The 126,138-nt window shown below is 36.6% G+C and overlaps 4 protein-coding genes across 8 annotated transcripts; 1 reads left to right on the forward strand and 3 right to left on the reverse strand.

Moving 5' to 3' along the window:
- Positions 1-10,229: 10,229 nt before the first annotated feature.
- LOC121410617 lies at positions 10,230-60,208 on the reverse strand. Its single transcript, XM_041602831.1, has 42 exons — positions 59,951-60,208; positions 59,488-59,645; positions 57,528-57,634; positions 57,040-57,154; positions 56,623-56,748; positions 55,136-55,288; positions 54,677-54,832; positions 54,048-54,150; positions 53,007-53,156; positions 52,406-52,583; positions 50,140-51,835; positions 49,135-49,331; positions 48,600-48,710; positions 47,705-47,982; positions 47,163-47,352; positions 46,180-46,300; positions 44,717-44,920; positions 43,900-44,044; positions 43,251-43,391; positions 42,932-43,036; positions 41,634-41,726; positions 39,858-40,043; positions 38,779-39,516; positions 37,713-38,301; positions 37,267-37,465; positions 35,683-35,762; positions 34,868-35,151; positions 20,936-20,994; positions 20,587-20,765; positions 19,922-20,102; positions 19,309-19,482; positions 18,482-18,792; positions 17,896-17,983; positions 17,352-17,430; positions 16,704-16,840; positions 16,421-16,578; positions 15,371-15,589; positions 14,882-14,945; positions 14,407-14,608; positions 12,941-13,045; positions 12,262-12,405; positions 10,230-11,693 (listed from the first exon to the last, which is right to left on the reverse strand). Exons 1-42 carry the CDS (start codon positions 60,150-60,152, stop codon positions 11,380-11,382), a joined length of 9,219 nt encoding a protein of 3,072 aa, XP_041458765.1. The 5' UTR covers positions 60,153-60,208; the 3' UTR covers positions 10,230-11,379.
- An 85-nt stretch (positions 60,209-60,293) lies between these two features.
- LOC121411993 lies at positions 60,294-85,560 on the reverse strand. The gene is made up of 20 exons (XM_041604905.1): positions 85,492-85,560; positions 83,516-83,752; positions 83,047-83,138; positions 82,627-82,680; positions 77,260-77,378; positions 76,542-76,614; positions 75,019-75,203; positions 71,153-71,336; positions 70,305-70,411; positions 69,567-69,724; positions 68,811-68,893; positions 68,300-68,351; positions 67,519-67,676; positions 67,092-67,208; positions 66,498-66,610; positions 66,085-66,136; positions 65,463-65,638; positions 64,831-64,915; positions 60,675-60,791; positions 60,294-60,308 (listed from the first exon to the last, which is right to left on the reverse strand). The coding sequence occupies exons 2-20, from the start codon at positions 83,622-83,624 to the stop codon at positions 60,294-60,296; spliced, it is 2,049 nt and encodes a 682-aa protein (XP_041460839.1). The 5' UTR covers positions 83,625-83,752; positions 85,492-85,560.
- Positions 85,561-87,132: 1,572 nt separating this feature from the next.
- LOC121410619 lies at positions 87,133-99,870 on the forward strand. Of its 2 annotated transcripts, none has more exons than XR_005969361.1 (3): positions 87,133-87,354; positions 97,398-97,611; positions 98,771-99,870. XR_005969361.1 is itself a non-coding variant. In XM_041602836.1 (3 exons), the coding sequence occupies exons 1-3, from the start codon at positions 89,598-89,600 to the stop codon at positions 98,952-98,954; spliced, it is 405 nt and encodes a 134-aa protein (XP_041458770.1). In that variant the 5' UTR covers positions 89,522-89,597; the 3' UTR covers positions 98,955-99,870. The 2 variants fall into 2 exon arrangements, 1 of the variants encoding a protein (XP_041458770.1); XM_041602836.1 differs by lacking the exon at positions 87,133-87,354 and adding an exon at positions 89,522-89,604.
- A 453-nt stretch (positions 99,871-100,323) lies between these two features.
- On the reverse strand, positions 100,324-117,188 carry LOC121410618 (THAP domain-containing protein 5-like). Of its 4 annotated transcripts, none has more exons than XM_041602833.1 (6): positions 116,992-117,180; positions 113,242-113,447; positions 110,353-110,493; positions 109,699-110,033; positions 102,672-102,788; positions 100,324-101,474 (listed from the first exon to the last, which is right to left on the reverse strand). In XM_041602833.1, exons 1-5 carry the CDS (start codon positions 117,008-117,010, stop codon positions 102,785-102,787), a joined length of 705 nt encoding a protein of 234 aa, XP_041458767.1. In that variant the 5' UTR covers positions 117,011-117,180; the 3' UTR covers positions 100,324-101,474; positions 102,672-102,784. The 4 variants fall into 4 exon arrangements, with proteins under 4 accessions (XP_041458767.1, XP_041458766.1, XP_041458768.1 ...); XM_041602832.1 differs by lacking the exons at positions 100,324-101,474; positions 102,672-102,788 and adding exons at positions 105,649-105,839; positions 106,200-106,394 and having other exon boundaries at positions 116,992-117,186; XM_041602834.1 differs by lacking the exons at positions 100,324-101,474; positions 102,672-102,788 and adding exons at positions 105,649-105,839; positions 106,200-106,394 and having other exon boundaries at positions 116,996-117,183.
- Between the last annotated feature and the right edge of the window lie 8,950 nt (positions 117,189-126,138).

Consider the following 126,138-nt stretch of genomic DNA (forward strand, 5'->3'; position numbering starts at 1 on the left):
GAAACTTGTGCGAGAAAAGAGAGAGGTAATGAGAACATGTCAAATGAAAATGAACATGAGCAAACGTCAAGTTGAACAGATAATTACTTTTCGTCAATCATCAAGTTTTTTTCTACAAAGAGAATGCCAATTGGGCCTGTATTGAGAACGTAGACGAAAAATGTTTTGTTTGTTTAATTAAGTTAGTAGCCATAATTTGAAACTTGTGTGTTACAATATGTGTTTGGTAGTGAAAGTTCACTACAATATCATGGGCTATAAAAGTGATTTTGCTCGAAAATGCGATTTTAATTATCATGTCAATTTCTAGTCCCTATATAGGAAGGGGCCCCGCACCCTCCCACGCCCTCCCTCTCCGGGACTCACTGACACCAATCATCATAAGAAATCGACACCAAAAGGTATCTATCCGGGGTACTATAGGAGAATAAGAATGGCTTGTGATATCATCATCCCCCAATAATTTGAAATCGAGTCCAACGTCATAATTTTATTTCACGATAGATGCAAGCGACATGATGATGGTAGTATAGTATTGACCGTATTGACTATCGTATTTACGCATGATGACCCTTTTGAGCTTTATTATTTCTCTGAATTGAATTATATTTCTTTTATATTCAATTAAACAGTTCCTTTCATAAATCGTTAGAAAGAGATGAATGAAAAAAGAACAAAAGTCCAAGCTGAAATAGAATAGCATGTTGTTTTTACACATGACATTATGTTTTAAAGGTCATGTCCACCCCCACTGAGAAAAATATTGCTTTGAATATATAGACAAAAGTCAAACTAGCATAGCACTGAAAATTTAGTCAAAATTAGATGTAAAATAAGAAAGTTATGACATTTCAAAGTTTCGCTTATTTTCAAAAAACATCACTAGCGTACCTACCGGGGGAGGGGGCAGGGGGGCAGTCTGCCCCCGACGAGCCACAACCCATGCAAGGGACGCATCCCTGCCCCCCTGACGAGAACGTGAGGACCTTTTTTTTGCTTGTCAAATTTATTTAATTTTTTTTCGCTTGTCAATTTTTTTGGCGGACGAATTTGCCCCCCTGTGGAAAATCCTAGCTACGCCACTGAAAAACACTGATATGCACAAATCAGTGACATGTAAATGAGACAGTCGATGATGTCCTTCTCTCACTATTTCTTTTGTTTTTTATTGTTTGAATTATACAATATTTCTTTTTTACATATTTGACAATAAGGACCAACTTTACTGAAAAATATAGAATTAAACAATGCTAATTCCACATGTTCAGGGAGGAATTAATCGTTGTTTCACTTCAATGAGGAGTTAATTAGAATCATTAAATACAAAAGAAAATACAGTGAACGGATGATGCCATCATCAGTCTCCTCATTTGCATACCTACCTGGGCCCCGTGCCCCGTCTTATTACACAGAGTTACGATTGATTCAATCAGTCAACTCTATGGACATCCATCAATTTCATAATATTTTCTACAGGAAAAAAATGCAAAATCTCCTTAGTCAACATAAAATAATCACACTGCATCTTCAACAGAATGATGAATGTATGAATATGCATCATATCTAGAAAATATTTTGAAAAAAAATTGCATTTTTAATGCTGACGTTGCTGGCCGTCCATATGTGATTGATTGGATCATTCTCAACTCCTTGTCAGGCGGGCCCTGGTACATGTATAACAATACAGCAAAACTTAGATGTCATAACTTTCTTATTTTACATCCGGCGATTTTTATGAATTTTGAATTGTTATGCTTGTTGGATTTTTCTCTTTTATTCAAATCAACTTTTTGTTGGAGTGGACTTGTGCCTTGAAAATTTACCGGCGGCCCTCGATCCCAGCAATACCAAGCGCATGGGGTATGCCGTGTTTGTTTTACCATCTTTTTGAATGTCACTTATTCATTCTAACCATTTTTCTTTAGTTCGGTTTACTTCGTAAAATAAAATGATAAACAATACGATAGAAATGAACTTTAAAGTGTATAAAAAGTGATCACCATAAAAACAAACATAACTTAACTCACATTTCACCCGTTTTATGTTCTTCCCCTCTTCTCTTTCTGGCCCTCTCACCCCTCCCCCTTCCCCTTTAAGTTCTAATTTCGTTTCCGAGGCTCTCCCTTTCCCTCCCTTAATCTCTTTCCTAATTATTCTCGATTTCCTGTCTTCTTTCCCCTTTTGTTCTCACCCCCTTAATTTTGTCTTCCCCTCTATTTTACATCCCTCTCTTTTTTTCTATCTCTATCTCTTCTCTTTTTTCTCCCTCTCATTCTAGGGGGGGGGGGGGGCGCAAGAGCCGAACGTGCCCTTTTATTTCTTTACTACTATAAGTATAGCAGAATATTATAGGGAATGTGATGTGAATTTTAACGCCAATGGCCCTCAAATTGGTCACTTTTTGTGCTTACTGAAGAGGAGACTTTTTAAGATTAGATGAGTGCCCGTTGGCATCATGAAGCTAAAACAAATTATGGCCGCCTTGCATGATATAATTGTAGTTAGCTGAGGTCAAGGAGCATTAATTGTTACCGAGTCGCGAAAAACATAAACTATATTGAAAATGACAATGATTCAGAGTGCTAGCTTTTAATCGAAATTTAACTGGTATGTGTGTGAGATTATACATGTACAACAGCTTTGGCAACGCCTACCATTATTCTCTTCATCTATTTCTTTCACAATATATATTGCCCCCCCTCCCAACAAGTTCTCACGACCAAGAAAAAAAGAGAAAAGGAAAGGGTTAAGGGTGAAATATAGGCCTATTATTTTTCAATTGTTATGTAAAAATCTATCACAAACTTTGATTTTTGTAATAAAAATTTTGAAATTTTTGCTGGCTCGTTTCGATCACTCGAAACTTCTTATTAGTTTTACGCGATATGCCGTATCAAACCCCCTCAAATTTTTTTGGCTCATTACGCCACTGGGACAGCCCCTTCAAAGAAACAAACAAAAATCAAATTCAATTGAGCGGCCGATCGGGGAAAATATGGATGAAAAAAATTTGGGCCCCCCTATTGGCGGAAGCTGGATCCGCCCTTGCAGTTACCATGGTAACAGTGTTTCTTAGCCAATCAAATCAAGGAATTTGTTACACAGCAAATGTTGATGAAAATTTACCATGATCAAGGGCAGAAATCTCTCCCCAGAGGTAGGAGGACCAGGGGCTGGAAAATTTGACAAGCAGAAAAAAGAAAACTAGCACATTAATGATGTGGAGCTCATGTGGCATCTCACAACGAAATTTAACATAATTTTAATTTCAGCATAGTTTACACTGTAGTGAATGAGATTTCTGACATATATTTAGAATATAGAATTGACATTGACGAAGAAATGACATAGAAGCATTTTTGGGAATCTATAAATAAATTTCTAAACTCTGTGTAGAACCTTGGTGAACCTCATGTAGCTCTCAGATGGAACAAAAATAATCAAAATTAGTATTTTTTGTGAGTTTTGAAAATATATGAATAAATTCAAAATTCTGTGTTGAAATTCTGTATCTCCACCTCGAGCTACCATATAAAGCAAACAAAATTGAAAATGATCAATAAATGAAGAAAAAAAAAGATTTTGTGATTTATGAATAAACTTTGCATAAATGAGCATAATTTTCTAGACAAAATTTTGTGTAGATGTTTGGTGAACCTCATGCAGCTCTGCAAGATGGAAGAAAAATAATCAAAATCGGTCAACAATTAAAGAAGCATTTTATGTGAATTAAAAAAAACCCCATAAATTAGCATATTTAATGAGTTTCAAACTTCTATGTAGAGGTTTTGAATCCCCCACCTAATGCTATCATATAAAACAGAATTGAAATCAGACTTGAAATGAAGAATAAGAAGCATTTTGAATTTTAGTCAACAAATCCGCATTTTCTGTGATTTATGAATTTTGCATGAATTAGCATTAAAATTCTGTGTAGAAGTCTGGTGAACCTTATGAAGACCTACCAAATGAAAGAAAAAAAAATCAAAATTGGTCAACAAATAAAGAAAAAGCATTTTAGTGAATTTTTAAATATATGCATAAATTAATTTTGCATATATTAGCATAAAAATTGTTCTAGTCAAAATTATGTGTAGAAGTTTGGTGAACCTCATAAAGCTCTACAAGATGGAAGCAAAAATTCGAAATCGGTCAATAAATAAAGAAGCATTTTTTGTGAATTTTGAAAAATGTGCATAAATTAGCATATTTAATGAGTTTCAAAATTCTGTGTAGAAGTGACAGACGACGGACGGGATGAGCTAAAAAGAAAAAAAAAGGTTATCACCCCAAATATAAGGTAATTTTGAACAAAAAAAATGACAAGCAAAAATAACGACGCAAAAGCGATTTTGTGTCTTGCCCACTTCGAAGTGACTGGGATGGAATAACACTTGTCATAATAGCCTTACACGTAAACTTTAATGTTGTCCCGAAGATGACCTTTGACCTTACCATGTGACCTCCAACTGCAGCATATCATGTAGGTTGCCTAAGTACATCCGCCATCCAAGTTTTGTTGAAAAGTAACTTCCGGTTGCAGAGTCAGGTGTCATAAGAGTCTTGCATGTAAACTTTAACATTGACTTGAAAATGACCTTTGAGCTTACCATGTGACTTCCGACCGCAGCATAAGATGCACGTCCCCCATGGTCCAAGGTGAATTGGACATGAGATAGTGGTACAAGAGTCAGCTAAGAAAAATGATAATTTGGGGATGCTTGAAATTGTGCCCATGCCCCAACTGACCTCCCTCCTAGGATCCCAGACTCTATAAAGTAAAATACACACCAAGTGATTTGAAGAGATTTTAGGAGGTTACTAGAGGTCAGGTAGACTATGGCATTATACCCTTCCCAGCTGATTGAGCCTCCTGAATAATATTGTCGTTTGCAATTTCAGTATAGCTGCAAGCTGCCTAAATATGAATTTTCAGACAGAACATTTTATGAAATCCATGCCAGGAAGGTGTATTGGTTAAGAATGGTCAGCATCTCCTATTAGTAACTGCATGTTCTCAATAGCTTAAGATAAACAAAATAGTTAAAAACAAGCACTGGAAAAGAATGTAATAATCAATGTGATCCATTATCCTTTCATGAGTTACACATATCAATCAAGTATGAACAAATGATAGACAGATACAATATTGTATGCTCAAGGTGTACATTTTAATCATTCAACTGTTCTAAAACAATAGGAATTTATACAAATAAATATCTATTCTTCAATCAAGGCTTTCTTGCTTTCAGTCTAAAAATAGGTCAATATTACATACACACATGCAAAAACTAAAATCACTTAAGAATGTTATGGTTTATCATCTTGTGATGAAAAGAAAAACAATTTTTTATGAAATATAAATAAGCAAAGATATATCACGAATGAATCAGTCATCAAAACCACACACTATTCATAAGCATAACTTTCACACAAGGCAAGGCTACCATAGATCCATTTTGATGAGGCTAAAAATAAGAAATATACTATAATTGATTGGAATGTTATAAAAGATTGTTCTGAAATTGGCAAGCAGCTTTACAAATTAAAATCCATTCTTGAAGAATCTTATCAAAATGATGAAATCAAGTTGTCAAAATTTTTAAAATGATGCATAATATTGATACAAAAATGGGATCTAACCTGCATGGACACACACACATACTCACACAAAGATTAGTGGATGTATGTCATTATAAACCTTCCATGGGTTCAGTACTGTAAAAATAAGGTTTAATTATTTCAAATTGATCTGAAATCATGACCAGACTCCTAATCCCATCCTTTCAATGGGAGATTTTGTTGTTGAATCAATTTTCTGGCATTCATTCATTCTGGCATCATATGCCTTATTGACAGTCAGAATTGAAGTATTCTTTGGCCACTTGCATGAATACACATATTTATACACACTTCCCTCCCATGTTTGCGATCCAATACTCACTACTAAAATAATATCTATGTATTTTCATACATATACATACAATCATAGTAATTATATTTATAAAATAGATGGGCCTTTGATACATACTGATTATCATGAACCCTCAAGACTTAAAAAGTCAGTTTGGCATATAGATTAGAGTTTACTACACTTTTTCTGTGGTCACTAAGAGCAATTAAGTCTCTTATTAAAAGAATCACCCTAAAATACTTGAATTCCTGATACTTTGGTAGGTTAGAAAATCCTTGTCCAATATCTTACTTTAACACACAAATTACTTTGAATGGTTTTGTTTCAAACAGTATTCACTATACTGTACCAATTTTCATTATCATAATTGATCATTCAAATCAAGGCTTTTGGGGTAAAAAATGAAAATTGTATATACATTTTACTTCAAGCACAATTTAAGATTCAATCCAATCTACAAAAAGATATCATAAAAAGCTTTGGCTTTAAATTGTCACACATTCATAAACCTGATATATTTCAAACAAGCAGAATTTACAAAGACCATAAGATTTTTACTGTACACGACGTATCAACAAATCACAAACCTTGATGATATTACGAGATTTTGATCAAAACTATTTTTAAGAACCAATTCATACAAATATATCAACTATTTCAAATCTTTCATTCAATTATTTTGATGCTTTACATATATACAAATCTCTTTGAAATGCAAATTTATTTTTATATTAAGCAAATACAATATCATAATACCCTATCAAATATTCATATAAAATTTACATTATGATATCATCATTTCAGGAATTTAAATTATACATGTACAGCTACTTGAATTTAGAATACATTAACTTGATTAGGGTTTATATCACAGATAGAATTCTCACATTGATTTAAATCATCAGATTTACCTAAAAAACAACTGTATATTGTAGCAGTTGTACATACGATGTGTACCAAAAAGTTATGCAATTTTCGAGAGATAATACTAAAAAAGTATAGAATATCATTTTTTAGATTTACCTATTTAGGAAATAGCAACTTTCCAGTATTTTTATTAATACCCTATTTTTACCTCTTACATCATTCATGACTCAACTAATTGATGCTTAAGACATCAGATATAAATTCTGGTAAATTCAAATAATTCTTTCATATTAGCCCTCTAAAAATGGATGACCTTTATTCTGATATACACTGCATAATACAATATTGTGTAATTTAGTACTTTGATATTGCTAATCAAGCTTAGGATATTTATATTTTATTGGATGGCTCAGAATGGAATACCATACATATTCCAAGATTTTGGGCAAATTGGAATTCATCCCATACCCCCATCCCCCCCCCCAAAAAAAAAAGAGGTCAAAGTCAATGAATCAGTCTTATCCAAAGGAATCACTGAACCAAATCTTTTAAGTAATTACTTTCATCACAAGAATAAATAAATTGAGAGCTATCTCCACTCTCACCAACAAGTTTTGCTTATCATTATATATTCATATAATACATTGTGATCAAGTCCCCACAGCAATTACGGAAGAAATGGTAGAATGAACATATCCTGATAGCTCAAAATTGTATCAATTACACAAGAGTAAATAATCCTTAACTATTTCATCTGTTAACCAACATTTTTTTATTTTCCTGTAGACTTAACTATGGAATAACTGGTTCAGTTGGTCAGCATATTAAGCCCTGATTCTCTTATTTCATATCAAAATGTAGAATAATATTTCATATATACAAACACAGGTACATCCATCATTGTCATTCATAGAATGAATATATGGATCATAAACAAATGATTGGCCGTGAGCCGGTCATGTTGCATGCATTATTTTCACTAATGTGCTGACCATGTATTCTTTCATTAGCCTATTTTCTAGGTGGAGGTGGCCACTTTTGTCTTTACCTTCAAGAAGTCTGATGCTGACATGAATGATTATAAATGCAACATGTTCATGTGCACTGGACACTGACACTGCCATGCTTATCAAACCATGTGGAGAAAGAATCTGGATGAAAGTTAAACCTGGAAACTCGAGTGCAGATCTCTGCATCTTACCAGAGCATTTGGTAATATCAAAGGTAATAAGTTCTGCGAAATGTCGCCAATGTGATGTGGAAGACTATGCCACTGCCAATACGCAATGGCCTCGCTTTGGTTCTTGTTTTTTTTAAATCGACTAGGATTTACTGCGGGTTTTTCGTTCATGATCATTTGACATCAAACAATCAAAATGGAAAAGACCAAGAACTAACGCAAGAAGGGATTGTATAGGTGGTGGCTGCTTCGCAGACACTGTGCATAGTCTTCCACATGAAACATATTGGCCGATGTTGCAAGAAACTGCATCAAACTTATAAGACAAAAGCAAAAACAGCATCTTTTCCCAAGCAAGCGTGCATTAGAAAAGTCAAATTATACATGTATTTGTGTTTCAATGTGATTGCCAATATTGAGTTAAGCAGCACACATAAGTGTTCCGAGTTTTTCCTTTACATGGATTTGAAGAACATGATCAATGCTGCTGCTCTGGTGGGTAGTAACTCTAGGATAAATTCATATTTAGATTTCATGAAAATGAAGAGTTTATCTACATATCTCATCATATATAATAAGTGGCTCTGAATGCATTGGGTCATTTATGAGCACACCTGATAAATCCAGTGTTGTCCAAAGCCAATCTGATGCACTATCATGGCTACAGGCAATAACTAATTTATCAAGTGCACTCAAATATTGTCCAATGCACCCAGAGTCATGTGTTATCAGTACAATAAAGCAATATTGACTGGCCTCAGGGCGATACAACATATATCGCCCAAACCAGATTTATATCGCCAGAGTAGTAGACGAGGGTGATATCAATTTAGTGAGGGCGATATATGTCCTTTTGCCCCCAGCCCAGTCAATATTGCTATTGTTAACCAATTCAGGCATCTAGAGCAAATATCATTAAAATTTAGATATTTTAGAGTTTAAGAATGGGAATCTATTTTGGCGTGTTGAGCAGACTTGGCCTCTGAACTTTACCAATGTGACGTAATTGAAATGACATGTCCCTGGCCTGGGGAGACAGTATCCAGCGTTGTCTCACTTGATTAACATTGTGACGTATAGCACTGCGCGGTTCAAGGACACGTACAAAAACGTGTAGAATACCTGGATGTTAGCTCAACCTTATTGCCCGCTATACATTTCCATGCATTTTCTCATTGACTTTCATGAGTGGGCAATAATTTGGGCCTGTGGATAAACAATTGGAAACTAATTGACATAAGCAAGCAATAATGTATTAAAGTTGCCCTGCTCAGATGTCTGATATGGTTAATAATATGTATTCAGCATATAAAATATTGTATATGAGGTAAAGAAAATGCAGCTTGTCTATGGAATGTTCATATCATATGCTAAAATGACACTTGTATGATTTTTGGCTCCAAGTTGTTTATGACTACCGTTTGAGTAAAAAAAATTGGACACCTCACAAATCCCTTATAATAATCATTATATATGACTGGAAAGTGTATCTTCTCCCAAATAATTTGATACGATATATTCATGTCGCATGTCTTCAAGCATGGATAATTAGTAATTATTCTTTGCAGTGATGTAAATTTTGACTAGCGCCAAAGTAAGGCATGACTCCAAATAATGAATCCAGATGTCAATGTCAAAATCCCACAAAGGTTGCATTAAAATCCATTGCAAAACACCTGTTCAATAATAAACATTAAAATTGTTTAATAAACACTGTTTAGTATCAACTGTCAAATTAATTTCATTGAAAAAGGGGGGTTTGCAAATATTTTTACTAATTCATGGAGGATTATAACACCACTGGCATCTGGATTCATTCATTGCACCCATGCCTTATTTTGGCGCAAATCAAACTTTACATCACAAGATACTCCTTCAGGTCATAATACTTATGTGTTCATGAAATATTTTCTCTTTAAGGTCAAGTCCACCTCAGAAAAATGTTGATTTGAATCAATAGAGAAAAATCAGACAAGCACAATGCTGCAAATTTCATTAAAATCGGATGTAAAATAAGAAAGTTATGACATTTTAAAGTTTCGCTTATTTTCAACAAAATAGTTATATGATCGAGCCAGTTACATCCAAATGAGAGAGTCGATGATGTCACTCACTCACTATTTCTTTTGTTTTTTATTGTTTGAATTATAAAATATTTCAATTTTTACGAAATTGACGATTAGGACCTCCTTACCTGAAGCACAAAATGTTAAAATAATGGAATTCCACGTGTTCAGGGAGGAATGAAACTTCATTTCACATGACAATGACGAGAAAATAAATATATTTCATATAATAAAATACAAAAGAAATAATAAGTGAGTGATATCATCAGTTCCTCATTCATACTTGTAAGAGTTATGGAAACAGTAAAGATCCAATATACAAAAAATATACAAAAATGAAATTCTACTTGTAACTACTTGTAATTTTCATAAAGAAACTCACATTTCAGCCGTTATTTCTGACCCTGTATGAAAAGCTGTAGCTACCATTCCACATAAAGCAGAATCTCAAGTCTTTTTACCATGAACTTAATCCATTTTCATTTGATCTCCGGATGCACTTAGATTTCTTTCTTTTACAAGAAAAAGCACTTCATAATACAGGCTATTTAATTTTTCATAATATTGATGAAGTAGATTAAAACAAATGATTTATTGAGAATGTATGACCCAACATTCATATCAATTCACCTATGAACAGTGCCTAAGATCAATGCTTTTCATGTTCTGGGGTCGTTGAAAAAAAGATTTGAAAGATTTGAAAAGTATGACTTAAAGTCGCACTTAAATTTTGAATTGCGTATGTTATTAGATGCATCCTGGCATTGGAAAGCTCATGCTCTGCGGATGTGCGTTATTGCATATTATTCAATGAGACTGTGTGTGAAATATCATGGGTGCAGTACTAAATCATGACTTAAGTTCAAACTTAAAAAACTCATTCTGAAACAATCCCCTGTTCTTAGATCATCAGAGATGAATTAGGAATCACAATGTATTTGTTTGTCTTTACACAAGTAGAGTACAACTATTGCACATTTGCCATTAATGTAGCTTCCATGGAAACCTTGTCTGTGATGGGCTGCTGAGCCCCATTACCATGGCAGTTGCTGTAACGGCAAAGTACAATAATTGTAAATCTTTATGAAAATGACAGCAGGTGTCAACGTTGTTCAAGGTCTGATGTCGACTTTGATTTTCAGATGAATTCGGTCTCAATCAAATATCAACACTTTCATTCGAAGTGCTGTGTCTGCTGTGTCAAGACTTATCAACCCCCCCCCCATTGGTTCTTCTTCAGTCTAAGAGTGTTACCGATGAATTAAGACGCATTTTGTCCAAGCCCATCTTTACATCAGCAGGGTAATGACTGGTGTCTATACTGATCACCTTTGTTTCCTCATCTTCAACTCTTAAATTGTCACAGATGAATTGGGTCTGACCTTACCCTTGCCAGTCTTCACTTTGGCAGAATAAGGTCTTGTGTCGATACTTATCAAATTCTTTTCCTCAGGTTCTGGCTTCTGCTTTTTCTTCAGGACAAAGTGTCTCAGCTGAGGACTGACTATAGATGGGGTCCTTGGTTTCGCAGCTCCCAACCCAAACCTAGCATCACCTATTGTGCCAGATGCTTGACTTGATCCGGGTCCTCCATTCCATGCAGAACCTGGTTTCTTGTGAAGACCTCCTGGTGTTGGTGGACGTGGACTCTCCTGTGATGCATTATCTATAGTTGATAGGAGTATAAGGTCGATGGATTAATATACTATAATATAGAAATTTTATCTACAACAATTTATTCTTCCTGCTGAACCTTTCTTAACAAGGAACCATAGGTATGAAACAGATTGTTCAAAGAAAAAGAAGAGAAACTTCTGACTTTGGAAGGGGAACGTAGAGTGACTGAGCAGGGTAATACTGGGGAGAAGGTTTTCTTTCTATGGTGAGCATCTTTTTGATAAATAATAATACAAAACATTTATAGGGCGCTTAATATGGGTGTTTCTAAGTGCACTATGTTCTGAATTTAACTTTACATAGGAAAACAAATTCAATGGGCATAACACAAAGTGTTACAAAAATCATTAAGAGAGAGAGAAAAAAAGCATGAAACAATCTCATTTTGCTGCATTCTACTTTCTTTCTTTTCTACTAGATGTCAATTAAGATATGCTCATCAATTCAAGTTTTTTTTATAATTATCAATATTTCCCATCAGAGTCCAAATTTATTCATCAGAACAAAATTTGAGCAGACACCAAAGAATGTCTATGTTACACATATCACTTTCTTACCTGAAAAACTGGCTGATTCTGACAAGGTTAGACCAGTAAAATTAGATGGGTTAGATCTTAGCATGTTGATAATACCAGAGTCAAGGGCAGATATAAATGCAGATCGATCAGTTACAGCAAAACAACTCTTCCATCCCAAGTAACCTGGCATAAAACCATGACCAAATAATATGAACATAATATCATACATGATTAAAGGGATACAATATACACCATGCTAAAATATGATGTGCCATCTAATTCTGTGAGACAAACAGATAGAATGAATGAATGGTAAAAGGGGAAGATGTAAACCAAGATGTAGAATGATGTCTTTACTGAAAGAAGACATGGCTTTGTATAAGTAAGAGGAAGGCAGATGAAAGATATTGAAAGAACATGAACTGATGATATACCTTCAGTCTGTTAGACATAAATTGTGTTAGATATTATTTAACACACATATCCACTAGATGGTACTCAGAAAGGCTTAATCCCACATCTTTTGAAATGTAAATAAAAAACATCACAAAACAAATCCAGATGGGCTTTTGATATCATAATAGTGATTTCAGTAAAAAATTAATTCTAGAAAATCACAAAAGACCAAATCAACAAAATATAGCTAAAGAAATAAGAAAAAATATGAAATTATAGGAATATCAGAAATTATAAAGGACAGAGAGAAAGGAAAACATACCTTCTGGGTGGATGACAATCACTGTAGGAACAGCCATGACACCAAATAATTCTGGAACATGATCACTGACAGCTGATAAAGCATCTGAGCTTTTCTTCTCAGTAGCTAAACAGAAGGTCAAGATTCATTAAAAAAACATATGGGTGAATCTGTCTTATTACATGTGTTAATGTGTAAAATCATCAGAATACATTTGAGCTCTTCTCAAATGATAAATGCTTGTGCCTAACAATGTCAAAACATGGAATAACTTATAGAAATGATAAAAGCTATTGGTTACATGATTTGGGCTACTTCATTTCACATAAATGATGATAATGACTGCTGTGGATAATTTACACAAACATCAGTCGTCTATTGATTCATTCCTCTTACATTTTAACTATAAATATCCCTCACACAATCCAAATGTAAATTCAAACCCTTCAGTTAAAATTAAGTGTGGATATTCTTTATGATGCTATTCAGAAAGTATCAAACTTTACAATACAAGAACAAAACAGGAACCCTTTTCTCTTGAATTTTTTCACATAGTATGACTGCATTTCCTTTATAATCTCACTTAATTAAACCCCTGGCATTGAGTATACGTTGTAATGAAAATATTTTCATGGTAAATATACCAACAACCATACTTTATTCATTTTGAAGTCATGAGTATCTGAAACACCTGGATTAATTTTGGTCAATATAATACTACTGTATAACATACCAAACTGTACTAATAAATGGCCAGTACTGAGTGATATATTAGCAACCTTAGATATGTCCAAATTAAAGGGGAATCCAGCCTTGGCCATAGAATGTTGTGTTGGGAAGGAGAAAAATTAATTAAACAGAATGGTGAAAGTTTGAAAGAAATCGGACAAGCAATAAGAAAGTTATAGCTGTTTAAAAATTGAGATCACTAATACCATGTAGATTTCAAATTGGCAACTGGGTAAGTAAATTATAACAAGGGGCAAGGACAACTTTCCCATAGGCCATGTACTTTATTATCAGGGGTTTGTGGTTTTCTCATAAGTACCCATTCCCCTGGGGCAGTAATCTAAATATAACACAGGTAGTATATTGTTTGATGTCCTCATGAAAGAAAAATATAATTTGAAATAAAACTTTTTGGAAAAATGACATTTTAGCCATAATATGTATTGGAGTACATGGAAGAGTAGTCCTTGCCTTACATCACTATGACATCACATAAGCAGCCAATTTGAAGTCTCCATAGGTATAGTGATTACCAATATTTACAACTTTAAAAATTCATAACTTTCTTGTTATTTGTCCAATGTTGTTCAAACTTTCACCTATCAACTTGTCTGATTTTTCTTTTTCTTATAAAAACAAGGTTTCATTTGGGTTGGATTCCCCTTTAATATTACTTTATGAACTACCAAACCGTATGAGTGAATGGTCAGTACTGAGTAACCCAAGTCATGTCCAATGAATATTACTGTATGACTTACCAAACTGCACTAGTGAATGGCCAGTGTTGAGTGATCTGTTGGCAACCATTTTGGTTCCATCTGCTTCTATCTCTGAGCAGCAGCAGCAATGTTGAAGGGACGCATCCTTCTTCCAACCCCGGCCAGTAAGGAGTCTGTTCATGGTATCACGATGGGTGTCAGTATCCTCTCCACTCTCACAACACATACCAATACAAACCAGCTGTGAAAAAGGATTTGTAAAACATCATTTGAAGAACAAACCTTTTAATTCAAGCTAATTTTATAACTGAATATATGAAAATGTTTCAACTACAAAAAATGAGTCCTCTGCATAAAAGAGCGATTTTCATTACATAAGTATTCATTGTATTTTGAAGCAAGGTTACTTATGATTTTATTTTTAACGATAAAATAATAAAATCTGCCTACATGTTTGTTGTGATTGATCAACATAATAGTGTTAGAGAATATCTAGAAGCAGATTATATCTTACCTTGTTTGATCTCCTTTTGGCATAATTCACAAAATGTTCCATTATTGCTTGCGATGCCAAACACCTAGAATCAAGAAAAAAAAGTATGCGAAATAAGAAAAAAAAACAACTTAGATTTCAATAATAACTAGTGATAAAATTTGCTTCTCTGTTATAAAATACAACTTGATCTATTATTCACAATGCTTAGCTCTACCTACAATGCATTGTCAAAACCATATTCTTCATGATTCATTGATATCACATATCATGATATCCAACCTTTCTCATCAAAATCTAAGAAATGTGCACAGTAAATTTAGAAAACATATTATGCATACCAATTTTTCAGAACTTAAGAGGATTCATAATGTTACTTTGAAGGACAAATTGAAAGAATCATTGATTCAAAGCAAAGAAGTTGGGGCTTAATGCTCGATCCCCCATTTTGAAATTGATGTCTTGGGAGCTTTGAAGATGACTGATGGGATACACATTTTCCTTCCTTACCAGTGTGTCCAGAACAAGATGACGATGGGCTTCTTGTTAGACAGCTTGGAAGGTACAAGGAGCCTGTAGGTTCCCTGGCTCTGGTCAAAGACAGTGACGGAAGGTGCAGGGACACGCCGGGTAGGGAGATGCTGGTGAAGGCTAGGAAGGTGAGAGAAGTCTGGGTGTGTTTCGGGATGAAGCGTCTCTTGAAATGAACAGCATCCTGTATTGGGATACCTGTAGATCAGAGATAGTGGTTTATTTAATCTTACTGCTATTAGATGCTTATTAGATGCTTATGGAGTCTAGGAGAAAGAGAGGTTCTGGGCCAGACTCTGGATGGCTGATTTCTGCCAATCATGGATTGGTTTATATTCATTTGGTCTCAGACAATCATGGCTTAACCCATTTGATCTACTACTAGATTCAATTGCCCCTCGGTCTACCCATCACTTGATGTGATACTCAATTTGCCTAAGTGTTACTCAACCTCAAGACAAGATTGTCTAATTTCCACTTTGTATACTTACCTTTTTGCGCTTTGTCAACTGAAAATTTGGTTCACTGAACAGTTGTGGGACCCACACTTAACAAGCATTCGTTAGTGGATTCCCCTCATTTCCATATTCATATGCTCTATTTTATCATATTACTTTCTTTAAAATGTCAATCTGTTAATTGGATTTGAATTATATTACTATGTATTATGTTTGCATGGAAATGAAATAAAAAATTGAAATGAGTAAGTGGTGTTAGCCGGCTGATAATAGACAGAGGAGTATATCCCAGCTAAAAATTAGAGAAAATGGTAAATGGTTTAAGTGGCAATTATACCCAATGGTCAATAGATGAACTGGTTGTAGATATTAACAAAAAGCATAATATTGAAGAGTTGAATCAAATATTCAAACATGAAAGTTACATTTCTGAATCCAAGAACATAATAGGACCCATAATTTTTGAGGAAATGTTCCATCTACTGTGTGTACATAATATTCATTTCTTGTGTAGCATTGCTACTCTAAATAAAATTATCATAAAGAACAGTTTCTTAAGAACTTGACTTACTTGACTCCTTGCTTGTGGACACTGTTGAGACAGTAAGCAACGAATGGACGGTATGGACTGGTATCCACGGTGACGACCTCTGACAGGTCACTGTGTCCAACAGGATGATCTGTCATGGCAACCAGGTTGAGTCTATGGGTACCTTTATAGGCACTTAACTGAATGATAAATATGATATATAATTATGATAATAGTTGGATATATTTCACATAAGCAAAAAATACAACTGATTTTGTCTGATTATGCTGTAATAAAAAAGTCTACAAAATGGACAGATACATACCTTTATTTCTGTTTCACAGACTTGTGAATGTAGGACGAATCCATACTGTTCTCCATTGACTAACACCTTATAACCTGATACCACAGCATCACCATCATCAGGTACAGAGTCCCAGGACAAAGCTATACTAATGGTTCCTGAAAATGGGAGAAAACAGAACTTCATTTCATTTGTTTGATTGAGATAGATATTCTAAACAATGGCAGAAATATTGTTAGGTTGAAATTTGCCATGTTGCATTTATTCCTATTTTTAAAAGTCAATTCCACTTTTTTCCTATTTTTAAAAGTCAATTCCACTTTTCTGTGATTTTGAAGGTTTTCTTTAAAACATACTTCCTCCTTTTTGTCCCGTTCTGATGTAAATTCATTCTTTTATCTGTTTATTTCCAGTTCATAAAATCACAAAAGTTCAAAAGAATGCCATGAAATACAGTAATTAAACCAGCTCCTCAATGTAATATCAATCTAGGAATGAAAAATACAGAAATTTCTCAGTGATTCAACTACTTCTTACTTCATATTAATATTTCTCCATAGAAATAAATATCAAGGTGAACAGATACCAAAATTTCCCAACATTAAAATAAAAATGTATTAATTTATTGGATTCTTTTAGTAAAAAAAAAAACAACAACAACTAGAATACCTGTATACTCTTTCATCCTTTCCAAACAGTTATCCAGACTAGTCTCAATTTCAGCCAGGAATGATGAAACCTCAGACACCTAAAATATAATTAAACAAAATAATTAATTTCATCAGATTTTCACAAATAAATGGACAGGGGATGTCTGTACAAACTGTACAGTCACATCTCTGAAGCTATATTATGAACAGCTATCAACAGAATAATAAAGAACAGGTGTTGTTATTTTCAAATTACTTTTTTCTTCCAAACTATTGGCATCACAACTAACAATGTAAACTCTTGGGTCTGCTTCAGTGATCACTGGTCTGAAGTGATAAATCTGTCAATAAAGAAAGTATTTTCTGTTTCCCTTGAAAACAATTTTTTTATTTAAGCATAATATATCAAACAAAACTACCAAAAAGTCAAACAGCCTTTAAGTTTTTTCTTGCAGTTGTTAAACAAATCACATACTATAACAGATATATAATATCATTGCTTGAAATATGCACTTCAACCACTGTATAGTACAATTAGGATGAATAATTGTTTTCAGGCTTACCCTGGCTAATAAATCATCTTGGTATTGGACATCAACAAGAAAGTTCTCCTCAAGATCATGTTCAAGACTGAATAACTCTTGAAGCAATCTATAAAAAAGTCAATAATATAATGATCCAATTACCATTTATGAAGACTGTGTGTGGGTCATGAAGGTCATCAAACAGATTTGTATAAATTGAATTAAGAACATAGAGAGAATGCGAAGGAGATACGAGAGATGGAGATTGCTGGAACGAAAAGTGAGTGATAGAGGAAGTGGAGGATGTCGATATTGTGTGAGGGATAACGTAGAGAATAGAGAGGGATAAAGAGAAGAAAGAGAAGGGAAGGTGGTAGGTGGGATGAAAGAGAGTAAAAGATTGAGAACATTAAAAGAAAGAGTTTCAACCTAAGAAAAAATTTGCAAAAATCTAATCCATAATGAATTCTGAAGCAATAAGCATGGTCACAAGAGAAAAAAATTATACATGTATAATATATTTATGAAATTGAATAGCAAAGAAATCCAGAAAGCAATTTTTATAGATGTCACAATCCAAACAACCTTTCAATAACAAACAATAAAAATACATTGAATAACCCACCTGTCTCTATCCTCCATCATTCCACAAGCATCATCATCTAACTGCTTCCTCTCCTCTGCTCCTACTACACTCATCCTTAACCGAGGAGCTGGTGGTCTTCGGGCTACCTCAGCCATCAATGGCTTGGATCGGACTGGTTTCACTAGCCCTTCCAAGTAGACATCAAGGTAGATAGAATAGGTGACATGGGCCAGGAGACCGGTGAATTCAGTGGAGTTGGTACCTGGTGGCAGGGCGGAGCTGGTCTTGAGGGGGTGGTTCTGATAGTGAGAGTGCTTGTAATGGGTAGGTTGGTCAGTCATTAACAATACCTGAAATGACAAAATATAGACATCACACAAAAAGAGCTCATAAACATTTCAATTTCTTTTATCAAATCATGTTCTGAATTTCACTGACTCATTACAATATTCAATATGTATATTAAAGTAATCTACTAGCAACAATTTTTTGATAAATAGCAAAATAACTTAAAAAAAAGGCATTGATACCTGACAAATTGCTTTGATTGTGCTTATATTCAAAGATGTATTCCTAAAGCTAGAACATAAAAGAAAAACAGTTACCACATATTTCAAATTAATGTATTATAGCAAGTGAAGAGGTTAATTAAAAAACGAGCACAATTCAGTCTATTGAAAAGTTCTTGATATCACAAAACTGTCCACCCAAATAAAGTGCTTTCCAACATTGTTAGAGCATTTACAACAGATGCAACGCTTGACATATTTTTTTCATTGCTACATGTAATAAATGTAATAAACCATTCTTGATCTGAACATGGATGAATTCAGCTCTATCTATAATTATCAAAATCTGTATGCTACCTTGTAGTGTTTGATCTCTGCCCCACCTAGCAGCTCGGGTTCTGACCAGCCGACAATGAGTGAGTTGACCTTTGCAGTTGCCATTCTTTGAGGGTCAGGGACAATGACCCCTGGACAGGCCACTTCGACAGGGTCAGAGAATGCACTATTAAGATGAGGGCTGCTGCATGTAGCCTTATGGAATTCAATGAAAGATAAATGAAATAAGTTTTATTGAACTACTGACAATGATTTCAAATCATCAAAATATACCAAATTAGATTAAACAGAAATAAACATTTGTTTCATGAATCCTAATATCTTGGTAACATATGAATATACATACAATTTTTATACTTCCATGTGGGGAAGAATATAAATTTTGATATGACACAAATTGAGAATAAGACTAGTTTAACCAATTTGGCTTTTCTTTGATTTTGTATACAAACTATTGATAGATTATGAAAAACTGATACTTTTTTGTAAATTAATATAACACAGAATTGTGTTATAACACGAAATTGTTTGTACATGTATTTCTTAACCCCTCCATTCTTCCTATAAATAAAAAGGCAGCATCAGTACATTTACATTCACCACCAAGAAATGACTGGTGTAATATGATCATTACCTGTAGACTGAAAGCATACATCTGACACATCTTTCCATGTTTGTAGGTGTATGTGGTTGTATTGGAAGTCAGTGTTGCTGTCTGTTGACCATTGACCTTCAGTCTGTATCCAGAGATCTTTGCTCCTCCAAAAGCTTGTGGTTTCTCCCACTTCAGTGTGATCCCTTTGAAGGATGTTGAGCTGAATGTAATTGAATTAGAACACATTTTTGAATCATTGCTGCAAAAAAGGTAATGTTTTTAAAGTAATTTGAAAAGTAACAGAAGTTTAAAATTAATGTGTGTCAAATATGAGATTTATTTTTTTTCAATTGATAACCAAAATCACTTAATTTTCGGTAAAAGAAGTTGCCATCTCCACCGAACAATGATTATGGTACCAACAATAAATCGGTCATAAATCTTTGGCCCTAACCTTTCAGAGAATTCTTGTAATATTTCTTATGACCCCAATATGAAGACTGTTTTGCAGTAGGAGAATTTTACCATGAATTTCTTGCACCACGACAGGCACAGAATAGAAAAGCTCATGATTTTGTTATCATAAATTCAGAACACACACTAAATTCTAATAAAAAGGTTTCACAAATTTAATCTGGTATTCTTCTTTCCTATCTACAGACCCAAACCCCATCAATGAATCCAAACAGGATGGGATTACTTACCTGACATAGAGCTGTGGTGTGCTTATCTGTGATGTTGTCTGTACTATGAGTTGCTTGGAACGACACACCTTATGATCATCTTTGTCAAGGCCTATGATGGTAATGAAGTGATTGGTTCCAGGGTTACAGTTCTTGATGGTGAAAGCCGTAGCTGTTGGACTCAAGAGGGTCTCAATTTGCTTGAGGAGAAAAATGAATACAAATTCGAATATATAATCATTGTGAAAATATAAAAACAAATCTTATACACCAAAAAAAAAAACACTGACACTTTACAATTTCATTCTTTCATGCTGTTTAACATCTCAAAACATTAATTACTGTGAAAAGTAAATTACATAAAGATTACCTTTGGTTTGGCTACACTGCTCCAGTTAACTTGTAATCTCTGTACCTTGCTTACACTCTCTATAAGACAAAAATTAATTAAAAAAAATTAACTGTTATTATATCAACAGAGAAATTGGTAGACTGAACAGCATTTCTTTTAGTATCTGAATTGATTTGAACAGATTTATACACGTTGCAACAAAGTTCTTTTATATAACAGACATACAATGAATTATAAATGCATTGATATTATTATTTAAAGCAACACTTAAAAGGCAAAATTGTAATAATAATCAAATTTACAAAATTATACGCTGAACAATCTCCATCATTTTAAGTGGAGTTCTTGAAAAGGTCACATAGTAGACTTGTTAAGAGGTTGAACGCTGCATTTTTGAGTACAAATGTCCCACTTGGCACAAATGTTCCTTGAGTCAAAAGAAAAAGATTCATCCAAAGAGACACGCTGTATCTATGCAAATAAGCAAGTAATTTGCATAAATTTGCATATTATGTCGATATGTAAAAACAAGTAATTCAGAATATATATTTCACCAGAACTGCCCTAAAATTGGAAATAAGGACTTAGGGTAAGACAGGGAAGAAAATTGTCATAAAATAATTGGGATATCCTTGTTTATTATTACCTAATTTACATAAATTATGCAAATTATAATTTAAAACAGAGTATTTTTTCAAGAATCCTGAACTGTTTTATAAATAACAGCAATTAATACAAAATGTCAACATTCTACATGAAAGAGAATATATTAGCGAAAACATCGATATGCTTCATGACAGTATTAGTGTCTTAATTTGCTTAGAAAGAGGGAAAATATGTCAAAATGTATGACGTGATATTGCGCTAAAACGAGACCAAAACAACCTCTATGTCACAGTCACACTCACGAATCGGACAATAAAGCGATCAATGGTATGTCATTCGAGATAACACAATCTCAACACAATAGCTTCCATCGGCTTCTCGTATCGCTTTTGTTGGTGTGTCTGCCACACCGTAATCTATGCTATATACGGGCAAAATGCATTCGGTATCGGTAAAACACTATTAATTTTGTTTCTAATTTCTTTCCCTTGGAAAATTTACAGGAGACATTGCTTTGCAGGTTACTGCTTAAATGAAGCTCTGGCACATGAATCATAACGATGTACCCCACCTCAATCCATATATCAACTTTGTTACAATATTGTAGCATAATGAGTTGTACCTTAGAGTTATATGTCATGATTTGATCGTAGAGGGCGATATTTTTTATGTTGTGATACTTGCGTTGATGAAGTACGTCAGTTCGCTCGGAGCTGTGATGACGTGCAGTTGTATATAGTAGCTCCCGATATTAAACTAAGATTTATACTGTACACAAGATCTTTCCACTGTGCTTTCTTTGTAAGGTGAGTGTTAGTGCTTGATTTTGCATGTATGTCTGAGAGGAAGAGAGTGTACCACGTTGCACAATAGACTTTTGTGAGAGAATCTGCCCCCAAAACAATTGAATGAGTGAAGAACAGCGTGGACTGGGTTCTGGAGACTGCGAGACGGCAGAACGCTACCCCGACTAGGGCCCGGTTACGCCACACTGGTGGCCGCGGTGGGATTGAACAACGTGGTATATATTGGAAGCTCAGACAACTTAGGCGCCTGTATTACAGGGAGCGCCAGATGTATCGTTGATGATAGAGCCGAAGAAGGGAGCCTGGAGAGAGGCAAGAAGAGAGCGCCAATGCACATGGTGAATAGCACCCGGAGTGTGTGTGTGTTGGCGACAGCGTGGATAGCGCCGAGGATAGAAGGGAGCCTGGAGAGAGGCAAGGAGTTAGTGCCTACAACACATTGGTGAATAGCACCGGAGTGTGTGTGTGGCGGAGTTTGTGCCTACAACACGCTGGTGAATAGCGCCCGGAGTGTGTGTAGCGGAGTTTGTGCTACAACACGCTGGTGAATAGCGCCCGGAGTGTGTGTAGCGGAGGTTGTGCCTACAACACGCTGGTGAATAGCGCCCGGAGTGTGTGTAGCGGAGTTTGTGCTACAACACGCTGGTGAATAGCGCCCGGAGTGTGTGTAGCGGAGTTGTGCCTACAACACGCTGGTGAATAGCGCCCGGAGTGTGTGTAGCGGAGGTTGTGCCTACAACACGCTGGTGAATAGCGCCCGGAGTGTGTGTAGCGGAGTTTGTGCTACAACACGCTGGTGAATAGCGCCCGGAGTGTGTGTAGCGGAGTTAGTGCCTACAACACGCTGGTGAATAGCGCCCGGAGTGTGTGTGGCGGAGTTTGTGCCTACAACACGTTGGTGAATAGCACCCAGAGTGTGTGTGGCTGTGAATGCTACTGCATACGTTTTAGGCTGAAATTATATAGCGTCTGATTGGAATTTTGTTGTATACATAACATATAGTGCTGGAATGGACAACCAACGAGTGGCTATGGAGGAGGAAATTGAAATCCTTGCAGCAGAAGTGCTGCGGGGAGATGAGGATCTCCGAAAGTCAAAGACTGAGAATGAACATCTCCTCGAGCAGAATAGGCTGCTGATGAAGGAACTGGATAGATTGCGTAGAAGTCAATCTCCAGTAAGTTTCCCTAACCGTCTTCAGGGTGAAAGACCATCTATGGCAGTCCGCCAAGGATGTGAGTCGATGGAGACTCATCCAGGGACCACAAGAATGTCAGTTTCACCTGCCAATTACGGCGCCAGCCGTATTGATAAAGGGGCAACTGTGAAGATTGAGCATGAGCAGACGTTTGGAGAAAGAATGGACAATTTCCATCCTACAATGCTACCTCCCAGCAGCACACCAGCAGCTGGTCCAGTAAGAGATATTGGAACGCCTGTGGCAAGCTTCCTGCACAGACGTGACTTGGACGATCCAGATGCAGTCATACCAATGAGGGGACCAGTGGATCATGGGATGCATAGGCTTGACCTGCCTACAGAACAGGTGGCAGTCCAGCGCCAGCCTATGGTGACTTTAAGTAAGCCTAACATAACTCCCGACAGATTCGATGGGAAGACTCCCTGGAGGGATTATGTAAGCCATTTTGATGCCTGTAGGATGGCAAATAACTGGAGTGATAGCCAGGCAAAGGTTTTCCTCGCAGCGAGTCTAAGGGGGTCAGCACTCAAGATTTTGGGCAACAAGACTGTAGATACAGCCCAGATTACGTATCGAGAACTTGTGAGTCTCTTGGGTAAGAGATTTGGCCCTGGTCAGCTAGCGGAGAACTACCTCCTTGAGCTGCGGCATAGACGTCAAGGGCCGAGGGAAACAATTCAGGAGCTTGGGCAGGCCATCAGGGAGTTGGCAACTTTGGCATACCCTGAGCTCAGTGAGGATGCCCAGGATCGGTTGGCTAGGACACATTTCTCCGAGGCAATAGAAGATCAGTCCATCAGAGAAGGGGTGTTCAGATCTAAGCCAGAAACGATGGATGAGGCCATTCAAGCGGCCCTTGCCACGGACAATTTCTTCAGGCTGGAAGAACAGCGGTCTGGTAGAAGGCATCGGCAATCCAGATCAGTAGATGTTGATCCAATGGCCACAATCAGTGAGATCTGGAAAGAACTCAAAAGGATTGAAGGAAAAATTCCAAAGCAGGAATCATCCAGTAGGGCTGGACAAACGAGGCCCAGTTCATACCGGCGGAGGAAAGCAGCCGAGTCGGATGAATGTTACAGGTGTCACGAACAGGGACACTTTCAACGGGACTGCCCTCAGGGAAGGGAAGGTCAGGGTTCTTCGGGAAACGATATTCAGCCAACTCAGATGCCCGGGAGGAGGCTGGAGGAGAACAAGGGCCCAGGAGAGACACAAGATCTCTAGATAGCATGCCTTCTGTAGAACAAGTGGCTGTAAACTATGGGCCAGATAGGGCAAGAAGTGGACTATTTGTTGAAGTGGAGGTTCGGGGAGTGAAGGCCAGACTTTTGGCAGATTCAGGAGCAACCGATACAATTTTGTCGTCATCCCTGTATCACAGAATTTCTTCAACAAATAGACCAAGTCTCAGGAAAGTGGGTGTTAGGAATGCCGACGGTAGCACAATGGATACCCTAGGTAGTGCGTGGCTGGAGCTTGGGGTTGGAAAATGCATTTTTCCTCTTCGAGTTGTTTTTGGCAATACTGACCAGATAGATGGACTTTTGGGATTAGATTTTCTTATTCCTAATGAGGCAACTCTGGATTTCAAGACCAAGGAACTTCGGATCAAGGGAGCGAGAATCAAATGCACTGATGGAAGAGGAGGTGCATTTTGCTCAAGGGTCGTTGTTGGGTCTAACGTCAGTGTACCACCTGGTCAGGAAGTGGTGCTTCCAGGTCATGCAACAGGTGTCCCAATAGGGATGGGTCTTGGTCTTATAGAACCCGCGGAAGATGGTGAACTTCTCCACAAGGGGATTGCCGTTGCACGGGTAGTTGTAGGAACCGAGAAGGCAACCCTGCCTGTTCGAGTGTTTAATCCTGGCACCAAGGCATGCATGATTCGCAAGGGTACCTTGGCGGGACACCTTTCTCTCATCAGTGAGGAAGATATAGAAGAGTGTGAATCCAACACGCAGCCCATGGATGGTACCTATGAAGTTCCTGAACATCTGAAAGATCTCTTTCAAAGGAGCAAAGAAGGAACTGACAAGGTGTACCATGGGAAAATTGCCAAGCTCTTGTGTGAGAACCAAGACATTTTTGCAAAGTCCGACACGGACATCGGAAAAACAAGTCTTGTAAAACATCAGATCAACACCGGAGATAGCCCTCCAATCCGTGAGAGGCCTCGTAGATTCCCTCCTAAGGAACAGGAAGAAGTTGATCGGCAGATCAAAGACATGCTCGCTAATGGCAGGATAGAGCCATCATCCAGTCCATGGGCTTCCAATGTTGTTCTTGTGAAGAAGAAGGACGGTTCAAAGAGGTTCTGTGTAGACTATCGCAAGTTAAACAACTTGACGATCAAGGATGGATACCCGATTCCCCGCATTGATGATTCGCTGGATGCACTTGGAGGTGCAAAATGGTTTTCGACTCTGGACCTGGCCTTTGGGTATTGGCAGGTGGAGTTGGATGAAGAAGCGAAGAAGAAATCAGCTTTTGTTGTGAGGGGAGGACTCTACAGTTGGAAGGTGATGCCTTTCGGCTTGTGTAATGCCCCCTCGACATTTGAAAGATTGATGGAACGGGTCCTTGGAGGTCTACATTGGGAAGTGCTATTGGTGTATCTAGATGACGTGATCGTATTTGCAAAGACGATCGAGGAAGAATTGACTCGACTTGACATGGTCTTCCAGCGATTACGGGAGGCAGGTCTGAAACTGAAGCCGAAGAAATGCCATTTGTTTCGGAAGAGTGTCTTGTACTTGGGGCATGTAGTGTCTGGTGAAGGCATTTCAACAGATCCAGAGAAGATTAGAGTGGTTAGGGAGTGGCCAGTCCCTAGAAGTGTCAAGGACGTACAGAGTTTCCTTGGACTTGCCTCCTACTATCGCAGATTTATAGCTGGATTCGCTAATATTGCCCGCCCATTACATAACCTAACCAAGAAAGGTCAGACATTCTCCTGGACGGCAGAGTGCGAAGCTGCTTTCCGAGAACTCAAGAAGCGATTACAGGAGTCACCCATTTTGGCGTACCCTGACCCAAAAGAGGCGTACATATTGGATACGGATGCTAGCAATGAGGGGATTGGAGCTGTCCTGTCTCAAGTGGTGGACGGGAAGGAACGCGTCATATCCTATGCTAGCAGGGCACTGCATAAGGCAGAGAAAAACTACTGCGTGACTCGGAAAGAGTTACTGGCCGTGGTAGTATTTCTGAAGCAGTTTCGACAGTACTTATATGGGCAGAGGTTTACGGTCAGAACGGATCATGGGGCACTTCGTTGGCTCTTGAACTTCAGAGATCCGCAAGGTCAGATGGCACGTTGGCTGCAAGTGATAGCAGAGTACGACCTCAAAATCGTACATCGTGCAGGGAGATCACATGCCAACGCTGATAGCCTTTCAAGACGACCTTGTCCTCAGTGCAAGCGGGACTTTGAGGACCAAGAAGATTCAGAGGCAAGGATAACTGTCGATAACTTTGCAGAGGCCAAGGCAGTAACAGTGACACCGGGCATTAGCAATGAACAGATGAGGGAATACCAACAGAAAGATCCTTCGCTGAAGTGGGTCATGGAAGCAAAGCAGGAGTCATCAGACCGTCCTGATTGGTCAACGGTGGCTTCCAAGTCTAGTGTGGAGAAGTCCTATTGGAGGATGTGGGCACAGCTAGACATGAAGCAGGGAATACTCCACAGGAAGTGGGAGTGTGACCAAGGTCGGAATGTGACCTGGCATGTGGTGCTTCCAACTGTCCTTCGGACAGATATTGTGAAGGAATTGCATGGTGGCAAATCAAGTGGGCACCTTGGCCAGAACAAGACAAGAGAAAAGGTCAGGATGAGGTTCTATTGGGTGGGAATGGATGCTGACATCCGTTCGATGGTACGGCAATGTGATGTCTGTGCCTCCAAGAAGTCACCCGCGAAAAGACGGAAAGCCCCCTTGCAACAGGATACTGTTGGAATGCCAATGGAAAGGGTTGCGCTTGATATTGTTGGTCCCCTCCCAGAGACGGAAAGAGGAAACAAGTACATCCTGGTGGTGGGCGACTACTTTACCAAGTGGATGGAAGCCTACCCAATACCGGATCAGACAGCTGAGACAGTTGCCAACAAATTTGTCAATGAGTTCGTCTGCCGGTATGGTGTCCCTACAGTCCTACATTCAGACCAGGGAAGGAATTTTGAGTCGTGTGTCTTTCAGGAAATGTGCCACATCCTTGGCATTCGCAAAACTCGCACCACTCCCTACAACCCAAAATCCGATGGCCTTATTGAAAAGTTCAATGGCACTCTGTTGAACATGATTTCAATGATGATCGAACCACATAAGCGGCAACGAGACTGGGACGAGAAGCTGGCAATGGCAGTATTTGCCTACCGCAGTGCCCCCCAGGACTCCACAAAGGAGACGCCAAACATGCTCATGCTGGGGCGGGAAATCCATCTTCCTATTGATCTGACAACGGAGGCATTGAGGGGTAGGGAAGAAGAGGAGACTGATGTGGAGACGGATTACGCATTTGTTTTGAGGAAACGAATGCAAGAAGCACACCAACGAGCCCGAGACAACTTTGCAGAAAGTGCCCGCCGGCAAAAGAAGACATATGATGCGAAAGCAGAGGAAAGCCCCTTGATAGTTGGGAAGTTTGCCTGGCTCCATAACAAGGCGAAGACAAAAGGCTTGTCTCCAAAGCTACAGAGAAAGTGGGAAGGTCCATATTTAATCATTCAACAATTGTCGGATGTTACTTGCCGGATTCAGGAGAAAAAGAATGGCAAGAAGAAGGTAGTCCATGTGGACAGGTTGAAGCCCTACGAGGGAGTGCCGCTTCAGTCCTGGTCAGAGGCTCATGAAAATGAGCGGGGAGTTCTCGATCAGAGTGAGGAACTCCAGGTAGTTGAAGAGGGAATAGACCCCATTGTGAGGGAGGGTTCAGGAGTTGAGGAGCCCCCCGTACCAGCTCCGCGAAAGGCTCCCGTTCCGGCAGTAAGAAGGAATCCCCCAAGAACTAGAAATCCGCCAGCTAGATATGAGATTTAATGTGTAGCATGTAACCTGTGACGGATGTGATATATTCTGACACATTGAGACAAAATTCAATTGATTTTTTTTATTTGTGTTCCTCTGATTACAGTGGTTCAAGATGAGGCACCGGGTGGCGTCTGACTTCGAATGCTTCGACTGTGGAGCGAGGTTCTCGCATAAAAGGAGTCTCCACCGACACATCGATGAGAGCCATCGACGTCAAAGGCGGTATACCTGTGACGTTTGTGAGAAGGGGTATTCCCGGAGAGATAGCCTAAGGGCCCACATGGTGAGTCATGAGAAACGCCCAAGGATGAGGTCGGAAGTCCACTCGAGTGACAGGGGAAGGAGAGAACGTGAAGGATGTCGGGAAGCTCGAGAACATGAGGAGAAGACAACAACTCGGATCGACGGTGAGGGACAAGAGCCAACCATTGCTGCAGCGGAGATTCAAGTCGACGTCTCTCCTGGAACTATGGAAGCGGTGAATTCATGGAAAACGGGCCCAGGACTCAGTGGGAAACCACTTAGCCTCCTGCGTCAACAAGTGCAGGATGAGGAGTCGGAAGATTCTGAGTCCGATTTTGCGTCTGAACAGGGGGAGGGCATGAACTTGCCCGAGAAGGTGAAGTTGGGAAAACCCATCGGTGACTTGGAACCGACAAGGATTCTAGCAGGGAACTTAGTGCGAGTAGCCGAACATAGTTCGTCTTACGTGTTTTCCGAAGGATCGAGGTCTGTCTACGAGGAAAAGACCCGGACCTACCACATGGTAGTGGTAAAAGCTGCCGAACCGGTCCCCGAAGCTCTTTACACCAAAATTAATCATGAACGTGAGGGGCGAGTGGGTCCGGCTATGTCTGTAGAGGATTTGGAGCGTGGATTGGTCGGAAACCTAAAGACTATCACCGAAAAAACCATACGCCGGGTGTTCCGAAATGGAGAACTAGTGTCGGAAGATGAAGTCACAAAGGAGTTTGCGGTTGATATGATGGTGGGAACTACCAAGGCCGAAACAGATTGATCAGCTGAAGAAATCATCATACAGAACACTTTTCCGAACTTTTATTATCTATAAGAACAGTATCTCTTTCAAAGGAACATTCCGTCTTATAGTTGTTGTATTCCGATTTATTGCCTTGATGTATGTTATACTCTATTTACTGTTATGTCTTCCTTTGCCTTTTTTTTCTTAACTTTCCTATATCCTCCTCATCTTGACACTTTCTTGCTCTCACTACAGCTCTCTTCGCTTTTCTATCTATTTCTGTACATAGATTATTTGTTTTATTTTGTAAGGACAGTGCTTACAAAGAGTTAAATTTGATGTCACCGATCTTGCAGTTGAAAAAAGAGCAGTATCTACTTTTTATACAAAATAATTAATACCCCATGTTTGGACATGGAACTCAGGATGTTATTTGGTTTTCTTCAGGAAGGCCTTAAAGATGTCTTTAAACTTTAAAGTGTGTTAAGAACAGTGCTTTCTTTTTATGCTATGCCAATGTATATACCAGTATATTTTTTTAACGATATTTTTTCTATTTTTTTTTGTACTTGTTTCTGGCAAAGATGTTTCACTCTTGTAGAGTGGGTTGAGTTTTGCAAGGATTTAATTTTTGTCTTTTTAGTTTACATGATGTGGTCCGAGGACAGCCCAGACTTGGGGAGGGGCTGTGTAGCATAATGAGTTGTACCTTAGAGTTATATGTCATGATTTGATCGTAGAGGGCGATATTTTTTATGTTGTGATACTTGCGTTGATGAAGTACGTCAGTTCGCTCGGAGCTGTGATGACGTGCAGTTGTATATAGTAGCTCCCGATATTAAACTAAGATTTATACTGTACACAAGATCTTTCCACTGTGCTTTCTTTGTAAGGTGAGTGTTAGTGCTTGATTTTGCATGTATGTCTGAGAGGAAGAGAGTGTACCACGTTGCACAATAGACTTTTGTGAGAGAATCTGCCCCCAAAACAATTGAATGAGTGAAGAACAGCGTGGACTGGGTTCTGGAGACTGCGAGACGGCAGAACGCTACCCCGACTAGGGCCCGGTTACGCCACAATATATATCTTGGAGACCCCAAAGTGGCAAAACTGCATCTCCCCGGCATTCCCGCTACTTTAAAAAACCAGTTTGACTTATATTATCAACTTGGAAAACACAGATGTATGGGACATCAGACAACATGATTCCTGAAAAAAGGTTTTTTTTATTTTTGTTTATTAAAGCCCACGGGAGCCCTCCGAATTTACCCCATCCCCTCTCCGTATTTTGACTGTAAATAAAAAAATGTCATGTTTCAAAGCCATCGGCAAGGCAAATTGCGTTTTTTTGTATAATAAAGCAACTTTTATATCTATATTTTTATATTTACATTCATCATTATTGATATTATAAATATTATTAATATTATTATTATTATTGTTCTGTCGTTTGTAATAATGCTCTAGCACAGTAAAGGCTATAACCCAACATGAGCATTCCTAGGATACCCTTTCCCTTTTTGGTTTTATGTATTAAAAAATAGTTTAGTCTTTAGAAGTCTTAAAAGATCACCTTTGTTTGTATTGATACCTTGGAATAGATTGAGGAGAAAATACTCTTCAACTGACATGTAGAGGAGCTGTGGTAAATCATGGATCCTACTAGAACCATGGGTAAATTGAAGAACAGCCACACGGCCCTTTATTGATTCCACTCTATGTTGAATTTAAATATTTTGAGAGCGCAATCGGAAGAAAGATACATTTCTACTACACACAGTTAAGCCTCTTTGCGTTCTCCTCTTGAAAAAAAATATAGAAGGCATTGTTTTATATCTCATAAAATAAGTTCGTGTACATGACGGTGGCCTGTCGAAGTTGCCAAAACAGTTTATTTTGTTTTGACAATATATATTTTGAATATCGTCTAAATGAAGCCCTCATCTGGAAAAGGGCACTTATTACAATATTGTGGTCGTCTATTTCGAAAATAGTATGCCATGAATGAATCAGCATCCTCAAACTTCCTGTCACCCTTCTATCACTGGGGGATTTAGGGGGGGAGCCGCCCTTGCCCCCTTTCATTATGAGAGGCACAATTAGAATTTGTAATGCAAAATGCAGCCAAAACAGAAGAGTGCCCCCCCCCCCCTAAAAGCGGAACCTTTTTCCCCCTGTCATGGATCCTCCCCTGACCTTTAGACATTATGTTGTATAGATCCGATTCTTGGTTGGATTTACATTTACAAAGGCCCCCCCCCCTATTGGCGGAGCAAAAAAAAAGGGAAAGAAAGAAAAAAGAGAGGAGAAAAAAAGAAGAGGAAAACATAAGAGGAGGAAGGCGAGTGAATAAGATGATGCGAAGACTTATTAAATAACTTTAATAATCATTACTCGGGGTATGAGAGTACAACATAAAAACAACATATTACAGACTAAAGTATAACTTCATTTAATTGGTTTAACGTATTAAACGTAATGTTCGGAATTGAAGATAAATACCAACTGTGGTAACGATCTGAAAATTTGTTCGATCAGAATCCAATGAAATTTACCAACGAAGTGTTTGTATAAATGAAAAATATTTGCCAAATAGCCCTGTGAAAGAAAGTCGTAAAAGTGCTGAGAAATGAGCGATATAAGCACAGAATTCCATCAAATGTCAGGTATTTTTCGAGGCAATGTTATAATACACTGTCCCACGTATGCTTTTCTGTTTTAGTGATCATCAGAATTATCGATATTGAGCAGCGATTTCATTATTCTACAAAGATAAGTGTATATTAATGTACTAGGTCTAGATTTATGATGAATATTTCGTATCGAAATCGTCATGTAATCATATTTGAAATTGCGCCTGATACGTTGTGCTGTACATTGTCTATATCCTCCCATAGTTATCGATATCGTCATCACCGCTGTTACTATCGCAATCATCTTCATTTCTCTATTATAAGTATTATCTTCGTTAACCTTTCTATTATTTCATTATAATTTTATCATCATAAATCGATGGGGTGGGAGAAGGAGGAGGAGAAGAAGAATTACCAAGGAGAAGCAGACGTACATGTAGAATGGAGGAGCAGTAAAAAGGGATGAGATTAATAATGAGAGATGAGGAAGGATACGGAGAGGAAAAGGAAGATAGAGAAAAAAAGGAGACGCAAGAAAAAAAAGAAGAAGGACGAAGGAAAAGCAGTAGGAGACGTATAAGAAGGGCAGGTGGGCAGAAGAACAACAAGAAGAGAGGAGACGTAGAAAAAGGGGAGGAAGGAAAAGAAAGAAGCAGAAGGAAAGGATGAGGTGGAGAAAAAAAGAATAATGAAAGACGACAAAGGATATGAAGAAGAAAAAAAGATTTAAAAAAATGAGGAGTAAGAAGAGTAGATGAAGAAGGGAGTGAAGGATGAGAACAAGAAGAATTATAAGGTGGAAAAGAAGAATAACGACGGAGAAACAGAAGAAGTAGAAGAGGGGGTGAGTTTGTTCTAAAGTAAAATCAATGTGAGTAGAATTAAATTAATGTTTTTATTTATATTGCACTTGCAGTGATTACATCATTACAATACTAGGATGCCATTATGTTCAATAATTTAAGCTTCAAAATTCGGTAATTCACGGGTGAAGATAAATTATGGGGCCGTAAGCTGCAGGGAGATATGTAGAGTGATATTAGCATTAGGTCATTGCTCTAAAATAGATGGAATGTGATTATTTATTATCAATATTAGTTAGTACACTTACTGGCCTAAAAGCAAAAGCAAATAGGGCCATGATATAAGCTTCTCCATCAAGAGAATTGAACATTATTGACCTTTCAGGATTGCTTGGCATTGATACTCATCGAACTTTATTATACCAAAAAATGCAATTTGCCTTGCCGGTGGCTTTTAAACACGATATTTTTTTATTTAGTGTCGAAATACAGAGAGGGGATGGATTAAAATTCGGAGGGCTCCCGTGGACGTATACTTAGGCTTAAATAAAAAATATATATATCTTCAGGAAACATGTTAACTGATGTCTCATACATCTGTCTTTTCCAAGTCGATAATACACGTCAAACTGCCATGGTTTTGTAAAGTAGCGGGAATCCCGCGGGGAATGCAGTTTTGCCACTTCGGGGTCTCCAAAAGACATAAATTTTAACAAAGTTAAAATGTGGATTGAGGTGGCGTACATTCGTCATGATTCATGTGCCAGAGCTTCATTTAAGCAGTAACCTGCAAAGCAATATCTCCTGTAAATTTTCCAAGGGAAAGAAATTAGAAACAAAATTAATAGTGTTTTACCGATACCGAATGCATTTTGCCCGTATATAGCATAGATTACGGTGTGGCAGACACACCAACAAAAGCGATACGAGAAGCCGATGGAAGCTATTGTGTTGAGATTGTGTTATCTCGAATGACATACCATTGATCGCTTTATTGTCCGATTCGTGAGTGTGACTGTGACATAGAGGTTGTTTTGGTCTCGTTTTAGCGCAATATCACGTCATACATTTTGACATATTTTCCCTCTTTCTAAGCAAATTAAGACACTAATACTGTCATGAAGCATATCGATGTTTTCGCTAATATATTCTCTTTCATGTAGAATGTTGACATTTTGTATTAATTGCTGTTATTTATAAAACAGTTCAGGATTCTTGAAAAAATACTCTGTTTTAAATTATAATTTGCATAATTTATGTAAATTAGGTAATAATAAACAAGGATATCCCAATTATTTTATGACAATTTTCTTCCCTGTCTTACCCTAAGTCTTTATTTCCAATTTTAGGGCAGTTCTGGTGAAATATATATTCTGAATTACTTGTTTTTACATATCGACATAATATGCAAATTTATGCAAATTACTTGCTTATTTGCATAGATACAGCGTGTCTCTTTGGATGAATCTTTTTCTTTTGACTCAAGGAACATTTGTGCCAAGTGGGACATTTGTACTCAAAAATGCAGCGTTCACCCCTTTTTTTGCAGTTAACAAGTCTACTAACAGCCCTATTGAGTCTTACATTCTCATGAAATAGTGTGGAATCATTCAATATAAAATTAAAGAAAAAAGCTATAAATGGAAACACTTCAAGGAACCCATGACACAAAGCTTAGCAACTGATCATACATTTGATTGTACACTTGATTGTATTGATCTTTATGTGCAATCAAGCATACAAATCAACAGTATGATCAATCACTAAACTTTGTTTTACAGATGTAACATTGGAATGAAAAGGTAATTGCAATAGCAGAGACACCTGTCTATTACCAGCCTAAGTGAACGATAGCAGTACGATAAGATATTGCCTGGATGGTTACCTGAGCGAAGGAAATCCCAGCAGATCCCAATGGTATGAGAGGTAACAGATGCAAGCTTTAACTCAATGTCTTCTGGAACAAGCTTTGAAGTGGATGCTTTCCTACTCCTACGACCTCTACTCTGCTGATGTTGGGATCCAGTAAGAGACTCAAGAAGGGACACTCCTTTGCTGTTGAGAGGGTCGGAGTCGGTATCAGGTGTGCAGACTCTCAGGTTTTGGTCATGGGCGGAGTCACAGTAGTTTGGATCATCACTCAGGGCACATATACCAAGCAGGTAAATCCTATTAAAGTGGATTAAAAGAATTGATTACTGTTTGGTGAATCCCCAAAAAGTACTATCAGTCACTGTTCCCATTCATTGATACACAATATGAACATGTGTACTAAAACCGTTAAGGTGTGGATAATATGAAATAAGAACATGTATTAGTAGAATACTTTATGATTTTATATGAAAAATATTTAAGTTGAGATCTAGGAATGAGAATGTAAAATTTCAGGGTATAATATTTGTAGCATTCTGTTATGCAATTACTTTGTTTAAGAAAATGGCTCAAATGGCTTCTCTTAAAGAAAAGATAAAATTGATACAAAAATACTGAAAAAAGGCTGTGGTACTAGATATCAAAATAGCAAAGTACAATTTTCACAAATAATCAACAAATAAAAAGAAGTTTATCACTATAATTTTGTTGGATTAAAATGTTGTAAGATACTCCATTAGTATTCACATTACTGAACCTTTAACAAAGACACTGGATGACCAATATGTAAAACATAAAGCTTGGAACAGAATACAATGATTGATATACCGATTAGGTCTGCATGGCACTGCTGCTTTAAAGTGACTTGAACTGAGAACTTGACCAATCTGCCTTCCATTCATATACACCTAAACAAACAATATCAAAAGAGAGATAAGATAAAGAATATGTATTGATATAAATTGAGTGAAGGCGGTAAGGGAATAGCGAGTGACAAAAATTCTTTAACTCATTGAGTGCTTCGTGCACGCTACGTATCCTACTATAACATGCCACACTCGTGCTCGCACGCCTACTATTGATTGCTTTGTGCTTGCATTGTTTCCTACCCTCGCCTGCTTCGTGCATGACTGCGCACATTCGGAATAACAATCATTGTTACGCCGTTTTGCATTGTATTGCGCATCGCATGCACGCCGTAATTAGCACTATTGTGTGCAGTGTGAACTCTTCTTTCTGACAGATAAACTTACGCGGTTTACATTCGACTTTTTCGAGTATTTCTACATTTTTTACAAGATATGGCTCCGCCTCTGAGAGAGAAGAGACCTAGGTTTTTGATCCATACAAAACACTCCACAAAATGGAACTACTTGATACAACTCATATTTTAGCGGTAAAGATAATAACCAATCCACACAATGAGGACATCATTATAAGGGGTATGAAATTCCTACAACTTTACTGAACAATATTTTGTGGAGAAGCTAATCGTTAGAGAGTTACAAGCAATTGTAATCATGACTATTGGAAGGAGTGAATACGACTCGCGATCCCAAAATCAATGTGGCACAGGGGGGTTTTGTGGCTGGCACAGGGGATTAGCATCGGATTAGCACTGTGGCATTGGTTTAGTAGTGTGCGTGGCATGTTAAGAGTTAACAAAACAGCTATGAACAAAAATAATAAGAAGAATGGGCTTCAGATGAAACATATTAATTACTTGTAGAATAAATGCAAAGAATAGTAGGAATTACAAAGGCATTAAAACACATACAAAGAAAATGAAACATTTTTGAAAGGTGAACAAAACCAATTCAATAAATGTAGGATATATATTTTTTTAATCAAACCACTTGATAATAATGGTGATGATTATTATGACGTTGAACATGACTACTAAAACAGCAGCAGAAGCAGTAACAGTCAACAATATTGCATATCTACTTGCTTACATGCAGATCTGCAAGATGAATATTCGTTGGGGACTCTTCTAAGATCATAAACAGCATAGAATACATACATTTAGGCCAGCAAAACTAAAAATAATCATACATTTATGATTTTTGGTTGAAAACACTATTTACATTGACTTTGTAAACGAAATCATGTTTTTGAGCAATTTTTGGTCTGACATGCACTTACATAACGTTGCGCAACTTCGGAACCGTGTACCCGGGTGACGCAAAATTGGTCTTAAAAGTTGCGCAAAACTTGAAAGTAAAAAGTCAGCGAGCAGCGCGGTTGAAAAATTTTGCGCGACGAAAATATCGCGCGACTCGTTGAGGGGGGGCCTCCGAGGCCCCCCCGGCCTAGATAGGGTTAAGTTACTACCCAGACTGCAAAGCAAGATTGATATCAGCAAATCCCGATATTAACAAATCCATATCATCAAACAATCAAATCTATTACCTGATATCCCCTGACTCCAACATCACCAAAGGTTCTTGGCTCTGTCCATTCCAAGATGAATTCAGAGGTTGTCATGGAAACGCAGTAGAGCGTTGGTGGGGCTGGTGATCCTGGAATCTCACAAAGGATGCTGGGACTATTCAAATCTTGCCAGATGTCCTCGTCTTTTACAGGTTGGACACTGATATCATACATACATCTGGGGGAAAAAAAAGAATGACATTCATGATTAGTATCAATCATCATAACAAAATGTATGCATATTATATAAATTCTCATAAATTGCATAGATGATGTTTAGGCTTTATGTCTTTGTGGCTTGATTTAAAGAGGTTGAAAGCTGAAGTAGATAGGAAATCACATTGTAATCTAGAAGCAATATCACAGTGACCTTCATATAAGAAATTTGAGAAGCACACAAATAGTAATATCACAAGATTAATTACCCTAAATTGAAGACTGGTATCTCATGACTGGTTTTGAACTTTGACACATTAGCCACATGCTCTTTGCCATCAACATCGCACATCCAGCTCACATCGTATCCCAGTATGCCCTGTTCTTCTGCATTCCCACAGTCGAGGAGACTCCACTGGACATTGATGTAACCAAGCTGTTCCTTATCTCGCTTCTCTCTGTCATCATCTTCATCGCCTCTAAACAATTTCCTCTCATGCTTGTATGTGCACGTACAAGACACAATATTCCCAGATTGGCTTTTGGGAACAGTTACATACAGCGTCCTTGAGGCAGTCTCGTCCTTGTTGTCACCGATGTTCTTGAGAATAGATGCAGTCCTTTTCTCAATGGTCACATCTTTATTTTGCTCTTTCCTCTTCAATCCTTGCATCGTCACTTTCTTAGGGGTCGTCACAGCAACAAGATGCACCTTCAGTGTTCTCCCCCCTTTTATCTGGGTCAGAGTGTAGCGGGTAGTGTCAGATGAGAGAAAGATTGGGGCATTGCCTTCCACAACTAAACGATAACCAAGGAGAGTGAGTTTCACAGGTCTCGAAAGGGGCTGGTTATCAGGATCTGGAAAAGAAACACAAAGAAATATTAATGTATCCATTTAAGATGAACAGGATGAGTGAGTGATATTGATATCTAAACCAAACAAAAATAGAAATTAATCAAATAAGAATGTATAAGTTATTACTCGTTAACGCATCATGTGCAGGAAAGACTCATGCATAATGGGGACTTATATTTTCATGCTACATTTTACTCTATTCACTGAATATAATAGTCTTGAAACTTTTATAACATAAAAAATGTGGCAAAGTAAATGTTCAATGTGTTTGCGGATCTGTTCATTGAATAATCCGTCCATTACTATTCCCCACATTACACAACTAGGCGAATAACTATTTCAATGTTATTATAATTTTCTACTACCATTCACGCAGCTTTTCCAATACACTACTTGGAATCAGAAAACTTCAATTACCTAACACACAATTGTGACAGCACAATCACATTTTCAATTCATAAGAGATCTAGTTTACTCACCAAGAGATCCAGGTTGTACTAAAAGTCGAGGTTTGTTCCATCTAATATCAAGGTGATATGAGCTAAATCCTGCTATTCTCAAGTTGGGTGGAGAGACATGGCAAGGTAGTCTCACTGAGATTGGATCAGATTCAAGAATCATGTTCATCCTGGCGTTCTTCTTGCTATGTTTGGGTTTGGATTTTGCTGAAGGATCACGTTTCATATAAGCTTTGACCTGTATCTCGTATGTTCTCCCAGGGATAAGGTTATGTAGCTTGGTGTGAGTCTTCTTGGGTCCAACCTCCACGCTACCCTCTTGCAAGTCTTCCGGGACATTCCCATCCCCACTGATATCTTCCCACTCCACCATGGAACTTTCAACAAAGAATCCACCCCAGCTTGGTGGCCGCCATCCCACCCCTATCCAGTCATCCCCAGTGTCTGTACACACCAGCCCCGTGGGAGGGGTATTACCATGTGTCCTTGCACCAATGGCAACATACGGCAGCCAGGGAGACTCCACCTCCTTCTCAACATCCGCCCAAATTCTTGGTAGATCACGCTCCTTGCGTAACGAATGTGATGATGGAAGCTGATCAAAGAAGTCATCAGTGATTGTGAGGAGGTGGAGGACATAGTCTTTGCCTTGCTCGAGGTCTGTCACTTTGGCTCCAGTTGCATCAGGAAGAAGATCTATGCATTTTATTGTAGTTGTATCATCTATATCCTCGGCAAGTGTCACATATAATCTGAGTCCTGCAATTTTGAATGACACGTATTATTGGCCCATAAGGCATGACTGCCCTCAGAGAGTTTGTAGAAAGAACATTGCATGATAAAATCAATACATAGCTATGAGATTGAATAATAGAATTCTAACACGATTATCAGCACTCAATAAGCTGCACAAAGGACAAATTTACCTGCACTTTGAACAAGACTCCAATCAGATTTTAATAAAGAGATGCACACAGTAAGTTTCTGGCAGACTTGAATTTGCATAGTAGCATGATTGTGAGGCGAATTATTTTATAAACTTTTAGACCCATGAGAAAAAGGAGTAAATACATAATAAAACAACAATCACACCATCATACCAAGAATTTCGCTGCCGTGTTCCCTTGCTGTTGTCCACCTAACCTCCAGTGTCTTAGGTCCGGTAGAGGTCACCTTGAGGTCAGATGGTGGGTCAGGAGGTCGAGCTGTCTTGGCAGTGATTGGCTTGGATGCCGCAGTCACCAGGTAAGTTTGTCCGGGCGCATCCTCACCTAACATATCTGCATCTGATATGGAATGATGGATTCATTGGTTTAAACAGATATTACTTGTATGATTGCAGTAATCATGAATTAACATATGTTTTATGTTTAATAAATAATAATTATATCACTTGAAATTTACAGAGTGCATAACAATCAGTGGAGATTTTCTATGGGCTTTACAAATGTCAAATCACTAAATTAAACAAATTATACATTGGACTTAAATTACAGTGGGACATCATACTGTACATCACTATGCTAAAAATAATATAAATATTTATGAAGTAATGTTTTCCATATAGCCTTTTCATTTCATAGTATATTGTTATATTTAGGCTTTCAATTAAGCAACAAGTGGAATGCCTCTGGCCGTCTCACCTGCATCACGCGGTTCAATATAGCAGCAGTGCTGACTTTGAATACTACTCTAACTCGCACAAGATGTTCAGTGATACATGGTTACTCTTATGTCCATTTTTTATGAACTAGACCAATAAACTTTCAAAGTTATGATGGTTATTCAACAAAAAAACCAACATGGCCAAAGTTCATTGACCTTACATGACCTTTGACCTTGATCATGTGACCTGAAACTCGAACAGGATGTTCAGTGATACTTGATTACTCTTATGTACAAGTTTCATGAATCAGATCCATAAACTTTCAAAGTTATGATGGTAATTCAACAGATACACCCAATTCGGCCAAAGTTCATTGACCTTTGACCTTGATCATGTGACCTGAAACGCGCACAGGATGTTCAGTGATACTTGATTACTCTAATGTCCAAGTTTAATGAACTAGACCAATAAACTTTCAAAGTTATGATGGTAATTCAACAGATACCCCCGATTCGGCCAAAGTTCATTGACCCTAAATGACCTTTGACCTTAATCATGAGACCTGAAACTTGCACAAAATTTTCAGTGATGCTTGATTACTATTATGTCCAAGTTTCATGAATCAGATCCATAAACTTTCAAAGTTATGATGGGAATTCAACAGATATCCCCAATTCGGCCAAAGTTCATTGACCCTAAATGACCTTTGACCTTGGTCATGTGACGTGAAACTCATGCAGGATCTTCAGTGATACTTGATTAACCTTATGTCCAAGTTTCATGAACTAGGTCCATATATTTTCTAAGTTATGATGACATTTCAAAAACTTAACCTCAGGTTAAGATTTCGATGTTGATTCCTCCAACATGGTCTAAGTTCATTGACCCTAAATGACCTTTGACCTTGGTCATGTGACATGAAACTCTATTAGGATGTTCAGTAATACTTGATTAACCTTATGGCCAAGTTTTATTAACTAGGTCCATATACTTTCCAAGTTATGACATCATTTCAAAAACTTAACCTCAGGTTAAGATTTGATGTTGACGCCGCCGTCGGAAAAGCGGCGCCTATAGTCTCACTTTGCTTCGCAGGTGAGACAAAAACTGGGAGTAATGAAGAGACCTTAAAACAAATTTCTGAAAATAATATTTAACTTACAATTTCAAAGGGTTTAATAACTATTGCCAACAAATAGACCCACTTTATGAATCTGAAATTCAGACTTAAAAAAACATTACCTTAAAAGATAAATATAATAAATCTTACCATCTTCGTCATAATGTGTATCCCATTTCCGTGCTTCTACCACAATAAAGTATGTTGACCCTGGCTCTAATTCTTCAATATGGAGATTGTCCTCTGAAACATAATAGGGAATCATGGTAAAAAAAAATACAGAACAAGTTGAGTATGATATGTTGACAATCTCATCTTTATGATAAATTGTTAAAAATAATAATAAGGTGCATTTTGAATAGCACAGCTACTATAATTGCATATACTCCACTGTGCTTGATACTTGGTATCATATTATTACCCTGGCTGTAGCTGAGCCGTGATATAGGCGCTTAAGCATTCAAGGAATAAATCCTACTGGGTACCCATTCACCACACCTGGGTCGAGTGCAGCACAATGTGAGTAAATTTCCTGCTGAAGGAAAACATGCCATGGCTGGGAATTGAACCCATGTCCCTCTGACTGAAAGATGAGAGTCATAACCACTAGACCATGTTCTTCAATATACATTCAATATGGACAGAGTTATGCAACAATAAGAAAAGAATCAATAAGATGTGTTGGCTCAGTTGGTAGAGCTCCTGCCTTACAACCCGGAGGTCACAAGTTCAAGCCCCGACCACGTCAGACCAAAAAGATGTTAAAAGATGGGAGAGGCTGCTACCTTGTTTGACATTCAATGATTAAAGGGATAGAGCAATCTGGTGCTATCAGTGGCTGCAAGGCTAACAATCAATTGGGAAACATGAATTTTCTAAGGATTTTTATTTCTGATTTCTATTTCAAACAATAAAATATGGATTACTATTATTATTAGTGCAATGCTGCACTGTCAACTTCCTTTGGTTTCAGGAGGGTTTTCTGACAAATAAGAGTTGGCAGAGAGGGAGTTATTTTATTTCTATCTCTTAGTGGGCGATTTCTCATGAATTCTGTTATCTGATTGGTTAATTTGTTTGTAAGACAAACCCGTATTTACCTATTTTACTTGGTCACAAAGATCAAACAGGTAATATGAGCCTGTAATACCTGTTTGGTGTGTGGCTGGTGTTGTTTTAATTTTGTTTTAATTGTTAAGCGCATGCCCAGTGCTTATTTCAACCACGTAATATGAGCCTGTATTGTGTGCATATTCAAGCATTGCGCTGCGCATCAATTTCAATGCCAAAATGGGCATTCTTTTTACTGTGATCATTGTGATGTCATGAATGACTTTCTTTCCAAAATCACTCTCAAAATGCAGGGCTTTGCATTTTGGAAAATTCTATTCTATTCATTTCTAGTATCTAGTATCTGTACTTTCTATCTATCTAGTATTTTTACTTACCCTGTGTTTCCATAGTATGCATATTAGGCTCTCCCTTGCCCACTTTCCACCATCTCACCATAAAGGCATCAGGGTCTGTGAAATGATCCTTGTTGGACTTCTTACCTACACATAGAAACAAATGGATATATATATATACTGTTAACATTTGAATCTTCTTTTGAAGAGTTGAGTTTACTGTTTGAATTCAATAGTTATGGAATTCATTACGACAGAAAATGTACGGTAAAATGCAAAAGTCATTATATATATACACATACAGCATATAATGTGGAAGATACAGACTACAACATGGAAAATCTATGCAGAGTGTTCTTACCCCTATGCCAGACTACAAGCATCGAGTGTCCAGTGACAAGCTCAGTCCATACTTTACTTGGTGGGGCCAATAGACCTGTAAACTTCACTTTGAGGGAGGGGCCTGGCTCACAGGTTGGGTACTGCCTCAACAAGTCATCTCCTATAGTAAATATAATCAAGATGACAATGACATCAATACTATTACTCCTTTTTCACAAGAAAGGGTAGTTTGTTTAACATAATGATATCTCATTCATTGATCTATTCTAAGATGCATTTTGAAATACTTGATAAATCCATACAAAGTAGGTGTATTGGCCAATTTCAATTTCTAGATGGTTAGAATGTATGGCATTTAATCTTAAAGAATTTCATTAAAAACCAACAAAGTTCCTGTGCTAGATTATATTGCTGTCCCTCAGTGTTACAAAAAAATCTTCATATTATTGAAGCTTGGTCAATCTCTAACTCTAATAAAATAAATATGCAGAATAAAACAAATTTATTTTTAGAACTCTTATCTACTTAATTTAGACTTCTAACTGCCTGGAAAATGCATGATACCTTATACATAGTGATGTGGGATGGAAGATGACTGTCAGTGTTAACAATATAATTAACCAATCAAGATGAACAGCTTTTGAAAATGTATAAATAGAATGACATACCTCCTGGTTCTAGAATATCATTAGAGACAGCCATGATTTGAAGCTCAACAGTAACTCCAGGCTTGATGCGTCCCACGGTGCACCGAGTCACATCCACATTCATCAATGATCCATATGGAATACCATCTTTCAAGACAAGATAACCCTGCGTAATGTTGGAAAAAAAAGTATGAATTATTCTACCAGATAGCTTTAGGAAGCATGAATGCTTGAAAATTAACTACATAGGAGCAATAGTTATATATCCTGTCTGAATGGTAATGAGGACTGTACTATACAGCACTTGTACACTAACGTCGTCTCAGACCCATGTCAATCGATTTAGAGACCCCTGCTCATGTATAATTGTGAATGACTTTAACACTTCTGAAAATAAAATCTCAGAGTTGACAATGTTAAGAATGCTTCTGAATTAACTGGATTACATTGTCCTTGGATCAAATTTCTCATCAGCGCTAGTGTGGTTTTATGTTGCAACACTTATCATTTTTGTCATGAAACATTTCCAAAGGATATAGTAAGAGATCAAAAAAATATTGTGACCATTCTGAAATACCCAAAGCTTGTGCACCATATATACTAATGATACTTTGAAAATATTTTTAATAGATACACACAACTCATATCACCATATCAATAACACAGCCTTGAAAATTTATCTTCAACAATATCTATTTGAGTGCAAATATGATGACATCATTGTAAACAGTGTGTTATTATTCAGAATGAAATAAAAAGAAATCAACAATGAAGTGAATTTCTTAATACAAGAAATCTACGGTGCATAGATACAAATATCACAAATTTGAAGACTGACCGTTAGGTTAGTGCCCTCTTCCTGCTCATGCCCCTCCCACATGACATCAATCCCTCCAGGGTGCATCCCCTCAAGGCGTAATAATGGTGAAGTGGGTGGAGTCTTGGCTCTAATTGACAGCTGATTGCTCCTCCCACTCATAGTCCTACACACAACCTTGTTTGAGGAGTGGTCCAAGGACTGAGACTTTGAACCAGAACATGCCTGTGTTTCCAGCACATCGATTGGATGAGACAAAATGTAGATAAATGATATACATTATTTCTCAATATAGACAAATCATTCAATAACTATGAGAATACAAACAATAAAAAATGCTGTCACTAACTAAATTATTCTAACAATTCATAAAAATATATCAAACTATTATTGTGCATTGTCAAAATCATGTTTGAAGAGCATCTGCCAGTAACAGTGAGGGATCAAAAGAGGATAATGGAGTGGTTGTATGCTTTGTAGTCCACACTTATACATCCTTGACTTAAGGGGGTGTCATCTTGTTTTATTCTTCAAAGACATACATGTAGAATATGTTATTAAATGGAAATGTGATTCTCTTAACTCTTCATGCGTTACGTTCGCATTATTGCACATCCGTAGGCGTGTTTCGTTCGCATTTTTGCACAACCACACATTTCCCATAGACGTCCCCTGTCCCTTTGTTTTTGGAACAATTGCATGCCCCGGAGCGTGACTAGCTACAATGTATAGCCTGGCGTTTGTGTATACCGTACATGTGTAGCGATCGACCAATGGCGCGTGTGACATTAGTTTAGCGTTCGACGGATTATCGCAGTTTACAAATTACAGAATCGTTGAGTTTTCCCCAAAAATCAATACATCCTGATCACAGCCAGGAAGTTCATTGAAAAAGGAGGGGAGAAAATCAATAAAAACCCTTCTCACAAACAATACCATGGCCAGGTTTATTGTTAGGAGTCTGTGACTCATGGCACGAATTTTGTTGGAAGTATTAGGAGAAAGCATTTAGAAAATGTAAATTACTATACATTTTTCCATAATTTATCCAATAAATTTATATACGATAAGAAAGCCCAGGAAACACTCTACAAGTTTGCTACACAACATTTTCTTTCAAAATGATCAGATAAAAAGTTACTGCACTCTGAATAACAGAGTGTATTATACTGCGTAGAGGGGATCACGCTAAAATAATGCAACACACAGGGGGTTTACAGGTGAACGCATGAAGAGTTAAAGAGTATACAAACGAAGAGAACACTGTACAAAGTTGCAATGACTTTTAATTCAAATTAAAATCAATAATAAGTAAAATATAAAAATCTAACATAAGTCTTGTAAATGATTGTTGAACTGCTTCTTGCAACATTAAATTCATTTGCTAAAGTTGAGCTATCATCATTCACAAATTTACAATGGACTGCAACTAATTCATTACTTTTGTACTCTTGTAAATCAAGCCCAAATAAGATAGACTATACCTTGATGTAGATATCAAATGTTTCTCCTTCCACTAGATCATCAAGAGTGTATTCACATTGAGATAATCTTTCCATCTCATTCAAAGATACCTCAGCATGCTCTTTACCATTCACATATATACTGAGGAAGAAACAAGAATGGAATAATGATAATAATAAGACATCATAAATAAGAAATACATGTATACAACTAGCCAAGAGTTAACTGTATAATGCTGCTGGGGTGAAAAAACAAAATATTGAGAGCCTGCCATTAAACTATATCCAATATGATAATCTTCCTGGGAGATGGACATTTTATCACTTGATAGTTTAAGTAGTAATGAAAACAAACAAAAAGTAATTTAAAAAAGTAGATACAAGGCCTTGTCGTCCCAGCCGTAAGTCAAAATTTCAAGTTACAAGGTATAGTTTTATGTTTCGCTAATTTTGCAATTCTGACAATACAAACATTTTCATATTAACATGACCAATGCTGCTCATGAAATCAACCTAAAGTGTTAAATATAACAACCTGCTGATATGCTAGAGCAGACAAAATTCACAAGAAAACCTGTACCCTGATAGAAAAGAATTTTTATAGTACATATCTATTTCAAAAATGAAATAAATAAATAAACAATAACATGGAATATGCTGATTAACCCTCATAATGAATAGACTGATCTCATGAGTATAATGAAGAGGTGTAAGATTTCTAGATGTTGAAATTTCTAGATACCAGCTTACATAAGTACATGCTTAGACACACCCTTCCATTCTCTTCAGGATCTGGTAGAAAAAGGAGTAGTCTAGTAATATGCATATTAGCAAGTGTCTGTAATTAATGATCTCTGAGAGGTGAAATTTCCATATCAGTCATTCTGTACAATGTACACAAACAGTAGAGATCAACTTGTAGATGAAATGTCATAGAGGTATCAAATAACAAAACAGATATAATATACCATAAGTTTAAAACAAATGAAAACAATGAGACTCACATGTATCCACACAGATATTTGGATTTTTGTTTTGGCCATGTGATGGTGGCTGAATAGAGACTACTAGACTGTTTGAGACTGATTGTTGGTGGATCAGGTATCCGAGGACAGATGATTGTGATGCTGTTCGACAATCTCCGTGTACCTCCATTGGCTACCACAGTGGACAAACTAAGAGTACATTTAGATCCTGTGAAAAATATATGTCAGAGTTGATTTAAAGACTTAATGTTAATAATCCATAATTGCAACAAATCAAAATAAACTTTAAACTCCTTCGGATTATTTCTTATACCTGTAGCTCATTATCTTCAAGGAAAATACATATGACATCCAATACCAAAATAGAATTCTGTTTTCATATTTGACATCTATTTTAATCTAACTTTTCATTTAGAATAGTTTATAATTCAAAAATAAATTTTGCTACAAAGAACCCACTCAACTAACTAGATTCGAAATTGTAACTAACAATGTTTACAAACTCAACTGCCTAGATTTGAAATCCTAAATCTGTATCAAGATTTGTTATCTGAACTAACCAGGTTTGAAATCTCTGATGATCTTCTCGGTGAGTCCATATGGAATAGTTTCTCCTGATGATTTATTATTTTTCAGGAGGGCATAACCTTTGACCTCAATATCCTCATGACAACAACCTGGTTCCCAAGCAATGGTGACCTCATGCACACCAACTGAAGTTAGAGAAAGTTTTGGAGGCTTTGGACACCCTCCAGTGAGGATCCATGATGATGGAGAAGTCATCTTGATAGTTTTCTTCTTTTTGTCACTTTGCTTGTACACTGCAACAACAGTCACTCTGTTGAATTTTAAAAATAAATGCCAGTTGTGATAACAGTTTCAAAATAAGTTTGTACAGAATCCAATCAAATGATCACCCAAGTGTCTATTTGTAGAAATAGAAAATCTGTGCCAAAGGATTCTAGAAGAAATTACTGAGAAATTAGAAAAACAAGCATGAACTTGTCAGGCCCTTTTCAAAGCAATAACAGTACACTGTCTCACATGTGCTTATCTGTGCTGGTGATCTTCAATGTTATTGTTTCTCAACTTAGATTCCATGATTTCACAAAGTTCAATTAATGTAACTGTACCAGATGAAGATTCACAATGATATAGAGACAATTAATCTTCATTTTGCAGAGTTTCACAGTATTCACTGCATTACTACTTTCATTCATCTTTAATATTAAATGGGACAACCTGTTAAACACTATATATCTTGATCAAGTCTCTGAATCTAAATTTTCATTAAAACGACATTTGAATTTAAAAAAAAAGAGATGACACAAACATTGTGAAAAAGTATACAACTTAATATAACTTTATTGGTTAGGTCACAGACATGAGTCTCAATTATGTCTAATGTGTGAAAATGATGTATAAAACTTGAGAAAGAATTGAAGTGAAACTTACTTGTATCTTGTGCTTTCACAAAGTCCTTTATTAAGGACAAGTTGCACACCTCTACCAGCATTCCATTGGTGTCTTATGGAAATGACACCATCATCAGATTTCACGTCTTGTCTAGGAAAAGTAAATTGACAATGAAATATTCAATGAAACAGCAAATATCAGAAATAAAAATTTACATTAAGGCAAGCAATTAGTCCTTTGTACTTTAATACAATTAAATATATCTATATGATATAATTTGAATTCAAAATTATTTTCATCTCCAATATTCCCTTCTTCTGAATAAGTAATTAAATACATAAATACACAACTGAAGAAATGGATACCGGTAAATGAAATATTGAGAAAATAAATGGATAATTAATTAATCAATACTTAACCAAAGAACAAATGAATGGAAGGATGAATGACTGAATATCTAAATGACTAAATACATAAAGAAACACATCAACAAATAAACAAAATAAATAATTAATTGATAAAATAATGAATTGATGATTGAGAAGTGAATAATTGAGTGAATGAATTCTTATACCTGGAATGACTGTTGACTTCCTGATCCACAAACTCTGTTCCTTCAACACAAACCATATAATGCTGAAGAGAAGGATGTGGTTTAACCGCACCTTCTCCTAATCCCTTGGCATCTTGTGAAGGAGAATACCAGTGAACAAACAGCTCTGGAACATTGGCAGAACTTTTAATTGCTTTCAACTTTGGACCAAACATGTCCTGTATAATCAAAGAGAGAGAGAGATCATACCTTCTGTAATCAATATTATCGCCACATTGGAGAATTTAAATTTTAAGCATATCTCAAAGGCATCTTAAGTATATTTTGTTGCTCATTTTTAACATCGCTCAGAGAACTTTCATGATGAATTTAGGCACTTACCGGAAATTTGATTTTTATTTTGAAATTCCATTACACATACATCACATTTTTGCTTTCATTTCATATCTTTTCTAAAGATAATGCACAGATTCTTGATATATGAGCAACTGGAAGTGTCAGAGGCAGACAGGTGTAAATATTGTTTACCTTTAACCAATGACAGATATTAATATCCATAACTAGTGCATACATTGACAAAAAAAAATAATGGTGCACTTTTGGCAAGTGCACAAATATATTCTGTTCTTATTTCAAATGAATCCATATGAGTAAATATGTGGTCCTACTGAGTTTTAAGTGACGAATTGAAAATTTCCACGGAGGGAGGATTAGCTTATGAAGGCTGCCATTACTGATAAGTTGATAGTAACAGTCAGTGACCAATACTTCTCAGTCAATCAAACCCACGGACATTACAATTAAATGACAGCTTATCAACAATGCAACCTTCATGAACTGGTGGAGTGCATTATGGGTTTAGGACCCTGCAACCAAAAAGATGTAATAAACTGTACACAGTAATCAATTGTATACTGTAATCAAATCTCTTCAGTATGTCATATACAATTGATTGTAAATAATAATGACCATTTCTTGTTACATCACAGGGTCAAAATAAATGTGTCTTTGTGCATTGTCACTCACCTTATTCTTCAGGTGGGTTTCATCAATGTCCTTGCAAGTTCTAGTCTGGGTATCTACATTCTGATCTAAAGCATGCTGTGCAAGTGCATTGCTAGACTTGTCAATAACATTGTGATTTTCATCATGCAAAGCAGTGGACAGGGAGGTTGGGGACTGAAGAGTGTCTGAGGAACATTCAGTGTGATCAAGGGTTAATAAGTCCTGGTCATCTGTTTCATCTCTATTGTGTCCCTCATCCTTCTCATCAGTAGGATTTGATGCATCTTGGTGGTCTCTGGAAGCCAATAGTTCATCTCCTCTGTCATCATTAGCTCCATCATGTCTGTCTTCCTTCTCACTTTCATCAATTCTCTCCACATGACCATGAGGGCTGTCCTCACTCAATGTAGTCTCCTTGGAGATTTGGTTTCCATACTCAATGTCATTCCTATCACTTCCTTTATCTCTATCATCAATTCTTTGTTCTAATTGATCTTGATCTTCTCTTTCTCCATTGTGCTGCTCATCTGGTGACATTGATTCATGTGATGACCGAGGTACAATTGGAGGAGGACTTGTTGTAGTCTCAATTGATAATTGATTTAAGTATTTTTCTTCAATATCTTTTGTCTCATCTCCTTCATTGTGATTTTCAATATCTCTGTTCTGATCTTCATCTGGCTCATGCGAACCCTTGAGAAATTTCTCTTCCCCTACTCTTCCCGTAAAGTCACCTGCTGTTATTTCAGATTTTTCTTGTCCATCATCTTTGTCACTTTGCTCTGCCAAATCCGCTCTAGCATCACTGTCTTTTGATTCAGCAACATTATTGGGTTCTCCTTCATGATCACCTGAATGTGCAAATTGCAAATCCACATCCACATGGCTTTCTTGATCAGGTTCAGCATCAATGTCTCCATTCAGTGCTACCTTTCCTTCTTGATTGGATAATGTTCCTGTATAGGTATCATCATCTGGAAGACTTCTGTTTATGTCATCATTGTCAGTACCATGACTCTGGTTTTCTATGGCAAGACTGTCTCTGGTAAGATTTTCTTTTGGAAGACTTTCTTTATATTGGTTTTCTTCTGGAAGATGTTCATTTAAAATTTCTTTGGAATTATGATCATTATTTACATCAATACTACCTTCATCATAATTTCTGTTCAACAAATCTTCCGGTTGTGCTGGATTGATCACAACCTCCAGGTGTCTATCAGAAGAGGTGGTTGCTACATCAGCATTGTTATTGATTGCCGCATGCTCATCATCCTGTTGCTCTTCTTCAGGAGATATCTTGCCCATTGCATCCGACAACTCTCTGAGGTCACTGATCGACGGAGGAGGATAGAGATCCCCTTCAATGATACTCTCGCCCATCTGAGGAACTCCTCTTTCAACTAATGAGGAAACTTCTTTGGATGTTGGCTCTTCATCAAGGTTATCTTGATAAACGGGAGGTGGAGGGATCTTGCTTATCTCTACAGGAATTCCTTCAGGTTCATCCATCTCTGGGGCAGTATCAACATTGGATGCAGGAGACGTTTCATGCAGGATGCTAGGAGGCATGCTGCTGGGGTCGGCAGCGGGAAGGTCACATGCAGCAGTGTATGCAGGAGGGGAAACATGATCATACCCTACCTCTGGTTGCTCGTCTGTGTTTGTTAATTCGTTACCAGTACCTGGAGTGGTGATGCTATCTGGTTGGCTTGGGGTCCTATTTACAGAGAGTGGAAGGGAGAGAGGGATAAATATATAGAGATATATAGAGAGAGAAGGGAAGAGAGGGATGGAAAATAGAAGCAAATGAGAGAGGATGGGAGTAAAAAGAAAGGAGTGAAAAAATGAATGAACAAACACATCTTGACAGTGTTGATGTGATGTGAGGATTGAATACAAAAAGTGGGATGAGGCACTGCACATATGGGAGGGTAGCTCCATGAGTGGATATTCTCGAAGAAAATACCATTTGTACGAAACACCTATCTCCTCAAGGATTGAGAATGGTTAAACCACTATCAGGAATGCATAGTGCTTCAGTAAATCATCTCGTGTTGACATTATCATTAAAATTGAAGAATTGTGCATGGCAGGTTGAAATTCTGTGCATTGAATTACATAATACAATTTTACAGAAGACAATAGCGATAGTACACTGTAAATTATCATTATCTAAGAAGAAATTGCTCAAAATAAAATGCATAACAGTTGGGCCATCAAGTCATCTTTAATGTCAAACAGGAATTTTACCAAAAAAGTTCCTTATTAAACAGACAAATTTACTCACTCATCAGAGGTCTTTAATTCCTCACTACTAATATCCATCTTAACTTTTGCAGGAGTGAGTGTAGAGGTGGTAGCAGCAACTTCTGTTGTTGGATTGGATTCTAGAGGGGGCTCTCCTTCTTCCTTTATGGATTCCGAAGGCTCTGGTTGAACTTCAGGGAGGAGTATAACATCTGGACCTGCATGTATACCCAGAGTTGAAAAAAATATACATTACCTTACTTTCAGAACATCTTAAAAATTTGAACTGTAAAGACTGAATCATGTTTTAACTAAACCTGCAGGGTACCAAACACAGTTTAATTTCGAAAGTGGTTTTATTTTTCTAATTTTTGAAAGTCTACCATTACAGACATTCCGTTATCTGTATACATGTGTATGACATTCACTACTAATTAAATAAAAACAAAACATTGAAGACAACCTCTGATTTTTTAGGATAGGATCTCATAGAATGCAATTTAACATCCTCAAAATATCTGTCTGTGCAAACATATATTAGTTTGTATATTACATGATAATATGATATTCTTTTGTGTGAGAAGAGCTTTGTCAGTGATATTACATGCATTTACACAGCGTAAACAAGTGTGGTCTATTACCTGGAGGCTTGAGTGATCCTTCAAATATTTGGAGGTAGGGTAATCCTTCTAATTTCCTTGACTTTGGAATAGTTATAGAATCCACATTGAGAGGTAAACTGATATCAAGATCATTAGAGAGCAATATACTCTGCTCTTCTGAGGCTTCATCTGTGGAAGAAAACAATCAGAAGGTTATGGTAAAGGAAGGCGAACACAAAACACATTCTCTCTGACTGTAATCATGATCATTTCACAACCACCAAATACCACTGATGCATTACATAACTTGACCTATTTTGATCGATCTGTAATTATGCATTACATAACTTGACCTACATGTACATAACTTGTTCTATTTTCACATATACTTGGTATTTTCAAAAACAAGAAAATGTAATGTCGATAATTGAATTTTCTTACCAAACAATCTTGTCTCTCCCACATAATACACAGATGAATATAATAATAATGGTATCAATCAACTAGATGAAGATTTGAATGTTACTCTAACCTTGCAGTAACTTACAGTAGCTACCTTCTACTTCATCCTTTTTTTTCAAAGCGCTGTGATCTCCTTGGTACTATACAACAACTTTGTATCTTTTCTTTCTGCAGGTCTGATACCCTTTATCAGGTAAATCAGTGTATAGTCAATAGACAGATTAGTCTTTTTGTGTAAAGACTGGGGATTTCAAAGAGTGATATTGAAGAGCCCTACAATGAGCCTCTTACACAAAGCTCTATTGTAATGAGGAGACGATGAAGAGGGATTTAAATAAATCTCCTTACAAAAGTAGGTCTTCATGTTTAATAGATAATGTGAGATACAAAGGGAGAGATAAAAAATAGCTATACTGAATGAATGAAGAGGTGGTGGGTTGGAAAATAATTTACAGGGGACAGTCCAAATTTGTTTTTTTTTTAATTTAATGGGAGATGTTGAATAAATTTAATCCAACCCACTCTAAGGAAAATTGCAATTGCTTAAACCATAATCGCCAGCAATGCAAGAATTACATTTAGCGGAGAATGGTTTAATTTCAAGGAATTTTCTCATACCTGACTGCCTTGGGAGTGCTAACAAGTGTATTTTGAGAGGCTCTTCTGATGCATAATCTGTGATTGTTAGCCTGCACTGATTCTCTCCATTCTTGGGAATAACCTAAGGATAAAGGCAGAACCCAAAATGAATGACTTTAATCAAATCATGTTTTCTCATTAGTGAAAGGAGTATAAGCAACAACAACAAAAAAATCTAAACTTATTGGTAGATGATAGTGATGATCATATGCATGATGATGATTAATGGTGATGATGATGATAGCAAATTTGAACTTAGTAAAGCACTAAAAAATATTTGAGAATGTGTAAGGGCATTATATACTGTATACACATATGTGATTGTAAGATTATAATTACATTGTACAACTATAATAATGCAAAGGCCTATATAATGCATATATAATGCATATATTGCATTTTAGAAGAACATACATGCAGTATCTATAGAGATGTGACAAATGGCACACTTTGGCGAAGGAAACAGATGTGAGGAAGAAAGATGTATCTTTTTATAAAGAAAATTCTAAAAGGATATTTGTTTAATACAACACACCAAAAATACCAAATCCATGTATATCTGTAATATCATACAGATGGCTCAGCACACAATTGTTTGTATTACTTACCTCCTCTCCATACTGCATGCCACTAACATAGAGTTGATACTTGAGTTCATGCATTGAGAGAGGGATCCAGATGATTGGTAGCTGACCTTTGACCTCAGTGATCTCACTGGAGAGAACTGGACCACCATGTTCACAAACAGCAGGACAATCAAACATCTGAGAAAAAACCCAAAATAATTATCACTAATAAAAATGAGAACAGGCTTTTTATATATCTGTTAAGATTAATGGCGCCTAAGTGCTAATCAGATCATCATTCATTCTAATTTCACCACATCAGTCACACTTATCACACAAGCTTCTAAATGTGAATCTTAAAAAGAGATTTAATTTAAAGTGAGTGGTTTTTTAATCATATTAATTAAAATCAAGCAATTAAGCAGTCTAAAAAAAGATGATTTCACTTTGCCATTGGGAGGCACAGAAAAGGACAGTTTATAAAGCAAAATGATTTCATACCAATTTCATGGACTCATGTGGCAAGAATGAAGACATGGTTGGCATGGCAACAACAGAAATTATGTAGGAGGCTCCACCCACAAAACCACTGATTCCAATACTCTGGCATGGAGGCACCAGGTTGTTATGATAGCAGACACCATTGATATAGATCTGAAGACAAAAGTGATATTCATAATAAAAAAAGATAAAAAGATTTATGTTACAAAGTGAAACATAAATTGTTACATTACAGTTTAGAAAATATGACAATATATATAGTCCGACCTCTCTTATCCGGCCTCCCCTTATACGGATCTCTCTATTATCCGGACGCATACTTGCCGAGATTTTTTTTTCAAATTCTATCAAGGACGTGAGGAAATGAGATTTCAATCTAAACTCCATCTTTTATGCAAACTCACTTTGATTACGTATATTTTCCAATATAGTCTACCTACAACAACATTATTTTTCATGAAAATATCTCATTCAAATCACCGACAGAACTTAAGAGGGATAATTTTCTATTAAATCAGGGCGCAGCGCAAACATTTCATCACGTTCTCTTTTTGTTTCCCGGGAAAAACCAACGCATGTCTATAGGCCACAATACGGACAGGGCCATCTATCATGTTTGAGCCTACAGTCAGTATAACAATGGCTGACATTGTGAAGCTGCGATACCCGCCACGATGATCTAATTGTAAAACTCAGTTTCATCGAGTCATTCTCTTTCTTTAAAGGTATGCTTGATGTATACCTCAATCATTTTAGCAGGTAAATTATCCAAAAGTTTTGGGCATCGATCGATTTCATTTCCGTAAAAATGCCGCCTATAATTTCCACTGAAACTGCAGTTAATACTGTCTGTACACCCACTACAATAGATAACATGTACCGGTAGCTACCGCCGTTACTTTGGGGTGGTGCAGGCTGCAGCTTCGTGTATTTTATATTGTTTCTCCCAGATCCGGATAAATCCCTTATCCGGATTGGTGCTGGTCCCAATGTGTCCGGATAAGAGAGGTCGGACTGTATATTGAACAATGGTTCATATGGATTTTATCATTTGATATCAACTTTGTGGGCAGAACTATGCTAGCCTTTTTGTTGTATTTGGTAGTAATCTAGTACATTCATACATTTTTTTAACAATAAACTTTCCATCAACTCAATGGTAGTACAAGAGACTTAGAAAAGGGTTTCAGTGAATTTAATTCACAAATTATTAATCAGCAGCATTTGGTGTTATGACACTGGTAGTCTTATAATCTCATAACAATATAACAATGAAAGGTTGCTAAATTTCAATTGAACTTGAAGGTCAAAGAGGCTTTTCTAGAAAAATACAAAATAAACAGAGCCTTGAAAATAACTATAAAATTACTACTTAAAAATTAGTATTCAACTCAATGTGATCATGTACATGCTATGTTCAATTTCTAATACAACTATCATGCTGACATATCCCATGGCAATGAGAAAGTATATCTGAGTGAACTCACATGGTAAGCTTCCACTAAATGTCTGTAGCGTGCTTCAGGTAATTCCCAGTAAAGCTCAACTGTATGAGAGTTGCGTTTCCATCCTTTGATAACAGGTATACACTGCAGCCATTGCCAAAGGCTGGTCTATCAGTACAATAATTCATCAATAAAACAACAGTTCAGTAAAACAAATATTCCAAGAACTTGAATTTTGACAACTCAAACAGACTATGGTCACATCATCCTAAAGAACTAATGAGATTGCTTAATAAAGAGAGGACTGCTGGAAGTCATCTTTATTAAAAAGAAAATAGCCATTTATTTAGCATTAGGAATCAGCAGAAAGAAAAACCATTCCTGATTGCATCTTTAAAAAAAAATATATGATCACATGAGGGAAGGTGTACAACATCATTTTGTTTTTTAAAGACTTACTGGACCATGGGTTTCCTGAAGCTGCTGTTCTTCAAATTCCTCTGTTGCTATAGAAGCAGCATCATTGTCATCATTCTCAGACTCTCCATCTGTTCCTTCTAAAACCCAATATCTCCTGTAAGATGGAAGAAACATACATCATTATAAAATATCACAATAACTAAATATATATTCAAAATTCTTTTCCATATTATGATAAATAAATTAATATTCAATAAATCATAATTACAAAATTACAATTCAATAAAATAGTCATAATTGCAGCCAGCTGGCTGAATACAATTGACCAAAGATCTTACAAAATAATGTTTAGACATTCATTATGTTGTTAATTATTTCAACATTGCAAAACTGTATCAAATGTTGCATACAATGTCATGACAACTGCATATTGTTTTGAGGCTGTAAATGCAATTGCATTTATATAATTCTGATCCCTAGATTTTCAGTCAATACAAGAAAATAAAAGATATGTAAGTAAACCTTACCCTGATGTGAATATCTCACTTGGTAGTGCATGATCACTATGGGATATCGCTCTCAAGATGTGAAGGCCAGATCGTTTTAAGATGATACCTTGGTCAGCTTTCAACACCTAACGTTTATAGCAGAAGAGATTATGATGGTGGTGTACTTCATTATTAGTTACCATATATTTCTTATCTTTGGAATACAATCTGAAATCAAGTTTCAAATTTGTATATCAAGAATTTTAAGAGTACATAAGCCGTGCTATTGTCAGCGTGATTACATTCCAGTATTATACAGTGCTTAAATAGTTCTGATGGAGTAAGCATTAGGTGTGCAGAATTGTTAAAAAACAAATCATAGGCTTTGACAAAAATTTCCACAAGCAAATGAACTTTCACCTACACACCACAGTTATATTACTTCTCTTTATCTTAAAGGACTTCCAGGAACCAACAACCTACCAAGGTGCTTTTATATTCTTCTCATAGTACTTAATAACGGTTGTTTTATGAAATGAAACTGAAGAATTATTTCTGTTCTGTAACATGTTAAAACTTATCAATACATAATTACATGGTAAATGACTTTACAATAGCAGTAAACAAAGGTTGGAAGGGGTTAGTTTTACTGAACAAGTGGAATGCCTCTGGCCGTCTCACCTGCATCACGCGGTTCAATATAGCAGCAGTGCTGACTTTGAATAGTACTCTAACTCGCACAAGATGTTCAGTGATACATGGTTACTCTTATGTCCACTTTTTATGAACTAGACCAATAAACTTACAGAGATTCACCAAAAAACCCCAACATGGCTAAAGTTCATTGACCTTACATGACCTTTGACCTTGATCATGTGACCTGAAACTCAAACAGGATATTCAGTGATACTTGATTACTCTTATGTACAAGTTTCATGAATCAGATCCATAAACTTTCAAAGTTATGATGGTAATTCAACAGATACACCCAATTCGGCCAAAGTTCATTGACCTTTGACCTTGGTCATGTGACCTGAAACGTGCACAGGATGTTCAGTGATACTTGATTACTCTAATGTCCAAGTTTAATGAACTAGACCAATAAACTATCAAAGTTATGATGGTAATTCAACAGATACCCCTGATTCGGCCAAAGTTCATTGACCCTAAATGACCTTTGACCTTAATCATGAGACCTGAAACTTGCACAAAATTTTCAGTGATGCTTGATTACTATTATGTCCAAGTTTCATGAATCAGATCCATAAACTTTCAAAGTTATGATGGGAATTCAACAGATATCCCCAATTCGGCCAAAGTTCATTGACCCTAAATGACCTTTGACCTTGGTCATGTGACGTGAAACTCATGCAGGATGTTCAGTGATACTTGATTAACCTTATGTCCAAGTTTCATGAACTAGGTCCATATATTTTCTAAGTTATGATGACATTTCAAAAACTTAACCACAGGTTAAGATTTCGATGTTGATTCCTCCAACATGGTCTAAGTTCATTGACCCTAAATGATCTTTGACCTTGGTCATGTGACATGAAACTCTAATAGGATGTTCAGTAATACTTGATTAACCTTATGGCCAAGTTTCAAGAACTAGGTCCATATACTTTCTAAGTTATGATGTCATTTCAAAAACTTAACCTCAGGTTAAGATTTGATGTTGACGCCGCCGCCGCCGTCGCCGCCGCCGTCGGAAAAGCGGCGCCTATAGTCTCACTTTGCTTCGCAGGTGAGACAAAAACTACCTTATGTGGAAACCAACAAAAATGTGGCAGTCAATAAATGCCGACTACTACATGGGCTTGTAATATAAAATATACGGTTAACAGTAACAATCAAATGTAATTTAAAAGTCTATGTCAATTGTAAATATTGATTTAATCCCTTTAAGTCCTCAAATCTGATTCCATATGTCACTGACATATGTCTAAAAATGAATGCTTATATTGTCTGTATGAAAGATGAATATATTGAGTCTTACCCTTGTTGTTGACCCGTTTGGCTCCGGGATGGAACCATCTAGGGTGTAATAGATTGTAGTATCTGATTGGCTAGAGGTCAGGTCAATCCGATGTCCCCTCTGAACAACCCCACCAGTACTGTCTACACATGTTGGTGAAGGGGTAGTGGTGAATGTATCTGAAATATGGATAAGATGACAAAAGAAACAGGAATTCAAAATATCAATTTTCTAATTTGGCTTTCAGATATGAATTCAATATAAGAATTATACTTCAAGAATTAAGGTAAGAGTGGGAGCAAACTCCTGATAAATAAATATAATTTTTTTTTCAATATTATTGTTGTTAGAAGATCATGTATCAATTATGTTCAACCGGAGTGTAAAAACAGGAAATCAAAGGCATCTTTTTTTTAATAGATTTGGCAGTGATCATGAAATGGCGTTTTGTGCTTGAAACTTCATATGTAAGGGTGTGGCCTACCTGAATCCCATACCCGGACACATCCTACACTATTCCTGGCTCCCTTAGATCTGACATAGAATGTCCCTGCCTGCTCCCAGGTGTGTGAGTAGCTACCCAATGCCTGCATTGGTCCACTGGTGAAGCCTCCCTCAGACTCTGGAACAAGGGACGATGTCAGGATGCTGCTGGAAGCATTCTCTTCATCTGGAGGAGTTACCATGGTGATGTTGTGAAGCTCTTGACTGCTTACTTCCTTCCATGACCAAACTATTGACTGACCCTGTGAAAAAAATGTGAGAGGGGGAGGGGTCAAGAGTCACAAAATGATTAGAATTCATTTTTTAAAGGAAAAATCCAATACTTAGTGAGCTTGCACCTTAGCAATCACAAGAAAAAAAAATTAATGAAGGACTTTCTAACAACAGTTTCTCTAAAGTTAATATGCAAATTGTCTAATATGGTTTGTAACATGAGCTTTATGCACGTTCATTTGCTTTGAATTTATAATTTGACAAAACAAATTACCATAATATCGGTAACCTTGCTCTCACTGAAATATTCTGTGGAAATCTTGGTTTTGATTGGATGTTGGATAAACCATTAATTTCAAAGCCAGGGTCTATGGTAAAATTCATGCTATAATCATTGAAGGATCACCACTCAACACAAGCCATGTTAAAAAATTTGATGACAAGTTTCCTCTAAGTACTTACTATTGTTAATTTTTTAATATAGAACTCACCTTCTTAACGTTGATTGTTTGCGGATGAAATCCTCGGCTGTTGACTCTAACAATGGTTTGATCTTTAGGCATGCTCACTACAACACTGCTCAAAACAGCTTTGCTACTGTGCTCATACTGAAATGAAAATGATAAACATCTGTGAGTATCAATTTGGGTATCATTTGGGTAAATCTGATATCATTCTAGAGCATGACATGGTTATTATATACATGAAGCAATCGATTCAGAGCCAGTCCCAATCGGGAAGTATGGAAAACTCCAGTTCATTCAGTCAGGTCACAGCCCCAAATCGGGGCCCAAGAAATCTGAGGTGTAGCGGGAGATACCCCCATAATTAACAGAGGTCACCGAGAAGGTCAGGAGGGTCACCATGAAATACCATTCGATGAAGGAGCAGAAGCCGCTCTCTTTCGCACACATCCAAAACACCTCAATATTTGCATCAGAACAACAAACAAATCCAATCAAGGATTGAGATCTACTGAGAAGACCCCATCTAGGTACTGCAATGCCAGTTGCAGACTGAGGAAGGAGAGCTCCAAAAGCATTAGAAATCAGACGAGGCTGAGGGAAGCTGGACATGATGGTGGATCTGTTTTGGAATGTAACACATCATCCATCCAAATACTCAAAGATGTAATCCTCACAGGCAAAATCGAAAGATACGTCATCAAACAAGGAGGGCCCGTTGAAATTTTTACTGAAGAAATCAAAAGACTGCTGGGTGAATCATAACTGTATATAAACTTCATAAAGACTCTCCAAAGACTCTATCTTGCAAGATCTGCATAATTGAAAAACGATAAAGGACTTTTTAAAAAACCCTGCATTATCGTTTGGTTAAAGCCATTTAAATTTAAGACGATTTAACTTTTGAGTACATGGTAGCTGTAAGTATTTCAGTTCATGTTTAGAAATATTGTATGATAAAATAAATGATGAAGTTATATTTGGATATTTGGATTTATATAATTTGGTTCATAGACATGAACATTTTGTTAATATATAAAATAACAGCATGAAGTAAAATTGATAACTATGTATAGTTTGAAAGACACACATCCAATGACTTATAATCCACCTTGATCCTCCTATATTATCCAATTCTGGTCAAGTTGAACTTAAGTCACCCTCCATGACACTCTCGGGTGCCTCTGTCACGTGACATAACAAATTGTATCACACAAGACACCCCAGAATACATGACACAGAATACATTCACCAGCCCAGAAGATCCAGGTAAATTGACTACCACCACTTCATTTCATACTTATACATTTAGTGATATACATATATCTACATTTATTATATGACTGTGCTATTGTTGAACTGTACATACATGTATCTGTTATTCCTTGTGTACTGTTCATATGTTTTATCTTATTTTGTTTATCTGTTATAGTGCCCATGAAGCAGGTTTGAAGCTGAAAGCTTGTCAAAATATATTTGTGGTCTACATCAGCAATACCATCTGTTTTGTATTTTCTAATTTTGTCTATGTAGTACATATATATATTTATAAAAATCTAAAAAGTGCCTGAAATAATAATAATAATACAGACAGAAGATAATCTGAATTCAAAATACTGAATATGCAAGACGGAGAACATATTTTTGCAGCGAGTTTTTTGTTATATTTTTATACAGGTGGCTGCACGGTATGGTTGGTAGTTGATTCAGTTCTATACTTGGCAGACTGTTATGTTTCCCAAATGCCATCAGGAGGGAAGAATCTTCCAGTGACAGAACAGTGGTTAGAAAAGTGCAGACTTAAGCTGGCCCAGTTAGCTGCTCTTGTGCATTCTTCCATGGACAAAAAAAGGAGCAGAGCAAGCGTACCCTATTTTCCTTCATGCGAGAAATGAATAACGTAAGGGCTATCTCAAAGAGAATAAGAAAAGTGGACGGAAACCTCAATGGGTGATCCACGAGGACTCTATCATATACTGGGCGACAGGTTATACAAGTCGCAGGAGTCGTCAATCCCTGCGGATAGACGCTGACGTTGTGTGGCGTGACATTCAAGGCATGTGCGAGAGCTGTTAGACACGCTTCTGGTTAATTTCCCACGTGTTTGCATTGTTTGTTCAGAAATACTACCTCGCATTAATTTCATGGTTTCTCCTTACAAAAAGAAATGAGAATTGATGGGGTAAGACAGGCTGCGAAAAACAAGGAAATGTTTGGTGTCTTACGCATGGAGGCTGGTCAATTAAGCACTCGGAGATAAGTCACATTAGGCGGGTTCTATTCAGGTCGGAGAGTAACCATTTGTCGCCCGCTGGTATAAGGGTGTTCATCGACAGCATCTCCTCAGCACTGCGGAATTTGTTGAGTGGTAAATTCTATAGGTATGTTTTTTCATTGGCAAGTGGACGGAAACCTCAATGGGTGATCATAGAGGTTCAAGGCCTCAAATTGCATCAGGTGGAACAGTACATCTGAGGTCCAGTATTTGATTCAGCATCCTACGTTCTGATCCATGTCGGAACTAATGACATTGAGTCTTTACCTAAGAGAGAGTTACTATGCAGAATAGATGAGGTACTCCGGCGAGTGATGTTCCTTCTACCTTCCTTTATCGTGATACGGTCGTGTATCTTACCACAGGTAACTTATGCACAATTTGGCCCCAAGGAACAGCCCGCAATCGACAGGATAAGGAGGGCTGCGAACAGATATACCAGGTCAACTTGCTGCCATTTAATACGGTTCATGGTCGAACATGAGCAGATCACATATGACAACCAACTGGAGTTCATCTGTCGGAGTTGGGCTTGGCTGTTTTCCTTGAAAGCCTACGTGTTGTCAATAGGGACATTATCTTGCCATGGATGTGTTGAGATGTGCAGGTTCCCACACATGTTTATTTATGGAAAAAACATAAAGTAGTTTGCATCCTGTTCTAGCTTGGTTTCTGTATGCCATACATGTCTTTGTTTTATTTTCTCTCTTGATGTTGTAACTGTGGTAGTTTTTGTCAACTTTCTTTGTAACATTTTTTTCATTCACATTCTAATCTGCATGCAATTTTCGTGCAAACATACATGTAAGATGGTTTTTCTGAAGATATAATTCAGCTGGTAGTTATTTAGCATTTTGCTTCTCAGTATCAATTACCTGGCAGGTATTAATCCTTTGATTTTTATCTTGTAGGTTATTTCATAATTATTATGGAAGCATGCTCAGCCGAATTAATTTGACATATCAGGGGTAATGTGAATTACAGGGATAAGTCAGATGCAGTGATCTGTAATACATGTAGGTATTGCATCATAACTTTCACTCGTTGTTGCCACAATTCTTGAAGGACAACCAATTTTTAAGGTTACAGCACAGTAAAAGAAAAGAGATGGGCAGGATAGGCCTACATTATTCAACCAGTTTACCATTTATCATGTTAAGTTGTAAATGGACAATCTTTACTGGATATGGAATTCGATTAAGAGGGGCAGCTGAATGACATGACGCTCATGTGTGTTAGGTGTTTACTGCAAAAGGGTGTTGTTTGGGGGAAACAGGCACATTAAGGAGCAGTTTGGTTGACAGATTCAGGGCTAGTCAAGGGTGTTATTACATTTTGGCTGTTTTGGCAGTTGTTCATTTGATTTCCTGGTTATCGTCTGGTTTGCAGGTGGTTTTTGGACCAGTCACCTTTTCACCCAGTGGTTATACAGGGAGTTGTAATTTGATCACGGACGGCGTTAACCTATGCCTGAGAATGTCTGTGTTGACTAGAAGTTTTCCTGGGTTTCGGGTTTTAACGCTGGTGGTCTCCTTATGGTTAAGCTAGGTGCCAAATTTGTACCCGGGTAATTATTTAATGAAGGTCATGTACACCAAAATGTTATAAATTGAAGTGGACATTAATGATATGTAGCAAATGTTTAAGGTTGAAATACTTGCACATACAAAAATTATATTGGTAACCAAAGTTAATCATTTGTTGACGATATCTATGAAATATTAAATCCACAATCAAACGGCAAATATACATTGTGGTATTATATGTCAGGTACAGATGAAATCATACAGGAATATCACTTCATACCATGTCTGCTTTAATAAGACCTTGATAAATTAATGTCATCTAAGATATAAGTGAGTTTTTTTTACACTAACATGATGACAATAGACAATTTGTTATACCTACCATGAATTTTTCTCCTTTGTTCGAGAAAGCTTTGCTATAATAATGGAAGACTCCTGGATTTGTGAACAATAAGGCACAGCATCTCCTAAACAAAAATAATTAAATAAACCAAAGAGTAAGGATTATACTTTGATACTATTATGAAAGTTAATCTTTGTAGGGAAAAGAAATAAATAAATATAGCTTTTGTCTCAACACGCCAGAAAATTTACCTCATGGCAATTAAGGAAAGTCGTAAATAAAAAGTGTGGTGAGAATGAAACTGAATTTCTTATTACCCTAACAACATCTTTAAACACTTTATAAATCAGATCAGGAGAAGCTTCTATCATGCATCTTAAAACAAATAAACCACATTCTAAATATTTAATATTTAACTACTCATCTTAACTTCAATAATAAAAAACAACACTGCAATTTTTTAAACATTTATAGGATATTATTATCATCATCATCGCCATCAATTTTCAATATACATATTATGATATATGAGGTGCATATCAGTCAGTACAAATAAGGACAGATGAGGGGGCATAGTTACTTTTACCCCCACCAATAATTACTTCACGGAAAAGTTCAAATTTCATATTAAAATACCGGGTATCAGAATACACTCAAATGAAATCAATTACCTTGGTGAAACCGAATCCTGAGTATATTTCTGGAGCTCAAATACTTCCTGAGTACTGCTTACACTGACCAACTTGTGCTTCCTTAACAATGGCCACACCCAGGCAACACAGTCACCTGACCTGACTGATACAGGGTCAGGGGTCAATGCATTCTTGGAAGCGATGACCTGGTGCACCTACAAAGGTCAAAGTTCAAATTGTGATATGATGGTTGAAACGTTGGGATTCATAATAGCTGTCAATCAAACACTGATATGTAAGCCAAAATGGTCAGGCCAAGTCAGGGATATTTCTTTTCAAATACCTATTACTGACAATAGAGATCGGATAGTTCTATTCTTTTGAAAGTGATCTGTATCCTGAAAGGAAAAAAGATATTACATCGACTGACATTAAGAACAGAAAGTAATTTTGGCTAATCCTAACCTGGCTGCTCTAGCATTTCTATTAGAACTAACATATAAAATAGGACATTCCCAGTGAATCAAGTATGATAGAATGATTGATAGAATGATTTGATTCATATAAAAAAATAAGTTTTAAAAGTATAAAGTGTAACACTATGGTCAGTTACCCTGTAAATATTCAATAAGACTCTCTGATATTGTCTTTTGATGCCTACCTTAGGTTGAGGAACTGTCATAATTGCTCCATATAGATTTGGCAAACCAGCACTGCATTAGACAGAAATAGAAATGGAATATGACCTCACATTAATAAAGTAATTCAATTAAAGTAATGGTAAACAAAAACAAACGTCATCCACTTTTCAAATGACAAAAACTATGAATTTATTTTAAGTTGGTGAATTTCAAGGCTATGAATGAAATTCAATTAAAGCTGTAAAATAAAATGCTGCACCGCCAAAAAGTATCAGTATTCAAAGACTCTATACATTTCTATTTAAATACTCTCCATTGATTTATTTACCTTGTGGATGCATATATCCAGGAATACTTGAAGTAAAGGTTACATGTAGTTTATCTTTTTTGTCTTGTGGCAACATGAAAATAGACCTAAAAAGCATCATCTCACCTGTGATAATATACAACACCTTCTCTCTCAAAGCAAGTGTAAAAAGCACCAGGACTTTCTACTGGAAGTCCACTGCAGAAACCAGATGTTATGGGTTCACCTTGCTGAGATACCTAATCAAACATATCACAAATAAAAAAAAAACTGTTATGACAATACAGATATACTAACATCACTTGGAGTACATCCTCCCTCAAATTGTAATGTACATGTAGGTTTTAACCAGTCTTACCTAATGATAGAGAATAGTGTACGTACATAGATCAACATTCATCACACATGGTCTCCTGGTGAATAGAGAGGAGATGGGATTTGTTACCAGTCTTACCTCAATGATGTTGCGTAACATATGTACACCATTCCATATCCACCATACAAATATTCCTGGATGAATAGAAAGGAGATGAGGTTTGCAACCAGTCTTCCCTAAATGATATTGTGTTGTGTATGTACACCCTACACAATCTCTAGGGTGAATACAGAGGATATGAGTTTTGTAACCTTTCTTACCTGAATGATATTGTGTTGTGTATGTACACCCCACACAATCTCTAGGGTGAATACAGAGGATATGAGTTTTGTAACCTTTCTTACCTGAATGATATTATGTGGTGTATGTACACCATTCCATATCCACCAAACACGATCTCCAGGGTGAATAGACAGGAGATGAGGTTCGTAACCCGTCTTTGTGATCTTGATGGTGTGATCCTTTAAATTGAAAAGAGACAAAAAGAAAATTATAAGTCGCAACTGGTAAAATTTTAGACAGATTAAAAAACAGGGGAGCATTTCATGAGAGGACTTGTCAGACGTTTTATCCGACAAGTACTATGGTAACAGTGCCTCTCAGCCAATCATAATCAAGGAAAGTTGTCAGATCTGACGTGTCGTGCAAAAATGTCGATGAAACGCTCCCCTGACCTCACTTTGTTACTGAAGAGGACCCCACCACTCATACATTGTTTTTGTATCCAAAAAGGAAAAAAATGCACAAGGGCCAACTAAAGTGATGACTTACTTTGACAGCAGCATTGACGATGACGGAGCAACAGCCAACCGACATGGGTGCATCGGACACCCTGTAGTGGTAAACACCCATTGAGGTGAGATTGGTGGTAGCCACGCCCAGTTTGGTGATCTGGAGTCCATGATCATCACTCAAGTATTTAAAACGGTCTGTGTGGAAGAGAAAGTGAGATAGAAGGGTGTATTACCTTGGCTTCATGATATATATCACTATCAATGTCTTCATGGAGACATTCAAACTTTTGCAATATCATAATTTCTATGACATCCTGTTCTAGTTTTTAACGTGAGGCAAATAGTCTTAAGGTCAAGCACAAACACAAATACAAAATCGAACTTGATATTGACTCTTAAAGCACAAAACTACAAAAAAAAATATGCATGTTTCATTCTCATTATCAACTATGTTTCCTCTTCAACTAAAGTATTTCTTTATAAAACATTTAAATAATTAGTCATACATTTTTATAAAAATGTTAAAATGTTGTGCCAAGCATGTAAAATATATCATAAGCTTACCGGAGTGATGCGTAACCTGTCATTAATTCATGAAAAATGAGTCTAAAATGATGAATTAATCTTGTAAAAATAAGTTGTAATTAAAATGTGACCTTGAAACAGGAAATGAAGGTGATTACATGTCTGACATTCATCATTGAAAACAAAAGTTATTCAAGAACATGGGTATAAAAAAGGGGATGAAAACATGAAGAGTGTGAATTTTGAGCCAATCTAATCATAATCAATAACAAGACAGACATGCATTTACTTACTGTTACATTCATCCATTTGGTTGTTCTTTGAAGAGGTGACACAGCTTTCAACCTGCATGAAAATAAACTAATAAAAATAAGGATTGGGAAACTGGCAAATATCCTTCTAACAAAACATAAAAATTGTATATTTATAGTCATTATTGAAAATGCAGGTTTCATACATTTACCAGATTCAATAATCTTAATGCGCTGACTCTAGGGAAGAAAAAAAAAATGAGTGGAACATTGCATGTTAGCTAGAAAGAAATTCAAAGGTAAACATAAAAAAGATCAAAATTGAACATTGGTAGTGTTTTGCTTCAATAATGTGGTCTAAAATTTAATAAATTTCATTCCATATATGGTTCAACATTTACATGGCTCCAGTTTGACAAAAATATTGACAAAAGTCTGTCAGACTCATAAACACTGTACTGTTGATGGAGGTCATGTTATAACTCGCTCATTACCATATACCCTTTTTTTTTTTAATTATCCCTTCATCCCATAACATGATCAACTATGTTACCTGTGTGATTGATAAGCTAGTATCTAAGTGGCTTGGATCCCAGTTCCATCGGATTCTATCTCCTACACTCGCAACACATAGGTCTGAAAGAAATGTAAAAATAAAAAGCATGAGTCATCTAATCAATATTTCTAAATCAATTACTTTTGCTATTACAAATCAATAGAAATCTTGTTGACATCTTTTTTGCAATATAGGAAAGCAAATTCATGAATTATTATATTTCTTTATAAACAAAAACATTTGGGGTAGGTGTAAGAGCAAAGTTGACTCAGTCGTTAACGCGTCTGCCCATCGAACCAAAGATCGTCGGTTCGAGTCTACCCCAGGCGTACGACTGAAGCAAGTGCGTTATGTGTAAACATTTCTCCCATGTTTCATAGATGCAGGCTATGTTTAAGTGGAAAAATACTCCGTCCCTCGGATAGGACGTTAAATGGAGGCCCCGAGTAGAGGAGAGTCACCACCTTTGCATGTTAAGACCCCACTGCACTATTCAAATAAGAGTGGGGGAAACCCTAGTGTAGTGGTCTACCTGCGTTTCCCCAACAAGTTATATCGTGAGGAGAGACCTGCAGGTCACAGTTCTGTGTGTGCGCCCTTCTAGGCGACCCGAATTGGCTGGCTCCTCCAAATTTGCGCCTTTGAATGTCTTTGACAGATATATGGCACGATACAATGCTGTGCATCATCATCATAAAACATCATTATATCAAGCTTGAACTAAAATACTTTGTTGAAAATCATGAATCTTACCAGGGTAGAAACCTTCATCTGTCACTTCAATGTGATGCTCCTTTGGCTTGGGTTTGACGACAATCACACCAACATACTCTCTCACATCATCGTAGTTATTATCACAGTAATAAAATATTCCAGGCTTGTTGAAAACATGTGAGAGAGTTCCACTTCGGCTGCAAAAACAAATTAATCAAATGAATATGCGGAACAGAATGAGAAACTTGTAGTGTGATCCTAACACCATGTCATTTAATGGTGCACATTAAGGGAGGAGCAACTTTGTTTTCAAAGTACCACTCAGAATTTCACAAGAGTGCCAAGTATGGCGGAAAAGCTAAACTGATCTCTATCAATATTCATTTTGGAAAAGTGTTTTGAATATTGCATGGATATGTTTGAATATCGCAAAAACGATATATTTTTTTTTAATTTCACAACATTCTTCTTTCATATTAAAGGACCTAACGCATTCATTACATTTTTATCACCTCAGAAATTGAAATCACTTTATCAAAGCACCACATATCTGCTGTTTAACAAAATAATGTTGGAAAGTGTATTACCAGATTCCTGAAGGAACTCTTTGGAAAGAAGGGGAAAAAATAACAAGGACATGGTTAAATAAAATCTTTCATTAATGATAAGTTACAAGCTACTCTTATAGGGTTTGTAATCATGGCATTTGATTGGCTGTGAGCAAAATTGCCCTGGAAAGATTCAAATGATAAAATGTTTTATGAAAAAGGATCTCACCTTGGAGCACCGCTTGTGAAACCTCCTCTCAGGGTTACAGGAAAGCTATTTGTGACGTTGTGGCCAGTTGGCATTTCAACCTCAATTATCTTGTGCTTCTTCTGACACTGAAAATTTCATCAAAAAGGAGAGTTTTGATAAGTTAATAAAGCATTGTAATATTTTCTTCCAAAACAGTATTTATATACAAGAGAGACTGAATTGCCACCACTAGCATGAATAGAGTTGGTTGAATTGAAATGTATGATGTATTGGTTAATGGATATTTACAGCATTTTCGATCGAGTACATCAAGCTGAGGTAATGAAAGTAATTTACAAACCAGCTTTCCCCCTTCAGGGTGCAACACGATGTTCCCTACAATTAGGTGTTATGTTGTGCACATGTAATCTATCTGGAAGGCACAAAGTGATTCAGAGGTCCCAGGTTTGAGTCTTGGGTAATAGATGAAGACATTGAATGTCACTTCGAAGACGTATCTAATAATCTCGGATAATTGTCTAGTGTGAAAACCTAAATACAAGTATCGGTCTACATATTCAGTATTGACCATACATACCTTCTATGCTGACATGATCAATCGAGGATACTATCTAACAGCAAAAGACTCTTCAGTCATTTATTGAAAAATCAAAATGCAAATTAAACACAACAATAATCATACTATGACAACAGAATTACCATGACAATTTATAACCAATGATTTAACTATCAATGTAAATAAAAAAATAGTGAACCACTGGATATTGATAGATACTAATGTACACAAAGCCATCTATGGTAATCCGCTTGAGTGGTCACTAGAGGTGGCTGCTTAAGAAATGTGGCAACTGCCACAGCATACCTACCTTGAACCTATCCCAGTTCCACCAGACCCTATCCCCTTCCTGGACTGTCAGTAGGGAAGGACTGAATCTCTTGTCTGTTACATCAATAGAATGATGACGTTGGGTCTCCTGTACCTCAACTACACACAGGTGAGACTGCTCCTCTCCTTCGGTCTCTGCTAGGAAGTAGTAGAGTCCAGGTTCCCTGTAGCAAGTAAAATGAAATAATTTAAAATTCATATATACATGGACCACACACTTGTTTTATACATGAGTGATGTAGATCTATTCTCACAAACAAGGACCTGTTTCCGAGTTACATAATTGATTGAGAAAGAGTAGGGGAAGGCGGGGTAAGTTGTGACAGTTTTTGCTTTTTGCATGTAAGAATTGATATGATTAATAATCTTGTCGAAATAAGTACCTTGCCTTGAAATTTAATTCTTCTGAAATATTTTCCACCTATATATAACTTTCTATCCCCACACTGAAAGTCATCGTGACCTTTGAAAAAAACGATGTCAAATGGCTCAACTTGCCCCATATATGGGGTAAGTTTGAGCCACCTTCTGGGGTAAGTTGAGCCACAAAAACTACGTACAAAATGTATGAGGGGAGAACCAGCATGTCAATTTTTTGTTTAAAGTCTTTTCACTTGCTAATTCTCTATAAATACTAACATCCTTTAAAAGGAAAAGAGCAGTCATGTAAATTTGCTCCTTTCAGCCAGCATTTCAATCGATTTTTATGGTTTGTTTGTTTTTAAGATACATTACCATAGGAATTACCATGGCTCAACTTGCCCCATGCTGTTTGGCTCAACTTACCCCAGTCCGAACTTAGTGCGATAATTTTGTATCCACACATTTATTATGCATCCATCATATAAAAGACTATGACAAGAATGAAGATCCATACCTGGACTAATAATGTTGTTATCATGTCTTTATTATATTTAAAGACGTGTGTGTTTATAAAGCACTTATCTATTTCACACTCTTTTTTACTTTTTTGGCTGAAATTCATATTTTTCCCTCTAAAAAACTACTTTTTGTTTCAAAGTTGGAAACAATGTGGTGGGGTTAGGGGTTATGCTATGGGTTATCAATACATGACACCACCACAATGTCTGACTCATTCATTATTGGCCTGGGGCTGGTGGCTCAACTTGCCCCTATGCTCAACTTACCCCGCCTTCCCCTACATGGTATAATTTAATTTATCATTCAGATTAAGGACGTTCCATGGTGATGTTTGTGCAAGTCCCAAACTGCGCATATTTTATTTCACAATAAGTGACAGGCATCAGCTGAATATTCCAGCTGAAAATAATCTATGGACCAATTTTTTAACACCTCCACCATTTCAGAATACTTTACTCTGCAGTGCTGTGAAGTATGACAAATTTGACCCCCAGTTTGATTAAATAGGATAGTGGTGCAGAATTTTCCTTTATGTAGATACAAGCCTTTTGACGCATTTTTGTGTTTTTAAAAGCAAATTTGCTCCAAAAAGTGCAGATAGTTTGAAAACAAGCACATGAACCCCCAATTTTTAATATTCACACCTCTTTAGTACATCTTTCTCTGCAGCCATGCAAAATCTGGTGAAAACTACATGGGTTTTAAATAAAGTGCAGCAATGATAAAAATGCAAAATCATTTTTATTGCGTATTTCTTGAGACCTTTGAATCAAACACATGAACCCATGTTGATTTTTGCACATTTGATTTACTTAAAGGACAAGTCCACCCCAACAAAAAATTGATTTGATTAAAAAGAGAAAAATCCAACAAGCATAACACTGAAAATTTCATCAAAATCGGATGTAAAATAAGAAAGTTATGACATTTTAAAGTTTCGCATAATTTTACAAAACAGTTATATGCACATCCTGGTTGATATGCAAACGAGGAGACTGATGACGTCATTCACTCACTATTTCTTTTGTATTTTATTATATGAGTATGAATTATTCTAATTTTCTCCTCATTGTCAAGTGAAACAGTGATTGATTCCTCAGTGAACATGTGTTATTAGCATTGCTTAATACTATATGATTCAGTCAAGTCGGTCCCTATGGTCATATCTTTAAACAAGTGGAATGCCTCTGGCCGTCTCACCTGCATCACGCGGTTCAATATAGCAGCAATGCTGACTTTGAATACTACTCTAACTCGCACAAGATGTTCAGTGATACATGGTTACTCTTATGTCCACTTTTTATGAACTAGACCAATAAACTTACAGAGATATGATGGTTATTCACCAAAAAACCCCAACATGGCCAAAGTTCATTGACCTTACATGACCTTTGACCATGATCATGTGACCTGAAACTCAAACAGGATATTCAGTGATACTTGATTACTCTTATGTACAAGTTTCATGAATCAGATCCATAAACTTTCAAAGTTATGATGGTAATTCAACAGATACACCCAATTCGGCCAAAGTTCATTGACCTTTGACCTTGGTCATGTGACCTGAAACGTGCACAGGATGTTCAGTGATACTTGATTACTCTAATGTCCAAGTTTAATGAACTAGCCCAATAAACTTCCAAAGTTATGATGGTAATTCAACAGATACCCCCGATTCGGCCAAAGTTCATTGACCCTAATGACCTTTGACCTTAATCATGAGACCTGAAACTTGCACAAAATTTTCAGTGATGCTTGATTACTATTATGTCCAAGTTTCATGAATCAGATCCATAAACTTTCAAAGTTATGATGGGAATTCAACAGATATCCCCAATTCGGCCAAAGTTCATTGACCCTAAATGACCTTTGACCTTGGTCATGTGACGTGAAACTCATGCAGGATGTTAAGTGATACTTGATTAACCTTATGTCCAAGTTTCATGAACTAGGTCCATATATTTTCTAAGTTATGATGACATTTCAAAAACTTAACCACAGGTTAAGATTTCGATGTTGATTCCTCCAACATGGTCTAAGTTCATTGACCCTAAATGACCTTTGACCTTGGTCATGTGACATGAAACTCTAATAGGATGTTCAGTAATACTTGATTAACCTTATGGCCAAGTTTCATGAACTAGGTCCATATACTTTCTAAGTTATGATGTCATTTCAAAAACTTAACCTCAGGTTAAGATTTGATGTTGACGCCGCCGCCGCCGCCGCCGCCGCCGTCGGAAAAGCGGCGCCTATAGTCTCACTTTGCTTCGCAGGTGAGACAAAAATGAAATATTGTCTAATTCAAACAATAAAAAACAAAAGAAATAGAGAGCGATGGACATCATTGACCAAACTCATTTGCTCACTGAGTTGTGCATATCACTGTTTTGTGAAAAATAAGTGAAACTTTAAAATGCCATAACTTTCTTATTTTACATCCGATTTTGATGAAATTTTCAGTATTATGCTAGATTGATTTTTCTCTATTTATTCAAATCAACATTTTGCTGGGGTGGACTTGACCTTTAAACTAAAGTGACTCTGTGCAAAATCTTTTGAAAATGACATGGACTTCATTTTATCTGTGGGCCATCCTTAACAGGATGTTTGAAGCAAATGAATAAGAAGCGCCTTTCAATAGAAAAGTTCATTTTCAATTTCATAACCTATAGTACTTATCATTGGAACCTCTTAGCCAATTGAATCATGAATTATGTGGTACTTCTATAGAATCCCGGCAGGACAATATAGTTCTGATTTCTTCCTCCCCCTTCCCTCTCCTTTTCCCCTCTCCTCCTCCTTATACTTGTTCTTCTAGTACAAATGTAGAACTCATTGAATAATTTTGCACATAGTTTTTTTTAGGGGAAGGGTGTTGGCAGTGCTATATTAAAACATGTATTTTTAATTGTATAATGTGTGACTTTTTCTTTTCTGGGGGGTACATATCAAGTTGCTTACTTGAAATCATGTTTGTACCAGCCTGTTTGAGATGGGATGGTACTTCCAATGTCTGTCCTGATCCAGCTAAAGTGTTTGGTACATAGCTTCACCTCAACAAGGGTGCAGGAGATTGCCCAATGCCATCTGACACTGGTCCCTTCACGGACACTCAGCTGGGGCTTGCTGAAACCACTCTCTCTGATCTGCAGACATTATATTTAATAAAGAAGGTAACAACAATGGAAATAATGATAATGATCCTTATATCATCATCACTTTCATTAATATCATCATTATCATTACAATTACCATCATAATCATTGTCATGATCACTATCATCATCATCAACATCAGCGGCAGATGATTACTCTTGATATTTAATCATTTCAATGATAATAAAGAAACAATGACACTAATAGCCTGTCTTAACAAGGAAATTTAATAATATGGCTTCTATCATACAGTATATATTGTATTCTCTAATTGCCATTACTGCCGTAGCATTTCATCACGTTCAACAGATCATTTCACCAATATGAACATGATTATTCATGAATTTTGAGAATAAGTGGAATGCCTCTGGCACTCTCACCTGCATTACGCGATTCAATATAGCAGCAGTGCTGACTTTGAAAATGACTATTGAATAATAATTCACAAAAAGCACCAATCATATGATAATAAAACACTATATTTTGACTTTGATCATGTGACCTAAGACTCATACAAAACAATAACACATACTTGATTATTATTTCGTCCTTGTTTCATGAAATAGATCCATAAATTTTCAAAGTTATGATGGCAATTCAACAATTACACCCAACATGACTAAAGTTTGTTGACCCTAAATGACCTTTGACCTCAGTAATGTGACCCAAAACTTAGGTAGGATGTTTAGTGATAAACCATTACCTTTATGTCCAAGATTCATGAACTAGATCCATAAACGTTCAACGTTATGACAAAATTTCAAAAACTTAACCTTGGTTAAGGTTTCAATGTTGATTCCCCCAACATGGTCTAAATCCATTGACCCTAAATGACCTTTGACCTAGGTAATGTGATCTGTAACTCAAGCAGGGTGTTCAGTAATACTCGATTACACGTATGTCCAAGTTTCACGAACTAGGTCCAAACACTTTCTAATTCATGATGCCATTTCAAAAGCTTAACCTTGGTTAAGATTTCATGTTGACAAAGCCGCTACCACCGCCGTCAGAAAGGGCGCCTATCAGTCTCGCTCTGCTATGCAGGTTAGAAAAAAATGAGATGATACCACCAACATTCGAGCTCACCTTCCATATTCTGTTGCCTGCTGGAACCATGTGAATCTTGTGTAATTCTTAAGTGAATTACATGACTCAGTAGTCATCAAGTTAATAGGAAAGGGTCTGAATCATATATAAAACAATGGTAACACAACTATCTCCCGTAGTTTTAATGTTTGGGTCATTCAGTCCAGCCGAAAGACTCAACAACATTGCCTGATGCATTTCAGAATGAAAGAAACATTTATGAAAACTTCCATTGACACTGACCTCAACTTTTTGGAGAGATTTAGATCTGACAGTCACTGTAAGTAAGTTTGCTTGTTGATCACTGTATCCCTCACTACAGGAAAAAGGGTGAAACAAGATAAATGTTATGATAGAAACTGCATAGATTAAAAAGATTAATTATTAATATGAGGCACTTTAATTGGTGCACTCAAAACGTATAATGTGGTCTGGATGTGCATTCTTAGAGCATATTGAATTAAGTGCCGAAATCTGATAAATTCTCAATTCAATATGTACGATCTGGATGTATAATGTACCGGATTGCACAGATTAATGAATAATCTATCATTCAAGCCAATAATGGCTATTTTGCATGGCTTTAATGTATGAGATACTAGAAATATTCCACTCATTAGGGACAATATCGGCATTCACCTATGATTTGTACAATATTGACACTTACTCATGGAATATTTCTAGTATCTCATTCTGTGTCATCCAATAAATTATCAATATATTTTTATTATCAGTCAGTGCTTTTATTAAATCAAACTTAAATCATAACACAGAAAAGTATAACATATTATCAATCTTAGAAAACAATGTTTATACATAACTTTTTCGAGTCAAGTCCTAAATGGTCGGTAATTCAGACAGATATATCAGGACATTATAACTAACAAAGAATCATTTTACATTTGATGTTTCTTCATATAATAACTAAGTATAATAGAGTTAGTTTGAAACAGGTACTAACCTAATAAATGAGTAGGTGCCTTCCAAGTTGAACTGAACCTGGAAGTATCCGCTACTACTTGGCTCTCCACTGAAGAATCCTCCATTGACGGCCATAAGTTTTCCATCATCAGATACAACCTATATTAATGGTACAGAAAATATAGACAAATCAAAGAGAATCACTGTCAAAATAAGATAGATAGTACATTGAATAATTACACAAAAAGAGAGAAAAGACTAAAAATGAACAACATGAGAAAAAAATCAGAGCAAAGACCAAATAGAGAATATCTTACAATATTATTGCTCTTGTACAGAGCAAACTGATATCTTACCATATTATTGCTCTAGTACAGAGCAAACTGAGGATATCTTACCATATTATTGCTCTACTACAGAGCAAACTGAGGATATCTTACCATATTATTGCTCTAGTACAGAGCAAACTGATGATATCTTACCATATTATTGCTCTAGTACAGAGCAAACTGAGGATATCTTACCATATTATTGCTCTACTACAGAGCAAACTGAGAATATCTTACCATATCATTCCTCTAGTAAAGAGCAAACTGAAGATATTACTCTAGAAAAGAACTGAGAATATCTTACCCTATTATTGCTCTAGTACAGAACCAACTGAGAATATTGTACTATACTATTGCTCTAGTTCAGAGCAAACTGAAGATGTCTTACCATATTATTGCTCTAGTGCAGAGCAAACTGATGATATCTTACCATATCACTGCTCTAGTTCAGAGCAAACTGAGAATATCTTACCATATTATTGCTCTAGTACAGAGCAAACTGAGAATATCTTACCATATCATTCCTCTATTAAAGAGCAAACTGAAGATATTACTCTAGAAAAGAACTGAGAATATTGTACCTTATTATTGCTCTAGTACGGAGAAAACTGAGGATATCTTACAATATTATTGCTCTAGTTCAGAGCAAACTGAGGATATCTTACCATATTATTGCTCTACTACAGAGCAAACTGAGAATATCTTACCATATTATTGCTCTACTACAGAGCAAACTGAGAATATCTTACCATATTATTGCTCTACTACAGAGCAAACTGAGAATATCTTACCATATCATTTCTCTATTAAAGAGCAAACTGAAGATATTACTCTTGAAAAGAACTGAGAATATCTTACCATATTATTGCTCTAGTTCAGAGCAAACTGATATCTTACCATAATATTGCTCTAGTACAGAGCAAACTGAGAATATCTTACCATATTATTGCTCTAGTACAGAGCAAACTGATGATATCTTACCATAATATTGCTCTAGTACAGAGCAAACTGATGATATAATAATAATAATAATAATAATAGGTCCATTTATATAGCGCAGCTACTATGTGCATTTACTCTACTGCGCTTTGATAATTGGTATCATATTATTACCCCGGCTGTAGCTGAGCCGCCATATTAATAGGCGCTAAAGCGTTCAAGGAATGTCTTACAATATTATTGCTCTAGTACAGAGCAAACTGAAAATACCTTACCGTATTATTGCTCTAGTAAAGAGCTAACTGAAGATATTACTCTAGTAAATAAAAATGAGAATATCTTACCATATTATTACTCTAGTACAGAGTAAACTGAGAATATCTTATCATATCATTGATATAGTAGAGTAAACTTAGGACATCTTACCATATCACTGCTTTAGTACAGAGCAAACTGAAGATATCTTACCATATTATTGCTCTAGTACAGAGCAAACTGATGATATCTTACCATATTATTGCTCTAGTTCAGAGCAAACTGAGAATATCTTACCATATTATTGCTCTACTACAGAGCAAACTGAGAATATCTTACCATATCATTCCTCTAGTAAAGAGCAAACTGAAGATATTACTCTAGAAAAGAACTGAGAATATCTTACCCTATTATTGCTCTAGTACAGAACCAACTGAGAATATTGTACTATATTATTGCTCTAGTTCAGAGCAAACTGAAGATGTCTTACCATATTATTGCTCTAGTACAGAGCAAACTGAAGATATCTTACCATATATTGCTCTAGTGCAGAGCAAACTGATGATATCTTACCATATTATTGCTCTAGTTCAGAGCAAACTGAGAATATCTTACCATATTATTGCTCTAGTACAGAGCAAACTGAGAATATCTTACCATATCATTTCTCTATTAAAGAGCAAACTGAAGATATTACTCTAGAAAAGAACTGAGAATATTGTACCTTATTATTGCTCTAGTACGGAGAAAACTGAGGATATCTTACCATATTATTGCTCTAGTTCAGAGCAAACTGAGAATATCTTACCATATTATTGCTCTACTACAGAGCAAACTGAGAATATCTTACCATATTATTGCTCTACTACAGAGCAAACTGAGAATATCTTACCATATTATTGCTCTACTACAGAGCAAACTGAGAATATCTTACCATATCATTTCTCTATTAAAGAGCAAACTGAAGATATTACTCTTGAAAAGAACTGAGAATATCTTACCATATTATTGCTCTAGTTCAGAGCAAACTGATATCTTACCATAATATTGCTCTAGTACAGAGCAAACTGAGAATATCTTACCATATTATTGCTCTAGTACAGAGCAAACTGATGATATCTTACCATAATATTGCTCTAGTACAGAGCAAACTGAGAATATCTTACCATACTATTGCTCTAGTACATAGCAAACTGAGAATATCTTACCATATTATTGCTCTAGTACAGAGAAAACTGAGAATATCTTACCATATTATTGCTCTAGTACAGAGCAAACTGATGATATCTTACCATACTATTGCTCTAGTACATAGCAAACTGAGAATATCTTACCATATTATTGCTCTAGTACAGAGCAAACTGAGAATATCTTATCATATCATTGATATAGTAGAGTAAACTTAGGACATCTTACCATATCACTGCTTTAGTACAGAGCAAACTGAAGATATCTTACCATATTATTGCTCTAGTACAGAGCAAACTGAGGATATCTTATCATATCATTGATATAGTAGAGTAAACTTAGGACATCTTACCATATCATTGCTTTAGTACAGAGCAAACTGATGATATCTTACCATATTATTGCTCTAGTACAGAGCAAACTGAGAATATCTTACCATATTATTGCTCTAGTACAGAGCAAACTGAGAATATCTTACCATACTATTGCTCTAGTACATAGCAAACTGAGAATATCTTACCATATTATTGCTCTAGTACAGAGAAAACTGAGAATATCTTACCATATTATTGCTCTAGTACAGAGCAAACTGATGATATCTTACCATACTATTGCTCTAGTACATAGCAAACTGAGAATATCTTACCATATTATTGCTCTAGTACAGAGCAAACTGAGGATATCTTATCATATCATTGATATAGTAGAGTAAACTTAGGACATCTTACCATATCACTGCTTTAGTACAGAGCAAACTGAAGATATCTTACCATATTATTGCTCTAGTACAGAGCAAACTGAGGATATCTTATCATATCATTGATATAGTAGAGTAAACTTAGGACATCTTACCATATCACTGCTTTAGTACAGAACAAACTGAGGATATCTTACCATATTATTGCTCTAGTACAGAGCAAACTGAGAATATCTTACCATATTATTGCTCTAGTTCAGAGCAAACTGAGAATATCTTACCATATTATTGCTCTAGTACAGAGCAAACTGAGAATATCTTACCATATTATTGCTCTAGTTCAGAGCAAACTGAGAATATCTTACCATATTATTGCTCTACTACAGAGCAAACTGAGAATATCTTACCATATCATTTCTCTATTAAAGAGCAAACTGAAGATATTACTCTAGAAAAGAACTGAGAATATCTTACCATATCATTGCTCTAGTACAGAGTAAACTAATAATATTTTACCATACTATTGCTCGAGTACAGAGCAAACTGAGAATATCTTACCATATTATTGCTCTTGTCCAGAGCAAACTGAGGATGTCTTACCATATTATTGCTCTAGTACAGAGCAAACTGAGAATATCTTACCATATTATTGCTCTAGTACAGAGCAAACTGATGATATCTTACCATAATATTGCTCTAGTACAGAGCAAACTGATGATATAATAATAATAATAATAATAATAGGTCCATTTATATAGCGCAGCTACTATGTGCATTTACTCTACTGCGCTTTGATAATTGGTATCATATTATTACCCCGGCTGTAGCTGAGCCGCCATATTAATAGGCGCTAAAGCGTTCAAGGAATGTCTTACAATATTATTGCTCTAGTACAGAGCAAACTGAAAATACCTTACCGTATTATTGCTCTAGTAAAGAGCTAACTGAAGATATTACTCTAGTAAATAAAAATGAGAATATCTTACCATATTATTACTCTAGTACAGAGTAAACTGAGAATATCTTATCATATCATTGATATAGTAGAGTAAACTTAGGACATCTTACCATATCACTGCTTTAGTACAGAGCAAACTGAAGATATCTTACTATATTATTGCTCTAGTACAGAGCAAACTGAGAATATCTTACCGTATCATTTCTCTAGTAAAGAGCAAACTGAAGATATTACTCTAGTGAATAAAAATGAGAATATCTTACCATATTATTACTCTAGTACAGAGTAAACTGAGAATATCTTATCATATCATTGATATAGTAGAGTAAACTTAGGACATCTTACCATATCACTGCTTTAGTACAGAGCAAACTGAAGATATCTTACCATGTTATTGCTCTAGTACAGAGCAAACTGAGAATATCTTACCGTATCATTTCTCTAGTAAAGAGCAAACTGAAGATATTACTCTAGTGAATAAAAATGAGAATATCTTACCATATTATTACTCTAGTACAGAGTAAACTGAGAATATCATATCATTGATGTAGTAGAGTAAAATAAGGACATCTTACCATATCACTGCTTTAGTACAGAGCAAACTGAGAATATCTTTCCATATTATTGCTCTAGTTCAAAGCAAACTGAAGATATCTTACCATATTATTGATTGATTATATGCAATACATTTAGGGTGCATCAATACCTTCTGTGTTTGAAAGAAAGATCAAAAGATCTCTCCAGACCTCTTCAATTGCAAAGAGTATTACCATCAATTATAACCTGATAAATAAGTGCATGGAAGCATGATGATACAAATTACATTAGCATTTAATCTTTCATGCCATGGTATCAAATGGTATTAACCTGAAAGAAAAGAAATTAAATTTTTCATCAAATATACAAGTACATTGATTTTTATCTATTTTCAAGCATCTAATAAAATAAATATATAGCATTATTAATTTACTACAATGAGCACATTATCAAGTCAATCAGACATTAAAAATATTTCAGTACATAAAAGATGGCTTTGCATACCTGTTTCACGTTGTGTCCAGATCCTCTCACCCCATTCCAGTGAAAAGATACTTCCTACACATTTGAAGAAAAAAAACATAAAATATAAAATGTGAGTTTGTTTTCTTGGAAAAATAATTATTCATAACTGATGGGTGCAAATCCACTGCAGTGTGGAAATGAAACAGCTCATAGTGCCATGGTCATGTCTCATAAATTTGTCTGACAAACAGTGAATGTCAGATTACTGTAACAAATTCAAATTTACTCTGATCAAATCACGTCCATGACTTCCATGACTTCAGGAGCTGATAATGAAAAAAAAAGGATTGAAAATAATATCTATCCAATCATACAACGTTAAAACATTACTCAACCTGTTGGAACTTCTTTAACCCTATCTGCTATTCTTTTGTAAAATTTCAGTAAAAAAATTCTCACCTCTCCTTCATGAATATTGAGTTCAGAAGGTGAAAATCCAAGTCTAGTTAGTCCAACTTGTGTTCTCTTCTTCACAGACTGTTGTTTACCATCTACATATCACACAAAAAAGGATGACAATACTGTTGTAGATACTGTACAGTGACAAATACATTTCTTCATAATAAAATCTTTTTACTAACAACACATGATTATACAACAAAGATGGCAAATGTGACTTACATACTTTGTGCTGTAAATAAAGTGCTGTCTCTTCTATGAAGATAAAAAAAGGGTTAATTTTAGTCAAACTCCACTGATATTAATGCAATATTTTACAATATGAGATGAAGTGACAATGCCTGGCTCAAAATTATTGATATCATGATCATCTTTGTACATTGCCACTAACACAAAACACAATAGACATGGAATGGAATACAATTCTTACGAGTATCATTTTATAAACTCAAGATGAACGTTCTCTTACCTCTTATAGATGTTCCAGTTCTTGTCACTGATGAATCATTAGATCTGAACCCCTGGGGTATTTTCTGTTCTCCTGGTTCATCCGAGTCTCTAGATGCTCCAGTTCCCATTGCTGATTGATCAGATAAATCTCAATTCATTTCATAATCACATTGTGTCAATGTCAACAGTCTGGTTGTGCCCTGCTTGTCTTTGCCTTAATCAAAAGGATTTGAATCACTCATTCATAATTTGTTACCTGAAAGATTGAAAGAAAATCAATTGGTTGTGGTCTCATGTTTAAATTAAGGGGTCAGGGGCCCATTGCAGAAATATATTGCAATCATTCGCAACTCTAAAAATCATGCGAAACATGATTTTCAACCAATCAACAGCGCGCATTTGGGACTTGCGATTAAATGCAACGGACACCTGGTCTGCTAGAGTGAATCACTCATTCAATGAACAAGGTTATGATATAACCTTGTTCTCAGTTATATCCCCATGTGTGGCAAAATAAGGGTGGCAATGTTTGGCTAATTTTCTCTTTTTGTTTGGGGCAAATGATTGATGTTTTTACACTGACAGTTTCTATTACACCTATTATTCATACAACTTGGCTCTTATTTAAATTTGATACTTTAAATCATTTTTTTCTTAATTAAAAATAGAGATCATAAAATGAAAATTTTCTTGCCATATTAATTTCCACCAATAGAGGGTGTACACAAAAATTATGCCCAAAATTCAAGTTTTTGAGCGCTCTGGTGAATACAAAAATTATTCCCAAGTTACTATTGAAAAATAAATTGCAACTGTACGGAAATTAGTAATTTTGGTCACAAAAGTGATATTTTAATGACTTTTTAATGTGTGTGCTCTGGACAACATTGGCATACCATCACCCGGGGGGCCACTTCCATTCACGAGTGGATACCATGCGCGACCATGGGGTCTCGAAAAGCACCCTAAACACGTAATTTCCATATTCTGAAAATGCACCCCTTAACAAGTATTGGCGTGTGAAACCCTACCCTTAACAAGTATTGGAAACAAAACGATACTCTTGGCAAATATTCCCTGAAATGAACCCCTAAACAAGTACAGGAACATTTTATTGTTACGGGTCCTTCGGTCGTCGGCTTTACCCCACCTTCTACACCTCGCGCAAATAGGACTCTAAACACGTAGTGTTGGGGCAAAAAGACATCCTTTATTAAACATCTTAATTTTGTTTTATCATCCCCGCAAATTCGACCCTAAACACGTACTTTTCCTATCGAAATAGATACCCTTTTTTCATTATTTTTGTGTTTTTGACACCCTTATCACGTTACGTACGTAACGTGCCCTATCGTGAAAAGGACATCCTTTTTACATGTTTTTTGGTCGCACATGGTATCCACTCGTCAATGTAAGTGGCCCCCCCCCCCCCCCCCCGGGCATACCATAGTCCTACCTGTAGATTCCCCACAGGCAGGGTGGTAGCAGTGAACAAGTGGAGTGAATGGTTGTTTTGCAATTTTGCACTGCACTGACATCATGGCACAGTTTCAAATCCTGTCTTCTTGGATGATAAGTTTTCAGTTATAAATTGACTACAATTAACAAATATATCAGACTCATTCACTGTCAATTTTAGTGGTGGGGACATATGGAAGTCTTGCCACACAATCATGATAGCGCGTCAGAAAGGCAAGCCATAGCCATAGGCAGAGGCGATAGCTCACGGCCACGCACCACTGCCTCACAGTCCCACCAATACGGTACAGTACAGTACCCGTACGGTATACTGTATTGCAGCTGTACAAAATTTAGGTCACACGCACAGTCATTGACAATATTCAATAATAAAGATAATCACACAGCACAGGATATACTACTTTCAATTAGAACGCTGGTTGCTAATCGCATTCAGCTGAATCTACAGGAAACCTCGATCAAACACTTCACTTTCTCACACTCACATTCAGAAGATGAAATGAAATAAAATCTTACTGAGGCCAAAATAATTGGAGGACATGACTGTATTGTTGTTGTCCGATGCTACGATACATGATGAGCTAGTCTCTCCCAAGCAAGCTGTGCTCTAACATTTTTACGAAATTTCGATATTTATCTCAATTCTGGAAAACATTTGCTTTTTTTCTATTCCAAGATTTAAATTTTGAAAAATGTTGTAAATTATAAGATGATTATGTTAGGCATTTCCCCCCAAGTATTGAAATAAAACAGGAATTTGTTGAACATTCCTTTATATTAGACTAAGCTAATGAATTGATTTTTTAATGAACCGCAATACCAGCTAAAATGACAATTAGTGATTAGGGATTTAAGCATGCCATACCGCTGTCCACGGCCACTGAAGTAGATAGATATAAAGGCCTACCATGGATCAAATAAAAAAATAAATATATTAGTTTCCCCTTGCTTGCTTGACTCGCTCTCAGTGTACGAATGTATACACATGTTTGTTATTATTATTTTTGTTATTATCATTATTATTATCATTATTATTATTATTATTATTACTATGATTATTATCATTGTTATAATTATTATTATTACTGTTATTCTGTTATTATTATTATTGTCATTATTATTATTATTATTACTATTATTCAAACTACTAATAGTCAAATATATACATATACAAATAAGCTTTATAATTAAATACTGCGAGCGCGAAGTGCGAGCTAATTTTTATTTTTGAAATTTCGTGTATTTTGTTCTGAAAAATTGACATTTTGAGCAATGTTTGTGATCCTGAACAAGATGCGTATTATGTAACAAATGATTGCTGCGAGCGCGATCAGCGCGAGCAGAAATTTTCAATATACGTTCTGGCCTTATCGAAAAGGACCTGTTATATGGACTAAAGTTACCCATGAATATGATACATATTTCAACAATCAAATATTGTGAGTGCCGCCTATGGGGCGCCAAGTGTCCGCCAGTATATTCTGTGCAATTCAAGCAATTCCGTACACAAAATGTGTTTTTATTCAGACGAAAATCTTTTCGTCATGACGCTGTTTTATTTCGTACACGAAATTTATTTTGTGTCACACAAAATTAATTTTGTCTCAACGAAAAAAATTTCGTCTAGACGAAATGTAATTGCGTCCACAAACTTTTTTTGGCGTGCCATACTCCGTCCAATTCACGCCATTCCGTACACAAAAGTTTTTTTGTTCATATGAAAATGATTTCGTCATGATGCAATTTTATTTCGTATACGAAATTATTCTTGTCACACAAAATAAACTTTCGTCGAGACAAAATGTAATTTCGTCCACAAAATTTATTTCGTACACACGAAATGAATTTTGATCTAACGAAATGGCACCCCAAGTGTTCAAAGGAAAATTCTGTAGGAAAATTTGTGTTTCTCTCCAACGAAATTCATTTCGTCATGATGCAGTGTGATTTCGTATACGAAATTTATTTTGTGTCACACTTATAATCAATTTCGTCGAGACGGAATAAAATTGCGTCCTCAAAATTCATTTCGTTGCGATGCGAATATCTATTCCGTCGATGAAATGATTTTGTGTCACATCACAAAAAATTCTGTCGACGAAATGATTTTGTGTCACATCACAAAAAATTCCGTCCATGTAAAATAATTCTGTCTCCTCTTTCTGGCAGGGTATATGAGATCGTCGCTGATTGGCTGCACCTTGCTCAAGCCGATCTTCGATCGATCGATATCCGGCCGCGGGACGGTCACACTCACAGGTCGGCATGTTGGTGAACCTTTCCTGTTTAGCTTAGATTTCACGTTATCATGGTTATTCATGCCAACAAGAGCTGCAAACAACTTCTCTAATTAGTAGAATGTGGACGGACATTGCATTCGTAAGTTCAGCTATGTTTGAATTACGTTGAAATCAAAATGGGAAATCGTAGTGGTTGCCATACCTGCTACTTTCATTTGCAAGAAGCTGTGTACTGTAAAAATTATAGTCCCATGTATTCAAGTTTGTGTACTGTAGTCAGACAAAGGGGGGGGGGGGATTGGTCTTTTCTGCACACCTAAAATGGTGAGGAATTATACAGGCTGAAGATATTTTGGCCTAGAACTTAGCAAGTAATGTAAAATTCATACAGAGCAAAATGCTGAAAATTTCATTGAAATCAGATGACAAATATATTTTTTTTTAATTTGAAATAACAAATTTATTCAACAGTTTGGGCATGTTGGGCGGGCTTGGCCGCAACTTGGCGCAAGTTTACCCAGCCTCACTAACCTCATACCCCGGGGCCGGGGCACTTGAACAAAAAAGTGGTGGGGGTGTGCCGCAGGAGAGACAAAAACGGGGGCCTTGGGCTTGGAGCGGGAGTATTGTAAAAAGGAGGGTCCTCGGAACGGGGTTTGGAACTAAAATTTTGTGAAATGGGGGTCCTTGGAAGTTGGAACGGATCGATCGCCAGCGTGTGAGTACGTGCGTATGCATCCCTATAGGCTATGGAACGGGCATCCGTGATGCAGCTAGCGCAGCCTCCGCCGGGTGCGCTCGCTCAGAGACGATGGTCGGACAGCGCTCTGTGGCCGCTTTTCACCAAAATTGCAGCAGATCAATGCGACCGGAATGGCGTAACGAAAAATATGCGAAGCTTTGGAGCGAATTTCTTCTTTTTTCTAGATGAGAACAAAATGCTTTGCCTTGGAGCAGCTTTCTTTGTTTTTTTCTCAATAAGACAAAAATGCTATGCCTTGGCTTGGAACGGAAATTTGGGTGTAAAAATGGGGGGTCCCCTCCGCGGCACATACCCACTATGCATTATATACTGAGTGCCCCCCCCCCGGGCCTCGTACTAGTGTGAGTGCCCTAGCCTACTCCACTTACACGTATTGCGATGTTTCAGTCTTGATTCAGGCCCTCTTCAAATTCAGCTCCTCTGTAATTATGCTCTCGCAGACAAAGTCCGGAGGGGGCATTAAGCGTTCCACCTGTCCATTGATTTGCCTGCCTCCCCCCCCCACCCCCACTTGGTTTCAGTGCAATAAATTGAAATATATTTGATTGTTTTTTTTTTTAAATTTAGGTGTGTTGGTAGATGACACTCTAGGCACCGTGCCTATTAATTCCTGTGTTAAAAAAGTGAGTGCACGCGAATTAAAAGTTGGACTTAAATTACTAGATTTTAACATGGAACTCCATTAAGAAAACTATTTTTAATTAGTCCCTAGATACTACTACTTTTCTTGGGGTATTGAAGCCTATTCGTCCAGAACTTGCTCAACTTTTGCGACTAGCCTTGTCGCCATAGGGTTGTACACATCCTCGTTTAATACTGATTGTCACGTGACACGGCAATGTGTGTGTGTGTGTGTCGTTAGGCTGTTTGGCCTGTATTCAAGGCGTTCTATCCGTTATGATTTTATATTGAAGCAGAATACATCAGGTATAGGCCCATGTCAAGTCAAATCGATACAGGGATCGAGGAGGGGGGAGGGGTAGAGAAAAAAATTCCCAGTCACATGAAAAATGATATTTTTTAATGATTGTTCATGCATTAGGGCAAACCCCTGTGTGGCAGGAGCATGATGAGTAAAAAAAATGAAATAGTAGAAAGAAAGAGGCCGAAACATATGGCACGTGGGAATAAAGTTGCTTTATATGTTCCAAGCGAATGAAGCAAGCGAGAAAAAACCTTTCGTGCAAATCTAAATTTGAGACATATCTTACCTTACACTTTTCCTAATTTTGGTTTCTTTAATTCCCTTCATTTTTTTATATCTTGGTTGTACGTAGAACATTCGGGGGGCATGCACTGGGCATAACCCTGGCTTGTGTACCCCAGTGCTAAATCAGCAGGTGGGTTTTGATATCTCTGGATCTTTAGCAATTTTAAAACTTTTTATAGTTGTAATGGATGAGAAAATCCCTGCAATCTGATTGGTTGAGAGCAATGCAGAAATTTTACTGGGCTGCATGAACGATATCCCGATAATCAAAACGCAACGATATCCACTGTAAACAAGCAATCGTCCGAAAAGGTCAATGTGATGTCATCGCGCATATGTACTGTTACCGTCGCTTGTTTACGTCAAAATTTGAATTTCGATCAAAGCAGAATGAATCAAAGGATGCAAAATGATCTGTAAGTACAAATACGGTACCGTAATTGTCATTGGGATTAAAACTGCCCACATACTCGTTAGTTGAGAAGTCCAGACATACATGTACGATCTAACGTTAGATCTATACTGCCCTGGGCTGGCTGTGCACAGCGAAATATCCACTGCAGGCCCAGGCAGGCGCTGGCCCCCGGCGCGGCCCGCATACACACACACAGCTACATGTATTGGAGGTCGGAGGCTGCCTCAACTGCTCAAGATATAGTCAATGCAAAGCTGTATCTGGCATTTTGGGTATAACAATATCTTTGTGGCAACATTATCCAGTTAAGCCCATATTTATGTTGTCCAGGGTTATCAAAGTGTCTGCGCTCTGCATTAGATTTTGGAATTTTCATGCATCGATCCGGTAAATAAATCATGCGTCCAGTAAATAAATCATGCGTCCGGTAAAAAAAATCATGTGTCCGGTAAATTAAATTTACCCGACGCATGAAATTATCATGCATCCAGTAAATCATTAATTTTTGTGGTTTATTAAAAAAAAAATTCCATTCTATAAAACAGATGATGCATGGGTTTCTTTCGTGGGTCAGTGGAACTGTGTGCATGTGGTTACCTTGTACACAGAGTTCCTACTGACCCACTCTAACGCATCATTTGTATATAGATGGCTACTATTTTTTATTAAATCGCGAGTGTAGACCTAAATGTAATTATAGAAAAACATTTCGTTAAGGTTTTTATTTTTTTGACCCCCCCCCATAAAAGAAGGAAAAACAATTATAAATGAAGTTATAATATACACCCCTTTAATGATTTCGCTTTTTCTTCTCTCTTTTCCCCTCCTTTTTTTTGGGGGGGACCTTTTCGTTTATTTCCCAGTCTTCCCTTTCTCCCCCCCCCCTCTCTCTTTCTTTCTTTCTTTCCTTTTCTCTTATCTGGATTTTTTTTCCGGTGAAATCCACTAGGGATCAAGGGCCAGCCTGCATGCCCCTGCAGCGGTTTACGCCTCTGCCGTGGTATACGCATGATCTTAACCCTAAAAAGACTGAATCAGCCCCCCCCTCGACATTTTTCGTGATAAATCCGCCGCGCAAATCTTTTTGACCGCGTTGCTCGCTGACTTTTTACTTTCAAGTCTCGCACAACTTTTGAGACCAAAATTGTGACCCCCGGGTACACACTTTCGAAATTACGCAACATTTCGTTCGTGCATGCAGACCCAAAATTACTCAAAAACGTGAATTTGTGTACAAATCCAATACAAATAGTGTTTTTAGCCAAAATTCATAAATGTATTATTATTTTTCCTTTTACTGCTTAAAATCAATTTATTTTATCTTTTTCATGGTCAAAATAAAGTCCCTGACAATTTCCATTGAAAAAACAATGAAAAACAAAGTCGAAAAACAATGAAATACATAAGAAATTTAGAAAACAATAGAATACATAAGAAAATAAACATGATGTTGAAATTTTTTTAAAAATAAATTTGATCAGATGCCTATCTAGAGTAGGTGAAACAAAAATTAGCATTTCAGGGGCATTATTTTATTAAGAGCAAACTAATGATTTCACGCAAAAATTAGCATAATTAATGAAACATGAGATTTTTTGCATAATTTGATGTGATAATTTGGTAGATTATGCCATGGGTAATGTGTGCCAATTTTCGTCGCGATCGCGCAATCGACGTCCGAGATCATAAGGGGGCGCTGAATCAGCCCCCCTCCCCAGTCTTCTTAGGCATCGAAATAGCCCAGTCTATTTAGGGTTAATCATGATTAAAACTAGAGGTAAATCCAAGATTTTCCAAAGTAGGGGGGGGGGTGGGGTGAATTTTCTCAAGTACAATTAGACAACTCCCAAAAAAGGTTCTCACTTAAAAAAAACCGGTCATTTTGTCTCACGTAAAGTGATGGTCACTAAAAATGAAAGTCATTTCGTTCGCGTGATATTCGGCAAGCTCCCCCCAAAAAAATAAATAAGAAAAGGGAAAGTCATTTTGTCCATGTTATATTTGGCAACCCCCCCCAAAAAAAAAATTAAAATTAAAAAAAGGTTTTAACTGTAATTATGATCGAAGGTAATTTTGTCTTGCGTAAAATTTGACAAATGAAAAATAAGATTGTCACTAAAAAAATGAATGTAATTTTGACCCACATAAAATTTGGCAAGCCCCCCCAAAAAAAAATGAAAAGGTTTTAACAAGCAAAAAAAAGGCTAAAAAGAGAAAGAAGAGACAAGAATATGAACGAAATATATCCCCATTACAAATAATGCTGTGATCATCATGAGGGAGGGGTCGCATAACTAATATAATTCCAAAATATTTACTATAAATCTCAATAGGGGGATCGTGTAGAAATGCTCACCAACAGTGAGCATTAATATAATCCATTTTAATTTCAACTAATTTTATAAAGTATTAAATGTCTTCCCACCAAATGAAAGTCATATCGCATAACTCCAATTTGTATTAAGGCGTACATTTACCAAAGTCTTGAGTTTGAAATCAGATTCAGAACAGCATTGTCCAACCGGCAACCCATATTTTGGGTAATGTCGCCTATGAGGTCCAAACATTAACATTAATCATTGGTACTAGGAGTGTGTGTGTGTATTTTGAGTTTTTGACAGACGTATATCAATCAGGTTTGATTATTTACGTCTGGGACCGACCTTTAATGTCACAATCCGAAAGACGTGATCAGGGCTCGAACCTCTGCATCAATGTGTAACTTCCCCACAGCTTGGAGTGGGTGACACCATAGGAGTGGATGACACCATAGTAATAATAATAATAATATTCCACATATTTATATAGCGCTTAATGCATCGGAACGACGTCTCTAAGAGACTAAGCGCTTTCCAGACTCAGTATTACCACGGTCATCAGAACCTTGTATGCCTGCGTACAATGTATGCACCTTCTCCACTCCCTGGGGAGCACTCCAACAAGAGTTCCAAGACTCAATTGCTAGGCATACTACATTATACATAGGCTTTCACATCCTACCAGGTACCCATTTAACACCTGGTGGAGAGTGGCAAAGTGGATTAACCCCTTGCCAAAGGACGCTAGTCCATGGCGGGATTCGAACACACGACCCTCTGATAGTACAGGCCAAGTTTGAATTTGGAGTCGGCAGGTCAAAACACATTAAATATGCAATTTAGTTTCCGCATGATAATGTCTTTTTTATGAGTTATGAAATATTCTACTTATTTGAACAAATTTGGGTGTGTAGGTAGATGATACCAATACAGGCTAAGTTCGAATTCGGAATATGCTGGTCAAAGATCACAGCTCATTAAATATGCGAGTTGGATTCCTCACGATATCTTATCAAAAGTCATCAGATTTTTTAAAATTTGGGTGTGTTGGTAGATGATGATGCACAGCATTTATATAGTGCCATATATCTGTTAAAGACATTCCAAGGCGTATTGGAGGAGCCAGCCAATCTGGGTCGCCTACAAGGGTGCGCACACAGAACTGTGACCCGCAGGTATCTCCTCCCAATTACTGGTTGGGGGTATCCGGGTGGACCACTACACTGGGTCATTAAATATGCGAGTTGGTTTCTTATAAAATAACATCAATATGAAATAATCACGTAGGCCTTATATAAAAAGTGCAAAGGCAAGCAATTTTTTTTCTTACTTTTTTTGGAACTTTTATATATGTATTTAGGATGTATTTTGTCCTGAAAATTTAACATTCTAGGCACCGTTTGTGATCCTGAACAAGATGTGTGTGTTCTAGATAATTACTGAGAATGCCAAGCACGAACATAATTTTTAATAAGTGTTCTAGCATGATCCTGTTAAGGACTGTTTAACCATGAGGATGGTACATATTTCAATAATGGGAATGCGAAGCACGAGCTGAAAATTGTTGACATTCCGACCTAAAAAAAATGGTCATTTGTTCTATGCACTAGATCATAAAATGATAGGTACGTAACTAAATAATTGATGCGAGTGCAAATTGGGAATTTGAGTGTGGCAAACTGATTCTGTTTGGTTCTGCTTGCGTAGACTGGGGCCCGTTTCTCAACACCGTTAAGTCTTCTAACTTCTTAACTAAATTGGAAATAGTTAGCTACCTGTTAGCGAACTGTTTCACGAATCCCTCTTTGCCAAGATCGGGGACAACTTGACCAAATAGTTATGACATCTCCAAACCTGTCATAACTTACTTCTTTCTTAAGGGTCAAGTCCACCTCAGAAAAAATGTTGATTTGAATCAATGGAGAAAGACCAGACAAGCACAATGCTGAAAATTTCATCAAAATCGGATGTAAAATAATAAATTAATGACATTTCAAAGTTTCGCTTATTTTGAACAAAATAGTTATATTAACGAGCCAGTTACATTCAAATGAGAGAGTCGATGATGTCACTCACTATTTCTTTTGTTTTTTTATTGTTTGAATTATACAATATTTCATTTTTTACAAATTTGACAATTAGGACCTCCTTGCCTGAAGCACAAAATGTTAAAATAATGTAATTCCACGTGTTCAGGGAGGAATGACACTTCATTTCACATGACAATGACGAGAAATAAAAATAATTCATATTTCATATAATAGATTACAAAAGAAATAGTGAGTGATGTCATCAGTTTCTCATTTGCATATCGACCGAGATGTGCATAACTGTTTTGTGAAATGAAGCGAAACTTTAGAATGCCATAACTTTCTTATTTTACATGCAATTTTGATGAAATTTTCAGTGTTATGGTTGTTGAATTTTTCTCTTTTTATTCAAATAAAGTTTTTGTTGGAGTGGACTTGTCCTTTATGTAGTGATATCATGTGGATAGACTGTGACATTCAAATGAGCCTCGAAATTTGAAAATTTTATTACGTAATAATTTAAAGAAAAATGAATTATATAGCAAACAAGTGGGATAAATCATTCAATAGTAATTGTAATGCACAGAAATTATAACAAGTGTTAATTTAAGGTAGTAAAATAATTGAATTGACAAAGATTCTACCACTTCAGGTCATCCATAATTGGACTCGTTTTCAGACCCTTATCAAAATTTTAATAAATTCTTCCTCTATACGCATAGCATTCATAAAATTGTGCGTTTAGGTATCTAAAGAGTTTAACAATCCATGATAATATATTTTTTGATGATGTTTGGAATCCTGAAAATCTGTTTGATTATCATCATGTTAAAGGCAAAAAGAAGCTGCTGAAAACTGCTTATCTAAAAAAAAAAGAGCCAATGGAGTAAATTAGAGAGTCAAAAGGGGGCCTAAGCTTTCAATCCTAGCAGAATCTTCGTCGGAGGCAAAATGACAAACATATAAAGTGGAACAACCATGATATAGACCACAAACATCCAACAGCAACACTAGAAACCATCATGTTAGGAAGAAAGCCTTATGGTTTACTTACGTAAACTATTCAAATTTTATATCTTGGGATAAATATCTCAATGTCCACTTACATGTGATTTTTTTTATCATGATATGAATTAGTGTTAATTTCATTTCCTCAGAAATTTAATGCCCATGTCTGCATGTTTAAGTACTTTTTAAGCATATTTTGCCTCTATTTTTTGCAACTTTTGGAAAATTTGCTATTTTGTGACTAAGGCTACGTCTGGTATGTACTTTCCACCAATAGTATCAATATGATATTAATGGATTCTAGTTAATCCTTTTGGGTAATTTTGGAACTAATTCTGTGTTTGGTAGATAAATAGGACTAACTTGTCCAGGTGTTGAGAAACGGGCCCCTGCTGATGAGTAGGCCTAGAGTTTTTATGCCCCTGCAGATGAAGCCCGGAGGGGGCATTAAGTGTTGCCCCTGTCAGCCCCCCCCCCTTGGTTTCCGCGCAATAACTTGAAAAACATTCAATGGATTTAAAAAAATTTGGTGTGTAGGTAGATGTCACCAAAATACAGGCTAAGTTCACAGCTCATTATGCAAGTTGGTTCAAAATTTATTTTTTTGATTATATTTATATGCGTATTGATTTCTGCATGATATTAAGTTCAATCATATTGAATGGATTTCTGATCGCGTTAACTGGGGCCCGGGTTGGCACGTTTTAACCAGTGTGTTTTAAAACACATTTTTTTTACTTGTGTGTTATAAATAAATCCTCTTTCTCTTCCCCCCTTTACTCTTTCTTGATTGCTTTGTCATGTTCCTCTTCTCCCTGTTCAATCTTGCACAGCAATCAATATTAAGAATATCATTTTAACAAACAAATCTATGTGATTAGCTCACTTTTATCTACAATAAATTCGTAAACATGGCAGGGCCACACAACATTCAAGACTATTTTTGGAATGCATGCATGGTTACGCAGTTATGATATACACAAGTGCATATTATCAGATCCCGAATTGCTTAAAAACTTGATTTCATGTACAACTCAATGTGAGTCATTGCCAAAATTTGTATCTGTATCATTATTTTCAGAAATTGCTGAAAATTTCTATTAGTAATAAATTTGAAAATCTGTACATAAGAAAAATGAAAAAGTAAAAAAAAAACATTACCAGTAACCTACATAGACTGGGCTATTTCATTTCCTAAGAAGACTGGGGGGGGGGGGGCTTTATGATCTGGGCAGTCAATCATGGGATCACAGCGATGATTGGCAAACGCATTACCCATGGTATATTCTAAAAAACTATAATCAAATTTTGCCTAAATCTCATTGCTAATTTACGCGTAAAATCAAAAGTTTGCTCTAATTAACTAAATAATGCCCCTGAAATGATCACTTTTGGTTCACAGACTCAATATATTTCAACATCACACTTATTTTCTTATGTGTTTATTGTTGTTTCAATGGAAATAGTCGGGGACCATATTTGACCGTAAAAAAGTTGAAATTAATTGATTTTAATCAGTAAAAGGAAATATAATGGCACATTTATGAATTATGGCTAAAAACACTATTTCCATAGATTTGTACGCAAATTCACATTTTTCCAGCAACTTTTGGTCTGCATGCACTTCCAAAATGTTGTGTAATTTCGAAAGCACATACCAGGGGGTCGCAATTTTGGTCTCAAAAGTTGCGCGAGACTCGAAAAAGTGAGTGATGCTGTAAGTCTGTGAGTGATGCGGTAAAAAAAATTGTGCAGTGGATTTATTGCAAAATATGACAAGGGGGTAAATCAGCCCCCAGTCTCATAAGGGTTAAAAACATTATATAGGCCTACTGATTGTTTTTAATATACATTTGATCAGAATTCCTGAATTAAAAAAATAAGTAGTTCAAGGGCTATATTTATAGGTTTGAATTGAATTTGTATTTTATGCCCTAAAATTGGTATAATTGATTCAAATGAAATAAAGCATATTGATTTACCCGAAATGAAATTAAGCTTTGAAACCCAATGTATATCAATTTTTCCATTGTGCAAATTCTCCTCGCCCCCCCCCCCCCCCTCGATTGACAAGACTCAGGACACCTAGGGACAACACGTATATAATCATGTATTAGGAATGAAATGTCATATTACTTATAAAGTGTTTTTTTTTGTAGGCATTCAATTTCCATGATTTAGTAATTTGGGGGGAAATATCAACTTTTCTGTTCAAAATTCATAAACAAAATTGTGGTAATCTCTTATTAAAACATCAAGAACTGAAATCTTATTTTATTTAGTGTATAGTTTAATTGATTTACAGAAAATTGCATCATAAAACAATAAAAAAACATTTTGTACTACAATTCTGCGGGGGCATCTGTTTCCTTTGGACACGTCAAACTTTCTTAATTATGTGTAATTGATTCTATGACATGTGTTTACATTTGCTGCAGATTCCCATTCAGCCATTGGACTGAACCGGTACCAAGACCGGAACTGTAACACAGTAAGGATGGTCAATATGAAGCGAGCTTCATTGAATTCCTCCAAGAGCTCTGTACTCTGTTCTGATCATTTTGAAGATGCTTGCTTTGACCTGGGCAGACGATACGTCTTAAACAGGATGCTGTCCCAACCATATTTGATTTCCCGCCTCGTCTTCAGAAGGTACAGTGGATCTATATCATACATGCGTTCTAAAGAAATATATATTCTGTTTTATCTACCTTTGTTTTGATAGAACATTGCTTTAATTATTCAATTTTCAGTAGCAAAATAGAGATGAAAATTATCCTAATCAGGAGGATAACCATGGACCGGGGCCTATACTGTGTATTTACAGTAAACTACTAAATAAATATATTTTTTAAAATTTGGTTTAACTCATAATCCTGGGCTACTTTGAGATTACATAGCCCAGGGAGGGGGAGGTGGGCTTTTTTGGTCCCCCTCTTCAGATCTTGCCTCTGATCAAAACGAAAACCAATGCACACATCAACATCAATGTAATCTGCAAGCATGGAACTAAAGGTTACAGAATTCATTAAAATTTATTGTTAATAAATTATTTATTGTTAATAAATTAGTAATGCTAATTTATGCGTAATAGAGAATTCTTTGTTTTAAAGGTTAATCTCTAAAGAATTCCCGAAATTCTATGATTTCTAACAAAGTTGCTCAAAAATAAATGGTAAATGACATTTCTAATCTTATGTATTTTATTGTTTCTATAATTCCATATGTATTTCTTTGTTTTGGGGCCTTATGTATTTTATAGTTTTTTTAATGGGATCTGTTCATGGCACTATTCTGATTATAAAAAGCAAAGATTTGATTATTTTCAACCAATAAGTGCAAGAATAATGATAAATTTGTCAATTATGACTGAAAATAGAATTTCCATTGGATTAAATGTGTATACAAAATAATATTTTTGAGCAATTTTTGGTCCGACATAAACTCATAAAATGTTGCGTAACTGAATATCCGGGTGTCTCAAAAGCTCTGCAGAATTGACCAAAAAGTAATCATGGTACCTCATTTCTCATTGTGGACTTATCATGAAAAATGTGGATGGGGAGGGGAGCTTATTAAGCCCCCCCCCCCCCGGGCTAGATAGGGTTTATATATCATCATGTATATTTTTAAAAAAATTATCTTGTTGCAAGTCACTGCAAAAGGTTTGATTTCTAAACGAATATTGTTCTTCATGGATAATCGAATATTTGATTGAAAAATTATCTTTGAATAGTTATCTTTTCATTCTTGTATCTGTTTTTGTTCAATATTCTTTTTTCTTATTTTTTTATTAATTCGTCTCCTACAGAATTCACCCAAACCAAGGTATTTCCCAAAAGACTTTTCGATTCAGCAAACAACCTCCCAGATACTGCAAAGACACCAGTGCCAAAGTCTTCAGCACCTTAATTTCTCGAAGACCACTCCTACTGAATACCAGAAAGTCCAAGAGGGGTAAAGTGGAAGTCAACAACAATAATGGACTGTATTAAAACTTGGAGAAGAGGCTGAAAACCACACAGAAGTCCTACCTTATACATTACTTGCTTTTAAGTTTGGACAAACATTGATTTGCACAACTTTACAACAAAAAATTTACGCTGTGTGGATTCTGATTATTTAAAATAGCTCAATGAAAACGTTTATCACTGGGCATGTAACAAAAATGAATTCATTGAATTTGAAGATGTCTTACAGTATATTCATTCTGATTTGAATGTCAGAAGAGAAAAAAGTTTGTGAAAAGTAGGAATGACGGCAAGCTGACAGAAGAATAGAATACATGTAGGATAGAACAAGGCCAGAGTTATAAATGAGCTGTTGGATAGAGACAAAAAGATGAATTAAGAATGGGGGTGATAGAGAAATAGAGACAGGAATTGGGGAGCCTGTGATGAATGCCTGAGAAAGTAAAAGTTACCATATTTTATTTTTTTAAGGATTTGAACAGTCAGGAAGAATGTGGTCTTTTTTCTGTTGTTATTTCTCAAAATACTGGTATGTTTTGTGTACAGAAAGGGGTATAATCCTTTGCAATAATCACTCTCACAGAAAATATTAACTAATCAAAAGAAAAGTCAAATATTTCACTGATTTACAATTGTTCGGTCACTCTCATATCTAAAGTTACCCCCCCCCCATCATTTCAAGGTATTGGAGAGAGAGGTTGGGCAGGACATGGCTGTCAGCAGAAAAAAAATGCAGGGTGGGGCAAAACAATTTTGGGATATGTGCGAGGGAGCGAATGCGACAGAGCAGAATTTTGTGGGGGGATATATGCGAGAGAGCAAAATGACAGAAGGAAAATGCAGGGGCCAAGAGATTTGAGGAATATGTAAGAGGGAGCGAAGTGACCAAGCAGAAGAAATGTAGAGGACAACAAATTGTTGGGTATGTGAGGGAGCAAAGCAACCAATTAAAAAAGGAGGTTAGTCAAAACGTTCTTGAATATGAGTAAGGAAGCAACTTGTTCACTTCCGAGCAGTAGGACTCGTTTTAAAATAGCTTAGGAAATATGTGTTTCCTAAGCATGGTAAACACATATTGTAGGCCTATAGTACAATTTAGGTGCTCTAAGAGTTAAATTCTGAATGAGCTGCATTTGCTGGTAAATCATGCGCAGAGGATCTTTGTCTTTTATCCATTTCTACACTTTTCTTTAGATTTCAGTTTTAAGGCGGGAAGGATCCCACCCTCCTGTGGATGCTAATATTTTGACTGACCCTGGGTAAATAGAATAATTACAAAAACAAAAATGATGTTTTAATATGAGATTTTTTAATGCCCCTTGAAAGTCCACCATCTTTCTCACTCTCTCCATCTTTCTTTTTATTCATTTTAAATTCTTTCTCTCTTGATATCTATAAAGTTCAGGTTCACCCTTTTAACTTGCACTATTCCAAGCCCCCAACCAATTGGCATCCACAGGAATGGGGGAGTGGGGCTTCCCCCTAGAAAATAAAGTCAAACAAAAGAAAAATGTGGAAAATAGAAATGGATAAAGACAAATAATCCTCTATGCATGTCTTACCTACCAATACAGTTCATTCACAATTTAATTCTTGCAACACCTAAATTCTACTATGAGTTTACCATACTTAGAAAATGCATATTTCCTATGCCATTTTTAAACAAGTCCCTATCGCTGGGAGTGAACGTGTTGCTCACCAGCACGAATTCGAAAATATTTTGATTGACCTGGGGCCCGTTTCATAAAACATTTGCCGCAGCGGCAACTCCCATTTTCTGCGGCAAATGACAATTTCTGCGGCAATATTTGATGCAGCTATTTGAGCTGCGTCAAATATTTGCCGCAGATACTTTCAAGGGCAAATGACAATTTCTGCGACAATATTTGATCTATTTGAGTTGCGTCAAATATTGCAGCAGAAACGGCTTTTTCATCAAAATATCAACAATTTGGAGGGCCTAACAACCATATTGCTAAAGTTTTTGATGATATTGAATTGATAAATTGCTTTTTGTCATTCTAAATAGAAAATACAGGTATTTTCACTCATTGACAAATAAAAGTAGATATTTATTGAATCACTAAATTTATTGAATTGAATTTACTGAATTTATTAAAGTCAAATTTATTTCATTAAATAGATACATAGGAACATCCATTGTGTTCCTGCAAATTTACACTTTAAAAAAGTATTTCTTTATCCTGTAAAAGAATGAATAATTGTCTCAGTTTGTCAAAGATGTTGCGTCATTGGCTTTTGAGTTTCAATTAGATTCATTTCATTATTCATAAGTGTTTTTTTTGCTGCTGTTGGTTTTTTTCTGATGTGTTTGTTGAAACTCCAGCTGAAGCTGTGGTTGCTGTTAACGTTCCCGGAGTGCTTGTTGGACACCTTGATGTTGTTGAGGTTGCCAGTGTGGTTTTTGCATCTCCTGCAGAAATTGTTGATGCTGCTGTAGTTGTTGCTGTTGGTCAATGTAGTGTTACATCTCCTGTGTGTTTGCTGCTGTTTTTGCTCCTACTGTGCATGTGATTGAAGTACCTGAAATAGTAATTAATTTATAATGCATATGAGCAAGATACTCCCGGGGGGGGGGGGCACTCGACCAAAAATGTGGTGGGGGTGTGCCGCGGGCGAGACAAAAAACGGGGGCCTTGGAGCGGGCTTATTGTAAATAGGAGGGTCCTCGGAACGGCTTCGGAACGACAAATGTTTGTGAAAACGGGGGTCCTTGGAACGGATCGCCAGCGTGTGAGTGCGTATGCATCCCTATGGAACGGTCATGCGTGCATGATGCAGCTAGCGCAGCCTCCGCCGGGGGAGCTCTGCGGCCGCTTTTCACCAAAATTCGACTCGTTCAATGCGATCGGAGCGGCGTAACGAAAAATATGCTAGCTTTGGAGCGGATTTCCCTCTTCTTTTTCTCGATAAGAAGAAAATGCTATGCCTTGGAGCGGCTTTCTTTGTTCTTTTTATCAACAAGGCAAAAATGCTATGCCTTGGAACGGAAATTTGAGTGTGAAAATGGGGGTCCCCTCCGCGGCACATACCCACTATGCATTATATACTGAGTGCCCCCCCCCCCCCCGGGAAGATACTAAACTTATTCCTAATTTCAATTTCATTGTTAACCCTTAATAGAGTGGGGGGGGGGGGTGGAGGCACCTCTTGGTACTTTGCAAGATTTATCCAAATGGACAAGATCCTCAGGCACTCCGGGATGACCTACCAGAATAGCCTCACAGTAAGGTGTATTAACAGGATTTTGTACTCATAACATTCAGTTGATTTTGCATGAACTCAATTCATCAAATGAATGTAAAGGGTCTACCAGTAAAAAAAATTCTGTGAGCTTTTTCGGGTAATCTTTCTGAGTCCTTTTACTCCTTTAATGAAATATTAATAATTAAATACATGATGAAGTGAGTTTGACAGTTATTTGACATGTTGCATCTTATGTGCTAGTGGTGGGGTCAATCATTATAGAAATGCAGAATATACATGTACATGTACCAATTTGGCAAGAGAAAGCAAGTCACATTATCGACCAATGATTGATATTGGTTTGTTACTTTTGCAGCTGAAAAAAAAATCATCAACACCTCAAACTAAGAGTTTAATTCTAAAATTTGGATTCCTGACAAAGAGCAAATCAAGAAGACAAAAATAATTCAAATTGTTATTATGACTTACTTTCTATGCCAAAATGAATCAGAATTATAAATAAGTTTAACTTACCTTTAAAATCACATTTCTCGGCTCTTTATCTGGCTCTTCAAACCCTTTAGTTGTTGATTCTGGCATGACTTTCTGATACTATTTTGTGTCCTTCTGGAACTGTGGACAAAACCTCACCTGAAGGAATAAATTAAAATTTTCAAAAAATGTTTGGCACTATAATTTTTTTTCTCACATGAATACATTACATGTATATCAAAAGAAAAGAAAAGGAAACTTCATTTGACTATTAGGTTTTTGTCAGGGGGGGGGGGGGGTAAAGGGGTCAAGATGGGTCAATATGATGAACAAAAATGCAATAGTAAATAATATACAAGTGGAATGCCTCTGGCCGTCTCACCTGCATCACGCGGTTCAATATAGCAGCAGTGCTGACTTTGCATACTACTCTAACTCGCACAAGATGTTCAGTGATACATGGTTACTCTTATGTCCTCTTTTTATGAACCAGACCAATAAACTTACAGAGATATGATGGTTATTCAACAAAAAACCCCAACATGGCCAAAGTTCATTGACCTTACATGACCTTTGACCTTGATCATGTGACCTGAAACTGGAACAGGATGTTCAGTGATACTTGATTACTCTTATGTACAAGTTTCATGAATCAGATCCATAAACTTTCAAAGTTATGATGGTAATTCAACAGATACACCCAATTCGGCTAAAGTTCATTGACCTTTGACCTTGGACATGTGACCTGAAACACGCACAGGATGTTCAGTGATACTTGATTACTCTAATGTCCAAGTTTAATGAACTAGACCAATAAACTTTCAAAGTTATGATGGTAATTCAACAGATACCCCCGATTCGGCCAAAGTTCATTGACCCTAAATGACCTTTGACCTTAATCATGAGACCTGAAACTTGCACAAAATGTTCAGTGATGCTTGATTACTATTATGTCCAAGTTTCATGAATCAGATCCATAAACTTTCAAAGTTATTATGGGAATTCAACAGATATCCCCAATTCGGCCAAAGTTCATTGACCCTAAATGACCTTTGACCTTGATCATGTGACCTGAAACTTGCACAAAATGTTCAGTGATGCTTGATTACTATTATGTCCACGTTTCATGAATCAGATACATAAACTATCAAAGTTATGATGGGAATTCAACAGATATCCCCAATTCGGCCAAAGTTCATTGACCCTAAATGACCTTTGACCTTGGTCATGTGACGTGAAACTCATGCAGGATGTTCAGTGATACTTGATTAAACTTATGTCCAAGTTTCATGAACTAGGTCCATATATTTTCTAAGTTATGATGACATTTCAAAAACTTAAAATCAGGTTAAGATTTCAATGTTGATTCCTCCAACATAGTCTAAGTTCATTGACCCCAAATGACCTTTGACCTTGGTCATGTGACATGAAACTCTAATAGGATGTTCAGTAATACTTGATTAAGCTTATGGCCAAGTTTTATTAACTAGGTCCATATACTTTCTAAGTTATGATGTCATTTCAAAAACTTAACCTCAGGTTAAGATTTGATGTTGACGCCGCCGCCGCCGTCGCCGTCGGAAAAGCGGCGCCTATAGTCTCACTTTGCTTCGCAGGTGAGACAAAAATCAACCCTCACTTGAAATCAAATGGCTGACCCACCTTTAAGAGGGTGTATTGTTCATAACAGACAAAAATTCTCTGAGCATGGTGGAGGAACAACTAATGATTCCCTATTCTTCTCTGAAGTGAGGTCAAGACTAATGATGTGAACTGTATTGGACTATCATTACAACATTCAAATCTTACCAAAGTGAACTGTTTTAACACTTTAATTGATTAATTCTTTATGAAAAATTGAATTTGCAAGTTGATCAGATCTCATCTTGCATATTCACCTATTGTAAATACATTATAGAGCATATGCAAGAATCATCAAGGAGTGAGAAGGGGTTTCATACAGAGGAGAAAAGTTATCTACTATCATGGATATGACTTTCTAATAGAGACATTTTGATTGCAAATTTTATCAGATTTCAGATTTAGATACAACAAACTGCAGCACATATTTTTAGTGTTGAATAAACAAACCAGCCATCTTTGAAGTAAAATATTGAGGAAAAGAGATGAGTTTACATACCAAACATCAGTCTTAGATGTGAAGATACCATCTTGGAATGCTTCAGGTGGCATCCATTTCACTGGGAGAAGAGCCTGCCCTCCCTTCTGATAATAATCAGCCCTATCAAACAAAGAGACAAGAATATGAATAATTGGAAATGAAAACTTACAAAAATTGAGTATATGAATACTATAATCATTATTATTATTATCATTACTCTCATACAAATAGTGCAGTGAATTTTTTTACGTGGAAAGGTGGCGACTTTCCTCTACTGGGGACCTCCATAACATCCTATCTGAACATAAGAATGACCCAAGTCCATGTTCATTTCAAGTAAATCAAGAAAAAAGGAACAATCAATCAATTTTTATGTGTGTCCAATGAGGATTTTAATCATTTCATAATTCCTGAAATTCAGGATACAAATTACACATAAGATGGGCTCATGTATGAGCAAGTTTTCTTTTTAGCAAGTTAATTCAACTAAGATATAGACTTGGGTCATACTTTTTCCATATTCTAACTTATACATGATAGATTAACAAATCCTTCGAACGTTTTGAGTGCACAAGAGTTGAGTGAATAGCCATAACTAAGTTCACAAATCATTGCTGCATATTACTTTATTTATGCTTCTTCTAATTGCAATATAATCAAGGTAGTTCAATGTGAAATGTGACACCAAAATAACATGACACAGTGAATTAAAAAAAGCTAATAGCAGCTAGTGTTTTTTTTTTCGGATCAGGTGGGGGGGGGGGCAAACATGCAGTCTTTAAACAGGTGGGCACTAAAGCAGGTTTGTCCAGACTATCAATTATTCATTTTGCATTCCAAATGTATCAACTCCCCCCCCACATTGCATATCAAGTCAATTTTGCACTAAATTCTTACCTGTATATATCCCTTGCCATGCCAAAGTCTGCTATTTTTGCTACACGATCAAACTCCTTGGTAGTCAATAAGATATTTCTTGCTGCTATGTCTCGATGGATGAAACGTGTGGATTCAAGGTAGCGGCACCCTTGAGCTACATCCTGGGCTATCTGTAATAGGTCCTTCATTTTAACGGAAGAAGGCTTTTCCTGTGATTAAACAACAAATTAAAATAATACCATAAATGTTGAATAATAAACAGAACATGTAGTTTATGTCTATTTGACTGAATTTGGTATAAAAAATTTCATAAATAAATTGAAATTTTGTGCTTTGGTAATGTCCAAACGATTAATCACATAGAGAACCAATGAGATTTCCATATTCATGCAACATCATTATGAAGTGCTGTGTAGAAAAACTGGCAAGTGTTTGTTGCAGATCTTTCAAGGTATTCTTTATGAAGAACATGGTATAAGGGGGGGGGGAACTCATGAAAATTATTTTCATATTTTTTCTTCAATAAAGTCTTTCCCTTGAAGCACATGCATGTTGCCCCTCCTCCATACCTCAGTAGGTCTGATATCCCTGAGAAACTGCTTCAGTTTTCCCCCTTCCATGTACTCCAGGATAATAAAATGTGGCTTCTCCTTGAAACAAACTCCCAGTAGAGACACAACATTGGGATGCTCAAAGTTACCCATGATGAGCGCTTCCATCAAGAAATCCAACTCATCCTGCTCCGTGCAATGCTCTGGTAGGGTCTGAAAAGAGGACAGGTATAAAGATAAAAACAAGTGGAATGCCTCTGGCCGTCTAACCTGCATCACGCAGTTCAATATAGCAGCAGTGCTGACTTTGAATACTACTCTAACTCGCACAAGATGTTCAGTGATACTTGATTACTCTTATGTACAAGTTTCATGAATCAGATCCATAAACTTTCAAAGTTATGATGGTAATTCAACAGATACACCCAATTCGGCCAAAGTTCATTGACCTTTGACCTTGGTCATGTGACCTGAAACGTGCAGAGGATGTTCAGTGATACTTGATTAACCTTATGTCAAAGTTTCATGAACTAGGTCCATATATTTTCTAAGTTATGATGACATTTCAAAAACTTAACCTCATGTTAAGATTTCGATGTTGAATCCTCCAACATGGTCTAAGTTCATTGACCCTAAATGACCTTTGACCTTGGTCATGTGACATGAAACTCTAATAGGATGTTCAGTAATACTTGATTAACCTTATGGCCAAGTTTCATTAACTAGGTCCACATACTTTCTAAGTTATGACATCATTTCAAAAACTTAACCTCAGGTTAAGATTTGATGTTGACGCCGCCGCCGCCGTCGGAAAAGCGGCGCCTATAGTCTCACTTTGCTTCGCAGGTAAGACAATAAGGATCAATCTCTGGTTGAAAAACGTCAGTTCATGCAATTATTCCTCATAATTCATCTTGCACACACATATACACATAGTGAGGATGGGTGAGAGAGAGCGAGCATCGTCATCGTACATGCAAAAAGTATTAAATCCATCACTGATGTATAGATGGGGGCCATGCCCCCCAGTCAGACTGCAGGTCCCAAGAGAGTGGCTTCTTTCATCCAAATGATATTCATGACTTGAGATGTTTTGTATATTTAATGAGCTTGACGCGGACCATAACACCTTTTCATTCGGTCATTGCTGCTCTAACTGTGCATCGAATTTCATGAATTTGGTACCATTGTAAAGAAGAAGAATCATTCTTTCATGTCATATGTTTGGATTTATTCAAAGATTTTGTAATATAGGTTCAAAGTTTGATCTAAAATATGCTATAAAATAAATATTTTCACCAGACAAAAGTTGCTATTTTCACACTTTATTTGTGTTTGAGCCCAAATGATTTTTATATCATGATAAAGCTGAATATGTATGCTTTGAAACGATATAGGTTTCAAAATAAGAATTGGTTTAATCGGGTCAAGATCACACTTTTCATTTGCCAAGTACATAAAGCAGTTTGAAAACAAGAATACTGCATTCTGATTGGTCAAATAGACCACCCAGTGGCAAATTCCAACGGTTCCAGTGCCAGGGTTCGTAGGAAGGTCACACTTCCCATGTGGTAATCTCCTCAAATACCCTGTGCCTGTTGTTCTGTGAACCTTATCCAGCCAATCAGAACTCTGGATTTCATGCAAGTACAAAATTACAGAAATCTCGTATTGTACCTTAGTGGGAAAAGTGTGATCTTGACCCGATTAAAAGGTGCCGCATATCAAGAGTGGCATTGTGAGAAAGAAAAGAAGTTCAGCTTTATGGTGATATGGATATCATTGAGGCTCAAAATAAAAAGTTTGCACAATGTGCAAAAGAAAATGGAAGAAGAAAATTAAGTTTTGAGGCACACTTTCAGGCCAGAAATTTACTTATTTAACAAAATATTGTATACAAAATAAATGACCAATATGAAAGAGTAACTTTTACTCTATCTGATAGTGCAATAATATTTAATTTAACTTGAGGTTAAAAAGAAATGCCAGTAGTTGCAGTAAACACTGATTTCATGAGAAAGTCTGGCTTAATTGTCAGTATATCATCGAGGATCTAGATTTGGTAAAGTTACATAAACTGAACTTTGTGAAATCTTGAAATCTACGCTGAAAAATGTTCACACTGAAGATCACCAACACAGATAGGCACACGTGGGACAGTGTATTATTATTGCTGGAATATGAGCTTAATTTGCTTATTTCTCAGCAATTACACAATTTCTTCCAGAATCCTTTGGCGCATATTTTTTATTCATACAAACAGACACTTGGGTGGTCATTATATTAGATTCTGTAAAAAGTCATTTTGAGATCGTTACCAATACTGGAATTTCTCTTTAAAACAGGTAAATTCTTAGACTCGAGAAAGAAAATCTCATGAATCACAAGATTTTGCAAGGATTCAGCCACGAGATGATTTGGATGTATCTGGACTTTTTGCTCATTAGCATAGGGACCTGCGGTCTGACTGCCCCCCCCCCCCAATGTTTAACGACCAAGAAAGAAAAGGAGAAAAAGAAAGAAAGCGAACGAGAAAGGGTGAAATAGAGAGTATTTACTGGATATTATTACGTCAAAATCTTTCCAAATTTTGATTTCTGTATTAAAAAGTTCTAAAATTTTGCACACTCCCTTCGCTCTCTTTGGAGAACTTTTGTTCCATTCGCCATATTTAGCCCTCTCAAAATATTTGGCTCATTACGCCACTGAATTCAATTGTAAGAATTTTATGTTTGCTTAATGTAGACTTAATCTAACCCTAATAAGACTGCCAGGGTATTTTGGAGGCAGGAAAGATGGGCGGAAGGGGAGTGGGGGCCCTCAAGATTGACCGTTAATTGCGCAATTGTGAAGAAATGCAAAATGCCTGCCACAGATGAAAAAATTGTATATTTGATCATTCTAAAATTATTTAGAATTATATGTTTTACTAAATCATGCATGAAATTAGAATTTGGCTGGAAATCTATAAACACAGACCTTGAAGTTTTTGTTCAGACACATAAAAATTAATTGATATCACATACCTTTCATATGTATTTTTTTCCTTTCTTAAGTATTTCTTTGTTTTTTTTTACTTTTTTTATATTGTTGACAAAATTTTCTGATCATAAGCACAATGAAATTAATAGATTTTAATCAGTAAAAATAAACATTAACCGGTACGATACAATTATGAATTCTGGCTAGAAACAGATTTTGCATTGGATTTGTCCATGAAATCACATTTTAGTGCAATTCTGACATGTGTACTTACACAATGCACAATGTTGCATAATTGCAGAACCGGGTACCCAGGTGTCACAAATTTTGTCTGAACACTCATAAACTTTTTTTAAAAAAGGCTTTATAATGACGTGGCACAATCTTTCACGTTGTTGATTTATCGTGAAAATTTTTGGGCTCCCACGGCCTTTTTAGGGTTAAATCAGATAGCACATCATGATGGGTTTTACTGATATTCATTCTGCAACCCATATTTCAAAGACTATCCATCATATCTGACATTGATTTTTACCTGTGGCAGTATGTTAGTCTCTGCATTTCTACAACTGTGGCCAAATATTCTACTACTAGTTCATTAGATGGGCCCATGGCATTTTTCTTATTGTAGGAGACTGGCAAGCCCTGGCTTTGAAGTTCCTGGTATATCCTTCTCCAGCTGCAATATCTGGTCAGTTGAGGACTTGGGGGCTTTGTGTCAGGAGTGGTCTTGGTAATGGCGGTGGCAATGGTGATGGCAGTGACAGAAGCAGACTTGGTGGTGGTGACTGCAATTGCAGCATTGTTGATGGTGGTATATGCCTCATCACGACCAACATTAGCTCCTGCTGCCATGCTGCTGGTCTCCATCTATTATGTTTTAAATAGAATAAAACATTAAAACAATTGATTATTAACACATCAACTTCAGAACACTAGCATATTGATAATAAAACTTATAGATTAGCAGTCAAAGCATAAAATGAACTTCCACAGAAGAGTACATGTACCTTCTAATAGAATTTCAGACCACCTTGAGGATGTTATGCTCAAAGCAAGGTTTTTATTTGACAACATTGGTCAGAGGGACATGGATTTAAATGTCAGAATACAACTGGTATCATTGGTTGATCAATCATACTGTACAATACCCCATTTAGATATATGTTGCTGTTATCTTCCACTTTACCCCTCTTAGATTTTTGGCATTGAGTAGTAGTCCCAGGGAAGGTGCTGAAGACTTTGGTACAGGTGTCTTTGCAGTATCTGGGAGGTTGCTTGCTGAATCTAAATGACTTTCTTTCGAGGGTTTCCCTGGTTTGTGTGCATTCTGTACGAGAAGAGTGAATAAAAAAAAAAAACATTAAAAAAAGAAGAAAAATTGAATAAACCGAGATGCAAGAATGAAAAAATGACTTTAAATTTGTCAAATTAATATTCAATAGTACATTTAGAATAATATTTGTTTAGAAATGAATCCTTTTCAATGGACGTGCAGCAAAATAAACATGTTTAAATATTCATGATGATTTATTAACCCTATCTGGCCCCAAAGGAGGAAGGGGGGTCTTAAAGGAATGGTCCAGGCTGAAAATATTTATATCTTAATACATAGAGTAGAATCCACTGAGCAAAATGCTGAAAATGTCATCAAAATCGGATAACAAATAATAAAGTTATTGAAGTTTAAAGTTTAGCAATATTTTGAGAAAATAGTCATATCATGAATATTCATTAGGTGGGATGATGTCACATCCCCACTTTCTGTTTGGTTCATAAAATCATAATTTTTTCATTATTTCATACATGTGTAAATGATGTGTCTCCATTGTGATGAAATAAGTTTCAGCAATTAATATCTAATGTACTAAATCAGTTGTCAATCCAATTTTTTTAGTTCTTGGAGGATAAAATTTAATAAACATAATTTCATATAATAAAATTCAAAAGAACAATTTGAGATGTGACATCATCAGCCCACCTAATGAATATGCATGACGACCGTTTTCACAAACTACTGTTATAAACTATCAAATTCAATAACTTGATTATTTGTCATCTGATTTTGATGAAATTTTCGGCATTTTGCTCAGTGACTTCTACTCTATTTATTAAGCTACATGTATAAATATTTTCAGCCTGGACCATCACTTTAATAAGCCCCCCTCCACATGTTTTGCAATAATTCCACAGTTAGAAACATGTCCTCATATTTTTTTTGTTGGTCAAGTCTCGCAGAAGTTTAGGGACCAAGTTTGCGGCATCCGGATACGCAGTAATGCAACAATGTATGAGTTCATGTCGGACCTTGAATTGCTCAAAAACATTATTTTTCTTACAAATCTAATCCAATGGAAATTCTATTTTAAATCATAAATGACAAATGCATCATTATTCTTGCACTTATTGGTTGAAATTATAAAATCTTTGCTTTGTCTCAAAATATTATATCTATATTTTGATATTAATAGATGCTCTAAGATCTTATCTTTGAAATGGCATTTAAAAAATAAATTCATGCTTGAGCGAACACGGGACGTTTTATACTTTTAGACTTTTGGCTAATCAGCAGACTTATAATATATTCATTATCTTTGCCATAATTTTCGAAAAATGCTGTCAAATTTCACTAATAAATTTATTCATTTACCTGAATTACATTGGTTTTAATTTGAACTTCTTTTACCTTTGAATTTTCCTTCATAAGTAAGAAGAGACTTTCTTGTCAACCCAAGTGAGAAGATTTGCATTTTTAATTGGGAGAATTTGTAATCATTCAAATCCTTTTTATTATGTGAAACAAATTATGTTATGGTACCTTTGATAATAATTATGTGAAACAATTTATGTAATGGTACCTATAAAAGACATGAATCCTATTTTCAAGGGGTCATTGAATCCTTCACCAAGTTTAATTGTGCTTGACAGGACAAACAAGAAAATATTCATGTCTTTCAATGGCAATGGTGTATTGAGTCAATTTTGAAGGAGGAAGATATGGCAGATCAGGTAAAATGCATTAAAAAGTTGTGAAGCGAGCAAGCAAAAATTTCCAGTTTTTACTAAAATATCCAATTTTGTGATTTTGACATAATATTCAGAATAATATCATATTTCACTTTCTATGTTTTCTGTTATTTTTCTTTCCACTTTTTTCCTTGGTCATAATTTTGTATTGGGAGGGGGGGGGAGCACCCCGAGCCCCCACCCCTCAGTATGCCACTGTTCAAAGGCATCATTACCTTTGCAGAACACAATGAAAGGATTCGAAAAAAAACACGCTCTACCATAATTTGGTTTAAAAAAATGTTCTTGCCTAAGGAATATTCAAAACTAAAAGAGAACATATTAAAAAGGAACAACACCACAACTATCCAAATAAATAAGTAGATTTGGAAATGAATTTCGACTGCATAATTCGAAAATAATGGCAAAGATAATGAAAAGGTTAAGAGGAATTCTGCTGATAGCAAGAAGTCCGACCATCATATTATGCCATTTTGGCGCAAGCTTCCTTTTTTACCCCAGACAAAACAAAAATTTGTGTTTGCGTAAGCACGAACAAAACCAAATTATTTTAATAGCATTTGAAGGATAAGGCTCCATAGCATGTATTGACACCAAAATATTGAGATCATAATTTGAAACAAAAAATTTATAGACTTTTCAAATCTATCCCATTTTTTCATACGCACTGTAGAACTTGGGAACTTATTTAGAGATTTACTTAACTGTACAGCAGAGAATTCTCTATTTATGCATAAAATAATTTATCAAAAATGAATTTTAATAAATTATGAAAAATCAGCAATACACCCTTAGCTTTGCAATTTCAAAGAAGCTCATGCTAATTATGTAGGGCTAAACCAAATTTTTAATTTGTTTGATCATTTAGTAAGCGTTAACTTAAAATACACAGTCCCCTGGTACACAGTATAGGCCGAGGTCCATGGTGACCCTCCCGAATAGGATAATTTTCATTTCTCTTTGGCTACTGAGAATGGAATATTCAAAACATTGTTCTGTCAAACCAAAGGTAGATAGATAATACAGAGATTATATTTCTTTAAAACTGTACCTTCTGATGACGAGGCGGCAAATTAAATGTGGTTGGGACAGCATCCTGTCTTAGACGAATCGTTTGCCCAGTCCTGTCAAAGCAAGCATCTTCAAAATGATCAGAACAGAGTTCAGAGCTCTTGGAGGAATTCGATGAAGCTTGCTTCATATTGACCATCCATACTGTGTTACAGTACCAGTTCAGTCCAACGGCTGAATGGGAATCTGCAGCAAATGTAAACACATGTCATGAAATCAATTATATATAATTAAGAAAACTCTAGGCCTACTCAGCAGCGGCCCGTTTATCAACACCTGGACAAGTGAGTCATATTTATCTACTAACCACAGAGTTAGTTCCTATCTTTAGGATTTTTTACAAGAAATAATCCATTAATAACGTTATATTGAGACTATCGGTAGAAAGTACAAGAGATGTAGCCTTAATCACATAATAGCATAATTTTCAAAAAGTTAAATCATGATAAAACTTGCAATTATTGTGATAAATCAGGAAATACATCCAATCAAAAAAATAGCAGAGCCAAAACTAGAACAAAAGCTTCAATCTCTGTTAAAGGGGAATCCAACCCAAATAAAAACTTGTTCTTAGGGGAATAAGAAAAATCAGTCAAGTTGATAGGTGAAAGTTTGAACACTATCTGACAAATAATAAGAAAGTTATTTTTTTAAAGTTGTGAATATTGGTAATCCCTAGATCCACGAGACTGCAAATTGGCCACATATGTGATGTCACAGTGATGTAAGGCAAGGACTACTCTTCCATGTACTCCAATACATAAAATGGCTAATATGTCATTTTTTCAAATGTTTTACTTCAAATTTTTATTTTTCTTTCACATGAGGACATAAAACAATATACTACCAGGGTTATATTTAGATTACTGCCCCAGGGGAAGGGCAGTTAGGAGAAAAACACAAATCCCTGATAATTAAGTACATGGCCTATGGGAAAGTTGTCCTTGCCTCTTGTCATAATTTACTTACCCAGTTGCCACTTTGAAATCTACATAATCATAGGGATTTCAATTTTAAAGCAGCCATAACTTTCTTATTGTTGGTCCGATTTCTTTCAAACTTTCACCATTCTGTTTTATCTAATTTTCTCCTTTCCAACACTATATTTTATGACCAAGGCTGGATTCCCCTTAAGTGTAAAGGCATCCGGCCGAGCGTTGTTGGAGCGGTCGTGGAGCGGAGAGAAAAAAAATCATCACTGCTCGCTACCGTTTACCATTTTCAAGTTCGATTTTAGTTTTTTTTGTTTTCGATTTTTTCCCCCCTTTTGAGAGAAAAATTCTACCCTCTTTCCCTACCGCTCCAACAACGCTCGGCCGGTGTGACCATGCCTTTATGTTGGTTGTTCAGCTGAATTTCGTTGGCTTCACTCACCAAATACAGAAAAAGATATAAAAATACTCCTCGAGACAGAGGGCTGCCAGCTGTCTACTAAAGGCAAAACATGCATCAAACATAATTAAACCATGCAGACTTGGGGATTAAAATGCCGAGAAAAATGAAATCATCACTAATTCATTTTGAACATGACTAAAAAACAAGGCAAAAGCAATTTTTGTCTCGCCCACTTATGAAAATAACCAGAAATATTGTGATTTGCGAGGGCACGCAAGAATTATATCGAAACTTCATTGTGAAATTACTGGGATGGAATAACACTTGTCATACCAGCCTTGCACGTAAACTTTAATATTGACCTGAAAATGACCTTTGACCTTACCATGTGACATCCGACTGCAGCATAAGTCTGCAAGTTTGGTTGAAAAGTGACTTACGGTTGCGGAGTTAGGTGTCATAAGAGAGTCTTGCATGTAAACTTTAACCTGTAGATGACCTTTGACCTTTCCATGTGACCTCTGACTGCAGCATAACATGCAGGTCCCCCAAGTCCATCTACCTTCCAAGTTTGGTTGAAAAGTGACTTACGGTTGCGGAGTTAGGTGTCATAAGAGAGTCTTGCATGTAAACTTTAACCTGTAAATGACCTTTGACCTTTCCATGTGACCTCCGACTGCAGCATAACATGCACGTCCCCCAAGTCTATCCAACATCCAAGTTTGGTTGAAAAGTGACTTACGGTTGCGGAGTTAGTTTTCATAAGAGAGTCTTGCATGTAAACTTTGACGTTGACCTGAAAATGACCTTTGAACTTATCATGTGACCTCCCACTTCAGCGTAACATGTGCAGGTCCCCCAAGTCCATCTACTGTCCATGTTAGGTTGAAAAGCAACTTACATTTGCGAAGTTAGGTGTCCTGCATGTAAACTTTAACGTTGACCTGAAAATGACCTTCGACCTTACCATGTGACCTCTGACTGTAGCATAACATGCAGGTCCCCCAAGTCCATCGACCATCCATGTTTGATTGAAAAGTGACTTATGGTTGCGGAGTTAGGTGTCATAAGAGTCTTGCATGTAAACTTTAACCTGTAAATGATATTTTACCTTACCATGTGACCTCTGACTGCAGCATAACATGCACGTCCCCCAAGTCTATCCAACATCCAAGTTTGGTTGAAAAGTGACTTACGGTTGCGGAGTTAGGTGTCATAAGAGTCTTGCATGTGAACTGTAACGTTGACCTGAAAATGACCTTTGACCTTACCATATGACCTCAGACTGCAGCATAACATGCAGGTCCCCCAAGTCCATCTACCATCCAAGTTTGGTTGAAAAGCGACTTACGGTTGTGGAGTTAGGTGTCATAAAAGTGTTGCATGTAAACTTTAACGTTGACCTGAAAATGACCTTTGACCTTACCATGTGACCTCTGACTGCAGCTCAACATGCAGGTCACCCAGGTCCATCTACCATCCATGTTTGGTTTAAAAGCGACTTACGGTTGTGGAGTTATGTGTCATTACAGGTTTGTGACGGACGGACAGACGACATTTGGATCCCTTAGTCTCGCCTTCACCTCTGGTGGGCAGGACAAATATGTCATACGGACGTTGAGATATGCCGCGAGAGCTTTTCTCGAAAGGGTGGGTTGAGGAGGAAAGTCAAACAAAACACACCTTTTCGGGACAACCGGGGGAACTTTCCATGAAAGGCTGCATGTGTTTAATATTTTTTCTGAACCAATCGTTTCTATGAAAATTAGTCTTGAAATAACAATATAACAGTAATATAGACACTAGACAGAGGTGCATAGATGGGGGGAGGCTTGGGATGCTCTCCCCCCCCAAAAAAAAAAAGGGGGAAAGAAAAATGAAATATAACATTTTCTGAATATTTTTATGTCAAGCTACAAAATGTGATTTTTTTTAATGAAAAGCTTGCTCGCTCACAACTTCTATTGAATTTTGCCTGATATGACACATCTGACTCCCTCAAAATCTTGGGCTCATTTTGTCTCTGATTATTAGGAGAAAAAGAGAGCTTGCAGTTTTTGTGATTCTGAATAAAATTTCATATTAATGAAGTAATTCTGGACACAAAATAATTACACAAAGCCATATGGAATTATGAGAAATAGTAAACAAATATATCAGGCTTTGAGAAAGTATAGTTGAATTATTTATCCGAGGTTGGTCTGACAATTACTTCCTGAGGGGCGAAGCCCCGAGGGAAATAAAGTAGTTTTGCCAGTCCAACCGAGGATTAATAATTCCCACTATGCTTTCGAATGAAACGCCTGATATATTTGTTTTTTATCCAACTTTTTATAATTTATAACCAAAATCTATGTGATGAGCTTGCAAAGTCCGGTTACTTGAGTTGAATTACCTACTTTTCTCTGAGCCATCGTGCTCAGCAGAACGCAGATCAGTGCCTGTGCCGACACATCGCTGGACTTGCCGGGAGAGAGAGCGCGCTGGCCGGTGTGCCTGAGAGTTTAGCTAGATCCAGTTTTGTGAAATAATGATGTCAGACCTCGATATACTAGTATCCAAAAATATATCGAGGTATGACGTCAGAGTTGAAATATATTCGGTCACATCATGCTACTTGAACCAATAGTACTATACATGATTTACTCTATGTAGGATATAATGTATTCTATTCTATAGGCGTAAGTATTTGCATAGAAGTGTGATGAAACAAATCAGTGGCGAAGTGAGCCAAAGTTTTGAAGGGGCTAGATATGAATAATTGGGCAGATCTTTTTTTTGTGAGCGAGCAAAAAAAATAAAAATTTTCAAGGGGTCATTGAATCCTTCACCAAGTTTAATTGTGCTTGACAGGACAAACAAGAAAATATTCATGTCTTTCAATGGCAATGGTGTATTGAGTCAATTTTGAAGGAGGAAGATATGGCAGATCAGGTAAAATGCATTAAAAAGTTGTGAAGCGAGCAAGCAAAAATTTCCAGTTTTTACTAAAATATCCAATTTTGTGATTTTGACATAATATTCAGAATAATATCATATTTCACTTTCTATGTTTTCTGTTATTTTTCTTTCCACTTTTTTCCTTGGTCATAATTTTGTATTGGGAGGGGGGGGGAGCACCCCGAGCCCCCACCCCTCAGTATGCCACTGTTCAAAGGCATCATTACCTTTGCAGAACACAATGAAAGGATTCGAAAAAAAACACGCTCTACCATAATTTGGTTTAAAAAAATGTTCTTGCCTAAGGAATATTCAAAACTAAAAGAGAACATATTAAAAAGGAACAACACCACAACTATCCAAATAAATAAGTAGATTTGGAAATGAATTTCGACTGCATAATTCGAAAATAATGGCAAAGATAATGAAAAGGTTAAGAGGAATTCTGCTGATAGCAAGAAGTCCGACCATCATATTATGCCATTTTGGCGCAAGCTTCCTTTTTTACCCCAGACAAAACAAAAATTTGTGTTTGCGTAAGCACGAACAAAACCAAATTATTTTAATAGCATTTGAAGGATAAGACTCCATAGCATGTATTGACACCAAAATATTGAGATCATAATTTGAAACAAAAATTTTATAGACTTTTCAAATCTATCCCATTTTTTCATACGCACTGTAGAACTTGGGAACTTATTTAGAGATTTACTTAACTGTACAGCAGAGAATTCTCTATTTATGCATAAAATAATTTATCAAAAATGAATTTTAATAAATTATGAAAAATCAGCAATACACCCTTAGCTTTGCAATTTCAAAGAAGCTCATGCTAATTATGTAGGGCTAAACCAAATTTTTAATTTGTTTGATCATTTAGTAAGCGTTAACTTAAAATACACAGTCCCCTGGTACACAGTATAGGCCGAGGTCCATGGTGACCCTCCCGAATAGGATAATTTTCATTTCTCTTTGGCTACTGAGAATGGAATATTCAAAACATTGTTCTGTCAAACCAAAGGTAGATAGATAATACAGAGATTATATTTCTTTAAAACACGTATGATATAGATCTACTGTACCTTCTGATGACGAGGCGGCAAATTAAATGTGGTTGGGACAGCATCCTGTCTTAGACGAATCGTTTGCCCAGTCCTGTCAAAGCAAGCATCTTCAAAATGATCAGAACAGAGTTCAGAGCTCTTGGAGGAATTCGATGAAGCTTGCTTCATATTGACCATCCATACTGTGTTACAGTACCAGTTCAGTCCAACGGCTGAATGGGAATCTGCAGCAAATGTAAACACATGTCATGAAATATATAATTAAGAAAACTCTAGGCCTACTCAGCAGCGGCCCGTTTATCAACACCTGGACAAGTGAGTCATATTTATCTACTAACCACAGAGTTAGTTCCTATCTTTAGGATTTTTTACAAGAAATAATCCATTAATAACGTTATATTGAGACTATCGGTAGAAAGTACAAGAGATGTAGCCTTAATCACATAATAGCATAATTTTCAAAAAGTTAAATCATGATAAAACTTGCAATTATTGTGATAAATCAGGAAATACATCCAATCAAAAAAATAGCAGAGCCAAAACTAGAACAAAAGCTTCAATCTCTGTTAAAGGGGAATCCAACCCAAATAAAAACTTGTTCTTAGGGGAATAAGAAAAATCAGTCAAGTTGATAGGTGAAAGTTTGAACACTATCTGACAAATAATAAGAAAGTTATTTTTTTAAAGTTGTGAATATTGGTAATCCCTAGATCCACGAGACTGCAAATTGGCCACATATGTGATGTCACAGTGATGTAAGGCAAGGACTACTCTTCCATGTACTCCAATACATAAAATGGCTAATATGTCATTTTTTCAAATGTTTTACTTCAAATTTTTATTTTTCTTTCACATGAGGACATAAAACAATATACTACCAGGGTTATATTTAGATTACTGCCCCAGGGGAAGGGCAGTTAGGAGAAAAACACAAATCCCTGATAATTAAGTACATGGCCTATGGGAAAGTTGTCCTTGCCTCTTGTCATAATTTACTTACCCAGTTGCCACTTTGAAATCTACATAATCATAGGGATTTCAATTTTAAAGCAGCCATAACTTTCTTATTGTTGGTCCGATTTCTTTCAAACTTTCACCATTCTGTTTTATCTAATTTTCTCCTTTCCAACACTATATTTTATGACCAAGGCTGGATTCCCCTTAAGTGTAAAGGCATCCGGCCGAGCGTTGTTGGAGCGGTCGTGGAGCGGAGAGAAAAAAAATCATCACTGCTCGCTACCGTTTACCATTTTCAAGTTCGATTTTAGTTTTTTTTGTTTTCGATTTTTTCCCCCCTTTTGAGAGAAAAATTCTACCCTCTTTCCCTACCGCTCCAACAACGCTCGGCCGGTGTGACCATGCCTTTATGTTGGTTGTTCAGCTGAATTTCGTTGGCTTCACTCACCAAATACAGAAAAAGATATAAAAATACTCCTCGAGACAGAGGGCTGCCAGCTGTCTACTAAAGGCAAAACATGCATCAAACATAATTAAACCATGCAGACTTGGGGATTAAAATGCCGAGAAAAATGAAATCATCACTAATTCATTTTGAACATGACTAAAAAACAAGGCAAAAGCAATTTTTGTCTCGCCCACTTATGAAAATAACCAGAAATATTGTGATTTGCGAGGGCACGCAAGAATTATATCGAAACTTCATTGTGAAATTACTGGGATGGAATAACACTTGTCATACCAGCCTTGCACGTAAACTTTAATATTGACCTGAAAATGACCTTTGACCTTACCATGTGACATCCGACTGCAGCATAAGTCTGCAAGTTTGGTTGAAAAGTGACTTACGGTTGCGGAGTTAGGTGTCATAAGAGAGTCTTGCATGTAAACTTTAACCTGTAGATGACCTTTGACCTTTCCATGTGACCTCTGACTGCAGCATAACATGCAGGTCCCCCAAGTCCATCTACCTTCCAAGTTTGGTTGAAAAGTGACTTACGGTTGCGGAGTTAGGTGTCATAAGAGAGTCTTGCATGTAAACTTTAACCTGTAAATGACCTTTGACCTTTCCATGTGACCTCCGACTGCAGCATAACATGCACGTCCCCCAAGTCTATCCAACATCCAAGTTTGGTTGAAAAGTGACTTACGGTTGCGGAGTTAGTTTTCATAAGAGAGTCTTGCATGTAAACTTTGACGTTGACCTGAAAATGACCTTTGAACTTATCATGTGACCTCCCACTTCAGCGTAACATGTGCAGGTCCCCCAAGTCCATCTACTGTCCATGTTAGGTTGAAAAGCAACTTACATTTGCGAAGTTAGGTGTCCTGCATGTAAACTTTAACGTTGACCTGAAAATGACCTTCGACCTTACCATGTGACCTCTGACTGTAGCATAACATGCAGGTCCCCCAAGTCCATCGACCATCCATGTTTGATTGAAAAGTGACTTATGGTTGCGGAGTTAGGTGTCATAAGAGTCTTGCATGTAAACTTTAACCTGTAAATGATATTTTACCTTACCATGTGACCTCTGACTGCAGCATAACATGCACGTCCCCCAAGTCTATCCAACATCCAAGTTTGGTTGAAAAGTGACTTACGGTTGCGGAGTTAGGTGTCATAAGAGTCTTGCATGTGAACTGTAACGTTGACCTGAAAATGACCTTTGACCTTACCATATGACCTCAGACTGCAGCATAACATGCAGGTCCCCCAAGTCCATCTACCATCCAAGTTTGGTTGAAAAGCGACTTACGGTTGTGGAGTTAGGTGTCATAAAAGTGTTGCATGTAAACTTTAACGTTGACCTGAAAATGACCTTTGACCTTACCATGTGACCTCTGACTGCAGCTCAACATGCAGGTCACCCAGGTCCATCTACCATCCATGTTTGGTTTAAAAGCGACTTACGGTTGTGGAGTTATGTGTCATTACAGGTTTGTGACGGACGGACAGACGACATTTGGATCCCTTAGTCTCGCCTTCACCTCTGGTGGGCAGGACAAATATGTCATACGGACGTTGAGATATGCCGCGAGAGCTTTTCTCGAAAGGGTGGGTTGAGGAGGAAAGTCAAACAAAACACACCTTTTCGGGACAACCGGGGGAACTTTCCATGAAAGGCTGCATGTGTTTAATATTTTTTCTGAACCAATCGTTTCTATGAAAATTAGTCTTGAAATAACAATATAACAGTAATATAGACACTAGACAGAGGTGCATAGATGGGGGGAGGCTTGGGATGCTCTCCCCCCCCAAAAAAAAAAAGGGGGAAAGAAAAATGAAATATAACATTTTCTGAATATTTTTATGTCAAGCTACAAAATGTGATTTTTTTTAATGAAAAGCTTGCTCGCTCACAACTTCTATTGAATTTTGCCTGATATGACACATCTGACTCCCTCAAAATCTTGGGCTCATTTTGTCTCTGATTATTAGGAGAAAAAGAGAGCTTGCAGTTTTTGTGATTCTGAATAAAATTTCATATTAATGAAGTAATTCTGGACACAAAATAATTACACAAAGCCATATGGAATTATGAGAAATAGTAAACAAATATATCAGGCTTTGAGAAAGTATAGTTGAATTATTTATCCGAGGTTGGTCTGACAATTACTTCCTGAGGGGCGAAGCCCCGAGGGAAATAAAGTAGTTTTGCCAGTCCAACCGAGGATTAATAATTCCCACTATGCTTTCGAATGAAACGCCTGATATATTTGTTTTTTATCCAACTTTTTATAATTTATAACCAAAATCTATGTGATGAGCTTGCAAAGTCCGGTTACTTGAGTTGAATTACCTACTTTTCTCTGAGCCATCGTGCTCAGCAGAACGCAGATCAGTGCCTGTGCCGACACATCGCTGGACTTGCCGGGAGAGAGAGCGCGCTGGCCGGTGTGCCTGAGAGTTTAGCTAGATCCAGTTTTGTGAAATAATGATGTCAGACCTCGATATACTAGTATCCAAAAATATATCGAGGTATGACGTCAGAGTTGAAATATATTCGGTCACATCATGCTACTTGAACCAATAGTACTATACATGATTTACTCTATGTAGGATATAATGTATTCTATTCTATAGGCGTAAGTATTTGCATAGAAGTGTGATGAAACAAATCAGTGGCGAAGTGAGCCAAAGTTTTGAAGGGGCTAGATATGAATAATTGGGCAGATCTTTTTTTTGTGAGCGAGCAAAAAAAATAAAAATTGTCAAGGGGTCATTGAATCCTTCACCAAGTTTAATTGTGCTTGACAGGACAAACAAGAAAATATTCATGTCTTTCAATGGCAATGGTGTATTGAGTCAATTTTGAAGGAGGAAGATATGGCAGATCAGGTAAAATGCATTAAAAAGTTGTGAAGCGAGCAAGCAAAAATTTCCAGTTTTTACTAAAATATCCAATTTTGTGATTTTGACATAATATTCAGAATAATATCATATTTCACTTTCTATGTTTTCTGTTATTTTTCTTTCCACTTTTTTCCTTGGTCATAATTTTGTATTGGGAGGGGGGGGGAGCACCCCGAGCCCCCACCCCTCAGTATGCCACTGTTCAAAGGCATCATTACCTTTGCAGAACACAATGAAAGGATTCGAAAAAAAACACGCTCTACCATAATTTGGTTTAAAAAAATGTTCTTGCCTAAGGAATATTCAAAACTAAAAGAGAACATATTAAAAAGGAACAACACCACAACTATCCAAATAAATAAGTAGATTTGGAAATGAATTTCGACTGCATAATTCGAAAATAATGGCAAAGATAATGAAAAGGTTAAGAGGAATTCTGCTGATAGCAAGAAGTCCGACCATCATATTATGCCATTTTGGCGCAAGCTTCCTTTTTTACCCCAGACAAAACAAAAATTTGTGTTTGCGTAAGCACGAACAAAACCAAATTATTTTAATAGCATTTGAAGGATAAGACTCCATAGCATGTATTGACACCAAAATATTGAGATCATAATTTGAAACAAAAATTTTATAGACTTTTCAAATCTATCCCATTTTTTCATACGCACTGTAGAACTTGGGAACTTATTTAGAGATTTACTTAACTGTACAGCAGAGAATTCTCTATTTATGCATAAAATAATTTATCAAAAATGAATTTTAATAAATTATGAAAAATCAGCAATACACCCTTAGCTTTGCAATTTCAAAGAAGCTCATGCTAATTATGTAGGGCTAAACCAAATTTTTAATTTGTTTGATCATTTAGTAAGCGTTAACTTAAAATACACAGTCCCCTGGTACACAGTATAGGCCGAGGTCCATGGTGACCCTCCCGAATAGGATAATTTTCATTTCTCTTTGGCTACTGAGAATGGAATATTCAAAACATTGTTCTGTCAAACCAAAGGTAGATAGATAATACAGAGATTATATTTCTTTAAAACACGTATGATATAGATCTACTGTACCTTCTGATGACGAGGCGGCAAATTAAATGTGGTTGGGACAGCATCCTGTCTTAGACGAATCGTTTGCCCAGTCCTGTCAAAGCAAGCATCTTCAAAATGATCAGAACAGAGTTCAGAGCTCTTGGAGGAATTCGATGAAGCTTGCTTCATATTGACCATCCATACTGTGTTACAGTACCAGTTCAGTCCAACGGCTGAATGGGAATCTGCAGCAAATGTAAACACATGTCATGAAATCAATTATATATAATTAAGAAAACTCTAGGCCTACTCAGCAGCGGCCCGTTTATCAACACCTGGACAAGTGAGTCATATTTATCTACTAACCACAGAGTTAGTTCCTATCTTTAGGATTTTTTACAAGAAATAATCCATTAATAACGTTATATTGAGACTATCGGTAGAAAGTACAAGAGATGTAGCCTTAATCACATAATAGCATAATTTTCAAAAAGTTAAATCATGATAAAACTTGCAATTATTGTGATAAATCAGGAAATACATCCAATCAAAAAAATAGCAGAGCCAAAACTAGAACAAAAGCTTCAATCTCTGTTAAAGGGGAATCCAACCCAAATAAAAACTTGTTCTTAGGGGAATAAGAAAAATCAGTCAAGTTGATAGGTGAAAGTTTGAACACTATCTGACAAATAATAAGAAAGTTATTTTTTTAAAGTTGTGAATATTGGTAATCCCTAGATCCACGAGACTGCAAATTGGCCACATATGTGATGTCACAGTGATGTAAGGCAAGGACTACTCTTCCATGTACTCCAATACATAAAATGGCTAATATGTCATTTTTTCAAATGTTTTACTTCAAATTTTTATTTTTCTTTCACATGAGGACATAAAACAATATACTACCAGGGTTATATTTAGATTACTGCCCCAGGGGAAGGGCAGTTAGGAGAAAAACACAAATCCCTGATAATTAAGTACATGGCCTATGGGAAAGTTGTCCTTGCCTCTTGTCATAATTTACTTACCCAGTTGCCACTTTGAAATCTACATAATCATAGGGATTTCAATTTTAAAGCAGCCATAACTTTCTTATTGTTGGTCCGATTTCTTTCAAACTTTCACCATTCTGTTTTATCTAATTTTCTCCTTTCCAACACTATATTTTATGACCAAGGCTGGATTCCCCTTAAGTGTAAAGGCATCCGGCCGAGCGTTGTTGGAGCGGTCGTGGAGCGGAGAGAAAAAAAATCATCACTGCTCGCTACCGTTTACCATTTTCAAGTTCGATTTTAGTTTTTTTTGTTTTCGATTTTTTCCCCCCTTTTGAGAGAAAAATTCTACCCTCTTTCCCTACCGCTCCAACAACGCTCGGCCGGTGTGACCATGCCTTTATGTTGGTTGTTCAGCTGAATTTCGTTGGCTTCACTCACCAAATACAGAAAAAGATATAAAAATACTCCTCGAGACAGAGGGCTGCCAGCTGTCTACTAAAGGCAAAACATGCATCAAACATAATTAAACCATGCAGACTTGGGGATTAAAATGCCGAGAAAAATGAAATCATCACTAATTCATTTTGAACATGACTAAAAAACAAGGCAAAAGCAATTTTTGTCTCGCCCACTTATGAAAATAACCAGAAATATTGTGATTTGCGAGGGCACGCAAGAATTATATCGAAACTTCATTGTGAAATTACTGGGATGGAATAACACTTGTCATACCAGCCTTGCACGTAAACTTTAATATTGACCTGAAAATGACCTTTGACCTTACCATGTGACATCCGACTGCAGCATAAGTCTGCAAGTTTGGTTGAAAAGTGACTTACGGTTGCGGAGTTAGGTGTCATAAGAGAGTCTTGCATGTAAACTTTAACCTGTAGATGACCTTTGACCTTTCCATGTGACCTCTGACTGCAGCATAACATGCAGGTCCCCCAAGTCCATCTACCTTCCAAGTTTGGTTGAAAAGTGACTTACGGTTGCGGAGTTAGGTGTCATAAGAGAGTCTTGCATGTAAACTTTAACCTGTAAATGACCTTTGACCTTTCCATGTGACCTCCGACTGCAGCATAACATGCACGTCCCCCAAGTCTATCCAACATCCAAGTTTGGTTGAAAAGTGACTTACGGTTGCGGAGTTAGTTTTCATAAGAGAGTCTTGCATGTAAACTTTGACGTTGA

The sequence above is a fragment of the Lytechinus variegatus genome, chromosome 3 (genome assembly GCF_018143015.1).
Source record: "Lytechinus variegatus isolate NC3 chromosome 3, Lvar_3.0, whole genome shotgun sequence".
Classification (NCBI taxonomy): domain Eukaryota; kingdom Metazoa; phylum Echinodermata; class Echinoidea; order Temnopleuroida; family Toxopneustidae; genus Lytechinus; species Lytechinus variegatus.

Coding starts and splice junctions, on each gene's coding strand:
- LOC121410617 (XM_041602831.1), bottom strand. CDS start 60,152: ATGGTAACTCCTCCAGATGAAGAGAATGCTTCCAGCAGCATCCTGACA. Junction 49,332..50,139: donor AAACCCACCTGAAGAATAAG/GTGAGTGACAAT, acceptor TTGATTATACAG/GACATGTTTGGTCCAAAGTT. Junction 44,921..46,179: donor CATTTGATATCTACATCAAG/GTATAGTCTATC, acceptor CTGGAAACACAG/GCATGTTCTGGTTCAAAGTC.
- LOC121411993 (XM_041604905.1), bottom strand. CDS start 83,624: ATGGGAACTGGAGCATCTAGAGACTCGGATGAACCAGGAGAACAGAAA. Junction 71,337..75,018: donor TGGTACAAACATGATTTCAA/GTAAGCAACTTG, acceptor TACTTGCTACAG/GGAACCTGGACTCTACTACT. Junction 64,916..65,462: donor CAGGATTCGGTTTCACCAAG/GTAATTGATTTC, acceptor ATTTTTGTTTAG/GAGATGCTGTGCCTTATTGT.
- LOC121410619 (XM_041602836.1), top strand. Junction 97,612..98,770: donor TCCCGCCTCGTCTTCAGAAG/GTACAGTGGATC, acceptor CGTCTCCTACAG/AATTCACCCAAACCAAGGTA.
- LOC121410618 (XM_041602832.1), bottom strand. Junction 110,494..113,241: donor TGCCGCCTCGTCATCAGAAG/GTACAGTTTTAA, acceptor CTTCTCGTACAG/AATGCACACAAACCAGGGAA. Junction 106,395..109,698: donor AGACTAACATACTGCCACAG/GTAAAAATCAAT, acceptor TCCTCTTTTCAG/ACCCTACCAGAGCATTGCAC.